Raw genomic sequence first — 142,978 nt, 5'->3', positions numbered from 1 at the left:
CGCGCAGTATTTGTCTTTTCATGACTGGCTTATTTCACTTAGCAGAATGTCCTCAAGTTTCATCCATGTTGTAGCATATGACAAGATTTCCTTCTTTTTTAAATGCTGCATAGTATTTTATTTTACGTATATACCACATTTTCATCCATCCATCCACTGATGGACATTTAGATTGTTTTTGTATCTTGACTATTGTGAACAGTTCTGCTGTGAACATAGGAGTGCTGGTAGCTCTTTGAGATCCTGATTTGGGATAAACACCCAATAGCGGGATTGCTGGATCATATGGTAGTGCCATTTTTAAATTTTTTGAGGAACCACAATGTTGTTTTCGATGGCACCTGCACCTTTTTGCATTCCTTTCCCAAGTTAATTTTGAACATGGACATGTTTTCTCTTGGAACATCTGTTAATTTCTCATAGAAAGTAAAAATTCCAAAGGACACGTTTGGGAGACATTATTATAACGCACTCTGAATTTTAACAAGAAAATGAACAACTTCTGGGCTGAGTGCTACCTCAAAAAGTATCCTTCCATCATGTTAGATATATTCTGTTTTGCTACCAGACGTCCTGCCCTTGGGAAGTTCCTTATCATTTAGAGGAGACTGAATCCATTCACATTTAACATTTAGAACAATAAAAATATGTGCTCAAGGCTTCAGTGTAAGAGATAAGTACATTCTTTTTGATAATGAAAGAGTACAGCAAAATCTTGCATTTAGAACACTGTAACTAAATAATCTCATTCAAAGCCTCTGAATTTCTCCTCTTCATTAGCCGAGTATCCATTACCTGTGTCCCCAGAATTAAGAGGGTATGAAGGGAGAAACAAGAGTTATTATAATACAAATTATTCAAAAATGAACTGACCACCTATAAAATTAGTCTCTACCCAAACATCTCTTCCTGCCTAGTAGGAACCTATGTTGATCATTGTCTGGCAGGTTTCCTGATATTGTCAGACAATACAAGGCAAACCGATTTCAAAGTGAAACTACAAATCCTGCAACACATTTAGGATTTCATACAGTTGATGAAACTGATGCTGAGGAACTACTCCGATCTGGTACCGTAAGTCCAGCTATCAAAAGAAGAATGAAGAAAAGGAAACTAGCAAGGATGATACCAAGATAGATACATTGAAGAAAATGATTTGAATACCAAAAGTTTCAGAGAAGTCCTTGGAAAATGGAAGTCCTTGACTACTTCAGCCTTTTAAGCATTTTGTTGCAAAAAAAATCGTGCAAAACTACAAGGCGTGCCCAGGTTTTGGTACATTTTGGTGAAAATAAACTTTTTTTTCCATCTTTTTGTTTCCATTTTATGAAAACTGGAATGCTGTCACTATCAAGGTTTGACTCATACAGACATCCTCACTAGTCAAACAGAACAGTCTTTTATTCCGCTTGGAAAATTAGCCAAACACATTGCATCTTCTCAGCTATTTTGCAAAAGAATGGTTGTGCTTGGAGGCTTCTTTATTTACTTCAGTTTGCAAATATTCTAGGCATTTGCAGGTGCCAAATATCTGAGCTCTAAATAAACAGAGTAGCATTTTGCTCCATTTATCTCCCTTTCCAGATGCAGTACCTGGCATAGTACTGACAATTTAGCTGGTGCTTTCAAAATGATTAAATTAATTTGAGCCCTTTCCCTGAAGATTCACAATCAAGAAAGTTTAGCCCCTTTGATTTGTGAAGCTTGAAAAACAAGTAACTTGTTCGACAAACAACAGCTAGGCTCTCTCTCAAGGTACAGTCATTGTAAGGACTTTGTGGATGCTACAATGTTTAAGGACAGAATCAGTGATTCCTAGACAATATGACAATTTGACTATGCAGATGAAGATAGTCTTTAGTTTCCACAGATAGATTCATCAAAGACCAAAGCAGGTAATTTGTTAAGATTAACATTATGTAGACATGATCTGAATTGGAACAAAACCAAAGGGTTATAACTTCTTTCTACCTTTTCTGAATAGTCTTCTTTTTAAAAAAAAATACACGGTATTTAGGGGTGCCCGGGTGGCTCAGTCGGTTAAGGGGTCTGACTCTTGGTTTCGGCTCAGGTCATGATCTCGCAGTTTTTGTGAGTTCGAGACCAGCATCTGACTCTACGCTGACAGTGTGGAGTCTGCTTGGGATTCTTCCTCTCTTTCTCTCTCTCTCTCTCTCTCTCTCTCTCTCTCTCTCTCTTCCTCCTTCCCTTTCTGCCCCTCCCATGCTCACACTGTCTCTGTCTCTCTCAAAATAAATAAATAAACTTGAAAAATAAAAATTAAAAAAAAATTTAAAAAACAGCATTTAGATGCACTATCACTAAAGCAAACTATTTAGTATTGTGCATAAAGTACAACAAATGTATTAATGTGTTTTTAAAAATGAAATGTGTTTAAATTTATTTAACTATTCTTGGAAAAGTGTCTGAAAGGGCTTTTTTTTTTTTTTTTTTTTGGCAGACTTGGAACAAAGATTCATGATTACCATGATTACTTAAAAATTTCCCTCAGCTCAGGTCATGATCTCACGGTTCATGGGTTCGAGTCTCGCGTTAGGTTTTGTGCTGACAGGTCGGAGCCTGGAGCCTGCTTCGGATTCTGTGTCTCCCTCTCTCTCTCCCCCGCCCCCACTCACACTCTGTCTCTCCCTCTCTCAAAAAAAAATAAACATTAAAAAAATTAAAACAAATTTCCCCCTCTGAGGAGGCATTTTACTCATGATAAAGGACACTAATGAAGATGAATTCTAAAACCAGTGCTACTTATAGAGGTGTAATTTCCTCCATGGATAAGTTTTTAAAGTCATAATCAAGGCAACTACAGAGGCCTAAACAATTATTAAGTTATCTTCCTTTTACATTCAGCAGAATTGTTTCTACCTTCTCAACTCCTCTGACAATGCCTTCAGTGGGATCACTCCTAGTAAACACGGTCCCTGCCCAGGAGAGATATCAGACAAAATAATTCATTTTCCTCATCATTGGGCAAGAGACATTATGACGGAAGAGAATGTTATGAGGAAAGGAAGTAAGGATCACAATTGCTTCAGCCTTCAATCAGCAATTGATGACTCCCTTCACTAAATGTATTCTGGGAAGCTGTTGTCTATGCCAGAAAGTTCTGTTAAAAGTAGCAGTTCTCAGGGGGCCTGGGTGGCTCAGTGGGTTGGGTGTCCGACTCGATTTCGGCTCATGTCACGATCTCACAGTTCATGAGTTCGAGCCCCTCTGTCTCTGTCCTTCCCATGCTCGCACTCTCTCTCTCTCTCTCTTTCAAAATAAATGAATAAACTTCGAAAAGTAAAAGTTCTCAAATTTCCTCATTCTTCAAGAAAAACAAGCAAAACAACGCAAAAATGATTCTTCAAACAAAATCGGTTACATTTCCCTCCGATCCAACTACACATCCACTTGTGCAGCCAGCATCATTTACTGAGCATCTTACTATTTACCTGCCAGCTTACACTCGGATTTTGAGATGGTTTAAGCATCAATCAGTGTCCAGAAGATGTCAGGCTCTCTAAGATATTCAAAACTCTCATGGCATCCAGAAGGTTCTTAGAGGAATTTCTTTCACAGGAGTTTCCTAAGGCCTGATGTTATAGTTCATGTTCCCCTTATTCAGAAGACATCCAAAATAAATGCTAATTTGAAAAGAAATGAAGCATTGGATTCATACCTCTTTTTGGCTTTGCTATAAAAATATAATCCTGAGAGGAATATATGTGCTCAGTTGTGCCGCATGTTGAAGTAAAGGAACATTCATCAAGTTCATTACCTGCAGAGCAAACCCTCCCACATCATTCACTCCAGCCACAACATCTGGATAATTGGCCCCAGCCTGGTGGGAGACACCCCCCCACACCCAAGATTTCTGGATAATTCTTGATCATTAGGCATGCAAACTCTCCTCAGTGCTCACCTTGAATGTCTTTTCTCCCTTCTGTTTGGTCTACAGTCTGTAGTTTCAGGTCCTCACCAACTATCAAAGCACCTGAAGAAATTAAGAATAATGTTGTTGGAAATAAGTTCTCTTTAATTTAATAAAAATATGAAAGTCCAGAAGTAATATGAAAGTTTCTTTTCCCTCTCCTTCCTGGGCATTACGCTTAAGGGTTTAGTTAACTCACCTCTTCCTGTACAGTTCTTTGGGGCCCCAGAACGGAGAAAAAAACATCCTAAATCCTTCCCCTACTGATATTATAAATAAGAAAACCTGATGCTTATCACTTTTAGATTGTCCAAATCATTAGGAACGTAGTTTCCCATCAGCACAGAGTATTTATTCTTCTAGATTTCGGAGGAAATCCAACCCTCGTATAATTATAGGAATAGCTTATAAATTTTTTTTAGCTCATAGGTCTTATTATAACCAGGACTTTACAGTGTGTGGCACATAGTAGGTTTGTAATAAACATTTAATTGACTGATTGATTCATTGATTGATTGATTAAAGACTGACTTTATGCTTGTAAAATGCTTTAGGATTCATCTGGTGGAAATGTTATGGCCAAGGCTGATACTCAGCTGATATGCCCAATTACAGCCTTAAAAGTTTCCAAGACTTGCAGAGTCACCTTGACTGTTGGCATTGTGTTCTGATTGTTAAATATTTTGAATATCTCTCTTAGCAACACAATGCCATAGCACAAGAGAAAAAAACATATATGTGTGTGTGTATACATATACATATACATATACATATACATATACATATACACACACACATATTTTATTTGAACCTGTTTTCATAGAGTGTTTAGGACCCAGGCCCTTCCTTTTGGATAACAATGACTGGGTTTGTCTGAGTTTGGAAGTGATCAAGGATCAAATAGAGAAGTAAAACTACCAGGAAAAAGGGCAGGCATTGGGGGTGGTGATGGAACCATTGTATCATGCTTGGTTTTAAACATGGAGACTAGGATGTTAAATTATGGTTTTCCAGAGGTGAAAGTGTCAGGGACACAGGAAGTCAGAGTTAGACTGCTATTTATAGGTTAAGTACAAGGGAGGTCAGATATCTCTTCAAAATCCTGTTTTCATTTCCTTTGGGTGTATACCCAGAAATGGAATTTCTGGATTGTATGGCATTTGCATTTTAAATTTTTTGAGGAAACTTCAAATTGTTTTCCATAGTGGTTGACCCATTTACATTCCCCCCAACAGTGTATAAGGGTTCCCTTTTCACCACATCGTCTTCGGCACCTGTTGTCTCTTGTCTTCTTGATGATTCTAACAGGTGTGAGGGGATAGCTCACTGTAATTTTGATTTGCATTTCCCTGATGAGGAGTGATGCTGATCATCTTTTCATGTACCTGTTGGCCATTTTCATGTCCTTTTTGGAAAAAAAGTGTCTATTTAGCTCTTCTGCCATTTTTGATCAGTTTGTTCCATGCCCACCAATGGATGAATGTGTAAAACAGTTGTAAATATACACAATGGAATATTATTCAGCCATCAGGAAGGAGGATATCCTGCCATTTGTGACAACATGGATGGACCTTAAGCACATTACGCTAAGTGATATAAGTAAGACAGGGAAAGACAAGTATTGTATAATATCACTTATATGTGGAATTAAAAAAAAAATCAGGGGCGCCTGGGTGGCTCAGTTGGTTAAGTGCCGGACTTCAGCTCAGATCATGATCTCACGGTTCGTGGGTTTGAGCCCTGCATCCGGCTCTGTGCTGACAGCTCACAGCCTGGAGCCTGCTTCGGATTCTGTGTCTCCCTCTCTCTTTGCCCCTCCCCCACTCATGCGCGCGCGCGTGCGCTCTCTCTCTCTCAAAAATAAACATTAAAAAATTACAAAAAATCATATCTGTTTAAAAAAACAGTAAAATGGTGGTTACCAGGGGAGAGGGAGCAGGAAGAGGGGGTGGGTGCTGTTTAAGGGTACAAACTCGCAATGACTCCTAAACAAGCCACAGTGCTCTAATGTACAGTGTAACGATTATAAACAACAATGCTGCACTATACTTATATAATGTGATAAATATCACTATAATGGCAACATATTACAATATATAAATTTATCAAAGTTGAAGGTTGTACGCCTTCAATTTACACAACTGTTGTATGCAAAATTTGTTCAATAAAAAAAAAGAATAAGGTAGTTCAGAAGCACAGGCAAACCAGGATAGATCACAAGAGGCCCACCGTGTCTCCAGCAGGAAGTCCTGCCATGCTGACACCCAGCACCCAGTCTTTATCAGCCTAGGTCAGGTTAACCACCTGTTGCCCCATCCGCCTACTCCCCCACTGGGGCCTAAATAACATCTCAAATCTCAACTGCCAGCTAAGTAGAAACTTTCAGCTTGTTCCTTCATGAACTACTATGTGTTCTTCTTCCAGGAAGCAAGGCAATGTTTTTGTATAATATTTGTGTGTTGTGTGGAAGGAATGGTACTCTGGTGCCAGGTGAGTGTTGTGAAGCCGAACGTGCCAAGAGATTCCATTTTACCTTGATATAGACTTTGAAAATGCGAAGCAGACTCATAAGGTGTTCTTGACCATCTGCAGGTCACAAACATATGCCATTTTAAGATCGCTCATCTTTCTACCTTCACATGAGATCCACATATTGCGTGAAATTGTCAAAAGGGGCACGTTTCCACCCTGAGGTCAGAAACGTAAATAACAAAATCCTCAGCAACAGCTCTGAGGGCTTACGACCCTGAGTTGCACCATCAAACTCAATACTGCTTGATGATTTCTTCAATAAGATTCAGCAGAATCACCCTGTATATGGAGAACATGGTAAAACTCTTGACTGGATTCAATTTGACATTTTTAATGGCCCAGAAAAAGCTCCTAGGTGGTAAAACAGTATTGCTAAATGTCTCCTAGATCAAAAGAGCAGTTACCAATATTAAGCCTGCTCAAAACACTCAGAATTCGGACCAACTGAGTCAACAGAGCAAGGTTATTGACCCTTCAGGGATAAGATAATGGCAGTCGATGTGGCTGGAAGTTTCTCCAGATTTATGTCGTGTGGCTCCTCCACAGAAACCTCTTAGGAAGTGACTAGGTAAACATTCCTATCCATGGTAGTGCTGGTTTAGGAGGTGATAACAAATTTCTTAAAGTGTCTTCCAGAAAACCAGGAGGTTATAGGAAGTCTGTGCTATAGACCCCATTTATCTGTATTTACTTATCATCTACCTCCTTCTGCCAAGGGCTTGAAGTCATAAGCATGTATAAAATAAGAAAAAAAAACAGTGTATTTTACTTTTTAAGTTTATTTATTTATTTTGAGAGAGCGTGCGAGCAAGGGAGGGGCAGAGAGAGATTTGCCAGGGGGTTCAAACTCATGAACCATGAGATCATGACCTGAGCCAAAATTAAAAGTCAGATACTTAACCGACTGAGCCAGCCAGGAACCTCAAACCAAAAGTTTAAAGAAACAGGACAAATGGAAAATCATAAAACTGGTGGGCGGGGGAGATCAGCCGCCAGAAATGTATACCTGTGGTCGTATGAAGTTACTGAAAGTAGACTTCAAATTTGGTTTTAAGATATCTAGTGGCCAAAGTGAAGATGGAAACTCGCTCAGTTATGGAACTTACTGTGGGCAGAAAATATCTGAATGCAGCCTTTGCATCTACATGCTTGAGAGTTAAAACTATATCTTTACAATTTAATAACTTGTGGTAGAACTGAGCCTCAGGAACTCGTGGCCAATGGGTTATAATAATGGCGTCCACCTTAAATATACTAAACACAAAAGACAGAGATGTTAAAAGGTAACTTCAAATCCATGCAAAATAAGCTGGATAGTTGACGAACAAGTTCTCAAAAATCAAAACATCCTGCCTTAACAAAAACAAAAAGCGTAAAACCCTGAAACTCTCAGCAATCGGAATCCAGACTTTAAACCACACATTGAAGTTTTTAAAGAGTAATTTTGCGGTCAAAGAGCAGAATGAACAGGGAAAATCATGAAGAACTGCAAGAGGGGAAAATCAGCTTTTGTTATAAACTGGCCAATATAAAAGCTGTAGGCTGCCCCCAAAATTCAAGGAAGCACCAAGTATTAAATTTGATCCAGATCTGAGGCACCTGGGTGACTCTGTCAGTTGAACGTCTGACTTCTGCTCAGGTCATGATCTCATGGTTCATGAGTTGGAGCCCCACATCAGGCTCTCTGCTGTCAGCACAGAGCCCGCTTTGGATCCTCTGTCCCCCTCTCTCTCTGCCTCTCATCAGCTCACTCTCTCTCTTGCTCTCTCCACTGAAGCAAATGGAAAGAGACATTGAGGGTGAAATATAGATGTTAAAAGCTGTGGATGTGGAAAAACCTAGAGATTTTAAGCAACTTCCTGTAACAGAAACATCCAAAACTCTAAGGAAAATGGACCAAATCAACTTGAAATTTTTGGCTCAGATTCAGTCCAGTTGCTCTCATTCAGACATATATCAATCCTTCTCTTTTGAAAAAAAGTATTGAGGCACCTGTTGTCATGAGGCACCAGGTGTTGTATGGAAATGTTGAATCATGGGGCACGTGGGTGGCTCAGTCAGTTAAGCGTGGGAGTCTTGGCTTTGGCTCAGGTCATGACTTCATGGTTCACGAGTTTGAGCCCCGGATTATTGGGCTCTGTGCTAACAGCACAGAGCCTGCTTGGGATTCTGTCTCTCCCTCTCTCTCTCTGCCTCTTCCCTGTGTGATTTCTCTCTCTCTCTCTCTCTCTCTCTCTCTCTCTCTCAAAACTAAACATAAAACAATTTAAAAACCGAAATGTTAAATCGCTATATTATACACCTGAAACTAACATTATACTGTGTATTATCTAACTGGAATTTAAACAAAACCTTAAAAAAATTTTTTAAATGATGAGGCAAAAAACATTAAAACACAAATACAAAAGAACTCACCAAAAACTATTTAACAGAGGCTGATTAAATTCAAATCCTGGAATCCACAGAGCTACAAATGTGACGGTGACATTTACAAGGTGTGTACCTACAAACCAGTAATTTACACATTTGAATTATTGTCATGAAAACACTAAAGCATCTCTTTTCCTAGATTTAAAAATGTTATTGCCTTAGCGTTGAGAGAGCAAACGAAATAAAATTAATTATGCTCTGCCAAAGTGACTATTGATAATAATGAACATTCGTAGGACTCGACATGAATTTACACCATTTTATAAAAGTGCTGCTTGGTGCTTAAAAGATTTATCTATCTATCTATTTCCTTCAGCTTTAGTATGAATGACTTAAATTAATTCCAAATATACAAAATATTCTTAGGAAATAATTTCAGAACCCGAGGAATACGTGAAACCCTTAGCCTTTGGCCAAGGCCAGTGGGCCCAATCTTCCACCCCACAGATCAGAGATAAAGCATCCTGTAGAGTTGTTTCTGATCTTTCTGGTTCAATTCCCTAGCCCCACCCATACTCTCCAATACCAAGGACACTTAGACCACCCGACACATTATCTCTAATGGTCCCTCCCTTCCATCCCCAAACCTCACCTTGGTCAGACTTTCCTTTCTTAGATCAGATGAGATCGGACGCGTTCAGGGTGGTATGGCCGTAGACCTTCCTTTCCTAAATCACAGAGGATAAGGTGTTCCACTTGTACTTTCTCCTTCCCATCCTATTTCTTTTTCCATCATTCACCCCTTCTTTTGGGGACATCTTCAATCGCTTCCTCTTTACTGCTCTCTTCTCTCTACATAAAAAATACACCCAGGTCCCCCACCTCCCCCCCGCCAACAGTGTTTTCAAAAAGACCTTTTATTTACTCGTGACTTCTTTCAGTTATGTTCCTAATTCTCCCACCTGTGATATAATCATTTCCTCAACTGGTGCCTCCCATCTTCTCAGCATCCAATTACTTTTTGCCTTTTGAAATCCGATTTCTGTCGTGAAACTCCATCGAAAATCCCCTTTCCCACGTCCCTCTCATTCATTCATTTAACAAATGTACATTGACTACCTACCATGAGCCAGGCACCATGCCGGCAAAATGAATACAAATATTGGTAAAACTCGATCCTTGCTATCAAGAAACAATCTAACAAAAATGAATAGACTTCTCAACCTAATCATCCTTGCTTCCTCTGCAGATGTATTTGAAACTGCTGACCTATCCCTTGTAAAATGTGTCTCCTCCCTTGTGTTTTGCGTAGATACTCTAGTTCTACTTCTCGAACTCTCCTCTTTTGGCTTTACTAGCTCCATCTAACTTTACTAACTCCAGTTGGTGGGTTTGCTCTAAGGTTCAGGTCTGAGGTCCTTTTTTCTTTCTACACTCTCTCCTAAGCTATTCTTTTTCTCTTTTAAGTCTCATCTCTGTATTCCTTTCCCCATATGGCACTTTCTTCACAATTCAATTACTATCCTAAAACATCATTGTACATTTAAAACAAATTGTTGGAAAGCACTACAGAATACTTTTACCAGCATGTTAAGCTTGGTTTACCAGCAGTTCTCCCAGACTTTCATCTATCTGCTGATAAAAATCTTTTAAAATAATAATGAAAAAATAATACTAACAGAAAACACTTATTGAGGACTTCCTACGAGCCAAGCACTGTTACATAGTGATATACATTTAGCAATATACAAACCTCACAATAACCTTACACAACAGATATTGTCATCATCATAATTTCATGGAACAGGAAAGTGAGACGCCCTTACACAAACTTTGTGCAAAGGAAGAAAGGTGAAATTCAAACCCAAAGACGCTAGGCTAAACTACTATGGACCAGTAAGCAAAAATTCAAGCATCTAGAATTTGGACTTTTTAAAAAGTTAACATTCTGTAATGATTCATTTTCACACAGTCAATTTTGCTGAATGTCAAGGACATCATGACCCAGCAGCTGGGGTTATAAGAAGCTGACTACAGAAAGGAAGATTACAATACTATTTTCTTTCATTGATGAGTACCAGTGAGACATCTGAGTATCTCCTTTACTGCACAACATATATCATGCCTCTGAGTTCATTGATTCATTTGTTTACTATGCATTTTTAAAAATTGTTTAATGTTTGCTTATTTTTGAGAGAGAGAGAGCACTAGCAGGGGAGGGGCAGAGAGAGGGAGACACAGGATCCAAAGCACGCTGCAGGCTCCAAGCCGTCAGCACAGATCCCGACGTAGGACTTGAACCCATGAATCGTGAGACCATGACCTGAGCCGAAGTCGGACTCTCAACCGACTGAGCCACCCAGGCGCCCCTGTTTACTATGCATTTGCTAAGTATCTCCTATGGGTCTAAACTGAACTGGAATTTGAGGTCAATCTGCAATGTTCCATTGCAAAAAACAAAAGAAACAAAAAATTGAGGGGGTGGGAGACTCTTATAAACATGGTGCTTTTGAATTGTCATGACCAATAAATATTTTGGCATGGTAACTTAGTGACTTTCCTTGTACCCTTTGATCATAAGGGCATTAAAGATTCTCTTTTAAAGTCGATACAAGTAGTGACATATGAGCCTAACAAGAAATATCCTCACATTAGTCCTTTTCACATGGGGAGGGGAAGAAATACATTGAGATTTACCAAATCCATGTATATCCCAAACCCATTCTGTAAGTCACAAAGGCTCCAAGGAAACAGACAAGGGAAAACAAACATATCTTGACTTAGCTACGGTGCACAATAATGATAATAATTCATATTTACATTGACACTCCAAACTTAAGAGTATGCTCACAAAGAGATATCATCTCATTTTATATAAAAGGAAACAAAAAGTTTGCTTTCAGCAGATTAATAAACTATACTAAGTCTATCTTTTAGGCATCCATCCATGCCCCCCAAGTGTTACCTTCAAATCTACCCCCCCCCCACCTTTCTGCCATGTTCTTTTCATTCCATTTTTCTGTCCCTATCACCAGTCACCCAACTCGGAAGAATAGGTCATTCAGAGAGAACACACGTCAATAATTCATTCATTTGACAAACATTTATTGAACTCCTACTATGTGCCAGGCACTATGCTAGATATTGGGAATAAAACTGCAGAAACATGGAGTGCCTTCTTTATGTCCTGGCTTCACTGTATTGGTTCTTATATCAGATTTGTCCCTTCCATCTCTGGTTTTTGTTTGCTCTTACTCAGACTTGGAGATACAGTTTCTTAACTCGGGTATCAGAGTTTGGTTCATGAGCAGCTCTACTCTTAGACTATATCCTGTCTTTGGCACCCTATGTCCTGTCTATACTATTTACAGGGTCTGTCAATCTGGCTTTGCTATTTCTACCTCAACAGTTAAGAGCTCATTATGGATACTAAGATCCCTGCCTCCTTTCTTTGAATTCCTGTTCATATACCTCTCTGTTGTTCAATTATCCTTTCATCTGCATGGGTCTTATTTTCCCCTTCCATCCTTCTTGCTTCCCCCTTTTTGTCCTCTGGTCTATACCCCTTAAAGCCCTGGTAATCTACACTGGTAATCTCCCAAGTCACTCTTTGGTAAAGCCTGAAAACCCATAACACATTTCTTAATGGACTGTGCATATTTTCCAGACTTCCTGGATACCAAGGCTGACTTAACTGTCATGGAATCCAGCTTGCCCAAAGAAATCTACTTCAGTGAAGCCACCAGAGTCTCTCAAAGCCAACTGATCTTTTCTGGAATATGTGAACTCCTTCAGTAATTCAACCTTCCTCAAAACATCATCCTCCGGGTCATTTGCTCTTCATAGTCATAATTGCTGTTGGGCAAATATCCAAGCTCCCTGCTTTGGTAGAGGTAAGGCTTTGGATTCTGGTCCTCTCCAGAGGTTCTGGACACCTCCCAAATTCTATGGCAGAAGAAGATGTCCATATTGCCTCAGTGAAAGGCTAGACCTAGACTTCAAACATTCCTTAGAAACAATGTCATGCAGTAGAATGCATACTAGGTTGGCTATCAGAAAATCTGGGTTGTCTAACTCGCATACAGAATGGAGAGGCCATTCTAAGTAATACTCTGATTGTTTCCAGCTCATGATGTCCACAAACATATTTCTCTGTAGCCTCTATGACCAACCAATAAGATCGATTTCTGTAACCACTTTCTTCTATGTGAAAAGCCACATGTTTATGGCTCCTAGTCCACAGTGGCTGTGCTGGGTAGAGCTACATAAAAACAAATCAACAAAACAAAACAGAAGAGTCCGGACAAAACGCTGGCTGCAGGTGCTTCTGTCTTACATTCAGACATAACCAAATTCCAGAATAGCAGAGTTCACAGTGGCCAGTGTCATGGAAACCACCGCCGCCTGGGAGTGTTACAAGAACCACCAGGAAACTGAAAGCAGCATAGCTGGTTGAGGAGACAGAAGTGGAGAGGCCTCTGAGGCCTCTGTGTGGATGAGTCGCTTCCTTTAATTGAACCGCTCAAGTAGCAGGAACCAAAATGCAACCCCCACAGACATTTAAATGGCGTTCATATTTCAGCGCTTGAATATCAGCTCGGTGAATACCTAAAATGGGGCTAAGTGAAAGTTGGATAACATTCGCCTGACATTGTCACTGGCCTTTCTCTAATGTCAAAGATGGATTTGCATAATTATGCTGAAAGCTAGGGAAACTGCACCCAGCAGGAGGTTTCCTGGCTGGTTTTAGGTTTTAGTCATGCTCCAGCTGTGAGTCTCAAGATGAAGAAAATCTCCTTTCGGAAATGAACAGACAGAGCGCACACTTCCTAAGACAGTATAGTAACAGCTTAAGGACAATTTACCTCGCATACTGATTTCCAAGGTATCATCAAGATAGGCCTGATAAGTAACTGATTGACTGAACAACCTTCTGCTTCGTATCAAAAAGGGCTTTGGAGGGGCGCCTGGGTGGCGCAGTCGGTTAAGCGTCCGACTTCAGCCAGGTCACGATCTTGCGGTCCATGAGTTCGAGCCCCGCGTCGGGCTCTGGGCTGATGGCTCGGAGCCTGGAGCCTGTTTCCGATTCTGTGTCTCCCTCTCTCTCTGCCCCTCCCCCGTTCATGCTCTGTCTCTCTCTGTCCCAAAAATAAATAAACGTTGGAAAAAAAAAATTTAAAAAAAAAAAAAAAAAAAGGGCTTTGGAGAAGAGAGAGACCAAGCAATGTTACCTCATAAACCTCTTCTTAATTAAAATTCTCTTTAGGCTGGCCAGAGGCCTGATGGAAGGCAACTTCTAAAGAGCGCCACTGTAACAGGTGTGTGAAATTGTGCAATCCTGTCTTTCCAAGGTCACCGCAGTCATAAAACGTCTCTTTTGGCTGTGTCTACAAGGGGGGAATGTTTAAGTAAAGTGAGGCCTCTTCAGCCTCCAAGTTTTATCCTTCCATGGGAGCACTCAATAACCTCAAGCTCTCACTCCCCAAATGTTTTTTCATGATCCACCTCTGCTCTCACAAAAGGATTTGAGGATCCTTCTCTTAGTCGGTCAAGAGGTTACCTAATTTTGTTTTAGTTTCAGTTTAAATCTCAGATCCCGTTTTCCAAAATTTTAAATTACACCCAAGAACTTGCAATACCTTGATAAGAAAAGTTATGATTTCCCAGGTGACAGTGAGCCTGCGTTTAGATCAGCAGCGATGTCGGATTTCCAAAAGAATATTTTCATGCAGACCTAACAATATATTGCACGTTGAGATTTCATGGCTTACCAACCTTTTTATTCTTTTCATATAACATATATATTTTGGGGGGCACCTGGGTGGCTCAGTCGGTTAAGCATCTGACTTCAGCTCAGGTAATGATCTCACAATCTTTGGGTTCCAGCCCCACGTTGGGCTCTGTGCTAATGGCTCAGAGCCTGGAACCTGCCTCAGATTCCGTGTCTCCCTCTCTCTCTGTCCCTCCTCCACTCGCGTGCGCGCTCTCTCTCTCTCTCTCTCTGCCTCTCAAAAAATGAATAAACATTAAAAAAAATTTTTGACATATATTTTTCATTCTCCTATTGATTAAAAGAATGTCCATACAATGTCTGGATTTCACAGTGGAATCGATCAATATCTCAGGATGATTTCATGGGGAAAAGCAAAAATGACAACTCACCCTGTTTCATTCACTCACACTACTTATTAGGTTCAAAACGTGATTGTTTCTTTGTTTGGTTGCCCTGATTCTAAGGCACTGTGGAGGAGAATCTGCATGTGTAGTTCCACTCAGATCATTTTATCCCGTCCTATAGAAACATAACTTTTACAAGACTTCAAATGCCGCAGACTATATCTTCCTGCTTATTTCTGGTTTGAACCAGAGTTGGAGCTTGTGCAATTTACTAAAGGGCAATTCGCCCCGGAACAACCTCACGAACACGAAGTAGCCAGATAGATGGATTCCGAATTTCTGATTTTTTTTTTAAAAGAGCAAGAGTGCAAATGGCTAGCTTCTCTAAGGCAAAAAGGCAGCAGCAGAAACAAAAGCCACATCCATTTGTTTAACACATTATTATTATTAAAACAGGGCACTTGCACAGCACTTCATAATTTACAAAGCCCTTTTCCAACCATTATCTTATTTTATCCTTACACCAGCCGCCTGGGGGACCGGTGATCCTGGATATAGGCATTTGACAGATGAAGAAATTCAGGCACCAAAAGGTTAAGTGACTTACCCAAGGTTGCACTGCGAGTTGGTATGCATAAGAATCAGTTGCCTTTTGTGCTAGATAAATGAGGAATGGAGGAACCTGAAGAACCCCCGATTCTGTCCCCTAAGAGTCCTGATTGAGAGGAAACTTTCACCACCGCAGCGTGTGGCATTCTCATCTCTATTTCCACTACTGTGTTCAGGATATTAAACGTGAGAAGCAGCAGACAAGCAGGTCGCTCAGTGATGTGATATAGCTAATGTTCAATAATGAGCTAATGCTCAACATTATGCGCCAAAAAATCAATGCCCGCTGCAACCCAAGCACTGCAAAACACCCTGATTAAGGTGTGAATCCGTTTGGATTTCATGATGGGTTATTTCCTGATAATCTTGGTAAATTCAAATCTACCCCTCGAGTAAGTCAAGGGGTAATTTCCTCACGCCTTGATCTTATTTATTAACCATCAGGCAGCCCACCTAACAAGTGTGGAACATCAGCTTGTTGTTGAATATTCGCTGTGACCGACAACGCATCTCAAGACTGAGGGATTCTGTGAGATCTATCGGGATTAATCTCCAAGACCTAAAATAGCCATGCTCCCCAAACTCTCTGGAGTTTAACAACAAATACCAATTAATGAGAACACAGGAATACCTTCTGCTCTGATTCCTGCTGATTTTTTTTTTTTTTCCTAAAACGGGAAAAAAAAATTAGATGGAGTCTCTAGCATATTCTATGAAGGCAGGCTTCCAAAAATAAAAAAAAAATGGGAAGTTTGCAGCATTTGTAGCAAACTTTGCTTTCCTTAGAGATGTTTTTAAGGTAGCTTGATATACTCTTATTTTAAAGGCTATGGGGGAAAATGAGGTTCATTCACCAAATTTTATTGTTGAAAAATAGCTACTAAGCCTGCTAGCTGAAACGTGTCAATGTAGAAAGCCGCACTTTGAAGAAGATAATCACGACTTTTATATGCTTCCATTGCCACTGCTCAATTCTCATTTTCATCATTTAAAAAGTAAAACAGATTTAAGTAATGCAATGCTTATTAGCATATGAATATGGACCTAATTGTCCCTTCTTGACTCTCAGAAGGAATTGGCAATGTCTTCTATGTAAGTGGGTTAAGGAATGTGCCACATATACAATTATAAATAAAAACTTTCATTTGGAAAATTGCAACCTTATCTTCATTGTCATTTAGTAGTGACACAATAGCTCCCTGTCACCCTGCACTTTCCTTAGACGATTTGTTACAAGGATATGTGTAGCGCAGTAAAGACAAGTATACCCAGCGTATTGAATTAGAGTCAATCAGTGCCCGGCAGCACTCTGTAATATCGCACATACTCAGGTTGCATCAAACAAAGCCAAAAGGATAGTTGAAAAATAAAAGCAAAATGGTTATTTGACATGAAGTAGACCTTGAGATAACCCCCAGTTTCTTTCTTTTCTTTCTTTCTTTCTTTTTTTATTTGGATTCAGTTTCCTTTTCAACTGGACAAACCGATTCAGGAAGTGGCATAGCCTGAATGTTCTAGAATTTTCTCAGAAATCTTTTCAGTGACCTTTTCTAAGACTCGAAAAATGTTTCCACCTAACACTGCAAGTTTCTTTTTCCTACCAGCTTAGAAAATGACTGTCACATTTCAAAACATGTGCTAGAGATTGATGAGATTTTAGTCAAATTTGCTTGATGGTTATAAACACTCATTTAAAAAACACTAGGCTCATTCCTATATATGATTGCTCAACCTGGGAAAGTGAAAAACTCAAAAAACCAGATTTCTTTTTCGTTGACTATTGCCAAATACTAGTTTAGCTGATTGTGTTTTGTTTGGTTGGATTTTTACCCAGAATGAATACGCAAATTGCCATTTCATAGACCCCCTTATATATGAATTTCAAAATATCCTTGCTATGTATATCCCACAAAGCCAGTTTTCAATACATTTGTTTTATGTTATACTGACATCTATGGACTCCATAAGAGAAATTCAGCTTTTTTAGAAAAATTCTGTTGGCTGCTTATAGGCAACTTAAAATATAACCCAACTATGTAGATGAAGAATCTTTAAATCTCCAGTGAGTAAGCCACTGGCTAATCTTTGAACCTTATCATTCAGAGCAAAAACATTACAAAGTTCTTCTACCCACCTACAATCAAAACTTAAGGAAGAGGACTGAGGCTCCATTAGTAAAGTATTAATATCTCCTCTTTAATGAAGAGTGGTCCTTACTAGTGAGATAATAAGGGAGAAACTGTCAGTGCGTAAACATCTGTTTACTGTATGGTGATAATAATATCCATTGTGTAATCACTAGGTGCTGAACATTGCACTAAACACTTTGGATATAATGGAGCATGATTAGAGTCTGGCCCTACCCTTAAGGAACTCACAGTCTAATGGAGGAGACAGATAAATAAAACAGGCAATTTACAATAGAGTATGATAAATATTATGATAGGATATGTTTGTCAGGATAGGCTAAACACCATAACAAATCTCAAGATATCAGTGGCTTAATCTGTAGAGGTTTTTCTTCTTTTTTCTTTTTCTTTCTTTTTTTTTTTTCCTTATTCAAGTCAAAGTCCAATGTGATTAGAAGAAGGCAGAGGGGCCTCTATTCCGGCCAGTCATTTAGCGACCCAGAGCCCTTCAGTCTTATAATAATAGCATATCAATATAATAATAATAATAATATAATAATACCATATCAATACACATGATCTCTAAGATCATTAGGGAGAGGAAAGAAAGAGAGTGTGGAGAAAGCACATTGACTCTTACCCACCTCTGCCCAGAAGACACATCAGCTCCGCTCACACTGCACAAGGAAGAACTTAGACAGGTGGTCCCACTTAGACAAAGGAGGACTGGGCAAGGTCATCCAGCTGTGTCCCTAAGAAAAGGAAACAACCTCAGCAAACAACTATTGATGAGGAGATGTAACTAATGGCAACTAGAGGAAGCCAAGAAACTAAAAAAGAAAACAAAAAAAAAAATCCTCTCTAACTTCTTATTTCTTGTTAGAATAATTAAGAACTATAGAAAACTGGGGAAAAAAATAGTTAACTAGTAACTAGCTAACTAATGACTAGATAATGAATAGCTTGAGTAAGCCAAGAAGCTTAGAATGATACTTTCAACTCTAAATTCTCATTTCTTGCTTGGATAACTATTGATAACTAGATGTCAGAAGTGTTGACTGCACTACCGCTTATGTGAAGATCACTAGAATAGCCAGAGGAAACTAAGAAGCTAAAAACCTCATTCCTTCCAAATCTAACTTCTTATTTTTTGTTAGAATAGCAAGTGAGAAGAATAGGAAACTAGAGAAAAATAGAAAAATCATGTAATTAGTTACCCAGTAAGAAGATAACTCACAGCTACATACTACAGACTACTAGAATAATTGGAATGAGCCAAGAGAATCAGAAACACACACTCCACTGAATACTAATGTCGCATTTCTTTTTTTTTTTTAAGTTTACTTATTTATGTTTGAGAGATAGAGAACACGAGCGAGCAAGGGGCAGAGAGAGAGGGAGAGAGAGAGAATCCCATGCAGGCTTTGCGAGCCTGAAGCGGGGCTCAAACTCACCCGATACGGGGCTCGAACTCACGAACCCATGAGACCATGACCTGAGCCAGTCAGATGCTTAACCGACTGAGCCACCCAGGCGCCCCAATGTCGCATTTCTTATTTGAATAACAATGGGTTACTAGATACTGCTGGCAGAAACTGGGTAAATAGTTAACTAGAGATAACTAGAATAACCAGACGGCACCAAAAACTGAAAATCTCATTCCTCTCAACTTTATTTCATGTTCTGAGAATTGTTTGCCTCTGGATTTCTTCATTATTGTAATATGTCCCCTATTAAGAGAGATGCCTCACTGTTTCGTTGTAAACCCTGTCTGCTTCTACTTCACCCTACCCTGATGCTGAGGACCAATTTCTTGACTGGATGGCTACTGGCTACTTCCAAAATGTCTGCTCCATTACCAATTAGAGTCTAATACTGCTGGATGGTGCTCAGTGGTCATGGGCCACAACGAGCCAGATATGGAGTGAGGTCCTGTTTACACAAAAGGAGAAGGAGGTGCTGGAACACAGGATATATCTGAAATCTGAAGGGAGCCAGGCAACCAGGTAGACAATGGCAGTTATGGTGAAGCGTATTTGCAAATGACATAATGCCAAATCAAGTCGCTTGAAAAGAAAAATAAAATCATTGGCTTGTATAACTGGGAAATCTAAGGTGCATCTGAAATATCTAGAACAGACACTCAAGTGATGCCATCAGGAATACCTCTGTCCATATTTTGCCTTTGCTTTCCTTTGTCTGTTGGCCTTCATTCTCTTCTAATGAGTTAGGCTTTTCCGTATGGCAGGGATGATGACTGCTTATACCTCTCTTTCTTCTCCTAGATTTATGACAGAGAAAGCAAAGCCATTTTTCTCTAGCTCAAAATTGAAAACCTCAAGGAAGGACTCAAATGAGCTAAGTTTGGTTACGTGCTCAACCCAGACCAATCAGTGTGGTTAGAGGAATGGAGTGTTATGTTTGGAGGCGTCTGGGTTAGAAACCCACGCCTGTGACCAATGAGGTAGGCACTATGATTAGCAGAATCACCAGCATCACATGATTGGACAGGAGGAACATTTCCCCAGAGGAAGTAGGGATGCGAGACAGAAAAACCAAGATAGAACCACGACGGAGTCCAAGAACTTGTAATCTAGTTTTCTGAGAAAAATCCAGACTTGGGCCTCTGCTCAGATATTATCCAGGGGTTTGACGCAGATTAGAACTACATTTGTTCTAGGATGTTGCTAGCTCAAGAATATTTGTGCCGTTGGAATCTTTGTCAGGCAGACATGTGTAATCAAGATAGCAGTGGGCATGGTTGGAGTTGAAAGATACACAGGTGAAGCCCCATTTGGTATGTAATCTGTAAGACATGAAATCTTATAGGAAGTCCAGTGAGGTGGTACACCAACCTGTATAACTTGCTATAATGGGTACTAAAATGGAGTCATTGTCCACACTTGATCTTAGCCAAAAGGCCGAGAAGCGATAGGAGTCATTGTTCAAAAATCTGGGCATGATGTATGGAAGAGAAGTGTAATGTAATGAAAAACCTCTCAGAGATGAACCCTGCAGATCCAGGAGATGAATCTGAGCCATAATTGGAGACGTAATGGTCAAGGAAAGATAGGGAGTAGGATGTTTGCCCAAGGGTGCATATATTTGTGCATATTTTTGAGAGAATTCAGTTTCAAAACAGTGGATGGCAAGAGAGCTCCAAAGCTGTGACATACCCACGATCCAAGTATGAAGGTCCAGGCACAAAATAGCATTGGATACACCAAAATACATGATGCATATAAAGTATTCAGCACAATAAGCACATATTAGGTATTCAGTCAATGGTTCTATTATTATTATCACTATGGGCATGGCATTATGCCGGTATTACATATACTACGTGACAATAACTCTATTTAATAGGTACTGTTACTCTATTTTAAATAATGTGCAAAGGTAACAGAAAAGTCCATTTGCAGAGTTGGAATTTAAATCTAGTCGATCTGACTCCAAGGTTTGTGTTTTGACGGTCATGCTACATCCCATGGAATGCTGACGATATCCCATGAAACCTAGAAAGATCAGGCAATTTATGGTGTATTTTTGATGTTTAGAGCATGGTGTGGACTTTGGTAGTTACTATTTCTATCCCTTATAGGATGAGAAATCCGACGTTTAAAAGGTTGGATTGACATTTCTGGAACGTTTCATAAAATTAATGATGCCACTAGATCTGTCCAGAATGAGGTGTTCTATTCACTCAAGCAAGAATATTGGAGTACATCATATTATGTCTGTACATAACATTACTGCTACAGTAGACTGAAATCCCACGCTGTTCTAGGGCGTAATGAAACATAACGTTCATAAGTCTCTGGGAAACTTGAGGGTTGTTACACAGAAGAAAGTGAACCGGTATTCATATTGTCTATATTTAGTTGGAAGGTGGTTTTCTCACCCTCCGTCCAAATTCATATCAGATTTGTACGTCTTCCAGGAACCTAGGCAAAAGAAAATGTAGCCTAGGAAGTCATGGATAAGAGGTTTCAGTCCTCAACTCTGGACACTGAAGGCACTGAAGCCTCCATAATAGTTATAAAACTTGGGGCACCTGGGTGGCTCAGTTGGTTAAGCATCCGACTTTATCTCAGGTCATGATCTCACGGTTCACGGGTTTGAACCCCACATCAGTCTCTGTGCTGACAGCTCAGAGCCTGGAGCCTGCTTGAATTGTGTCTCCCTCTCTCTCTGCCCCTTCCTTTCTCAAGCTCTGTCTCTCTCTGTCTCTCAAAAATAAATAAACATTGAAAAAATTTTAAAAAGAAAATAGTTATTAAACTGGAGTGGGAAATAGGACAGGGTAGGCTAGCTCTTTGTAAGCAGTTTTTAAAAACTTTGAACTTAGGGATTTATAATTTAGCTAATCCTCTTGGCAGAAACCATCACACTAGACATTCTGGCGATAGTCTAATCGCACTTGAAGTTGAAGATATCTCCTTGGCTTCTTGCTTATTAAGCCCAGTTCTAAATCCTACATATCTGGGATGCTTCCTCAAGGCAGCCTTTGTCAATTCCTGGATGGTGGCTACCTACTCACTGTGCTTCTGGGCTCCATAGAACACTAGGGTCCTACCACATATATATTATTGTTTCTAGGGAGAAGAGTAAAAATTAATTAAATTAAATTAAACTATGGGGTCAAAATGTTTGGGAAAGAGTGGTTAAATGTTCAACAGGTATAGTATTCATTATGGGACATCTCGGAGGTTTTTTTGTTTTTTTTTTTTAATTTTATTTTATTTTTTTCAACGTTTATTTATTTTTGGGACAGAGAGAGACAGAGCATGAACGGGGGAGGGTCAGAGAGAGAGAGAGGGAGACACAGAATCGGAAACAGGCTCCAGGCTCCGAGCCATCAGCCCAGAGCCTGACGCGGGACTCGAACTCACGGACCGCGAGATCGTGACCTGGCTGAAGTCGGACGCTTAACCGACTGCGCCACCCAGGCGCCCCTCGGAGGTTTTAATAAGCTTGCATATGCCATCAATCTTTAGGAGAAGCATCTAGTATGAACAGTTTTCCAAATGTATTTGAGCAGAGTTTTGCTTGCTTGTTTCTTTTTGATGACTACATACTAACATCGTATAGAAAACTAGTATGGTTCCACGAAATACAGTTTAAGGAATGTTAGTCTAGGCTAATGTAGCCGCAAGAATGACCTGTATCAACTGTATCTACACCGGAGGATCATGGTGGTGTCAGAAGTTTCTGGCAGCCAGTCTAAAAGTTCTCAAGTCAACCCAGAGGAAGCTCATTAAGACCGCTATCCCCAGCAGGCAGCATGTCTGACAAGTCTTTCAAATTTAGAAGCCAGTGTGTCTGAGGAGGGTCCCGTGAGCTCCAGCCCCCCATGATCTATATACCCTCCCCCTGCCTTGCTCTGCTGTGTTCAACGTTGAAGGTTGGCCTTTCTTGGCTCCAGGAGTTATGTTCCAATTTTCTCACTGGCATAGAAGGTCTTTTCTCCATTTCGGTCTTTACGGCATGAACCCTGACTGCCCCGTTAGTGTCATATCCCTCTCCATGGGGACCATAATTACGTGATTAAGTATGACAAGTAAATAAAATCACATACGTCTTAAGAGGTAAACCAAATTACACATGTAAAGCATTCAACACACATATGCCATATGCATGTCATATGGCATTCACTCAGCAACTGTCAGTTCCCAAATGGGTATTGAAATCTCTTTAACAAAAATCTATACCTTCCATTCCAAGCTTTTACTTTTCCTTGCGCACATTTTAATATTATTCAGACTTATTTTAAGCACAAACAGGAGTCACCTTTACTTTAAAAATTAAAATAACTGGGGTGCCTAGGGGGCTCAGTGAGTTAAGCGTCCACCTCTTGGTTTTGGTTCAGGCCATGATCTCCAGGTTCATGAGTTCAAGCCCCACATCGGGTTTGCACTCACGGTGAGGAGCCTGCTTGGGATTCTCTCTCCTACTGTCTCTCTGCCCCTCCCCTGCTCGCACTCTCTGTCTCTCTCAAAATACAAAAATAAAAAAACTAAGCATTGAAATAACTAAATAAGCCAGTCATAAAAATACAAGTACTGTATGATTCCAACTTCTATGAGGTATCTAGAATAGTCAGATTCACAGAGACAGAAAGTAGAATGGTGGCGGCCAGAAGCTGGGGGCAAGGAATGGGGAGTTACTAAAGGGTAGAGAGTTTCCGTTTGGGAAGCTGAAAAATGTCTGGAGATCAATGGCGTTGACAGGTGGACCACAACGTTGATGCACTTAACATCACTCAACTGTATTCTTAAAAGATGGTTAAGACAGTAAATCTTGTGTTAGGTGTGTTTTCCCACAATTTAATTTTTTTTTTAAATTTTTTTTTCAACGTTTATTTATTTTTGGGACAGAGAGAGACAGAGCATGAACGGGGGAGGGGCAGAGAGAGAGGGAGACACAGAATCGGAAACAGGCTCCAGGCTCTGAGCCATCAGCCCAGAGCCTGACGCGGGGCTCGAACTCACGGACCGCGAGATCGTGACCTGGCTGAAGTCGGACGCTTAACCGACTGCGCCACCCAGGCGCCCCAATTTTTAAATGAAAATTAAAAACATAACTAAACAAAAATGTTTCTCTCCTTCCTTGCTTGTCCTTCTTAAAAGATCCCTGCCTCCCTCTACTCTCCCATTCAACCAGTTTTCCATACGACCACCAGAGCGGTGAGTCTGACCACAACACTCCCTATTAACCACTATGAGATAAAATGCAGCCTTCAGCCTGACATGCAAGGCTCTTCACCTAAAGCCCCTGCCTAACCCCACCTCGTAATACTGCCCAATTGTGTACCTGTGCTCAAACCATACCAAACTGCTCTTATGTTTCCAAACACGGTATTTCATGACTCCTTGACTTTGCCTAAAATGCCTCCTCAGACTCCCTTATCTGCCTGACAAACACCTCATCCTTCAAGCCTAGGTTTTCGTGTCTGCTCTGTGGAGCCTTCTCTGACACCCCCAACCCCTCAAGCCAAGGAGAACACTGCCTCTTTTGTATCACCACTCTACCTAATATGGCACTCTATCACTGCAGGTAGCATGGGGCATTGCAATGGTTTGTTTATACGTCTGTGCCCAGTCACTGGATGGGGAGGACCTCAAGGGCTCATTCATGTTTGTATCCCCAGGGTTTAGAGCTCAGGGCTTGCCACGTAGGAATTGATTAATGCATTGTTGAGTGAGTGAATAAATACAGAGAAGTAGAAGCACAGATCTGTTCATTTTTATTCCGGTTTCCACCACTGCTATCAATAAAATCCTAAAAGAAAATCCTCAGAGGCTGCGTTGTCAGGACCGCAAGGTAGACCAAACCTGGTGACGGAAAAGAGAAAGAGTGGCCAACCTCAAATGCCTAAAGTCTCTGCCTTCTTTCTGCTTTTCTGCCCCTAAGGAACCCACATCCGTCTTGGAACCAAGAATGTTTCACTTTCACGCTGTCTTACTAATAAAAGGACTCAGAGCTGGGGCAGGGAGCAGCACTGGAGGGGACTCGCGGAAGGAAAGGGAAATTTATTCTGGTTTTCCCATTTTGGAACTGAACTCTGATTTTCGTAGAAATGCTATTATATATGATGTACACACTACTTTACTTCAAGCGTGTTACGGGTTAAGAAGCCTTGGATGGACTGGTTTGGGAGTGTACCCATAATTTATAACATTGTTTATATGGGAAAATTGTTTCTGAGTTCAACAAAAACAAACCTTCGGAACTGAATTTGGTGACTTCCGGAATTCTTTTAGAAAGTACCATGAGTGTATCAATGGAAATCCAGGGATATATGAAAATGAAGGGTTTTAATCAGGGGAAAGCCATGATGGCTATATTTCACGGTCCCATTGCAGGTATCACGACTAGATTATACCAGTCCTACTCTGTGGTTCTTGAACTACACATTATTGCAACTAGTGTCACATTCTATAACAAGGCAATCGAAATAAAGTTGGAAAATGCAAGTTTCCATTTTAACCTGATCTCATAAAGGTCCAGCATCCAATATAACCTATGAGTGTCATACAAGATGCCTGCAACTTTGCTTCAGGACCCAGGCAGCTTGTAAAAGTGACGCGCCCTCTTTCAAGCACTTTTACAGAAAAATGTCAGGCCATGAAAATGACTCACTGACTTACAGTTTGTCATCAGGGTAAAATATTCCCTGAAATAAAACAGTCTTCTGTAGGGACCCTCTGTGCGTAAACAGATGCATTTGAAAAGCCCATATGACCTAAATGGTTATTTCTGGCTATTCTCCTTCCCACATCCAAATGTTTGTGATATATTACTATGCAGTTGAAGACTGCAAGGCAATACGCATGATTTGAGAGGAAACAGTTCATTTACTGACACTCCACAGAAAAGTTGAAGAAAGAGGCTTTCTTCTTTAAAAAAAAAAATAGGAGCAGGAATCTAAAACTGCTTTTAAGAATCACCATTTTCCTGTTAGAAAAAACAATCATGGATATCTGTCAAATACTAATGACAGTCTGTCAATCACACCCCAACCCCACCCCTCCCTGTTTTCAAGAGCTTGTCTTCTTATTGTAAAACTAGCTTTTAACTATTTCCAAAGCAGCAGAATTATATTGCTGCTATGTGTGACTGAAATGTGTGACAGGCTGTTTGGATTGCAATTCCAAGGCCCCAGTTATGACCCTATCAGGGAACACACTCTCCTCATTCAATAGAGCCTTGTGTCTACATAATGTCAAACAAATGGTAGGGCACTAAACAAATAATGAGCTGATTCAGTAACTTGTAGAGTGTCTCAGGTTGTGCCTACACCCTAGGATGGCAACTTGAGATTCTTCTGAGGGGCACAGTCAAGCCTGTCCTGTGAAGTTGAGGAATTGTCTGGGCCACCCTGGCACATCTCATCTTGATACACCGTCATGAAGCTTAAGATACTTTAATATTGATTTAATGAGACTTCAATACTGAAGCGTAAGACTCTCGGACCTTTCTGAGATGTACTAAAATAACCTGATTTTGTCCTATTTTGACCATCTCATTTAACCATAACCATTTTGACCATACTCATTTAAATGCATCCTCTACTCAGCTGTGCAATATTTTTTTAAAATGTTCACCCAGGGGGGCGCCTGGGTGGCTCAGTCGGTTAAGCGTCCGACTTCGGCTCAGGTCATGATCTCACTGTCCGTGGGTTCGAGCCCCACGTCGGGCTCTGTGCTGACAGCTCAGAGCCTGGAGCCTGCTTCGGATTCTGTGTCTCCCTCTCTCTCTGCCCCTCCCCTGTTCACAGTCTGCCTCTCTGTCTCTTAAAAATAAATAAACATTAAAAAAAATTAAAATGTTCATCCAGGGACATCTTAGACTAAGGCAAATGAAGGGGATTGATCTGCTTGTCTCCTGACTTTGGGCCCTGCTTTTTTTTTTTTTTTTAACCAATCCCCACCCTGTGCTGAGACCTACTTTTTAAGAGGAGTAAACCTGTCCTCTCTACCTCTGCTTTCTTCTATCTCTGGATTCATCATTTCATCCTTCCCTCAACCTCAACACAAGTTGTGCACCCAATCATTGTCCAAGCTCAACCTTCCTGGCTTTTCTATGAACACTTTTAGTACTTTTTGTTACATTTAGCATGGACGGCTCTACTAACTAATATCACCAGTACTGTGGCTTGTCTACACAACTGGACTATATAATCTATCTGAAGAGAGGGACCTTGACTTCTACTTCGTAGGATAGTGGTGCAGTGTTGGGCATCTCTTCTCTTCCTGCTCCTGTTAGATATTTTACCTGGATCTTCTTTGCTTACCAACATGCACAGGACCCTCTGATTGGTAAAAATAACAAAAATATAAGTCTGCCTTCCCTAAGGTTTTATCTTCAACTGGCTTCTCTTCTTAGTATATTCTCTTTCCTAGATGTTGTCACCCAGTCTCAGGACGTCAGCTTTGAGTCATGAAGATGATTTCTTACTGGTGGTCCCAGCTTTGATTTTGCCTCAGAATCCCAGTGCTACCTCTCAAAAGGGACTCATGACCTGGATAACTTTCATACTTGGCCCAGGAACAAAATCTCCCTCTTCCTCCCAAACTGCCTTTTCCTCCATGACATACAGATTTCTACTAATGGAGCATGCGTCTCCAAATTATTCTGCCAAGTTCAGTTTATTTCAACAAAGATCAGTTGGGTGCCTACCACGAGGAAGACATTGAGCCTGGAAATCATGCTGGCATGTTTAAATCTTCCCACTAAATTTTCCCTTTGGTTCTTTGTCTTCAGCCTATCCAGAGGCTCAGGAAGTTCTTATGAAAGTCACCCACATCCAAACCTTCCTCTTTATTGCCTTTGCCACTCACTCCAGTAGTCCCAAGACTCATGATTTTAAGCTTGCATTATAATTGCCTTCGAGCTGGTTTCATGCTAGTATCTCTCCTTCCTCCACGGCAGAGGCTCTCAAACTTTGCTGCATATTAGTAATACTGGGGGATTTTTTTTTTTTTAAATCGTAAGGCCCAGGCTACATCTCACACCATTACGTCAGAATCTCTGGGGTTAGGAGTGAGGAATCAGTATTTTGTAAAGCTGCCAGTTGACTTTAATGTGCATCCAAGGTTGTGTGTGAATCAATGTTTATTCCATTCTACTTCATGCCTCCAGGGCTTCTACAGAAACTGCTTTCATCATGAACTCACTGGCTCAATCTCCCTAATAAATCTCCATTGACCAATCTCAAGGCTCCTTACAATCTGACTCAATTTTATCTCATGAACCCCATGACTTCCCATCTCAATGACCATCTGATGACTACCTCGTCTCTGCCTATCCAAATTTTCCTCATCCTTCAAGGTCCAGTTCATCCAAGAAGAAGCTTTCCCTAAGGAATCCAGACCACAGTGATTATCTAGCCTCTGGGCACCTATCGCACATCTGGCCTATATCACCTTATATTGTAGTAACATTTTCTGTGTGTATATCTCATTTTCCTAATTAGTTTCTAAGTCCTGGTCACATAGTCTATATCTACCTTGTAGCACTCTCCCCCTCCCCCCCCCCCGACACTATACTCAGTCCAGTGCTATGTACATAAGACATTCAATAGATACGCTGGTTGGCTTATGTTCATCCTATCAAAAAAAATGTTTCAATCAACATGCAACTAACTTTATGGGTTTGTGCCATGTTGTAATAGTATACAATTGAGCAATATGCTTCATCTGTACTCTTGTCAGTAGACAGACTGACAAAAAACAGGACAGCCTCACTTTCAGATGGGACTGCTTATCTTGAATACCTCCTGGGTATAGCTAAGGCATGTAGATATACTGTATATAATAAACTCAAGGGAGGCTATTAACAATTCAACATTTCCTGTTCGTGTAGGAATGCTAATTCCATTTATCAAAGAAGCACAGAAACATTGTTTCTTTAGGCTGATCCTCCCTTTTTGGCTCCTCAGGGCCCAAGGCCGTAATCCCTGTGGAGCCAAAGAGGGGAGAAAACCCTCCCACTGACCCCCTGACCACTGGGTTAGAAAGTCAGGCTGAAAATAGTTAAAGATTTCTAAGTTGAGAAAGGTTGAAATGGGCCATTTATAATTGGAGGTAGTTGTGGTGTAGTGTAAAAAGCATTAGACTGGGGGCCAGAGGAGCTGTGTTCCTACCCCAGCTCTGGCACATAATTATCCTGTGATTTTAAGCAAAACACTGGGCTTCTATGGACCTCTGTTTCTTCATCAGTAAAAGAGGATTAGTAATAAATAGCATAGCATTTGGGGGAATTCATAAAGAAGACAATATGTGTAACTATCCCTAACACACAGTAGGCGCTCAATAAATGTCAGCAAATTTGAACGATAATGCTAAACTATGTCATTTGCTTATTTAGCATAAAATGCAAATATTTTAACAAGGAGGATCCATCCAGTTCCCCAATTAATGTTCCATACATTTTGTTAAATTGCTTTTTATTTGGTAATAAATTCTAACTTAGGAAAGTTATAAGAATAAAATGACACAAAGAACACTCACACACCCTTTACCCAGATTCACCTGTTATTAGCATTTTGCTCCATTTTCTTTTATCTATCTATATATCTATCTATATCTCTCTATCTACTTTCCTGAACGATTTGAGGGTAAGTTGCAGGCATCATGACCTTCTGCCCCTAATGCTTTGGTGTATATTTCCTAGTTATAAGGATATTCTCTTACATACCACCATCCACTTAACAACTTCAGTCATATTACCATCGGTACAATATTTTTTCCAAGCTTTGTCCATTGGCCCAATAATGTCCTGTATACCATATTGCCCCCCTCTCATACAGAACCCAGTCTCAGATGGGATTTTAAATTTTAACATTGAAACAGGGTTCTTTTACAAAGCATCGTGGTGAAAGACATAGGCTCTAAAGCCAGGCTGAGTGAGAGTTGAGCTCTCCCACCAATTAGCTGTGCAACCTTCAGCAAGTTACTTCATGTCTCTGTGTCTCAGCTTATTCATATGAAAAATAGGCTTGAAAATGGTACTTCACAAAGTTGTCGTAAGGATTAAATAAGTTGATTCACATAAAACACTTTATTTTTTTTAATGTTTATTTATTTATTTGAGAGAGAGAGAGAGCACGCAAAGGAGCAGGGGAGGGGCAGAAAGAGAAAGAGAGAGAGAGAGAGAGAGAGACAGAATCCCAAGCAGGTTCTGCATTGTCAGCACAGAGCCAGACATGGGGCTCGATCCCACAAACTGTGAGATCATGACCTGAGCTGAAATCAAGAGTCAGACGCTTAACCGAATGAGCCACCCACGTACATAAAACACTTTAGAAAAGCACATAGTACGTAGTAAGTGCTCGATAATGTGACAGTTATTGATATCAACATTTCTATAATTCCAATGCCAAATCAAATGTACACAAATTTACTGAGTACCTCTTATGTGCAAAGTATTTTACTAAGGTCAAGTCACATTTATCTCACCAGCTCCAGAGTCATAGAATGTTGGATTTCCAAAGGCCTTCAAAGTCATTGGCTCTTAATTTGTCCCTATTTCACAGACCTTGGAGAATCTGGTAAATAAACTCTATGGAACTGCCCTCAGGGGTTAAAAAAAAAAAAAAAAAAAAAAACAAAAGCAACTCCAGGAAAGATACATTCATGAACTAATCCCCAGAACCTGTGACTGTGACTTTATTTTGAAAACGAGTCTTTGCAGATGTAATTAAATTAAGGATTTTGAGATGAGGAGATCACCCCAGCTATCCCTGTGGGCCCTAAATCCAATGACAGGTGTCCTTATAAGAAATACACAGAGAAGACAGAAGGGGACAACGCAGTGTGAAAATGGAGGCAGAATGTGACCAAGAGTCCAGGAATGCTGGCAGCCACCAGCAGCAGTAAGGGGCAAGGAAAGGAACCTCCCCTAGAGCCTTTGGAGGGAACATGACCTTGGTGATGTCTTCATTTCAGACTTCTGGCCTCCACAACTTCCCTTGCACAAGTTACCAAGTCGGTGGTAATTTTTTATATTAGTCTCAGGAAACTAATAGAAACATACATACTCACTCACAATCTTGCAGATTTCAGTGAGCCTGTGACCACCCCCCCCCCCCCCCCACATCCCTGGTACCATGCCAGCCAGGCTGAGAAACTCTGCTTTTAACTTACTTTCTCACTTACTGATCAGGAACCAGGAATGCAAGTAGGGCCTAAAGCTAGGTATTGAACTGGTGTGTGTGTGTGGGAGGAGGGGGGGCTCATCGTGGCAACCCAAAGTCCCTGATGTGGGGATAGGATATGGGAGATAAGTCCTTAGGGAACACAGCCATACTAGCTGGGCCTAGCAAACCATGGGATAGGACTGAAACATTTTCTGTTTACTTCATCAGTATCTCAGTCCTTCCTGCTTCCTCAAGAGCCCTCCTTTCCCCACCCCCAATATTTGCAAACTAGAGAAAATAAACATCTTGTCACACCAAAGGAATTTGAACAAAGAGCACTTTAAAACAGAAAGTAAGCAAACCTAACACAATGGGGATGGGCATACCATTTGTCCAGTAAATTAAGATGTTAAAAGCATGGCCTTTAAAAAAAGATTGTACCTATATTTTCCCCTGAAAAAGCATGTTTGGGAGAGAGAGTGAGAGCTTGACCACGGTACAGATCAAGCGTAAAGCTAGTTTTGGAGAAAGATTATGTTCTCTAAACTTAATAACCAGGAAATGCTGCTAGGAATGTGGGCTCGTTTGGGCCCTGTTGCCGGTACGCGCTGTTCTCCAAAAGATATGAGGTCATTTGGGTCACCCTCATCCGATATGACGGGTGTTCTTATAAGACGGAAAGAGACCCAAACAGAGGAGAGCACTATGAGGAGGTACAGAGACACATGAAAAAAGATGGTCGTGTGAAGACAAAGGGAGAAATTGCAGTTAGGCTGCCAGAAGTCAAGTGGCACTTGGGTTTTCCCTCACACCTTCAGAGGGTGCATGGCCCTGTTAACCCCCTGAGTGTGGACTCCTGGCCTCCAGAACTGTGAAAGAATACATTTCTGTTCTTATAATCCAATCCTTTCGTGGCACTTTATTACAGCAGCCCTAGGAAACGAATACACACCTTGATTTGGGTTATCAATGAGACATTTACTTAATAGCTACCATGGGCCGGGCACTGTACCAGGCACCAGGGATATAGAAAGATAAGATGGGTCTTATTCTTGCTTTAAAAGCAGACTTCAGGGGCGTGTGGGTGGCTCAGTCAGTTAAATGCCCACCTCTTGATTTCTGCTCAGGTCATGATCTCATGGTTCGTGAGTTTAAGCCCCACATCTGGCTCTGTGCTGACAGCTCGGAGCCTGCTTGGCATTCCCTTTCTGTGTGTGTGTGCGTGTGTGTGCGTCTCTCTGTCTCAAAATAAATAAATAAACTTTCAAAATAAATAAAAGCAGACTTCAGTTTTCGATGATAGATTAGGCTGTTTTCAGGGCCCCATAGATGCCTTTCCCTAACCTGTAATCTGGCACACACATATTTCTTGTTTTATTTGCTCACGTATGTACACTATTTAGGTACTCTGAAGACCAGATTTCTCCTGGCATTTTGGACTATTCCGTTTACCGAGGGACATAGTTATTCACACAACGCCCTCTCCCTGGGGTGGCCACGAAGGAAGAATGGGGAAGGTTCTGAGGCACCTTTCATTTTGTTTCCTACCTGTATCTTTCCTGATACATCCATATCCCCACTGACATTTCTCCTGCTCTAAAATGAGGAGCTCTTCACACATTTTATGAAACACTATGCAGGGACCACAATGTGGCACTGTTTCATTCCTAAAATTTAATAAAATATACAGTTCATTTTATGTGACAATATGAGGCCTTCACCTCAGGGTCTAAGGTGTGGGGAGGGGAGAGTGCATATTTAAGGCCAACTCAATGCCAATCTCAGTAACAGAGCCCAGGCCTTATCGCTTGAATCCTGATGCCACCATGGTAAGCCTTTGGTTTATTTTACTCCCATATTCATAGTTAGAGACCGATAATGTTCCACCTTCTCCCTTCTGTGTATGCCCAGTAAGGTGCCCTTACTTGTATCTATCGCCACAGTCTTGCTTTGGCTGTGGTGATTTTGCCTGCTAAGGTACTAACCAATAACAAGGGGTCAGTTTGAGGGGTGACCCTTCACAGAAGTATATTATTCTTAAAGGGGGCCCTTCTTAGAGATCAAAAAGTCCTCAAAACCAAAAGGAAAATGGCTCTAATGATGGACTGGCATGCAGTAGGTCAATCCTTTGGGGCAGGAGTCTTGTACTCTGTCATATTTTTTTTTTATTTTTTATTTTTGTAAGTCTCCTGTGATTCTGGCTTGAGTAATTAGGCAATAAGGTGGATAGTGGTGTCATTTATGGAGATGAAAGATAGGAAGAGGCAGATGAGAATTATGGGTAGGGATGGAGGCAGATGATACATTTGGCTTTATATGTGTTCATTTCAAGATGCCTATGTAGCTTTCAGGGGATTTCAGCAGGCAGTTTGATACATGGATCGTGTAAGAGATGTGGCAGGTGGTATTGATTTTGGAATCATCAGTCAACATGTTTCTTTGTTGTTCTGTGAAGCCATAATAAACCTGTGCCTTCTAAATCTTCAACAGCAGGTGGAAGAGACATTTTTAAAAAGGTAGAAACTTCCAGGTATCCTTGAAACACTTTCATGGTCTTGGCCACTAGCTGGCCTTAGCGCTCCCCGTTCAATCTAGCTGCTCTTGACCCAGGATAGGTGTGTGGACCTTGGTTGTGAAGTGTGACGTATGCAGTGGTTAAGGTATTCTTCAGAGAGTGGTAAGAGATGCCAGGAAGGCAATCGTGGTTCCTGTCAGTCTTGTTCCCTCACTAAATAGCATTTATGCTCAAGGAGAACTGGGCCGAATGAGTAAGAGGTTGGACACTCTTGGCTTTGGTTTTCTTTGTTCTTAATGCTTTGCAAAGTCTTCCTGGCCTCCAGTGGGTACACACCCTCTAAACCATTCTCTACACCACCAGGTTATTTTTCATAAAACACCACCTTTGTCAGTGTCCCAAACCTCCAAAAGAACAATTTCCAACTGTTCTAGTTGGCATCCAGGCTCCTCAAAACTCCGGTACTACCTTTCATAGCTGAACTACACCTTTCCTAGCCTCTACACAAACTTTCTACTCACTTGTGCTGAAAACAAACCAGAGTTTTTCAGATGGCAAACCCTTGCTAATGCTATTATTTCATGAACTTCTCTATCTACCACAAATCTTCATTGAACACGCACTATGTACCTTCTTTGCCAAAGTTCAGCCAGCTCTCTGCCTTCTCTTGCCTATACAGTGAGCATGGTTCCAGCAACCATATGTTCAGGATAAAATGACAAGGTGGCAAATATATGCGAGCTGTGGGACAATCACAGAGAGACTCTTTAAAATCGAGGCTACTCACCCATCTAAATTGTATCAGAGAACGCCTTCCATAGTTATTTTCGCATTTTGTCTTTCCAGCCACACTGGAGGTGTTGGAGGCTGAATTCAAGTTTAGACTTCTTTGCACCCCACATGGCACCAATCATCATACGGTAGGTATGTAACCATACCATCATACGGTAGGTATGTAACAGTTTTATGGTAAATGTTTGTGTTTGGACGGGCTTCTGATGTTCTTTGTTTGAGTTTGGCAACATTCGGCAGAAAATACATTTTTACCAGAGCAGATTAGCCCTTCTGCTGAGTAAGCTGAGCCCTCGTAAACTGATCCTGCCTTCTTCCAAAGAGCTACGGAAATAAATCACCTTGTGGGTGAAACAGAGTTAGTCCTCATTTGCAGGGGGATTTGAAGTGTCTCCGTGGTTCAGTCCTCCACAAAAATCTCCCCATATTTACCATCTGCTCTGTCTTCAAGTTACCTCGGCATTTTTCTAAGACTCTGTGAAAATGAGCAAGGAGCTCTCACTTTCCAAAGTGTCCACTAAAGCCAAGGGGACATTAATTAGAGGCAGGAGGGGCGGGATCAAGGAGCTGGTCTCACCAAAGGAAGTTAGTTTATTCCCTGGGAAAGAAATGAAATGTGAGTTCAGGAGGTAGAACAGAAACCTTTTCAACTCTTCATGGCTAGACAAGAAATTGAATGGAAGAGATAGATGAGATGGTAAAATGTGGCAATAAATAAGTCAGAAATTTCCTGTAACCTTGGGAGAGAAGGTGATAGGGTCAAACGGCTTCACGCTGTTTTTGGATATCAAGAGAAACTCTGGGAGGCAGCAAACGTTTTCTACAAAGGGCCAGATAGTAAATATTTTAGGCTTTACAAGCTACAAACCTATATAGTCTTGGTGGCACATTCTCCTTGGTTTCTTTAAATGACCCTTTAAAAACATTTACGAAAAGTGTTAGCATTTTTGCTCTAAAAGATGGCGTATGTGTAGATTTCAATTAGATTTCAACTTGAAAAATTCTTATTGTGGTAAGATTAACTCTGCAGAATTGTAAATCCCAAGACTGACTAACCAGGGATCCTCAGCTCACAAAGAGAGCGGCTACTCCCACCACGGAGTACTAGCTAGAGGAGGGGAGCAGGTTTGAGTGAGTCTAAGGGTTTTTGCAAAAGCTATTCAAAGTGGAAAAAAAAAAAATCACAGTGAGTGTGATTTGAGCAGGACACTGAGCATCTGGCCAAATTAAAGCTGGGGAACTCCCCCAGGAGCTTTCAGAACAGACCCAAAGGCAGTCTGGAAGCTGGGGTCAAGGAGAGGCAAACGCTGAGGGTGTTTTTTGACCACAAAGGCAGGGGAAGTCCTGGGCTTTGTAATTACCAAGCAGCCGAGGCTGCACTTTGGGAATAAGTGAAGTATCTGCGAAATGTAACCTACCTGCCTGGGATCAGCCTGAAATACCTTCTGGGGTACACCCTGATGGATGTAAAGAAATCATGCCTGAAAAATTGGAGTCTGGGGACACTGGGAGTTCTGGCGCGAGAGAGGAAGAGGTTAGACGTGTTCCCTTTCCCCTTCCCCCACAGGAACCACTTTTCACTAGGGAGCACAAAGCAGGCCTGAAGGTAGAAACTACGGAGAATCTACAGCACCCCTGACAAACATGGTTTTGAGAAACCAAGGGAGGGGCTCCCCCCTCCCCAGATGCTGACGGAAATGACCTGAGGGCAACATGTCTTAAGCTGAGATCAACTTGTCAGGAAGATAGGAAGAACAATGCTTCCCCCACCCAGCTCTAGCCCACGGCTAGAGTGCTGGAGACCGAATAAATGCTCAGTGCCTAATTGGGAGGTGGAGGGTTAGTGTGGGTGGTAACCACACTTACCACAGGTGTCCTAAAAGTAACCATATATTTCAGTCTCCCAGGTGTTCTCACAACTGTTGTTTGATCCGAGGCTCACAACAAGCCTGTGTGATCCTAAGACAACGACAGAGATTATTTTCGCAAATTGTGTGCGGTAAGGAAACAGGCTCAGAAGGGTTGGGCTACTTGCCCAAGTTCACACAGCTTTCAGGTATCGGTGCCACACTCCAATCTCTCCAGATTCCAGACGCGATGCTTACTGTCACACTACTGCCAGTCTTCTCAGGGAGGAAACACCAAGGTGGGGAATGGCTGGCAAAGAAGTACATCCCTGGCAGAGGTGACCCACTTGGGAGCTGGAGAGGGTAGGGGGGACATGAACAATTCGAAGGTGAGGATGATGGAGTTGTGAAGACATTTAAAGCTTGCAGAATGCTGGGAACTGAAAAGGCTTTTAAATGGACACACTTCTCTCTCTCTCTCTTTTTTTTTTTTAGTGTTTATTTTTGAGAGAGAGAGAGAGTGTGTGCACGCGCATGCAAGAAGAAGCGGGGGAGGGGCAGAGAGAGAGGGAGACACAGAATCCGAAGCAGGCTCCAGGCTCCAAGCTGTCAGCACAGAGCCCGAAGCGGGGCTCAAACTCACGAACTGTGAGATCATGACCTGTGCCAAAGTGGGACGCTCAACTGACTGAGCCACCCAGGTGCCCCACTAACTGGAAATAGTTCTGAAGCCCGGGTCCACATTCCAAGGAAATGAGGGGATGAGCTTTTAAAATGTTGAGGGGTAGCTTGGAAAAGCCACAAAGATGGGGTTGGGGTGGCTTCGAGGGGCTTTCACGGGCGCAGCGGGAGGCACCAGAGCAGTAACTTTGCCTGCTCGGTCGATCCCAGATGCTGAGAAAAATAGCTTTGATTTTGTATCTCAACACAAAGTAGGATCGGGGTATTGCAAAGGGTGACAAATGACTCATTTATACAAAAATCTGTGTCATGAACTCCATGTTTCCTTCAGCCAGCAAGTATTTCCTGAGCACCTACTATGTGCCAGATACAGCATGAGCTAGGTGTCGGGGATACGGCAGCGAATAAGACACTGCCCGTGACCTCAGGAGAACCCTAAGTCTAGCTGGGAATCCGGAGAATAAATAGCTGCAAAACAATGTGATAAGTAATCTGATAGAGAGAGGAACAAGGATGAGAACCGAAGCCTAGGGAAAGGGGGAGGAAGTCCACAGTGCACCAGGCTTCCCTAACTCCCTGACCCAATGCCTGCCTCACTCCCGCGTGGGAGGGCAGCAGTAATGCTGGAAATGCGATAGCCCCAGAAACAGGATACCTTGTAAAATGAACTACATAAATTGTGAAATGTAAGTCATGGTTCTATTGTTCTGTAACAAGGTAGAAACGACAATTTTTTTCTTTTTTATCAAGCTAGAAACTATGAACCATGAAAACCTACGAGCAGTATTCCCTTCTTTTCCCTTTTCCGACCCTCTGCTTCTAGAAAGGAGGCTACTGGACTAGAAGGGTGGAACGTGGAACTTCCGTTAAAAGTTTAGTCAGTTGACATCACAGGGGTAGGAGCATGACTAGAGTGGTTGTAGGGTAATGTCCTGATCCCAGATTTATGTTCTTTGAACTCCTGGAGATAATGAAAGAGGAAAGTTTGTCCGAATGGAGGTTCAACCTACTGATAAGGGCCACCATGGGCTAAATTTTGCCACAGATGGAACCGCTACTGAGGAAACCATAGCAGAAAAAATATTGCCACTTAGGATGGAAAAACTCATACGAACCACCTGCGATTACCAAACCGTAAGAATCTCGAGTACTTTGCTCAAGCCATCTCTTGTCTCTTGTGTAGAAATTACCTGGCTTCACCTGAGTTTTCTTCTTTGTTTCTTTTTAACAAATCCTTCGTATAGAAATTTAAGCTTGTATAGACATTACCTGGTTTCACAGATGGTTATTGCTTGATTAAAAATATAATAATAATAATAATAATAATAATAATAATAATGGCTGCTGTTTATTGAGTACCTGCCATGTCCCAGGACTGTGTGGACAACAGCATGAATCCTCACAGATTTAAAGGTCTACCCACCATTCCCACAGCCCTGAAAAATATAATCTCCCTAAGGGCAGGGATTTTGTCTGTTTTATTTACCAGTGCAACCCAAGTACTCGGAACACTGTTGAAAACATAGTGGATATTCAATATATATGTGTTCAACCAATAAATTATAAAATTGAGACTTGCTTGAGAAGTGAAGTGATTTATCCAAGGTCATGTAACCAATTGAATGTGGGGGGGATCTTAACCCAGTTCTATCTGAATGACGATCTCTTTGTTTCTTCCACTATACTGGGCTGCGTTTTGGTAAATCTATTCCAAGTTTACAGTTCTGATGGGGGTATAGGAAGTGATGCCATCTATTAAGTCATCTGGAACCATCTTCTAGCCATCAAAAGCACTGTTGCCTTTCTAATTCATCCACTCTCTAGCACTCGTGCCTGTACTGCCTTTCTTCTGATCTCACAGTATTCATTTGCGAGGCACCAAATAAACATACCACCTCCTAGTGGAACAGTGCATGCCCACATTGGCACACACCACTTTTCAAAACTCCCCATGATGCACCCAGATCAAGGAACCAACCGGAAGGAAGGAGGACATGCACTCAGAAAACTTGCCAGCACTCTTGACGACTGCCAGCTGTCAAGAGTTGCAAGGAACCCTAAACATCATCTAGTTCAATGTCCCACCTCATGCAGCAATCATTCTAAAAAATTACTAACTTGTACCAGCCCATGGGTATCCCTAAAGTGGGGGAGGCAAGAGAGAACCGGGGGGTACACAAAGCTACAGGATAAGCCTGCAGCTTCTTCCTGGACCGATAATTTTCTAGGTTGGGAGACAACGTTAAATAATTTACCTATTGAATAATTTAAATATTATTTGTATATATACTTTAAAAATTTTTTTTTAATGCTTATTGATTTTTGAGAGAGGAAGAGAGAGAGTGAGTTCGAGCGGAGCAGAGAGACACAGAATCCGAAGCAGGCTCCAGGCTCTGAGCTGTCGGCACAGAGCCTGACGTGGGGCTTGAACTCACAAACTGCGAGATGATGACCTCAGCCGAAGTCGGATGCTTCACTGACTGAGCCACCCACGCGCCCCAAATATTATTTTTAGATTTAAACCACTTCTGATACAGTTTATCACACAGAATCCACAATTCACACCACCGTTGAAAGATAAACAGGAGACTGGGATAGACGTTACTGCTCAGGGAATATTTCCCTGAAGAAGTGATAATTGAGTTGAGGCCTGATACGTAAGATTAAGTTAGCAAGGGGAAGGGTGGGAAGAGAGTGGAGAGAAGAGAGGTATGAACGCCTTGAGGTAGAAGGTCCAACAGCCTGGAGCTGAGATGTCCACAGTGGCTCCAGCATCACCCCCAAATCCCTTAGCCGAGACCAGAAAGCCAAGGACACACAGCTATCATTGCTGAAGGATTGTCAACACGCTTGCTGAAACCGCCCGTGCCTTTAGATTAGAAACCACTTGGTGTGAAAGGAAACGAGTGGGCTCACCATACAAACTATGAGAAATACCGGTATCTGCTAAGATCCGTATGTTGCTATCATCTTATCCTCACCGCCACCCATCGAAATAGGAGCTGCTGTTACTCTTACTTTACAAACGAGGAAACAGGCTCCGAACGTGCCCAAGGTCACAGAGCTAGTGAGCAGGGGAGCAAAGACTACGACACCAGGTCTTTTGGGTGCCGAAGCTCATGTGCTTAGTACCACACTGCGCTTCTGAGCATGGTTAGTAGGGAAGAGCGATTATGAGGGCCTTAAACCCTGCAGGCCGCTGAGCAAACCTGTGGTCCTACCCCCCTGTGTTAAGTGACTGGCAAATGCCAGGTATCGTGATTGATAACTCTAAAAGCGTTCTTTCATTTAATACTCACAGCAACTCCTCGTGGTGGAAAAAATTATTAGCCCCCATTTACATGTGAGGGAACTAGGTAGGGCCCAGGGTGGTTAAGCTGTTTAACTCGCTGGTCTAAGTGCCGGGGCTCTGACCGGAATCCAGGCTTTAGTGACTCCAAAAGTCTATACCCTTTCCATGAGAGCACACCAAAGATGGCTTAATATTTAACCCTTCCCAGGTTACACATTTGCACTTTAACAAGGGTCTTTCCTGTGTGAATCTCACAGGACCATGGCAGACTGGAAAGGAAGGCCGATGGGGGACGGCAGGGTGGGCCTGCCTTAAATCACACCGAAATGGCATTGACCTACCTTCTCCCTGTAGTTCCGGAAGTGGGGCAATGTGCCAGGGAAGATAAATCTCCACTCCAGTCCCAGTCCTCGCCTCCTCCGACCGGGATAACAACTCTCAGACACTCTGGCAGCTACAGAAGCAGAGAGAGAGAGCCGAATCAATCAAGAGTTTATTTGCAAAGGGTAATGTCAGAGGACGGACTTCTTTTAAATCCTGCTAACTTTGTACGCTTAAAGAGCTAACTGGCTCAGGAATTTGATTTCTCTCTGACTTGCTTTCAGAGATTTGTGTTTTATCATTGACTAAGTCATACTCTTTTCTCGTATCCCCCCCACGTACCTTTTGGAGTGCAGACTTCGATGTGTGTTCCGAGGTCCTCCTACCTCCCTCTTGCTCCAGCTAACCTAGGACTTTGCAAACAAACCCTACTGAGGAGCGTGGACAGTCTGGGCCTTTCCAGAAACTCAAGCTGCTGAAGGAGATATGGTATTTAGTTAAGCTGAAGTGAAGCCCTGCATAAATCATAAAGAGGCGAACCCGGGTTACTCAAACAGGACCCTAGGAGGTGCTTGGGGAATAATCTCGCAGGCAGCTTTATTTTTCTACAGCCGATTTACTTCCAACACGCTGGGGCCCACAAGTACCCCAGGAGTAACTTGGCTCCCAGATGCTGGAGCAGGTCTTGGCCTTGGAGCACAGTTCTGGTGTTGTTTCCTGCATTCCCACATTGCTGTTTTCCACACATGGATCAGGCTTCAAACTTCCTGTGTCTGGACTGTTTGTGTGCATGTGCATGCGTGTGTGTGTGTGTGCGCGTGCGCGTGTGTCTGCGTGCCTCGATGTTTATATGCTTGCAAAGGGTGGGAAGGGGGGAGGAGGCATCCAAAAGGAAGAGCATTCAACTCAATGCTCATATTGCATATGTGTCCCTTTGTTCCTTTCCCGTTCAGATAAAGCTGCTATTTTCTGATCAGCTGGCTTCTGCATGTTCAGGGCTAGTACCCTTGCGAATAAATAGGAGAGTTTAGGAGAGATCCTGAAGAAGGAAGGCTACTTTTCAGGGTTTGGCTGATACATTTTGAGAGTTACGTGGAGCCATAAACCCTTAAGATTTCTTTTCCCTGGTGTACGCGCTTTTGTTTCTAGATGCATTTAAATGATTTAGTCGTTCACCAGGCAATTAGAGGAAGATGTGCTCGTTTCACACTCCCAGTTGATTTGGTGGGTGGAGGAGAATGCCACTCAGTACAAAGCACTATGGTTTTGTGGTCTTTCCCTCTAGAAGAACCTAGCCAGGGACTGAGCAATAGATTACAAGCTACGTTCTCCTTCCTACTTTTCCTATGCCCTGGGCAAAAACATTGCACACAAAGATCATATTTTTTAAAATTGAAAAATTCCTTTTTTTTAATTTTTTTTAACGTTTATTTATTTTTGAGACAGAGAGAGACAGAGTATGAACGGGGGAGGGTCAGAGAGAGAGAGGGAGACACAGAATCTGAAACAGGCTCCAGGCTCTGAGCTGTCGGCACAGAGCCTGACGCGGGGCTTGAACTCACGAACCGTGAGTTCATGACTTGAGCCGAAGTCGGACGCTTAACCGACTGAGCCACCCAGGCGCCCCTAAAATTGAAAAATTTCTTAATTGCCAAAATTAAAAACCAAGAAATTTTACATTAGAACATTTCACTTCTGGTTTCTCTTGAAAAATCAGAAATCCTGGACACATTGGGCCTGCATTTCCGATGGTGTTGACCAACCTGCCCCCTTTGCTGCCAAGAAGAAGGCAGCCTCCGTCACTGGTCTTGTCATCTTACACCGTGCCTGAGGGTTGTTACCTTAAAAAAAATTTTTTTAAAGAATTTTTATAATGTTTATTTTTGAGGAGAGAGAGAGAGCGAGAGAGCGAGAGAGGGGGGGGAGGGGCAGGCAGAGAGGGAGACACAGAATCCAAAGCAGGCTCCAGGCTCCGAGCTGTCAGCACAGAGCCCGGTGCGGGGCCCGAACCCACAGACTGGGAGATCATGACCTGAGCCAAGGTGGACGCTTAACCGACTGAGCCACCCAGGCACCCCTAAAAATTTTTTGTATTGTGGTAAAAATGCACATAAAGTACAATTTATCATTTTAGCCATTTTTAAGCATGCAACCCAGTGGCAATAAATACATTCCAAATGTTGTACAACCACCACCACAATCTATTTCCAGAACTTTTTCATCCTCCCAAACAGAAACTGTGGTCATTAAACAGCAACTCCCCGTTCCTTCCTCCCCTTGGGCCCTGATAGCCACTACGCGATGTTCTGTCTCTCTGAATTTGCCTATTCTAGGCCCCTGACCTAAGTGGAATCATACGTTTGTCCTTTTGTGTTGGGCCTCTTTCATTTAGCATGTTTTTAAGGGAGACTTTTGATTTTTTTAAATTGCCTTTTTTAAAGAGCGTAGACACTGATTTTTATTGCCTTGTTAAATGAGGAGTTGCATTTTATTGGAGGAAGATAGGGCCAAACAGGACAGGTGGTTTGGCGTAGAGGCTCTTTATTCATAAGCTTAAAATGATCATCATACCCATTATTAATATACGGAGGGTCTTAATGCACTTAGGCAACTCAGTGTCTTTACACAGGTGTTTTTCGGTGAGTGGTTAATTCTCCTGGTATCCCCCCGAGGCCTCTCCATATTTTATAGTCAGGATATGAAGACACGGGGGATGCTCTAGGGATTAGTTAAATGCGTGTGGCATACTTTGCTGTATAAACTCACTCTCTGGAACAAGTTTTCGCTCCCCGCTCTCAACTTCCACAGCTCTTACTGTCAATCCCATTCATTTAGCGCTTAGCATATGCGTGTTAGTTGCCTTTTTCTTTATACACCCTTGAAGGCACAAGCCAAGCCTCATCCCTCTTTGTTTTTTCAGTCCGGTCCGTAATAGGGGCTCGATCAATGTTTGTTGATGTTGGCTTCCCCCTCCCCCTACCTTTTAAGTAGAACTGGCAAAGAAGCGTAGGTTTAAATTCAAACCCAGTTTAAACAAACTGAAGGGTTTTCAGGGTGAAAACAAAAGGAAGTCTTGCGTGGCGGGAGAGAAGGAACACCTAAGACGTTTGAAGACCTGGGCCAAGCTCGGGTACCCAGAAACCTGTTGTTTGCCACAGGCCTCAGTAGTGACTCACACACGGCCTGATCCACCATTAAATTCAGGGCTCCCTCACTCTACTCCATCAGAATTCAAAGCTGGGGACCGACATTCTACAAACAGCCGCCATGCCTTTGCCACCAGGATTGGCTTCCCAGTATTTTCCGTAATGGCAAAAGTGGGGAAATAGCCTAAATGGACTCTCAGGAGGGGAATGCATAAAAGAATTTGGGCACACTTGTGCAATGGGACACTGAGCTATCACGGAAAAGAACGAAAAGAACGAAGTTGAAGGAAGTTGTCGTGAGATGGAAAGATATTTAAGAGACATCGTTGAGTAAAGAAATGCAAGGTGCGCTGTGATTGATGACCCCACTTATAAGGCGCAAAAATGGAACATGTGTGTGTGTATATGTGTGTGTGTGTGTGTGTAAATAATATGTTTTGAAGATTACACACAGGCATAGAGAGAAAGGGCCAAAGGGACTACGAGAACCGAGTGGTAGAGAGGAACTCTATTTGGTTCAGTACTGATTTTACCACGGGCAGAAACTACTTTTTCCATTTTATCAGCATTGTTCATTTTAACAAGTATCCTCCTGTCGCTATTGTGATCAGTAGTAGCCTGCTGCCTACACTCACCCCGTCTAGCTCTGCTGGCCACCCCTCCAAATAACAAGGCTGGAATAATCTTCCCTTGCTTCACGAACTAGATGCCTCCATGTCTTTAACACTCAAAATCCTCTCACTTTCCCCATTAAAAATAACCCAGGGCACCTGAGTGCCCGAACCGACTTCGGCTCAGGTCCCAATCTTGCGGTTTGTGGGTTTGAGCCCCGCGTCGGGCTCTGTGCTGACAGCTCGGAGCCTGGAGCCTGCTTTGGATTCTGTGTCTCCCTCTCTCTCTGCTCCTCCCCTGCTTGCACTCTGTCTGTGTCTCTTTAAAAAATAAATGAACATTAAAAAAATTTTTAAAACTCACCCCAGTAACTTCACCTCACACATAACCTGAATTACACCAAGAATCTATCTATCTTGCCCACGTTCCTGCTTCTGAATCTCTGAGAAGCCCAAGCAGACCATTCTGAATGTCCAGGTTACCTCACAACATGTCACCAGCTGATTACTTTTCCTGGACCCCGTTATATTCTGGGACCCCATTCACGGTGAGATCATGTCTCCTTTGAGTACATTTTCTCTTGCATGCCTTCGCCCATGGCCTCTCAGAGGGCTCCCTTTTGGCAGTCTTGAATTGGATTTCACCTTTTCAGTGGCGTGAGTTCACGATAATAACCCTGGATCGTCGAGGCCTTTACAATTAGTCTTGTTTCCTCCTTTTTTACAAGTGTTTTTATTTATTTATTCATTCATTCATTCATTCATTCATTCATTTTGAGAGAGACAGAGAGAGCATGAGGGGCAAAGGGACAGAGAGTCAGAGGGAGAGAGAGAGAGAGAGAGAGAGAGAGAGAGAGAATCCTAAGCAGGCCCCACATGGTTAGTGCACAGAGTCCCGCTCTGGGCTGGAACTCATGAAACCTGGTGAGAAGCTGAACCAAAATCAAGGGGCAGATGCTTAACTGAATGAGCCACCCAGGCGCCCCTAGGCTCGTTTCCTCCTTGTAAGGTTTTCTAGGAAATTTAGATCTGTGGCGAAGGGTGACTTCCACGGTGAGTGTTCCCTCATGTTTGTTTTCTCAACTTCACTTTGGAGATACACAGCATGATTTCCTCTTGCAGTCCCAGCACCACAATAGATTTACGTTGTGGCGCCACTGCAGAATTGTTGAAAAGAGAAATCTCACCCACCCTGGTTAGAAAAGGGATTAATTTATTATTCTAACTGCAGAGATCTAACTTCATATCCACCCTAAAAACTGTAGGAAAAGAGCTGACTTTTAAAAATAAAGCCCCAAACCTACACACCTTGGATGCAGATGCTTGAAACAGATGAACAGAATAGTTGATTGTGGGACACAGGTGAGACTCTCCACCATGTGACATACACAAAAGTAGGAAGACACACACGTATGGGGTGCTCTGTGGTTTAGAGTTCACACACACAATTCATTTTATTTTCATATGCCATCGTCACTAGGTTAATTGGCTGTCTTACAGCCTTTCTTTACAGATGGAGAGATTAAGGTTCAGAAAAGTTAAGCGACTTAAAAGTCGCACAAGTACCTGGTAAGTGCCACAGTCCAAAAGGAGTTCTTCCTTTAGTTCCAAATTCCATGTATTTCTGCTACCCCCTGCACTGCTGTTTCTTTGTGCTTTTGTTCCCCAGATGTAAAATGGTAGGTTTTCAATGTCCCCAGGATGCTGTTCTCAACTCTCTGTGTTCTCAGGCACTATCATTTGTTCGCAGCCTGGAACTGCGAACATCACACGGACACTTCACGTACTTTTTACCCTTCCTGGCTTAATGAATTAAGGGGGAAGAAAAGCTACCTATTCCCAGAGGGCCGGACAGTGCCACAAAGGTGTACGGGAGCCACCGGACACACTGTCGCACTCTCTTAAGAGACTGAGAAACCAAGCGTCTCTTTCTTTTCTCAGCAGTAGCTGGGGGAGAACGGAAAGCTAGACAATGGTCTCTTGTTTAGTTTTATTAATTTTGAGGGCGGGTGGGACAAAAAGATCGGATGGACGACGCAAGTGACCAATCGCGAGCGAATCCTAGGCCGGGATTCACCAACCGGTAGCGGCGAAAGAAGGGTGGGTGGGACTTACTCTTCGCGGCCCGCTCCGCCCAGGCCGGCCCTCCCAGCCCGCCCAGGAGGCGGAGACTCCTGGGAGCCCCGCCCACGCCACCCCCGCCGCCAGCGCGGCCCGCCAAAGGGGAGGGGGGCGGGAAGGGGGAGGCTAAGGGGACCGGAGGAAGAAAGAAGGGTGTCGCACAGAGCTGCGACCTGGGTGGGGGCCTGCTGGTCATAGGAAGCAAGAGGGGAAGGAAAACGAAGGAGCGCTGTGCCTTCCTGCATTATTTTGAGCAGACGGCGAGAAGCTGCTTTTCAGCATTTCTATTATTTGTGTTTCTTCCTCCCGCTGTGGGGTGGGGAGCCGCGCTGGCTCTCCCACGCGACTCCGCTCCGCTGGTGTCGTAGATTATTATTGTAGTCTTTGCAGAACCCTGTCCTTCCTCCCAGCCAGTCCTTGCGTAGCCTCTCAGGACTACAGTAAGCGCGTAAAGCCTCACGAGTGGGAGGACTAGAGCTAGGACCCCCCGCTTTAGCCAGAGTGGCTGGACCCCGCCGTTCAATTGTTTGAAACTTCCCCGCCCCCTGGCCCCGCCTCTCTTCCGCCCCCCGCCCCCCCCTCCCCAGGGTCCAGGCCGGCTCCCTCCCTTCTTTCCCCGCCCTCTACTCCGCCCCCCTCTCTAGTCCACCCCCCACGCCTGGGCGGTCCTAGCCGCTCACCGCAAGAAGAAAAGCCACCCATTCGTCCCCCTCCCCTACCTCCCATCCTTTGCCCAGGAGCTGCCTTCATCGCAGTCACGCCCCTTCCTTCCGAGGAGCTTTCTGGCTGCTCAAGCTGGTAGACCCCCTGATTTATTCTTCCATCTCCGCTCTCTTTCGCCTCATCTTCTCCTAGTTCTCACCGCTCCCTCCACCCCCCACCTCCAGTCTGTCTTGCCTCCGACCATCCGCTGCTCCACCCTCCGGCCCGGTATCCTGCCTGTCCACTGCCACCAAGGAGAGCCCGGACGGAGCAGCGAGGAGGGGAGCAGCCGGGAGTTGGGGCTTCCCCCTGCCCATCCTGGCCTCCGGCCCGGGACCGAAGCCACTTGAGCGAGCAGAGAGTCGTCACCTTGTCTTCGGTGCCTTCAGGGGTAGGAGACGCATGGTTACTTTTCGCGGGGAACTGGGGCAGGAATCCATGGTGGCATGAACTTGATCGTGCCCTCGGCGTGAGTGAGTCGATCTAGATGCATGTGGGGATGCCCGGGTGTTCTACTTTCTTTGCAGCCGGCCTTGAGTTTTCCAGGATGAGCAGCAAGTTAAATGGGTTAAAGAGTGTGCGCTCCTTTCCCGTCCTACGGAGATGCTAGTGGGTACCACTACTTGACGGTACTTTTACTTCCTTGCCTCCTTGGGTGCTTGTAGGTATCTAGGTAATTAAGCACAAAAAGAATGAGGGAACTGCAGGTCAACATTTACCTCAGGAGGAATGTCTATGGGCGCTTATCTCAGATTGCTAGATGCGTTCCTCCTAAGTGTTTAGAGTCGAGGTGGGGGCTCACACTCCCCTCCCCCGGGGGCTGTGAATTCTTGAAGTCTTAAAGTCTAGGAGTAATCTACAATGCTACACTCCTTTTGGTAGATGTGTGTGTGTATGTGTTTGGTGGTGAGGAGGGGATTGCCCATTATCTGCTTTATAGATGTTAGTAACGAGTTTTGCAGGGTCATGCAGGTGCCTTGAGGGTCCCAAGCCTTGGCCACTGTACATTGGAGCTTCGACAGCAAGGTGGATTTATTGATATGTGAAAACAAAGGAAAGGAAAAGTGAGAGGGAAAGTGACAGTCTTTGTAGTCTGGTAAATTGCCACTAATGATAGTATAATAATAATTTGCAGCAAAGAACTAAATACAGTTAAATGAGAGGAAAGGAAACGTTTGTGAGGAAATAGCATTTTCAATCTCTGGCATGTATTTTAGAAAGAGTTGTAGAACACCTTGGAGTGTCTAATTTCGTTCTCCTACCTCCTCCCGCTTCTCCCGGACCACCACGTTAAGAGTGGAAGTTGGGAGGTGTTTAAAACTCTTTTGAATATAACCCTCATCTCCCATCCAGAGAGGAAGATAATTAGTCACCATAATCTTCAATAATGGAGGGCTAAGGTGATTTAAGTCTCCTTGAACTACGTTTTGTGAAAAGTCCTTTCCCCGGGCCAGCCTTTGTGAAGCCTTCTCAGTTAGACCTTTCAGCACCCTCATTTAGTAGCTAAGAATACTTTGAAATACCATTTTGGAGGCAGGATAAATTTTCACCCGTCTCCCACCTATCTCCAGTTGAGCAAGCATGGCAAACTTCTAAGAATGGTGGTCTTCAAAGACCTGTTACCAAGATGTCACCAACCCATTGCTTCTTTGGGAACCAATTCTTTGGCTCTATTTTTATTTATTTATTTTTTTTTTTTTAATTTTTTTTTTCAACGTTTATTTATTTTTGGGACAGAGAGAGACAGAGTATGAACGGGGAAGGGGCAGAGAGAGAGGGAGACACAGAATCGGAAACAGGCTCCAGGCTCTGAGCCATCAGCCCAGAGCCTGACGCGGGGCTCGAACTCACGGACCGCGAGATCGTGACCTGGCTGAAGTCGGACGCTTAACCGACTGCGCCACCCAGGCGCGCCCCTCTTTGGCTCTATTTTTAAGTGATTGTGTTGGTTGATTTTAACGGGGGAAAGGAAAGCAGGAAGGGAGAGAAGGAACGTTACGGGGCGACAATTTTAAAGGCTATCGTCTTTCAGATCAGCTGGGAGGGAAAAGTTGGCCTGACCAAACTACATTTTATAAGTGGCCTGGGACATTTTAATAGCCAGGTTGTTGTAGAGTAGTTGCATCTATTTACAGATGATAACTCAGGTTCCAGTTATTCTGTATGGGTTTAGCCGGTGTCATTTACAGACACTTTCTGGCACTACATCATACTTCATTTTAAGACACTTCTTTCTTTGGAAAAGTCTGTGGCTCCATAAAATTGAAAGTGCTTTTTCTAACTTCATGGCTTGCTATGAAGTAAACCTCTGCCCATGCTTGTACGTAGTTACTTTTATGTGAAAGTTGGGGATCGGTTTACCTATTTAAAAGATTTCAGGAGGAAATTTAAAAATTCATACTCGATACCATTTTGGATTTGGAAATTGAAAGCTCATTTCTGGTTGGTGAAGGAGGGATTATGAGACTAATGTATAAGTCCATGGCACTTTGTGGACTTGCATTTTCTGAAATTTTGTAAAGAGCGAATCAGATGCTTTCTAGAATGCCTTAAGAACAGTCTATTCAGAACACAGAAGGATGGATGCTATGACCTTGAGGTCCCATTGAGTGCCAGAATTCTAAGTGGGTACATCTGCTTCTGTGCCTCTCCTAAGAGCCCTCTCCCAGGGCCTGTGCCTTCTTTAAAAGGGTGTCTTTGTAATTAAGCAGCCTGTCTCTCCCACCCCCCTTTCTTCCTTTGATCCAGCTTTTTAAGGCCTTTTTCCATTTGGAAACAAGAGGAGTTTCTCACACTCTCCTACTCCCCTCTTAAGGTTTCTTTTCCTTTACCCCCAAAGAAAGTCCCCCAAAGTTCTCAGGGTGGTTATAAGTTGTTTTGTTTTGTTGGAGTGAAGGGGATGTTACCAGTGAGGAGAAGTAGAGGATATATTCCCTCTTGGGAAATGCTTGTGGCCAGGTAGCCTCTTCCATGGAGACTGAGCATTTGGAATGCATGAGAACAGTCTATTCTTAGGGACTGTCTGGAAGAAATTGTCCTTTGCACCCATTAAGTGCAGCTAAAACCCACTGAAAAGGGTGGACAGAGGTGTGTGTGGTCGTGGCTGAGCCTTTTAGGATGGTAAATGGATAAATGTTCCCAAATCTCTTATTACATCACCTCTTTCCCCCATGGATTCAGTGGGTTTGGAGATCTGCTTGACAAGTTAATTAACTTGGGACTAAACCAATTTGTTCAGAATTGTGCTCTATTGATTTCCTGTCCCCAGGAATTTTTGTTGGTGGTTTTCTGTGACGTGTTGCCTTTAGTCTTGCTTACTTTTTCGTTCCTTGCTGCCTTTTGTGGACTTTGGTCCAAAATCTAGGGTCCCACCCCCAAGTCAAAGGTTAGAATTTGGTCGAAGGAACTAAGGGGGCATTAAACACGCTGCCCATACTGCACTGCCCTCCTCCATGGTGGGCTCCTGACCCCTTTTAACCCGGAGAAAAGAGGGAAGTTTCCCCTTCTACACACAACACACAAAATCTGAACTGAAAAAAAAACAAGGGGAGAAAGAAGGAAAATAAGAGGCCATTTGCTTTATAAAAGAACCCACTACAGGTTTCTTGGAAAGAAGTAGCTTTCTTAGTTAGTGCCTTTGAGCTATGACTTGATAATATAAAGCTTCACTATAACCGGGCCTTCTCAGAAACATATTTATTGCATCAAGGAAGACATTAGAATTTTGTTGTAATTATTATAGCTTGAGTTAAGTGAGGCCATTATTTGGCCTTTGAAATCTTTTTGTTATATGGGATGGAGTTAATTGTCTAGATCGTTCTGGCTTGTAATAATGCTGGCCACGTTTAGCTCCAGCGGACAACCACTTGTAGATGGGAGGTGGTATGACTTTCTGGAAAGAAATCAGACTTCACAGACACTGCTAAGTCTGACGGTGGGACTCTGCCCCATAGAGGTAAAGAAATTTAATGCTGGTTGTTGTATTTGAATAACCCAAGGGTCCAGAAAATTGCTTCTGGTAAGTGACGTCACGTGGTGCCGTTTTTCATCGGATAATCTACAATAAGCTTTCCTAGTGAGCCTGCTGGTGCATGGGACGTGGGCTGTAAGCCCACCTCTAACTCAGTTTACTGTCCTTGGCAAGTCCTCTGTGCATTGTAAGGAGCTGGACAAGGTGATTTTGAGAACCAGTTCTGAGAAGTTTATGGTTCCCTTCCTAGACCTCCACTTGGGACGTGAGTGTGAATGATTCGTACCAGAATGAGGTGCAGCAGTCATTAGAAATACAATCAGGTAGTCATCTGGATGTTAAAAAAAAAAAAAAAGCCTCTAAGGATATAGGAATATAAATGCATTGTGTTTTGTATCTTAACAACATATCAAATTAAAAAGCTAAGATCCTGCCCAGAACTTCATCACGAATCCTGTCCTAACAGATCACCCGCTTACATTTTTCCTAGTTCCTCTCATGCCCTTGTTTCTGTACTTAACATGAATTTTACATAGTTGTGGGGGGTGGAGGGGTCATAGAAATCTACAAAGTTTCTTTCAAATAAGAGCCCAACTAAGACTTAGTTTTGTAAACCCATGTGGAAGAATGAAGTCAGAACCTGACTGAGTACGCGTGAAGAATCGCGTATGTTTGTTCCTTGAAATGCCGGGAGAGACTAACAGATTTAATAAGTAATTCCTCAACGTTTCTGTAATTTAGGGGTGTTCGTGTATCTACCTAGGCTGTTAGGTCTATTCCGTTGACCTCCTGTTACCCCTCCCCATTTTTTATTTTATTTAAAAAAAAATTTTTTTTTAACGTTTATTTATTTTTGAGACAGAGAGAGACAGAGCATGAACAGGGGAGGGGCAGAGAGAGAGGGAGACACAGAATCCGAAGCGGGCTCCAGGCTCCGAGCTGTCAGCACAGAGCCCGACGCGGGGCTCGAACTCACGGATCGTGAGATCGTGACCTGAGCCGAAGTCGGCCGCTCAACCGACTGAGCCACCCAGGCACCCCCCCTCCACATTTTTTTAAGCGAAGAGACAACTAAGGTTCACTGTTTACTTTGTCTAAATCATTAGGAATGAATTCTTAAATCACTGTATCATGATATCCCATCAAAAGAGTACAAATTTGGGTAGACTATACAATTTCCCCAAGGGGAAGGGAAAAGCAGGAAGGCACAAATGTTTTGTTTCATAGCTTTGAAAATAATATGTTTAAATTAGACTAAAAAAATCGTAAGGAAACTAAGGATTTGGGACAATTGAAGACATGTAGGTGCGGCAGGATGATGGGCTCTTCATTTGAGGTCTTCACTGTATAGCTAAAGCTCAGGTACGTGGTCCCTTCATTTTCCTTTGATAGAGAAGGCATAATATACATGTGATCTCCATTTTGGATGAATTCATTCCTGGAAACCAGTGGCTCATCATAAATTAGATTAAATACCTTTAACCAGAAGAGGAAGGTGAAGGATGGATTATTAGTACTTAGAAAGTTCCAAGTTAAGTACGTTTTTTATGATATGTATTCATAGGGAGATGCAGATGGAGGTATTTGCTAATATCTAGTAAGATAATTTTTGAAAATTATTTTTTTTAACTCTGTAATGCTGCTCTTGACGTTTGTAAAGTCACTTTCATTATTGCCCCAACTCCATGAAACAGCATTAGACTCTGTGACTTGAAGCCAGGATCTGGGTTTCTGTGCCCAGCCCTCTCTGACTTGTCATGTGACCAAGGGTAAATGAATTAGCTGCTCTGGGCTTCAGTTACCCTTCTGGGAAGCAGGGATATTAATACCTCACAGAGGTGTTTAGGCATGCTTCATATTGGACACATGCTTTGAGGTCATTGGATGAAAGGTGTTTGCATGAAGGCAGAGAAGGCTTATTATAAGGTCCTGAGCAGGTGTTCACTTTTAATGAGCTTTGCTCTCTTATAACTTACAGTGCCCCTTGGTGCCCCAATGCCTTACTTGACTATGATTGATCATCCCAACATTTATGTTATGGACCCTCTTGGCTTTTTTTTTTTTTTTTTAAGTAAACATTTTCCTTCTATGGGGTAAGTTGAAGTTCGAATAAGAGGACTCTAGCATCTTCCAGGGTGATGAAAAATAACTTCAAAAAGAGACATCAGTTGAAATGTGCCATAGAGATCAGTGAGTTCTTCAAAGCTCTTCCAAAAGATTAAAAAGGGTAAAACAAATTTCGGCGTGTGTCTGTGTGTGTGAGTGTGTCTATGTGTGTGTGTCTTAAGGGAGAAAGTTTTGAGTAATATTTGCTTGTGACACATACTGATGATAGCCAGTAACTGAAACCCAGCCATTGTAGTGTTTTATACACAGCTGGTTTTTATTAATGATGGAATATTTATGCTTGCTGTACAATTCGTGGCTCATTTCCATGTGTATGTCAGAACTCAAATACCCCCCAAAGCAACATTAAGATAACATTAAATATAAATGTGGCCAAGCTAGAAAGGGTGGATTTGGGGGGGGGTCTCCCTTATTCTTATTGGTGTTGCTTCAGATCACCATAACTGCCCCCCAACTTTAGGTGCTGGTGCTGATCTATTTTTCCTTTATGTGTCCCATAGCAAACTTCACATTCTGATCCTTTTGATATGGACAAATGATCTCCCCCCTTCATAATGCAGATGAAACTGATGTATGTGTTTTTTAAGAGCATATTTTCGCTGCACATGCTTCTCATTATCCGAGAGGCCTGGACTCAATCAGTAAAGGAGCAGAGAAACCACATAATTGAAAGGAGAATGACGGTGGTGCATACTTGGAATATTTGTGGGAAGGGGATTGCTGACATCAGAAAATGTAGTGGCCTGAGTGTTAACAGCATTGAAGAGAAATAAGCTTTCTGTGTTTCTGTGCATCGAGAATTATTTTTAAGGAGATAAAAATATGGGCCAGGTTTGACATCCTTTTACGAAGTTGCCCTGGAAACTTTGATGAAGGTTGTTAGAGAAGAGTTCAATTAAAACCTTCCCCATTAGGAAGCTAATTAGTACATCACTTACTCGTTTTGGTTGTTTTCAAGGGGCAGGATTCGCATTGAATTAATGGCACTTCTTTCCATGTGACAGTAAAGTAAGATAAAAATCACAGATGGGGAAAATTATTTAGATAGCCTATTTTGAAGAAATCTAATTTCCACTTTATTACATTTAGGTTTTCAGTTCGGATTTTTGTCTCACTCTGTTTATATACAGTGATCACATTTTAGTTTAGTAACCAGTTTTACGTTTTGGATCACGGGCTATAAACCAAAGCTTATGAATCTGAGTTTCCCATATGAATTGGAGAAATACGGTGAATGACAATAAACCATTTTATTAAGGTAACATTTGTGGTTTTTTTCCGCAATTAGTTTCTCTTTGCTGTGTGTGTGTGTGTGTGTGTGTGTGTTTGGGAGGAGGGGAGGCAATTTTTTAATGTAAACAATTTTTGGAGCTAAGAAAGTTTGGATGACCCCCCCTACCCCCGAGAGCATTCTGTCTGCCTCAGGCTCTCAGGCTTCCTTGAGAGCAATGCAATGACTATTCTGATCTGGTACTTTTTGTGACTAGGCTAAGTGGTTGTCTCCTGGCAGCCTGAAAGAGCGTGGTCACGATGGGCACTGGAGGGCAGGGTTCCTGTTGTGTTCTTTCTACTGTACTCTGTCTTTTTTAGGGGAATGAATACTTGCTTATGAAGTTTCAGGGCCATTTGGAGTAGAATAAGAATTCTGTAGCTAAATACGTAACATGGGTCTGCTGTGGTCCTCCTTTTCTCCAAAACTAGTAGGGGACAGTCATTCTGTACGTATACTCCCTGATGCTATGATGCTGTGCCCGCAGCATATGCCTACACTAGTCTCAGAGAGTGGGACAGTTGGCTGGGTCCTGTGATTTGCACCTTTAACTGATTTTACCCTAGGCCTTCCTGGGAAGGCAGAGTCTAGATTTAGTTTTGCAGTGGCCACTCACTCAAGACAGCTTCTCGGGGCCTGCAAGTCAGCGTGAGAAGGAGGGGCTGCCTTTGGGGAGTGACTCAGGCCCTTTGGTATGAAGATATGAAACTCTGGCTCCTGTCCATGCACCTGCTGGATGCCACACCTGCAGTCAACACCTGAGCCCCACTCAGACACAAAAACCAGACCGAAGGCAGATGGGGCTCCCTTCAAAAGTGCTACAGCAAAACAGGGAACCCCTAATGATGTTAGGGCAGCACCACTGCAAATTACATTTAACCGCTTCGGTGTTGATATGGGGAAACGTCTTAGGTATCTTCTTAGAGGTGCAGTGCACTGGCTTGCTCACGATACTGTTAGAGTCCCGAGAGAATTTGGCTTTCGTGGCGAATTTCTCTTGTGAACTGGAGAGTCGGGGCACCTGGGTGGCTCCATTGGTTGAGCGACCGACTCTTGATTTCTGCTCAGGTCTTAATGTCACGGCTCGTGAGTTCAAGCCCTGCCTTGGGCTCTGTGCTGACAGCACAGAGGCTGCTTGGGATTCTCTCCCTCTCTCTCTCTCTCTCTCTCTCTCTCTCTCTCTCTGTCCCTCCCCCACTCTCTCTCTCTCTCATTCTCTCTCTCAAAATAAATAAACATTAAAAAAACAAACAAACCCTGGAGAGTCAGTTCCATAGAGTTCTGTGTCTAGTAACCCAGCACAGAGCAGGAAAGTCACAAGACCTGGGTGCTGATCCTGGCTCCACCAGTCAGCCACAGTGAAACCTTGGTCAAATTGGTTATCATGAGCTATCTGTACTGGACTTAAGTTTCTCCAGTTGTAAAATGGAATTAATCACATCTGCCTTTATTTCCTCACAGAGCTGCTGAGGAGGACAACTAGCAGAAGGGAAAGAGATTTTGTCTCCTCGGAAGAAAGGCTAAGAAACTAAAGGTAACAGAATTATGGTTCTTGCTATTCTCTTTCATTCCTTGTCTTCCTTCTGTTGCCTCTAGCAAAGTCTTTGGGAAGTTGTGATTTACTCAGTATGCAGTATGCAACCCTTCTGCATATTTTATGTGCCAGTTAACGTTTTAGGTGTTGGGAAGGGTACGGAGGAAAACCATGCACCCAGCCCGTGACCTCTAATCTCTTGCAGTCTGGCAACTTCCAATTTCTGCCTTGGTACTTAGAAGCTTAAAAGACAAAATTAGCTTCTCTGTCTCTGTCTCTGTCTCTCTCCATCGGTTTCTCTTTCTCTTTCTCTTTCTCTGCATTGCAACTGGGGACTTCTGTACCTGGAGCATGTATTCCAACATCTAGATCTATGGGTGGGTGGGTGGGGGAAGCCATGAGGTAAATCAAGAAATTTCTCTCTCACTACCACATTTGCAGAGTACCTGACCCTTGAATGATTGTTTCAAGGGTCCATCATTAGTTTCATCCTAGGTCCTTGCCCTAGTGTTCCAGCCCACTCTTTGACCTTACCTGTTATCCATATGCTAATGACTCTCAAAGATATATCTGGGCCTATCTTTGGCTCCTCCCTTTCCAACTTCCCCAGTATCAAATTGGTTATCAGATGTCTCATCTTCAGCTCATTGGTCTTTTCCTCTGGGAAGCTTTGCTCAGGTGGCCCAGAGTTTTTTGCAGGGTCCTCTGTGTTTCCCGTTGGATTGTGCCCCCTCTGCTCGACCAGTAGCTTCTGGAGGACTGGACTCTGGTTTATTTCTTTTTTAATCCACCCTAGGACCTATCCATTGCCTGGCTATAGTAAATGCTCAATAAATGTGGAAAATACGGTGTGGTAGAGCTGCAATAGAGATGTGTGCAAAGTCCAGTGGCAACACCAAGGGGAGAGAATTAATTTTCCATATCGAGCACAGTTGGGAGCGGAGGGAAGATCGAGAAGGATTAGAGAACAACCTTCAAGGAGAAGGTGGAAAGTGGACCTACCCTCTTCTGAGAGCTCTGACTAAGCAGCCCAGGAAAGAAATGCCTGTTGTGTCTGCTCTTGCTAAGCCAGGGCATCTCTGGCCTGTTGCCTTCTCTGCTTATCTGTCTATAACACATTGACCATTTAAGACAGGTGCCACTTAGTCATATAATATTAAACAGAGCTGACCTTCAATGCGGCACCTTAACTGGGGCCGAAAATAGAGGTCCACACATAGGCTCCTTGGTCGTGTATACTTAGGTCTACACAGAAAAATACCCTTTACAATATATTGAAGATCGGTATCCGAAAACTAACAAATTTAATTCTCAGAATGTAGCAGGCTGGGTCATTAGAACTGAATGTCTTCAAGCTGACTGTCAGATCTTTCCAAGGGCAAAAATGAAACATGATATAAGCCATTACAGGCCATGAACCTGTTCTCACCCACCTGATGCTTTTACTAATTAGCTTCTTGGCTGGGTGGCAATTTGGGGCAAGTGCATGCAAGCTGGCTTCACAGGGGAGCCCACATTCCACTCTGCCATTTCGCAAGTCACTGGGATACTACACTGCTTCTCTTGGCTTCTTTCCCTCCCAGGAGTCCTGCTCTGCCCTGGTGGAAAAATGGGAGAGGAGAAAGTTTCATTAAATGACGGAGAGATTTCACGGGGCTTTGGTGTTTTGCTAGTTTTATTTTTGTAGTGGGTTGTCTAGAGTCATTCAAGTACCTCGATCCATTAATTTCACTTCTGGGATTCTATCATTAGGAGCAGATCCAAAATGTTGCAAAAGGCCAAGTCTCCAAGATGTTTTCATAACATTATTTAGAGTAGCACAAAATTGAGAGCAATTTAAATGTCTTAACAATTGGAGAATGGGTAAGTGAATCTTGATACACATATGTAAGGGACAGTTACACAGTCATGGCAATGTTTGTTGTGAAGTCTACACTGCTGTCTACACCATGGAGAAAGCGCTTACGACAAAGTGAAATAAATGTAGGATCCAAACTCCTATGTACATTAATATCTCATGGCCTTGTAAAACCACAAATACACACAGAAAACACTAAAGGAAGTGTTCTATATTGGTAACAATGTTTAGTTCGAGGTACTGGGATTGTGAGCGATGTTTTCCTCTTTGTTACAAATATTTGCCTGTTGTGTTTACATTACTTGTAAAAGAAAGTAAAAACAAAACTAAAAGTGAGTAGGATACCACCGAAGATAGGAATTTGGTAAAGTAGGCAGCTTCTAGGTATATTCTTAAACTGTTCTCAGTTTATGCTCAGTCTGATTTCATGGGCGACTTATCCCTTTTCGGAGGCAAGGAGAAATGGGATGTGATGATGTGCTCTATTTTTCCCACGGAATGGGCGTGTGTGGAGGGAGGTGGCATGGTGATGGCAACAGTGTTCTTGTTCCTAAATATGCCACTGCTCATGTACACTTCAGGGTTAATCATCTCCGTTGCCTATTAACATGTTCAAGTTAATTGCTTTAGAGTACAGAAAAGCGAAAGCGGGACCCAGTTGACCACACCTTTGAGTTACCATCTCAAAAAACAGATAACTGACCCTGATTGTCAGTAAGATTTGGAAATGCGAAGGCCTTGTTGTGGTTCTTAAAATAATCTTACAACATAATCTAAATAGAGGTAGAGCTAGAAGCGAAGAGGTGGGGCCAACTCAAACTCGGTTTCTTAAGTCCGTGCTAGACTAAAGTAAGGGCAAATTCCAAGTTGCTATGACATTGACCAGATCAAGAACATAGGCCTGGAAATGGTTGATCAGTGGAGGTTCATGTTACTCTCCGACCCACCTGCCAATCTTGGAATATTTATTAGCGTCTTCTACACAGAAGCTAATATGCTAGATAATATATTAGAGTGGAAGGACCATTGCCCTGGCTCCAACACTTGTCAAGCTCTAGCACCTTCATTATACAGAAAGAGGGAGTTGGGCCACTAGATGGTCTCCTAAGAGTCTTTCTAGTTCTGGCCTCTGCTGATCTAAGAACCCCTGCATGCACAAAGACTGCATGGCAAATAAAGGTTTTAAAGACAAGTAAAAACTTTAATTCGTAAAATTGCTGGGGTCTTCTAGATAAAGGGCCACTTTGAAATAACATTAATAGACATATTTTATTGAGCCTTTACTACGTCCAGGCTCTGTGCTTCGTATTTTACATGGATTACCTCCTTTGATGTTTATAACAGCCCTAGGAGGTAGCAGCACTGTTATCCCTATCTTGAAGATGATGAAATAAGATTTGGAGAGGTCAAGAGAAACGTATGAGGTCAGCTAATAACCCATAGATCCGAGATTTGAACTTCAGCAGTGTGAATCTAGGTCCAGGCTCTTATCCATGGTGTTTATACTGCCTGCGTGTCACCCATTGAAAGGTTAGAGCAAAGGCACTATTATTTCTTACATCCCAAAGGAAGTGAATTAGTATCCTGGATTGCAAGACTGTTGGGAAAGGTGTTCTCTAGGACACTTCAGGACACAACATCAACCAACCTGAGAGGACACGAGAGAATTCAGGGGCTGTTTTGCCTCTCTCTTTGTGTGGGAGTGTGTGTGTGTGTGTGTGTGTGTGTGTGTGTGTGTGTTGTGCACAAATATATGCACGTAGATGCGTACACATAGGGGAAGCTTTGAACTGGCTCCTTTCCATTTAGCTGGAAGTAAAATCATATGGAGCAAATTGACCGAGATTTAGCAGAGAAACAGGTATCCCAGACTTATACCTTCATCTTGGTTGGCAGAGTGAGGGTGGGGGGAAGACTAGGAACAGGAGGGAGGAGGGATAGAAAGATCTTGCAGCCATAATTTCACAGCTTACTTGAAGGGTAGGAATTTGGTCTGCTCTGGCCACCTTGTAGTGTGGGTTTTCTGGGACTTGGCTTGAGAAGCATCTGGGCTCTCACTAATGGGTTTTGGTTCAACCAAAACTGTGTTTGATTGAGGTATACTGGGAGGGTCCAATGACTGCAGATATAGTAAGAATTTAGCTTGGCCCTACTCCCCTGTTGTTATTACATAAGAGCTGAACGTGTAGATTCAAATCGTACTTTTAGAGAGAGAACCATGGATATCCTCTCTTCCGCTATCAAATATTCTCAGGGACAGCCTGTTTGTCCAGGAGAAACAAGGTTATTTTATTGATTGAAGATGATGTCACAACCCTGGCAGTGGCACGATTGAAGGTGTGGGCAGATTGAAGGTTGCAGAGTTCATACTATTTTAGTTCCTGCGCACGAGACAAGGAATCTTTTCGTTTCCTTTCGCTAATAAATAAATGGACTAGTGTTTTCCTTCTTATGTGACTCTTAACATGTAGACGAACATAAGTTCCTGAAGAAAAAAAAATCTGTAAATTGGAGAGGAATCAGCAAAGCTCTTTTCTTAGGCTGATTTCTTTTCCTCTTTTAGACAGAAACAAAAAAGGCCAGGGGGCGGGGTAGTGGGGAGGGCCAATCTGTGTCCGGTTGACATAAAGTGATTTGGGTTTTGAAAAGGATATGGAGGAGAGGGGACAAAATTAAGGGAAAAGAGTAAGATTTTGGACAAGTAAAGTTTTCTTTGTGAGAAGCTAGGGATGAGGAACAAACCAGTCAAAATCGGCATGAAGAATCTAAATAGTCCTGGAAAATAATTGTATGGTGGTTTCTCGCCAGGAGCTCAAGTTTAAAGGCCTCAGGCTGTTTTCTGCATGTTTCGGTTGGGAAAAAAAAAAGACAACTGTTTTGTTCAGAATCGCACAATAGAAGCACGGTGTTATTTACTACACTCTGTTAATAGTCCAGCTTCGATTCCAATTAGAAGTTGTTCCTCTGCTTTGAAATTAGGGAAGACACCCTAAAATAATTACCTCGCAGATCGGAGATGATTTTGGTTATGATTGGGATTATATGTTGGGCCAAAACAAGATGGAAAGACAAATATCCGTGTTTGCTCACGCTGTATCTCTTCAGTTTATTTTTGGCAACATCGCAAGGAAATAATGTTAAATTAATCACTGTGTGGTTTTGTGGCTTTTTTTTTTAAACTTGGATGTTTTGGACAGGCTCCCAAAATACAGAGACGCTTGTGTGCTTCCTTTTTGCATTGCCTTGCTCCTCAAATGGCATCTCTGATGTGGATTAAAGAAAGCCTTTCCTCTGAGTGACAGGAGTGAGTCATGGCGAGGCTGGGACAGAAAATAGGAATGTGGATGATGTGTGTCTCACCTAAACACAAACTCCTCAGTTTTATAACCAGCTCGGTTGGGCCTGCAGGGCTTTGCGGGGGGTTAACCCAGTAATTCAGAACAAGGACTATCAAAATCCACATCTGGTGGGTGTTTGCATCTAGTCTTTCTAATGTGAGTCTAGTGGTTTCCTTTCGGGGAGCTCCTGGGCAGCGGAAATGCTGAGAAAGCAAGTGGAGGCATCTTGTCCTTGGAGAACAGTTGGTATCATGTGCTGCGAAGAACGCATGAGCCGTCAATCAGATTGTAAGCTCTGGGAGGGCAGGACCTATACGTTGTGTATCTTTTACCTCCTTGTGTCTAGCAGGAGGCTGGCAAATGTCTGGAATGGCCAGTATGCAATAAATACTTAATGACTTGGTTGAAAGGAAGTTTTGGGTTTCCTCTGCCCCTCTGAGGCTGTGGCTTTTAATTTGGAGCTTAACTGAGTGTCTTTTTTTTTTTTTTCCTTTTCTTTTCTTTTTTTTTCTTTTTTTTTTTTTTTTTACCAAAAATCTACCATCTGATGACTGCCTTCCCTTCTGGGATGTGTTTAAAGGTCTCACCCTAAAGGTCACATTGGTTATGTCTTTTGTCATGTCCCACCATGCCAACGCAGAATGGAAGCAGCAGCAATCTTTGCCAGTCTGGGACCTGAACATTTGGATTCCTCTGGAGACTGGCTGACCTCCTGAACACAGGTGCTGGTAGTGAGGTTTCTTTCTCCCCTAATGGAAATGGACTCTGCCACTCATAGAAAAGGCAAACACCTGGGAGGAGAAGTCATTCCCTTGGAAGGACTGGTTTGGTTAACTGTTGGCCATTGGTGGCAAAATAGAAACGACGTTTTTATTTCTCCCTCCCTCCCCCTCCTGAACATTTCAGAGTGACCAGTGGTTGGACTCTTGGCGGCGCTTACCCTGAACCTGAGTGTTAGGGGAGAGGGAATCTGCCGTTGCGGTTTCTGGAGCTGCTCATAAGCGAGAATTCCCTATCCTGATCAAGGCTTTAAGCCTAAAAGAAAGCAGAAATAGGTATGGACCGTGTGTGTGTGTGTGTGTGTGTGTGTGTGTGTGCGCGCGCGCGCGCACCTGTGTGTGAGTTCGAGCCTGTGTGTGTGCAGGGTGGGGCGGGTGTGGAATGGGAGGGGGTGGTATGCTTTCAGGGTCTGGGGCAGCTCAATTTCTGCATTTCCCTGCCTTGTAGGGTAGGTTCGCAAGTGATTTTGTTTTAACCATACATGCTCCCATTTCCCCCTTTTTTTTTTTTTTGAGAGAGGAAAAGTAGTTTGGTAGTCATCTTTTCAGTTTAAAGGCACCAAAAGAAATTTACATGTTATGCTTGTCAGCCTCTCAGAAAATCCCAGTCTGACAGTTTAAATACAGGAGTCACAGACGGCCACGGGGAAGGAGGGAAAGGGCTGGTTGCTCAGCCCTTTGGGGCACACTTCCCCAAAGAATATGATTATTAGGATTTAAAAAAGAGCCTTTGGGAGGTTAACTGTGGGGTCAAACTGCTCCTTAGAACAACTGGAAACCAGGCAGCAATAATCACGCGAGAGGTACAAAAAAGAAGATGACCTTTTTTCTATCTACCGTACACATCTTCTGGTCATTCCCTGCAGGACTGAAGGAAAGGGATCATGTTTCCAGAGAGACTGGAGGCTGTCTAATATCATAGAAATCAGAGCCTGGAAGCCAGGATTCCAGAGTTCTCATCTAAGAACCTGAGGCTGGTTAGGTTGACCTTTACGGCGACTTTTTGTGCGACATCATGCCCATTCTCCAACACTGCTCGAGACCTTTAGAGTAAAACTTTCATTATTGAATATATTGAATTGCAGTATTCACATGACAGACTCTGTCCAAAAATTGTATGAGCCTCTAATGAGTTTGTGTGTACTATACCATGCAAAGAGAGAGAGGGGGAGAGACAGAGGGTTGGGGAGAGTTCACCCTATTACTAGTTTTTCAGGTGGGAAAATACAAGACAAGAAAAGAGGAATCAGTTGCTTAGGTTACCCTGTAAATCCATATCAGGATTAAAATTTGAATCTTGAGTCGTCTTACTATTGATAATCTGTTTCACTCAACCCATATTTCTTCCTTGGGAAGAATTAGTCGTGGTGTGGAAGGGGAGGGATAAGGTAATCGTACCCTTTCTAGAAGGATGACCTTTTTATTTTTCAATTTCTAAATACCGTCAGAGGCACACTTCAAATGAAAGAGGGCTTCCCATTTAAGCTCTTCCCTAGCCAACAACAACAAAAAAAATCTCAATGACTATTCCTGGATGGCTGAAAGAGAAACTTTGTCAGTATCAGTTATCTCAAGCTCTTCTCTTATTAAGCCAAGGAGAATCCAAAATGGACAATACAAAAAGGATTAAAAAAAAAAAAACTGTGTTTCAGAGTTTTATGAGATCAGAGAAAACGATTTGCATCAAGTGGGATCATTCTTATCCGGTGCGAGCCAAGCTCTCTTCACCTTTTATTTATCCTAGTTATTTATTTGGCTTTTTGTAGCTCCCTTCACATGCTGGCCTGCTTTACAGATCCTGTCTATGGGGTAAATTCTCCCTGTTGGCCTGCCCCCAGTACCACAGCCAAAAGAGTTGGATTTTTCATTTAAGTAGAATACGGAGAGATGAATCTTCTGAGTAAGGACCTAGGAAAATTGCCCTCTCTGGTCACCCTACCTGACTGCTCCAGGTTTCCCCAGTTCTCTTAGGAATTAAGTCAAGATTGGATATCTAACCCATGCTACGTGAAAGAGGAAACAGTGAGTTCTTATGCCCCCAAGTTCCTCATCACGTCAGTGCTAGAGCCAGGAGTCACCAACAATTAACCTATTAATTCTATATTCTCTCTGGAATGGAATCCTCACCCCCCAAATACCCATATTCTTCCCCTTTAGAGGAATGACTTATCCATCAACTGGGTGTTAAGCTTCCTGTTTCCCCTTCCCAGGTCAAGGGCAGCCCAGGTGCCCAATTTCTCTCTCTCTTCACAAGGCACCACCAGCAATAGAGATGAGAAATTCTGAAGAGCAGCCAAGTGGAGGAACCACAGTGTTGCAGCGTCTGCTACAAGAGCAGCTCCGCTATGGCAATCCTAATGAGAATCGCAACCTGCTTGCCATACACCAGCAAGCCACAGGGAATGGCCCTCCTTTCCCCAGTAGCAGTGGGAACCCAGGCCCTCAGAATGATGTGTTGAATCCCCAAGACCACCACCAACAGCTTGTGGCTCATGCTGCTCGACAGGAACCCCAGGGACAGGAAATCCAGGCAGAAAACATCATCATGGAGAAGCAGCTTTCCCCCCGAATGCAGAATAATGAAGAACTCCCAACCTATGAAGAAGCCAAGGTCCAGTCCCAGTACTTTCGGGGCCAACAGCATGCCAGTGTTGGAGCTGCCTTCTATGTGACTGGAGTCACCAACCAGAAGATGAGGACCGAGGGACGCCCATCAGTTCAGCGGCTCAATCCTGGCAAGATGCACCAGGACGAAGGACTCAGAGACCTGAAGCAAGGACATGTCCGCTCCTTGAGTGAACGACTAATGCAGATGTCACTGGCCACCAGTGGAGTTAAGGCCCATCCACCTGTTACCAGCGCTCCCCTCTCCCCACCACAACCCAATGACCTCTACAAGAATCCCACAAGTTCCAGTGAGTTCTACAAGGCCCAAGGGCCACCTCCCAGCCAGCATAGCCTGAAGGGCCTGGAACACCGAGGCCCCCCACCAGAGTATCCCTTCAAGGGCATGCCACCCCAATCTGTAGTGTGCAAGCCCCAAGAGCCAGGGCACTTCTATAGTGAGCATCGTCTGAACCAGCCAGGGAGAACAGAGGGGCAACTGATGAGGTATCAGCATCCCCCTGAGTATGGAGCAGCCAGGTAAGAGAGTTCCCTTTCTGTCATTTCCTGGCCTCGTCCCCAACCAGCTTCTGCTGTGTGTTGGGAATCTTAAGGGAAGGAATGGGCAGGTGTTTGGTATAACCAACTCTGCAATGCATGGCTGGCCCCTGGCTTAGTCAATTTCCTGACAATCTGAATTTCTAGCCTCTTCAGCCATAATTAGTACCGTATAACATTCCCTTGACTTTATAGGTTGAGCATGGCCCCAACTGCCTAGTGGGCGAGCAGGAACGTGAGTCTTGATTTCTCCAGCGATACGCTGTCCTGTCTCCCGGGATTTTGAAGGAAGGGTCAGTGTTCCTCTTCTCGGGAGTTGTTAAGCCTTTCCTTGAGGAGCAGAGGCAAATTATCTTGTAGTTTAGTCTGGACTATCCTGTCACTTTTGGTTACTCCCCTCCGCAAAAGTCTCATCACTTATTTTTAGGAACGAATCTTTCTGCAGAATTACTATGATTCTTTCGGACACTAAACAGACACCTCGATATTACTGCAGGGTGGGGAACTATATATGTGCAGGTTCAGAATGTTACTTGCCTCGTACTTCTGTTGCAGTTCATGAAGTCTGGAACGCTCCATCTTTCTTCTGTAGAGAGTCTGTTAGTTGCCCGTCTCATTTTTAATGTCTGAGTTAAATTCACATCATGTCACATCAAAGTTTGATCAGATGCTAAAATGCAGAAAGAATACTGTTCCCATGACTTCTTTACCACTTGTCATTAGTTCAGGAGAACTATTTCATATGTTCAGTTATTCCTAAATAGACTTCTGAATTATTCAGAGGTCAGTTGTCCCATTGCTTTATCACCAGACCTCATGATTCCATGATTGTGTTCATTGTTCTTACTGTTACCGTGGGGGCCACGTCTGCGGTCAGTAGCAGTTCAGCATACAGGGAAGAGGGAAGGTTTCGACCATGGGCAACAATGATGGCAGTTATGTGTGGCGTCCCTGTCCTGTTACCATGGGTAATTATGGGTAACGGTGAGGTTTGAAGTCCCTGGACCTAGCAGAGGCCTCTTCCCAGATTAGGCCTGTGATCTCTTTATGGTCCAACTCTTTGCCTCCGGTCTCCTCACTTATTTGGGAAAGAGCCGCTTGGCTCGAAGTTCATTGGGTGACTCAGGAGAGAAGGCGGTCGGGTGGAGTAGGGTGAAGGTAAGAGAATGCACCTGGCATTTCCTGGTATTTCATTTTTCCCCCTCCAGGTCCTGTTTTATAGCCAGAAGCAATTCACTTTGGGCTCCACCCATAACTTGGCCAGTATAGGATTTTTTTTTTTTTTTCCCTTAACCCAGGTTGAGTTCCTAACCTTTTTCAACCTCCTCTGTGCAGCTTTCAAAGGGCAGGAGCCTAAGTTCTGATAAGTGGCTTAGAACAGGAAATGGGGTAACGGACAGGGCCCTTCCGGTTTAAATGAGAGCCCCCATCTGCCCAGTGAAACGGAAGACCCAGGGAGGGGTTGGTCAGTTGGACTGCTTAGCTTAGTGGAAACCCATCCAAGCCAGCAAAATGTCAATGAGGCTGGGGATTTTTGTTTGGCGCTTCCCATCAGCATGGAAGAGCCTGTGGGACTCTGTCCCTTCTGTGGATGGGCTGACGTCTGTTGCCTTGTGGGAGGGGAGTGTGTCGGCTGGGGCGTGGAGCAGAATCCAAAGCCCCGCTTAGCACAAGGCCCGCCTTCCCAGGAAAGCTATTTTCAGAACTCATTCACCAGTATTGTTTGTGATCTGAAATGACTCCCACAGTGTTTGAAGCTAGATGGAAAAGCCCTTTGATCTGCCTAAATAAATAATAAGGAGCCCAAAGAGGGATTTTTTTTTCTTCCCGTACTGATGAAACCACCGGAGAAATTTAGCCGCATGTATTTTACAGGAAGATGTCCTCCCTCCTATGTTATCTGTGGGTCTCTCTACCTATCCCCAAAAGCGGTACGGCCCATGCTGATTACCCTCCTTTGAGCAGAATTTTAATACGCAGGTTTGCTCTAATAGTTTTGTTTTGTTTTGTTTTGTTTCCTCTATGGGAGAGGAACACGGTACTTGATACGCTTGGTGAATAATCAAACCTAAACCAGTCCTGATCGAAAGATGCTCTGTGTGGAGTTTGGGGTCTGCATCAGACAAATTCTGGCAATAAAATGTCTCCAGGGCCTGGGGTGAGGGAGTGGCACCTATTGACAAATTACTGGCAAGGGGAGGCAGTTGAACTGCTTTCCAGAAATGTGCTGCTTTTAGGTGGTGACACATTTTTCCTCCTTTATTTCCTTGAACCAACTTGCTAGACAGTTTGCGAGTACCTTTCCAAGTAACTGCTGCTAGCCCCAATTAGAAGACGGAATTCTTAGTTCTTAATCCATAAATTACAGATCAAGGCACAAAGCAAGGTCTCTGAACAAATTGCTGTTCAGAAAGCCTTTGTGTGCTTTTAGAGGTGCAGTGAAATGCTAGAGATTTGCTGTTAAAATGAACAAAATGATATAAACAATCTTTTTATTACTTCATCTTCCCTCTGCCCTCCTCCCTGCTTGAAAAATAAATATCCTGAATGCCCAGAACTCCAGATGGGGAACAAGGCCAAGCCATCTGAAGAATTAAAAGATTTTTGAATCTTTGTCTTTCTGAGTGCTGAGCCCTTTCTGCATCTGGAGTTTATACGTTTATCAACTGCTTTTAAAAAATTAAAACCTTTCTGTTTGTAAAGCAGCCACCTCCTTTCATTTGTTGAAATCATGCCCAGATCTGAGGTTTCTTGAAATCCTTGTTTAGTGGAATCTGAGGGTGACCTAACTCTGTAGTTCAGAGCAGGGCTGGTTGTGCAAGAGAAACAATCCAGGCTGTTGGTGGCACCCGCTCTGGTGAGAGTGTGCACGTGTGGGTTTGCACACGTGTGGGCCAGGAGTGTGCAGTGTGGGGGTGTGTGGGGGGGATGGGTGTGTGACTGAGGAGGGCAGGGGGTGAGGTGGGAGGGCGGAAGGTGCTGTGTCAGCTCGATGACAGGCTTTGGCTTTCCCTTTGTGTCCTTGCAAGCCGTCTTTGGGAGAGAGTTCCCCTGGCTTGGGGGAAGGATGCTGATTCTGGTCATTGGTCTCTGTCCCGCGTGCCTGCCAAGTCCCCTTTTTCTCCGAGCACCAGGGGCCCAGGTTGTCTTGGGAAGGAGCAGGATGAAGGGAGGGAAGGGGCAGGGAGGCAGGTCGGGGCTTCCATGGGATCATGTGATTCTATTGTCTGCAGGCAACTTGTTGTTCCTGGTTAATATGTCAGCGGGAAGTGATTTGCACTGCCTTACCGTGGAAGCGCTTGGGGACCGTGCCACTCACCCAGCTGCCACCTGTAATATTATCATTACTGTTAACTCTTATTATTTAATCTTGAGCATAGTTTTGCTTCCTCTCACATCCCCCCCCCCCCCAGCTCTCCCCGACCCCGTCATGCCTCTGTCCCCTCCTCTCAGGGGGAGCTCCACAGGAGTGTTAATACAGTCCTGCTTTATTTTTGTGGTGGGTGGATGCTGGAACCCAGATGGAGTTCGTTGGCTGGAGGGCTTCCTCTCCTTTTGTGACTGCCCAAGCCTTGCTTCATGTTTGCAAACCTGCCAGGGATGGACTGCCTGGTTTTCCCAACATCATGGTGCAAGTGAAATCTGCTTCCTTTTCCAGCCTGGGGAGCCCGAGGGGCAGCTACCTTGTCTCCATTCTTTCTTTTTTTTTTTTTTTTTTTTAGTGTTTATTTATTTATTTTGAGAGAGAGAGAAAGAGAAAGAGAGAGCGAGCTGGGGAAGGACAGAGAGAGAATCCCAGGCAGGCTCCAGGCTGCCAGCCCGGAGCCCAACGCAGGGTTCCGTCTCGCAAACCGGGAGATCATGACCTGAGCTGAGAGATTGAGAGTCGTTGGACGCTTAACTGACTGAGCCACCCAGGCGCCCCCTTGTCTCTGTGATTTCTAAGTAGAGCTCAGAGTCGGGACCCGAGCCACTGCTGTCCTGGGCTTATCTGACTCTAAAGACTTCTTTCCAGAGACCTTGTGATCTCTTCCTTCCCCAGGCCCCTGGGAGGCCACGTACTGAGGGCATGGAGGGGCCTTTCAGCCTCCAAGCAGGAGGGAGGCCAATGATCAGTCTGTTTGAGAGAGAGGCCTGGGCTACTGATGGGGCCCAGAGGAGCCGGGAGGAGGAAACCCATTTCAGAACTGGGCATTCAGTCTTTAAAAGAGAACACCTCCCAGGCCTGGGGTTGCCAAATCTTGGCAACAAGGATGAAGGTTTATTTGGTCATTTTTTCCCTTAAATTTTGAGAGCTGGATTGGAGAACATGAAATTAAAAGTCCCTCTTTTCCTCCCAGGAGAACCAAAAGCCCCAACAAATCCCATTATATTCTAACTCTCGGGATCTATAAAAATAATGAAAGCTCTCACTCCAAGCGGAAGGAGAGCACGTAGTCCATTTTACCCCTACGGAGGCTGAAGATCCACGGTACAGAAAACAGGGACAATTGATGGAGCTGAGATACAGAGCCCAGGTGTTGAGCCTGGGTTCTGGCCAGCATATAGGTTATTGGGTATCCATTAGCAAGTGTTTAGAATGATTTTGCAGCTGTCAAAAGCCCTTCCAGAGAGGATCTCTCTCTCTCACTCTTTTTTTTTTTTTTTAAGTTTATTTATTTATTTCGAGAGAGAGACCGAGCAGGGGAGGGGTAGAGAGAGAGGGAGACAGGGAACCCCAAGCAGGCTCCGCGCTCGAACCCATGAACCGTGGGATCATGACCTGAGCCGAAACCGAGAGTTGGATGCTTCACCGGCTGAGCCGCCCAGGCGCCGCATTGAGGATCTCGTGTAGGGATAGATACATGAACAATAACAGTAACTGAAGTGTATGTGGGAGGGACGTGCTTTAGCATCTGAAATGCCAGTTTTAAAAGTTAATTGCTCCTAGTGATTTGCCCCAGGTCCCCCATGAATTTGATGCAATTTAGTGCCAAGATTAAATGGATATCCCATACGTAAAATCCCTAACAAGGTCAACCTATCTCACTGGGAGGTAGACAAGAGACTCTTTGTAATTCCTACTGAGCTCAAAAATGAGAAGAGCCCAGTATTTTTGCAATTCATTCGTGACCTCAGGAACAAAACGGGCTCATGCAGATTAAGTAACTTGAGCAAGGTTACACGGCTAGTAAGCAGTAGAAAAGGTCTCCAAATTCTGTCGGGATCCAAATCCCATGCTCTTAGCCATCTGTCTTCCCTGGATTGAGAAATATCAGCTGTAGGACAAGCATCCACAGGATGTGGGAGTATATGAGGTTAGTTGGGCATGGGCTGGGGGATGAACAAGTTTCTCATCTTCAGCGTTTACTTACAGATATTCTTGCTGGTAGTGGTGATGGTGAAAGTGATCTATTCACATACTGTGATTGTTGCCCTTAATGACTAATAGTCCGGTGTTAGGTACAAAAGTAGGAGAGCCACATTAAGCAGTGTACCAAACCTCTCTTTCTAGAACTTTCTACAAGGAATAGGCTGGGGATCTGAACATTGTGGTGTGGAAATCAATGAATTGTGGTAGTGATGGTGTCTCTAATGTCCGAGTATCTGCATATCCTCAAGTAGTTTTCTGTGACTGTATGAATTATGAAAGAGAGCTGCTGATAACAAGAAGAGGGCTGGTTTTGACTGTAGTTTGCCATTTGCTTGTGGGCAAGTGGAACATATTTTCTAAATGTGACTCTGCACGTGCTGACCACATACAGAACGTCAGAAGAGTGTTTAAAATAATGACGTGAAGGGGCGCCTGGGTGGCGCAGTCGGTTAAGCGTCCGACTTCAGCCAGGTCACGATCTCGCGGTCCGTGAGTTCGAGCCCCGCGTCGGGCTCTGGGCTGATGGCTCAGAGCCTGGAGCCTGTTTCCGATTCTGTGTCTCCCTCTCTCTCTCTGCCCCTCCCCCGTTCATGCTCTGTCTCTCTCTGTCCCAAAAATAAATAAACGTTGAAAAAAAAAAAAAAAAGGAGGAAACGCTATATTTAAAAAAAAATAAAATAAAAATAAAATAATGACGTGAAAATCACCTTCTGGAAGACTCATTTAAATGCTTAGACCTTCAGTTAAGCATCGGACTCTTGGTTTCGGCTCAGGTCATGCATGATCTCACGGTTTTGTGGGTTTAGGCCCCACAAAGGGCTCTGCACTGGCAGCACGGAGCCTTCTTGGGATTCTCTTGTCTTCCTCTCTCTCTGCCCCTCCCCCGCTTACACTGTCTCTATCTCTATCAAAATAAATTAATAAACTTAAAAAAAATGTAAATGCTTAGACTTGAGGGGTGCCTGGGTGGCTCAGTTGGTTAAGCATCCACCTCTTGATTTCGGCTCAGGTCACGATCTCATGGTCGTCGTGGGATCGAGTCCTGCCTTGCGCTCCACACTGAGAGTGGAGCCTGCTTAAGATTCTCTCTCTCTCTCTCTCTCTCTCTCTCTCTCTCTCTCTCTCTAACAAAAGATGCTTAGATTTGAGCAACCAGAATACAGGCATACGTCACTTAGATTTTCACCAAACAGCCCTGGAAATCACCTGGCTCAGTCGTCCACGGGATCACACCTCTGTCAGGCACTCACAGGTCAGGCCTGGAAAGAGCTGTGGAGGTCTTTGCAGAGATTTCCTTAGTCTAACCCTGCCTGCTCCTTACTTTGCAGGGACCCTGGGGGGCATCGGAAGCCTCCTCATCTCACTTCCCTGTGCCCTTGTCCCCCAGTGCCTTCGGAGAGAGCCTAACCTGAGTGCGCCCTCCATGTTTTACAGGCCGGCGCAGGACATCTCATTGTCATTGTCGGCCAGGAGCTCACGGCCTCACAGTCCTACTTCTTCCCTCACGTCTGGGGGCTCCCTGCCCTTGCTGCAGTCTCCACCAGCCACAAGACTGTCTCCTGCCCAACACCCCTTGGTCCCAAACCAAGGAGACCACTCGGCTCACCTGCCTAGGCCACAGCAGCATTTCCTTCCGAATCCGGCTCACCAGAGCGATCATTACCGGCTCACTCAGCCTGGCCTGGGTCAGCAGCAGCAACAGCACCACCACCATCACCAGCAGCAGCCAGGAGAGGCCTATTCAGCTATGCCTCGGGCCCAGCCGTCGTCCGCTTCCTATCAGCCGATGCCAGCGGACCCCTTTGCCATTGTGTCCAGAGCCCAGCAGATGGTTGAGATCCTGTCAGACGAGAACCGGAACTTGAGGCAGGAGTTGGAAGGATGCTACGAGAAGGTGGCCAGGCTGCAGAAGGTGAGGCCCCCGTTTGGGGATATCAGAGTCGTCTTTCAATCTTATTTGTTTCACATCGATGTAAGTCTCCACTTACTGGTGCCTGCACGACTTCTGGGAAGGTCTTCTGGATTCTTCTCTCTGAAGGTTAGCTGTGGATCAGACTTGGGGAAAAGCCTTCTGCCTAACTTTCTAGGGGAAGTCACATTTGACATCTGTGTGAGGAGAAAACAAAACAAAACAAAACGAAACATAATTACACTGTTTTCCCAGACACCGTAGCCCTAATGAAAACTTGACTGGTTGGTTTCAAATTCCAAAAGGCAGAGAAACTTCTCCGTAAGTTCAAGAACCCTGGCCATTCCCCGTATAGGTGAACATCCTGCCAGCCTAAAGACCTTTTGTCTTGGTTATATTTTCCCCGGTACTGAATTGGGATCTTCGATGTGAAACCACAATTCCTACAAAAATCTCACCACTGTAGTTAGATCCAGATCCTGCCCTGCCTTGTTCTGGAAAAGTCTTAGAGCGCTTTTCCAAGTGGGAGTTCTCATAGCAACTTTTTTCAGCACCTCTTCTGTTGCCTCCTTTTTGCTTTGGTTTTCCCCTGCAGCTCACATTCAGCATCTGCTGTCTCTCTCTGGTGTGTGTGGGGGGCAGGAGGGGCTTAGCACCACAGCTGGGTGACAGGTGCCAGCCCTAGGCTGAGGAAGTAGAAAAACGGGTGTATGTCCCATAGAGTTCACTTGCTTCTCTGGGCCCGTCCTGTCTTCTCCAGCTGGGACTTTAGCTCTTGAGTGCCCTAAGCTAGGAATCTTAGCTCTTGGCCTCCAGTGGCTATCGGTGAATAGGGTTATGCCTTTGGCAGCCTCTTTGCAGCTTTTCTCATTGTGGTGCTCATGTGGTTTTGATCTCCCGACAACGTGAACTGTTCAGGGGAGGTGAGGGTGAAGGTGTGGGAGGGAGGGGACATTGCCCGGTTTTGTTCAGCAGCTCTGTCCTTAGGAGACACCCAGGAGTGGAAATTTCAGGGGCCCGAATGAAACTGAGAATTTGTAAACACCAGATCTGGGTCCTAAAGTCGAAGAGGGCTTACTGTCAGCTGAGGATTTTTTTTTTTTTTAATGTAGCAAAACCACCTCCCTCAGAGTGTGCCAAAATCTAGATGGGATTTCTTGGGGTTGAATGAGAAGCGTTTCTGTCTGGCTTTGCCCCCCCCCACCCCCACTTTTACATTTTCTCCCTCCTCTCGTTTAATGGTACATCCCTCCCTCAGTCATACTGGTGCAACAAATTTAACCATACTCTCACTCTCAAAGCAGACTGGCCTGTTTGGCTGATTGGGTTAAACGGTTAATACCCCTCCCCAAACTGTCTATTTCAGGGTGGCTCCAGCCCCGTCTCTGATGCAGTAATCGGCAAGGTGGGTGACAGGGGAGAGAAGCAGAATAGGATTTGTGTCGTTGTTTGTTGTTGCTTGTTCCCCAGTGGGGGGGGAAAGATGCCTCAACCAAGTGTCATTGGCACAGCTTGAGTGTTGCGGGAAGTGAAGGTTGACCCAATGCCACAGTGAATGAGAGGCATAAGTGGGGCAGAAGAGGGAAAGGAAGAGTATGGTAGATACCAGCTGGTGCTAGACAAAATACGAAGGTCCGAGGCTCATGAGGGGAATAATTAGACACAAACCCACCACCACATCCCTCTTCCCTGCCCCCACCATCCTAGACCAAACCAGGGGATATGCCCTTCTGTGACTTCTTTTCCTGGAAAGTCCTGTGGACAGAAGTTAACACCGGTCCATCTGGGGGGAGGGGTACGGCGTCTACACAGGGGGTAGGGAAAAATTTGGTACCAGATCTCGAAATAGTACTCCGAACAACGGGAGTGAAGGGACTGCCCTCCGGGTGTGGCATTCTGTGAGGGGACTGGAAAGCCTTGCCTTCTCAACGCTGCCCAGAGCCAACTAATACCAAGCCTGATCTTTCAAATGGAAATGTTTATTTTCTGTACCCAGCACTTGAATTTCATGCACGAGCTTTATCGGGCCCAGGCCTCGCAGATCTTGTCTCAAAATGCCATTCACCAGTTTTCACCTTCTGTGCTGTTATCTTGGTGCCATCTGCAAGGAGAAAAACACTCTGGAGTCCGCTCTTTTCTTTGGTGTAAGCCTCATTTGTTTGCAGGCAGTCCTGCCTCAGGCATCATTTTGGAGCTGGGGCAGGTGGAATCTGAGTTGTTTGGTAACCCAGCCTTTCCCCCGGTCTCCCGCTGGAGGCCTGATATTTCTCTCCATAAAGTACCCCGAGCTGTGTTAAGAAGGGTGGTGGAAAACTGAGAAGGAATGCGGAATGGTTGTAGGAGTCAGATTTAATTTGCAAATTGCTTAATAGGCCATGGGGTTTATTTATCTTATATAAATTATATGCAAATATCTCTGTGGCTGTTTTGTGTGCAATGAAGCTATACTGGTTACGGAAAGACTCTGGAGTCTAATTTCGTGTTTTCTTCCCGATTCGGGCTGATCTGGGGCAAGACCCTTTCTCTTTGAGGTTTTGTGTGTTGTTGGGTTTTGTTGTTGTTGTTGTTGTTGTTGTTGTTGTTGTTGTTGCATTTTACAGGATTTGCACTGGTGTCATAAAACACAACTCCGATCACGAATTTCTGTTCAAAAATCTGTCCTGGTCTCCCACTACGGGAGAAAGTCCAAATACCTGGCATTAAAGCCCTTTTATGATCTGACTCCAGTCTATCTTTGCAGCCAGATCTCATCAGCTTCCGTCCGTGTACCCCACGGTGTCCAGCCAAATGAGACTACTGGTCATTTTGGGAATGCATTCGCTCACTCAGAATAGAATACCCTTCCCCTCACCTCTGCTCATTGAAATCTGACCCAGCTTTCAGGATCTGACTGAAATGCCACCTCCTGCCTGAAATTGTTTGCCTCTCCCCTCACCCCAACCAGGAATACCTTTTCCTCCCCTGCTCTTTTGTGGCACTTACTTCTACTGTTGTGAATAATGCGTCCTTCTCTATATTCTTGTTCTTGATTAGGTTGAGAGCTCCTTGAAGGGAAACAATAATGTCCTCGTTCATATTCACACACCCTACCGTATTTAAAAAAAATTTTTTTAACATTTATTTGTTGTAGAGAGACAGAGCACGAGCAGGGGAGGGGCAGAGAGAAGGAGACACAGAATCCGAAGCAGGCTCCAGGCTCTGAGCTGCCAGCACAGAGCCTGATGCGGGGTTCGAACCAAGAACCATGAGTTCATGCCCTGAGCCAAAGTCGGAGGCTTAACCGACTGAGCCACCCAGGCACCCCGCCCCCACCATATTTGTTAAACGTTTATTTATTTGTGTGTGTGTGTGTGTGTGTGTGTGTGAGAGAGAGAGAGAGAGAGAGAGTGAGACGGAGAGGGAGAGAAGAGCAGGGGAGGGGCAGTGAGAGACAGGGAGACAGAATCCAAAGCAGGCTTCAGGCTCAGAGCTGTCAGCACAGAGCCCGACATGGGGCTTGAATTCACAAACCATGAGATCATGACCCGAGCCGAAGTCGGACGCTTAATCGACTGAGCCACCCAGGTGCCCCTCCCCACCATAGTTTTAAGAGTTCTGTAAATATTTGGCCCTTGGTAAAAGTTTGTTAGATTGAACTGAACTACTGCATAAGGCTGAGGCTTCGCCTCTGCCACTAACTCGATCTCAGAAAGGGCAGTTTTACTTTTCTGTCTGCTAAGATGGGAGGAGGTGTCCTTGTGAAGGCAGATATCCGGGCAAATTGAAACAAACATGGGAAAGCCCTTTGGAAACTCTGGAATAATGTTATCTATGTACCATATACATTATTAATAGTATTTTCAAAATTAGGAAGATTCTTATGCAGAAATGAAAATCATTTATAATTGTACTGATGACATTTATTCTCTCCTACCACCTTCTCTGACGGCACAAACGGTATTTGTTTCTAACCTGAGGGAGTCTCGTGACCCTGTGAATTAGTTGCTGAGCTGAAGGTTGATTTTAGCAATTCTTCTGGGAAACTTTTCTCATCTGACTGTGTTGTGCTGGCGTCGGGCCATCTGTAAAGCCCTGGGAGAAGCTGTTATTAAGGATTTGCATATATGTTTTCAGACCATCTTTCCCATTAAGCTCCTACCATCCCCACTATCTTTCCTCTTTTTTTTTTTTTTTTTTTTTTCAGGTGGAGACAGAAATCCAGCGAGTCTCGGAGGCATATGAGAACCTTGTAAAGTCATCCTCCAAAAGAGAGGCCCTGGAGAAAGCCATGAGAAATAAGCTTGAGGGTGAAATTCGAAGAATGCACGACTTCAACAGGGATCTGAGAGGTGAGGGACTTCCTTCTGAAGCACTGGCCAAGGTAGTGAAGGGAAAGGCGGGGGAGTGTACCTTCAGGCTCTCAGGGCTTGACCACCCCGCTAGCATGGTCGCTAAGTTGCAGGGCATAGATAAGGCTAGGGTTGGGGAACTGCAATAGAACTTGGTCCCAAGTTTGCTTAATCGAAGTGGGATGAGGTGATGTCTGAATCAGACGGTGTCCCTCCCGTGACTCCCGGATCCTCCTGGCCCTGCCCCCACAATCTGTGCTGCTTCTCTTCCCTTATGGGCTTTGCAGAAGCCTGTCTTGGGGCGGTGCAAGCTTGAAACAGTGACGTCCTCCACTGTTTCTAGGGCTCCCTGCTTGTGTTTCTACCTTAACCTTCATCACCTTCAAAACTGATGGCCTGGGGGATGTTATCTTCCGTCTTTGGATTTAGATGACCTTATTGATCAAATGAGACAACTGAACTGGATGCTGCCCATGGTCCCCTTCTAGCTCTGATGTCACACGATTTTAAAGACTTTTTATGACGACTTTGGTGCTCTTTTTTCCTGGTGAATGAAAGATGTCATATATTCAGGGGTAGATTCCTTCATTCGCATCTAGAATTCCACACTTAGGTTTTGTCAGTGAGGAGTGAAAGTGTTCGGTACTCACCTCCTCCTTCCCTACCATGGCTTAGTTCTGTTTGGGGTTCCACATTTGCAAATCTGTGTCTGTGTCACCTATTCCTGAGTAACAAGAAGAAGCAGGCTTGTTTTGCCCAAGATCAGTATTTATTTTTTTATTTTTATTATATTTTTTTATTTTGAGAGAGAGAGAGAGAGAGAGAGCAAGAGCGCGAGTGGTGTCAGGGCAGCGAGAGAAGGAGAGAAAATTCCAAGCAGGCTCCACCCTCTCAGTGCAGAGCCTGACGCAGGGCGCAAACTCATGAACCGCGAGACCATAACCTGAGCTGAGATCAAGAGTCGGACGCTCAGCTGACTGAACCGCCCAGGCGCCCCCCTCAAGATCAGTATTTAAAGGGCAGACACCATGTGCTTGGAAGTTCGTATATGAGGACCTGTTTGTTGATTGTCTTTGAATTCCACAGAGCGTCTCGAGACTGCCAACAAGCAGCTTGCGGAGAAGGAATATGAGGGGTCGGAGGATACTAGAAAAACCATCTCTCAGCTCTTTGCAAAAAGTAAGTCTGAAAGCTCCAGCAGCAGGTATGAATGTGTGGTTGGGAGCGAGATGTGTAAAAAGATCACACAGTTCTGTTATCCGTCTAGAACAGCCAGAACAGAGTGAATGCCATCTAGGGATTCTTTTTCCTGTTGGGGCATAAAGTTGGGAGTGTTGTTCTTTTCCTTCTAGGCCAAGAAGGCTGCTTGCCACATTTAGTCACATCGACGTGGCTCTTTCTGGATTAAAGCAGAGAAGCCCCTTTGAAATCCCTGCTTTTGTCAAGGCTAGCTGCAAAGGACCTCAGTGAACATGGGGTCGCTTAATGTTGAAGGGATTTATTGTTGAGGGCTCCATGTGCTAGCTCTGGTAGAGATGGGATTAACATGCAGGATTGATGATTAGTGTTTGGGATACCTGATGTGCACCTGCGGCTCCCTTGGTTCAACACCGTGTATTAAATCATATCGTCACATATTGGCAGACTCCAAGGGCAGCTACAGGAGGACCCGTCGCTATGGCCTGAACTAGTGACTCTGGTTGGAGAGTTGGAGGGGTGGGGGAGGGCAGAACTATGTCTTTCCTCATAATACTGTTTCCTTTGTCTGGAAATACTCCGGAGGACCGTGACAATGAACTAATCCTGTTCTTTATCGGTCCCTAATAGACTCCACCCAGCTAGACAATGCCTCATTCTTTCCAATTGCTACAATAAAACCAGCAATAAAAACTATGCAGTGGATTGAGTCCATAGGGGGAAACAGATGAACTACCCTCGCTTCTGCAGATGTCCATAATTGGTGTTCCCTACTCCCAGCCTCCCTCACTGGGGCTCCCAGCTAGAGTAGTGCATGGTGGGGACTTGTCAGGCCCCATCTCTGCTGGGCCTCCACATGACCCTTTCAAGTCATTCCATGCGGCTTCTAGTCAGCTTTTACAAGTTTGTTTGATCTTCACTTACAATACCCCCCTCCCTTCCCGGGTTGCTCTGTTGTGCTCTGGCCTCAGAAGTGGGGCTTTTTTTTCTTCCTCATTTCCCTGAGCCTCCCGTTCCTTTGTCAGTATGTCTTAGAGGGAAGAATGTAGTTTTTCTGGTGTCATCAGTACCTCGTGTAAATTGTTGTGAAGTTGCTTTTGCGGTGTCACCATTACCCTGGAAGTTAGTTCGCTGGTGGAGAAGATGGCGGCCTCCCAGGACAAAACAAAAGAGAAAAATGTATGGATTCTTGCCCTGGGATCTGCTAGTTCATATTCCTCCGTGTGTGTGTGTGTGGCGATGGTATTTCAGGTGTGCCACGAGCTCTGCTACTGGTTTATACAATGTGGGAATTTAGTAGAAAAAAAAAATTGTATGAACAATGCGGTGAGGGACTGTCGAATGGTTCTAGAAGGGAAAAATGGACTCCACTCAGCAAGCGGGGAAGAGGGCATGACTTATGGCCCTTTAGTTCTTTTCGCCTTTGGACATCGACGGGGTGCTGCATGGTTGGGGCTGTGGCAAGAGCCAAGAAGGTCCTCTTGAAAAGCCTCCCTGGGGAATGTGCTCCAGTTACACTAAAGAGACCCAACCAGCTCAACCCTAGGAGAAGGCAGTCTCATTAGAAAGAGTTTAGAACAGCCTGGCCTTAAGTATGGGCTCCAGTGTGTCCTCAATTACTAATTGTGAGACCTGGTACACGTTATTCAAGCCCTCCGAGTCTCGGGTTTTTTTTTTTCCATATACAAAATGGAAAAGAGAATAATGCCTCCCTTGTATGGCTCTCCTGAGGATTAAGTTAGTACAATATTTTGGTGTGCAGTGAGTATTCAACAAATGTTCATTTTTTTCTGAGGTGCCCCTCTATGGGTAGGTAAAGGGAGAGTGGGAGGGAACCCGGGGCTGCCCTATTAAAGTTTCTCTTAGAAACTTAAGTATCACGGTGTGCAGAGGAAGGGCACTCTAACCCCCAAGTGAGAATCAAAACTGTCCCTTTGCGTTTCTGGTATGAGGTTTGTCCCCGTTAAAATGGGAGGGACTTAGAAAGGCAGGGGGGTATCTACACATGTCATGGTCATCTGTACCTACAAGGCAATCCTGGACTTATTTCAGTTGGCAAATCACGTCAGTGAGTAAAGGGTGGGATTTCAGGTTTTCTACATTCTACGGAATACCATTTTTAGATCGATTTAACATATTGTCAGGAGGAGGTAACTGGGAAAATTTCGGGGGGCTCAGTTGCTCTTTTGCCAATACAAGACCACTTGAGGAAATACAATTGAAGACCCAAGCCTACCTGTTCTGTGTGTGTGTATTCTTTGCATAATACTTTTCATAAAACTTTTTTTTTTTTACATCTGCATTCACCTTGCTTGTGTACCACAACCATTGTTAGGTGACTTTTCTGAGTTTACATAACAAGTTAGCGGTAGAGCCGATGATAGGGTCTCAATCTTGGGTATCCTGGTGCATTTAGCCGTGTGTTAGAGGATATCTAGTAATGGGTATGATTGTCAGTTTTGCTCAGGTAAGCTTTTGAGCTAGCTCCGGAATGGCGGTATTGATAATTCATGTCTTGATAGATAAGGAAAGCCAGAGGGAGAAGGAGAAGCTGGAGGCCGAGCTGGCCACTGCCCGTTCTACCAATGAGGACCAACGACGACACATTGAAATCCGAGACCAGGCCCTGAGCAACGCCCAGGCCAAGGTGGTCAAGCTGGAGGAAGAGGTATGTGCGGTTTCCTTAAGGTAGCATATGAGTCCCAAAGAGGGGGCGAGCTGGGAAATCAGGGGCACTGGGGACTCCCCATTTTCGTGAACTGGCACCTATGCTGTCCCCCAACTGGAAGGTACCATCTGCTCCTTCTACTTACAGCTGTCCCCGTGTGAGTGGACTTTGATTTCTTTCTTCTTCCCTGCAAGTCCTTTCCTTTGGCTCCAGAAGAGAAAATCACCAAGGTCAAGAAGTAATTTCCATTTGCTCATTCAAATAATAAACTGACCACCTCCTTCCAAGTTCTTACTATGGACCTAGCCCTGCCTTAGGCTTGTGACAGATGCATATTTTTTTTTTTTAATTTCTGCCCTTATAGGGCTTTAAAGCTTTCTCTTAGAAGGGCTAAAAAATGGCTCCAGATAGTTTAAAGTACTCCAAGGATCTTAAAATCAAAATGGTCCTTGTCTCCCGATATTCAGTGGGAAGTTGGTCCACTCGGGTTAAAAAAAAAAAAAAAAAAAAAGAAGAAGAACCTTGATGGCTATGGCTCTCGTCCTAGGATTTATTTTGCAGATTGGTTCTGAAATAGAAGCAATCTTGAAGGGGTCTAAGACAGGATGGGACCCAGGGAAAATTTACAGTTTATGGCAGGCCTGGAACTGTGCCCTGGGCCTTACTGGCTATGTGACAGGGAGAAAGTGTCAGTTATTTGTGTGCAAGGATGGGGTCTTTCCTTGACAAATACAAGGGCCCCCCAAATCCTAAGCATATGATAAATGTGCATCTGATTAGTCTTGATGTGGATGTTACTCGATTGCAACACTGAACTGTGTTCATGTGAAATAGAGGGAATATTGCTGCTGGACTGTCATTAATTAATCGTGGGTGTCCGTTGTCATTGTATTGACGCTTCAGTGTTTTGTACTTCAGGGAATGGGTATGTTCCAACAAAAATGGATGCCAAAGTGCAACTTGGTGAAGAAAATTTCACATCTCACTATTCTAAAACTTGAATGTTTTTAAAAAAAAAAATTTTTTTTAATGTTTATTTTTGAGACAGAGAGACAGAGTGTGAGTGGGAGAGGGGGAGAGAGGTGGGGGAGGGGGGAGATGCAGAATCTGAAGCAGGCTCCAGGCTCCGAGCTGTCAGCACAGAGCCCGACGCGGGGCTCAAACCCAGGAGCAGCGAGATCATGACCTGGGCCGAAGTGAGATGTTCAACCGACTGAGCCACCCAGGCGCCCCTAAAATTTGAATTTTTTTAAGACAAAAAATAGCCTCCATTGTAACAAATTGGAAGCTTTATAAACCTGAGACCAAAAAAAAGTGTTTCGTGACCAAGCCCTCAGCCTTGTGGCTTTGGTATGTGAAGTGTCTTTCCTACCTTCATTCATGACCTGCCTCCTCTCCCTCGGGAAGAATGGTTCTAGTTCCCAGAGATCTCCTGACTCACAGATATCTTTTGCTTTTTGGGGATGGGGATTAAAGCGCTTGCTGGGATTGGGTTGTGGGTTCATACATTTCCAGTAGGTAATATTGCCTGACCTATGATGTCCTTGACCTGACTTACTTAATCATTAAACTACAGGTTGTATAAAATCTGGCTAGCGTCCTGCTTCATCCGTGGTCTGCGTCAACTGCTGAGTTGCTTTACTGAACATGAGGAATATTCGTATATGTCTGGTGTCCAGACCTCAGGGGCACAGTGTTTAACCTTTTGCTACTTCTCGTACATTCTTTCCCTTCCCCCTCTTGTGAAGAAATCGCAGAATCAATTACAGGACAAGGATAAGACTGTATCATTTTAGAGAAGGGACGAGAGACTGGCCGAGAAGTAGCTTGTTGGGTAGAGCCAGGAATAAAACTGGAATCTCATGACTCCCCAGCCCATGAATTCCCTAGCCCATGCTGCTTGTCTCCCGATCTGAATCATCCTTTGGTTCCATTCCCAAGGAGAAAATGTGGGCGCTTCTTGTTCAGATTTAGTAACCCCTGCATCTTTTCATTAAAAAAAAAAAAAAAAAACAAAACCGCTCCACCCGTTGGGCCCCTCTTTTTCAACAAGAGGCCTGTCCAGACTGCTTCGAGATTGGGGTATATACACAGTCCTGCTGCCCCTCCAGGAAGGGTGCCCATCCAGTAGGAGGTAAATGGGACAAAGACTCTGCAACTCTCTCGGTTTGCTGTGTCCTAGGGCTCAGTGGTAACTGGTTGTTAATCATGAAAATAATATGCATCTAAGGAGAGGATGTTAATTTGTAGTTCCCACTGGGCAGCCCTCACTGAAACAGTTGCCTGAAATATATTTCTGGCTTCAGACTTCTGAGGCTTTTCTGGGCATTCGTTCCAGAGATTTGTAGTCGTTTTCCAGGGCCCTGCCCCCAAAACACGTAGATTTACAATTTAAAAAAGAAGTTCGCAAACTTAGGCTAGGGTTGAATCATGGCATCTAGCGGCCAGATATGTCAAATGAACTCATCAATTATTGTTAATTTTTTAGCCCTCATCCAACTTGTGCTTTCGCTCAGAGGCTAGTGGTTGGGAAATTCTGAATTGCTCTTGCTACAGGAGGTGGAACATTTGATGGGGGAGAGCGGGCCGGGAGCCTTCTACCCAGTAGAATCACAAGGGCAGAGGCCGTGTAATATCTTCCAGACTCTTTTTCTCAAGAAAAATCCACTGATTCGTGTTTTCTTTTCTGTTTTAGCAGCCTATCAGAGCTCGCTTTGCTCTTAGGTGGTGTTTGTCTTGTCTCCTCTATAATATTCGAAGGAAACATTCCTTTTCCTTATTCTCAAATACAGGAATTGATCATTGAAGTTTGGCTTTTCTGCTGGCACTCAACCCCCACTAAGCTCGTTCTACCTGACCTCAAATTTTTTAAGTACGGGACATTAGGGAAGGTGGCCCTGGAACTAATCGAGTAAGGAATCTTCACTGTTCACAAAATCAGTGAACATCTCTGAATCAAGAAATGGTATTCATGAATAGAAAATGTATTCCTCTCTCTGTTGGAGATGGCTTATGTATAGTCCTTTTGGAAGGCAGAGGAATATGTCAGACATTTGCCTATGTCTTGTATAAACAGAGAATTAAGTTATGGCTCACAAATGGCACCCCGAATTTTTCCTAGAAGTTCTTCCAGGGGAAATATTTATAGTCTGCTTAGCAAAGGAGAATTAGGGAAATTTTCCCAAATTAAGTCATTTGTCTAGGGAGTATTTTCTTAGCCTGCTAAGTGTCAGGGCAGGTCAATACATATATCAAGTTGTTATGTTGTACACCTGAAACTAATATAATGTTATATGTCAAATATATCTCAATTAAAACAAAGACTGCCAGGGAAAGATTATGGCTACGTTAACGGTCCAAGGACCCTTGCATGCATTTAATGTCTTTCTCGGTACAAAGTCCTCACGTAGATGCTTTTCTCGAAATTCATTTCATTTTTCTAATCCCATAAAGACTCTTGCCCATGATACTGTGCATCCACTGTGCTCTCTAAGCTCTATACAGAAATGTGCCTCAGGCGTACAGAGAACTTTCCCCCGCCATCACAACTTCCGTCCCCTTCCACACTCAGCAGAGATTCTCTGATGGACCCCATTCTGTTGACGTTAGGGAAAGTATCTTGCTGGCAAGGGGCTAGCACTTTTACTAAAGAACGGACCTGTTTGGGGTTTTGTTGTTTGTTTTTTGTTTTCTGGGGTTTTTTGTTTGTTTGTTTGTTTGTTTGGTGATTCACTATGATCCAGGTCTTGCCACCAATCTGCAGCCTATGCAGCAAGCAGCAGCCAAGGTAAATGGTGCCTTTCCATCCTTGCCCTTATCTTTCGGGACACGTAGGTCCTGTTGAAGTGAAGGCTCATTAAACTCCCAAGTCAAAAGAACTCTGTGTCCCACAGCAACCATGGCATTCTCCCATTCAGAGAGATCTCCCCCACCCCCACCAGTTCGACCTCACTGGAGAGTTTCGACAGATGCCTGGCATATCCACTCACAAGGCTCAAGGCAGCCCAGGCTTCTGGCTGGCTACTGTCTTATGATGACCCAGAGCGGAGCCACTGCTTGGGTAATTGTTTCAGGGATGGTGGGAAAAAGGCCCCGGCGAGATCAAAGAGGGAAGATGCTGCGGGTGGGCCGCTTACTGAGAAGAGTGCACTGGAAGGGACAGAGCAGAATGTGGGAGGGCTGGCAAAAAAACAAAAAACAAAAGAAAAAAAACAACAACAAAAAAAACCCAACAACAACCACCACAAGTGAGCCTTGTTTTTTGGCCCGAGGCTAGAATGACGGCTACAGAGATTCAGGGAAAGGGGGCCCAAGTGTTAACCTTGGCTCAACTATGATGGCTGGTGATGCGTTAGACATCGCAGCGATAACTCTTGGTGGCAGCGCGTTTTCCAGTGTCCTTTTGCCACTGCGCTCGGTTCTTCAGAACGAAATTCATATTGTTTCCCTCCATTTCCACTATTAGTCGCTATGGCTGATAGTTTCTCTTATGTCTGGCTACCTTGCCACTTGTTTGATTTGTCATTTTGGTTGGAGAGATGGACAGCTTTGTGCCATCCTCATAGTACCGTGACTGGTCTCCTTTCCCGGGATTAGAGGAAGCCGTGCTAGGCGTCGACATTTATGTCTCATCCCAAATAATCGTGAAACAAACAGGGTTTTGTTGCTCTAGGTAAAACTCACGTAATAGTTATGCTGGATTATAAAGTCTGGATGGAAGATCTGAGTACGTTATCTAGCCAGGAATGTTCCAGGGTGTTCTGCTGATGAATTATTGACTCATTTGAAGGGCATTTCATCTAAGAATGGCCTTTCCTAGATTTAAGGCCGCATATTTTATTGAGGTAGGTGTTGCTGCACCCAGTATGTGAAGAAATTATGTCCCCACCCCAAATAGAGACGGAGTGACCTCCCAGAGCTTGCTTTCTCTCAGTTTTTTTTTTTTTCCTGTGGTTTTACCTTTTTAAATTCCCAAAGTAGAAGCCTTGTGTAATTCCTTCAGTCTCCTTAACAGAATGAACTCCGTTCTCTTGGTAGCAAGTTTCTAGAGGTGGTTTCAACAGACAGAGGCAGCTTGCTAATACCAGGGTAGTGTTACCAGATTGCTTCAGAGGGAACTCTTACTTGGAGCCCAGGGCTCCTGAGTAAGGCTGAATCAAATCAAACAGAAATCACTAACGGCTCACGGAGCAACAGATAACTAGTTGTGTGGAGAGGAGACGAGGAAAGAAAGTACAGTTTATTTCTGTGTTTGTTTAAATGTTTGTTCACTTATTTCTTTTGAGAAGGAGAGCCAGGGAGGGAGAGAGATTCCCAAGCAGGCTGCTCTGTGCTGTGAGATCGTGACCTGAGCTGAAATAAGACTGAGACGCTCAACCGAGTGAGCCACTCAGGCACCCCCTTATTTTTTTTTTAAGTTTACCTGTCTATTTTAAGAGAGACTGAGAATGCATGCACACGAACCGGGGAAGGGCAGAGAGAGAGGGAGAGAGAATCCCAGGCGGGCTTTGCACTGTCAGCACAGAGCCCGACGTGGGGCTCGAACCCTTGAACTGTGAGATCGTGATCTGAGCCAAAATGTAGAGTCAGATGCTTCACCGACTGAGCCACCCGGGTGCCCCAGAAAGTATCCTTCCATTGTGACATTTGTGACACAGTGAGTGGAGTTGTGGGCAATGGAAGGGAAGATGAAAATGAGACATAGTGAAGGATGTTTTCTATGGCACTGGACTTAGTTCTGTATTATTCGTTTCAGTGTCTTTTAGCCAATGAAGTGTGTGTATATGATGATGTTCAGCCAGCCAGTAATAATATCCCACCCCCTTTACCTATCCATCTGTATATTTTTATTACTTAGTAAGATCTTACTTTTTAAGCTTTTTTAAGTGTTTATTTTTGAGAGAGAGAGAAACACACACAGCACAAGCAGGGGAGGGGCAGAGAGAGAGAGAGAGAGGAAGACACAGAATCCGGAGCAGGCTCCAGGCTCCGAGCTGTCAGCACAGAGCCCGATCTGGGGCTCGAACCCACGAACCTCTAGATCATGACCTGAGCCGAAGTCGGATGCTTAATCAGCTGAGCCTCCCGGGCACCCAAGAGTTTACTTGTTAAGACTGGTTTTGGGTTCCCCCCAAAATAGAAGGGGAAGGTACAGAAATTTCCCATATACTCCCTGCCCCCGTACCCACATAGCCTCCGCCATTATCAACATCCCCCACCGAGAGGCAAAATTCGTTATAGTAGATGCACCTTACATCCACACATCATTGCTCCAAAGTCCGTAGCTTATATTAGGGTTCACTCATGGTGTTGTGCATTCTGTGGGTTTGGATAAATGTATAAGGACAGGTGTCTGTCATTATGGTATCATATAGATTATTTTCACTTCCTAAAAATTCTGTGTTCTGCTTATTCATCCCTACCCCCTATGTATTTTTTTTTAACTTTTTGAAAACATTTCCAAACGTATTATTATATCTCCCACTATGAACCTTGCAAGTTTGGTCTGCTTTCAACAGATTAGGACATTGAAGTGCAGGCAGATTATACAGTTAGTGATAAATCTAAGACAAAATCCAGATCCCTTAATTCTAAAATATCCTACCCTATGCTGTGTCCACCAGTGCATACATGGAAAAAGGTGAATCATTAAATGACTTCCTTGCAAATGGCCGAGATCAATGGGTAGCTTTAGGGGCCCCAGGAGTAGTTTTGTAGATAGCCATCCTTAAAAAAATACATTTGAAAGACGTCCACAGTTGTTGGAAGGAGGGAAAAGATGCCATCACGTGGTATTCATTTGCAGGGATCAGATTTTCCTGAGTCAGAAGGAGGTTAAGAGATCTGCCAAATGCTTGGGAATGGGTTCAAATTATTGCAGAAGTGCAATGGAAAAATATGATTGATTGAGCTCAAGAGTATCTGCCCTATTCTTCGCTGGATTGCCTTTCTGCCATTCATCCCACTTTGGTTCCCCTTTAAAAAATTCTCTCTTAATCAGAATGACATGACACCCTTAACTTGACTTGCCAAACAAAGTAGATACATTAATGAATGTACGTGTTTATTTTTTATATGTTTGTAGTGTTACAGCTGAGCTATGCTATGCGCATTTTTACTCTTCTGTTCGACAGCTATTTCATATGAGCTGGTCACCAAGAGGGCCATGAAAACATGAACTCGAACTAGAACCTGAGAGGGATGCAAAGGAAAAAAGAAAGGCCCTGCCCTAATGGGGCTTACGGGATGTTGCTCTCTAATGGGGCAGGGACTTTGTCTTGCTTTTTGTTGCGTCACTGCTCCTCTCAGATGTAGAATAGGGCCTGACACATGATAAGCATTCAGTAAGTATCTGTTGAATGAACGAATGAACAAACGAACAAATCCACACATGAATAAAATCTTACACAATGACTGATACTACTAGAGTACACATTATGAGAGACTTCGAGAAAAGCAACAATCAGGGTCAGGTCAGATGATTCGAATGACAGATTATTCTGTGACTAAAGAGAGCGTGATAATATTAAAGTGTGAATATAAGCAGTTGTTGAAGGTGCGGCATGAATGAGATCTCCTCAACATTATTGACATTGGGGGCCAGATAATTCTTCATTGGTAGGAGTAGAGGAGGCTGTCTTGTGCATTGCAGGACGTTCTATCCACAAGAAGCCAGGAGCAACCCAGTCCGAGCTGTAACAACCACAAATGTCTCCACGCATTGCTGAATGACCCCTTAGGGGAAAAATCGCCCCCAGTTAAGAACCATTGGGATAGAAGCAAAAGAATAAACACCCATACATTAGACCTTTGTGGTAGCAGGTAGGGATGGAGTTGGAAGGGAAGGGGAGTCTAAAATATCAAGACACAAATTAAGAGTGATTTAAGGAACACCATTAGGAGAATATAGAATTATAGAAAGCAAGGGAAAGGGAGCTCTGACAAGTTTTTGAAAACTGGCTTTTGGAAAGAAAACTTGAATGGGTGGAATGATTTCTCCTATTCACTGAATATCCAGAGATCATTTGTTTTATTTTTTTTAATGTCTTATTTATTTTTGAGAGAGAGAGAGAGAGAGAGAGAGGCAGAGAGAGAGAAAACAAGCGGGGGAGTGGCAGAGAGAGAGAGGAAAACAGAGAATCTGAAGCAGGCTTCAGGCTCTGAGCTGTTAGCACAGAGCCTGACACGGGGCTCGAACTCATGAGCCCCGAGATCATGACCTATGCCGAACTCGGACGCTTAACAGACTGAGCTGCCCAGGTGCCCCGAAAATTTGGTTTAAATGATGGATTTACTTGGCTTTTTCTAGAGGCCCATGAGTACTCATCTCTAGACCTGAGCCACTACCTTGGCTTTAGAAGCTTTTCTTTTTTTTTTTTTTTTTTTTTTTTAATTAAAAAAAAAATTTTTTTTTTCAACTTTTATTTATTTTTGGGACAGAGAGAGACAGAGCATGAACGGGGGAGGGGCAGAGAGAGAGGGAGACACAGAATCGGAAACAGGCTCCAGGCTCTGAGCCATCAGCCCAGAGCCCGACACGGGGCTCGAACTCACGGACCGCAAGATCGTGACCTGGCTGAAGTCGGACGCTTAACCGACTGCGCCACCCAGGCGCCCCTAGAAGCTTTTCAAGTGAACTTTCACTTCCTTGAATGCTGAAGACATGGAGAAACGAATCATCTGAGATCCTATGGAGAGTACACCCATTACATGTTCTGTCTTTTGCATGCACATACACACAAACTAAAGCAGAACTTCTATTTTGTTTTTGCCCCCAAACAGAATTCTGGGATCTCATTTTGCCTCCTTCCTCAGTTGTTGGTCAACGTTGTAGGGGAAAAGGGGAAGTTGAGATCCATAAAATAGTTGTGAATTGAAAGACTATTAGAGACCTTCTGAGGTCATCTCTCTAGCCTAGTGATTTCTTTTTAAATTTCTTAAAATCTCCATATCCAAAGGCACTGAGGTGTGAAATACCATGGGGTCCTCAGGGACCTTAAATTATTTAGCCATGCTGAGGTATCACATGTGAAAAGATGATGGAGTGAGGTCAGATGACAGGCCCAATCGCTAGGGCAGACAGACAACACACAAGAACATGTATATATTCATATATATTTTCGACAATGTGGCAGTCTTTGTTGAAGTTAAGTTTTAGGTAGAACCCTAATATATACAACACGTAAAAGAGAAGCCATTTGATACAACTTCCCCACCACCGTGGCCTCTGAAGCACTCCACAGAACAATTCGAAAATCACTCCAGGGTCTGGCATTTTATCTACAGAAGGACCGGATAGTAAGTTCTGTAGACCATACGGTTTCTTTTGTAGCTGCCCCTGCTCAACTCTGCCATTCTAGCCGGAAGGCATCTATAGCCAATATATAAATGAATGGAGATGGATGGATTTAGCCTGCCGCTGACCATTTTCCTTTGCTGACTCCTGAAACCCTCCTCATGTTTTACAAATTGGGATGCTGAGGCCGAAAACACGGAAACAAATTACCATCAACGGCAGAGCTAGGACTAGAATCCAAGTTCCCTGATTGCCACTTGGTTCCTTTAGCTTTCATTTCGCTGTCAAATAGAGAAATAGCTGGGGGCGCCTGGATGACTCAGTCAGTTAAGTGTCTGACTTCGCTCAGGTCATGATCTCACGGTTTGTGAGGTCGGGCCCCACATCGGGCTCTGTGCTGACAGCTGGGAGCCTGGAGCCTGTTTCAGATTCTGTGTCTCCCTCTTGCTCTCTGCCCCTCCCCCACTCACGCTCTGTCTCTCTGTCTCAAAAATAATAAACATTAAAAAAATTAAAAAAAAAAGAAATATCTGAGACTCTGTGTGGTATTGTAGGGAATGAGGTCTGCCTAAGGCTCTTTTTTTTTTTTTTTTTTTTTTTTAAAGCAGTACCTTTGACTCTAAGTAAAGTATTTATTTCTCATTTGGAGAAATGTGTCATTTGGAGAAAATAGGGTGTCCATGTGGCTACTTAGCGCTTGCTTCTAATTGTATCTCCAGTGAATGGCCTTGTCTTATAAAGATATCTGAAGCTCTATCATATGAAGCATTTGAGGATTAGTTTTATATGTCTTCCTAGGGGAAAATGGCTGTGTTTTTAATGTCTTTAAGTGTTTTTTTTTTTTAATTTGAGTGTAGTTGACATACAATATTAATTTTAGGTATACACCATAGTGTTTCAACAATTATGTGCATTACAAAATGCTCACCATGATAAGTGTGCTACAGTATTATTGGCTACATTCGTATGCTGTGCTTTTCATCACCATGACTTATATATTTTAGAACCAGAAGTTTGTACCTCTTAATCCTCTTTGCCCACTTTGCCCATCCCCCACTCCCCTACCCTTTGGCAACTGCCAGCTTGTTCTCATATTTACGAGTCGGTTTCTGTCTTTGTTGTTATTTGTTTGTTTGGCTTGTCTTAATTTGACATGAATGTGATAATTAGAGTTACAGAAATAATGAGAACCATATCAAGGCTATCTAGCATGAATGTTCAGAGTTGAAAGGACCAGAGCATGTGTGATTTGACATTAACTTTTTAAAAAAAAAAAAAAAGAACAATTCTAAGTACTTTTTCTATGAGGTGGTCTACTAAGCACGTCATGCGTTATCTCATTTGATCTTTATAGAGGTATATCACATTATCATCATCTCCATGTTGTTGGTGGACGAATTACATAGCCTACCTAAGTTTGCGTACCTAGTGAGTGGGAGAACTCAGATTTTTTGAGACCAGAGCTCATGACCATAACCGTTTTACTATGTGGCCTCTCTTTTTACCTAAGAAGGAACCACTGGCGTTTCTGATCACATTGGAAGATGAAGTTGGGGACCCAGAATGTCCTAATTAACAATCTAACATTTGAGGAGCTTAGCACAGGAGATACGTGTACAGGGGCGAGGCAGAAAAGAAAAGGGATTTATCACGATGAAGGTAAAAGTGAAGCATATGACGATAGTAGAGGAATGAATAAACCATATAGACCTTTGTTCCTTTCTAAATATAGATGAGATCTAGAAAACAGAGTATGTAACTTAGAATACAGCTGACTTGTTGATTTCATCTCTAGGGTCTTGCATTGGTAGCATCCAACACTTGTCCTTTTCTGTCTTAAGTTATCTACAGATTAAGCATTTGCTAAATGACCATGGTATTTATGGGTGAACTACACTCTTTCTTCTTTTAAAGGAGGTGGGAGGTGAATTATGCCAGTAACCGTGGTCTTGGTACCTTATGTATAATCATAATTGGATTTTTCTCGGCCTGCTTTGTGAAAGCTGTCTGACCTGCATGCCTATCTTCACCCAGCTCAGAAAACTCCCTGGGCCTTTATTGCTTTTCCCTTCCGGAAGGGTTGGTTCAGTGACTTCTACTGCTGGAGATGCTTTTGCTAAGATATTAAGGTTTTCTTTCTCAAGAAAGGCAGGGTGTGGAGACCTCCACCAGGCCCTGGACTGCTTGTTTTTCAGTTCTCTGAGCTTGCACCGGAGTACTTTACCATCAAGGCAAGAACTGCATGCTAACTTTAATTGCCTTTAAGTATAACTGCTGTAAGCCTCAGTAATTATAGTTAACATTCTCTGCATTAACATTGCACTGCTCCCCTAGGATTTTCAGAGTGATTCACAAATACATGCATTCAACTTGAAATAGCTCGTGAGGATTATGGAACCCAAAAGGTGAAGTTAGAAGATATTCCCTGCTCTCCAATTATTCTAAGCTTAGCAAATAGGAAGGCAGAGACATCCATGGCCTAAAGGTCTTGATTGCCCTAGTCATTGTTGTTACAAATAGTTATTTATCCCAGGAAAGAAAAGTGTAAGCTTGCTGAAAGAAAGAGAATGGCTTTTGTTTGTTTTATTTTCTAGGAAAAAGTCTAATGGATAAAAAAAAACATCTAGACTTATAACTCACCTCAACTGGTCCACAAGGCTAAATTGAAGTCGATCTTAGAATGAAAGGAAATGTCAAGAAAGTATAGAAAAAGAATTTTTTTAAGTTTTATTTTCCAAGTCACTTAGGCAAAGTATACCACAGGTCTGATAGGAAAATATAAGATCGGTTTTCTACAATCTAGATGAAGTTTGGCTATCCTCATGTGGGGACAAGGCATTTAAGACAAGGAGAGTTCGGCATATGCCATTGCAGTCTGACTGGACATTCTCGACAGCAGTCATTTGGACTCATTACTGTTAAGTTACCTGGTTTCTGCAATGGGGGAGCCGGGTTGGTCCTGCTGGCTTGCCCCCCCGCTAAATGCGTCTGGGCAGTTCTGGAAGGGTAACTTCTAACATTGCAACTATCTAGCTAGCTAGCTCAAGGGCTGGGGAACGTGTTGAAAAGTTCGAGTTGAGCTGAATTCTTCAATTCCCTCTTCACAGGGTCATCAATAATATTTCGATTTAGCTCTTAAAGTGAAAGTATCCTTAACTAACCTCAGCTTCCATGATTAATGATAATGACAGATGTGAGACTAGCCTGGAAGAATGTATTCGTTAGAAAGAATTCGTGGGTTGATTCTGTTAGCAAGAGAGGCACCCCACGAATATGATGAAAAGCATAACCTCCTCATTTGCTAACAAGCTGGGAAGCTGCACTTACTTAGCCCAATCTTAAGTGTTGAGGTATATGCCTTCTTAAAAGAGCCTTGAGATCCTCGTTCCTCTATTCCAATGGAGCCAGGATTTGGCCTATAAACTACAAGGGGACAAAGAACTCAAATTCTCTCAGTCTCAGGGGTGCTTGGGTGGCTCAGTCAGTTTAGCATCCGACTTCAGCTCAGGTCATGATCTCATGGTTTGTGGGTTCGAGCCCTGCGTCGGGCTCTGTGCTGACAGCTCGGAGCCTGGAGCCTGGAGCCTGCTTTGGATTGTGTGTCTCCCCCTCTGTCTGCTCTTGCCCTGCCCACACTCTGTCCCTCTCTCTCTCAAAAATAAATAAACATTATAAAATAAATTAAAAACTTCAAATTCTTTGTCCCAACCTGCTTCTACCTTTGCTTTTAGTTATGGTTCATAGGCTTGTAGAGAGGAAGAATCACGTTTGACTCACTTAGGTTTGGATTTGACTCATTAGTTCGAGTCTTTAGATATCTGTAAAGGGCTTAGCATAAAGTTGAGAAATTATAGTCCTGGGTTCTCAGAGTCCAGTGTTATCAACTCAGGCTCATGAGTGAGGCAGAAATTGCAAATAACCTGTGTTCTTTTCATAAACATGTAGTGGGGCAGTGCTAGTCAATGAAGAGGTTTAAAAACTCTTATAATCCATTGCATGGTAACTTCACTTTTGAGAAGCAGAAACTGTCCAAGGGGGGCTCCTAATTCCTCTTCCCCATCGCATTTTCTGCACAATAAGTACAAGGCAGCGTACTCCTCATCCTGAAGGACCTTCTTGCCATTTCATTCTTTACTTGGAGCGGGGCAGAAAGAGATGTAAACACAAGGCTGGATTTGGGGGCTGCATAACTGACTCTGCTGTCCTCTTTTGTGCCGTCTCACATCTCTCCCTACCTGGAATTTCAGCTGAAAAAGAAGCAGGTGTATGTAGATAAGGTCGAGAAGATGCAGCAAGCCCTCGTACAGCTCCAGGCAGCGTGTGAAAAACGTGAGCAGTTGGAGCATCGTCTCCGGACGCGGCTAGAGAGGGAACTGGAATCGCTCAGAATTCAGCAGGTACGGAGAACTTAAAACGAGATCGCTCCTGATTGGTGGTTTTCCATTGGGTGTCGGACATGAAGATAAGAGCCACACTTTTGCTCATCTTTAGCTGTTTTTGCCCCACTTGATCTTCCTCCAGACCACCTCCTGATTGCGACAGTGAGGTCGGCTTCCTTAGCTTTCGTAGCCCGGCAAAATCCTTAATGCCTATTGTCTTGTACCTTTTATTTTCATGTGAGCAGTAGACCCTATAAGAAGTGAAAATGCTGTACAAATAGACTCCAGACATTTTAGAATTGGCTCCGGTGTTTATTTATTTTTTACGTTTATTTATTTTTGAGAGAGAGAGAGACAGAGCACAAGTGGGGGAGGGGCAGAGAGAGAAGGAGACACACAATCCAAAGCAGCTCCAGGCTCTGAGCTGTCGGCACAGAACCCGACGCGGGGCTCGAACTCACAAACCGCGAGATCATGACCTGAGCGGAAGTCAGACGCTCAGCTGACTGAGCCACCCAGGTGCCCCACGCTCCGGTCTCTAGAATCATCTGGCTGTACCCCTCCTCATTTTCAGGTGGGAGAAAATCAAGAGCCAGGAAAGGTTGCGTGACTCACTTAAGGCTACACAACAAGTTGGGGGCAAGGTAGGGGCCCAATCCTAGGTGTTTAATGTCCATTTCTAGTGTGTGCCGTGCTGGCAGGCAGGGATAGTGATTTTTCAACCCACGATCCACTTTCTGAACGGCATGACTATTTGATGTGGCAAGCTGCTTTCCCGATCAACGGAGTCTCCTGTTCAGGCCCCAAGATAGAAAGTGCCGTTGCCTTGGGAGGAAATCTGAATTCCCCTTGCTTCTGGATCAGGATCCAAACTGAAGTGGCACGGGCAGTCACGCTCTCCAAGAATAGGGGCTCTTCAAGTGGGGCTGTCAGCATGGTTCTCTCACTAACCCGAGGGGTCTCGGCATCTCCCCAACCAGCGCCAGGGCAACCCTCAGCCCGCCAGTGTTTCAGAACACAGTGCCACTGCGCTGATGGAGTTGCTTCGCGAGAAGGAGGAGAGGATTCTGGCCCTGGAAGCCGATATGACAAAGTGGGAGCAGAAGTATTTAGAGGAGAATGTGATGAGGCATTTCGCTCTAGACGCCGCCGCGACCGTAGCTGCGCAGAGGTAAGTGGCTGGCTTCCGGGATCCTTGCTTGAAGGGCATGGGTGGGTGGGCAGAACAGAAAGGTGACCTGTTGAAAGATTTTTCCATGTGTTGCTTTCTTTTTCTCCTATAGTGCTCTTTGTTCCCCTCCCCAGTGTCTGCCTAAGTGTGTTTCCTTTCACCTGGTTAAACAGAGACTTTTTAGGAATTGGGGTCAGGAATTTGAAAATGAACGTTAACTTCACGAGATCCACTGAAGGTTCGCAGGCCTCCTTCGCTAGAGCCACGCCTTCTTTTGGCCACATGTGTAGGTTTCTTTGTTTAGCCCCAGGACGGGAGTGAAAGCCACTCCGGAGAAAGGCCACTCAGAAACTAAATGTCACTCAGGAGTGGCTGAGCCACATTCTCCGTGTCCATGAGTTCATCACATGTAACCGGTCACATGCCATTTGGCAAGGGAGAGAAAGCGGCAGAAGGATTTTTTTTTTCTTAAATTTTCTGCCTCTTCCGTGTCCCCTGGGCACGTGAAAACATTAAATATTGGTCTTTGGAGGAAACAGTGCTCTTGTCCGGTTTGTCCATCTCGCTGCTGTTCATAATCACCCGTTGGAAAAGAAAGAGAGAAACGACAAAAACTAAATTCGCATCAGGAGATGGCGTTGGTTGCTGGAGAGACAGACAGAGGCTTGGTCTCCAGTCGGGTATCTAAGGAGGCCAGAGCATATGGTACCCAGAGAGGCTCTACCCAGAAAGTTATTAAAAACCACAGTGTTGTTTCGAACGTTCTCCTAAAGGTGGTGAGCTGGCGGAATCTGGAAACACTTGCCAGAGTTTAGGCTGTGATGTGTGTGTCGAGTGGGTGGCAGATACATTTATTTGCGAGTCCTTCTCATGCCAAATCGGGAGGAGGTCAGTGCTTAAGAGCTGGGCTCGTGATTTGCACACGTATTCCTGATTCTCCAGGAGGACGTCTTACTGTTTCTCTAACACACTCTGCCTTCCTCCAAGTACATGGAGACCTGATAAATCTTATATGGCTTGAAATCACCTGTGCATGGATTTCGAGGTCATCATGGGCTTAAGCATACCTGTCTTTGTTTTCGGGAGAACAGGGCGCTCCGTACGTGCGAGGGCAGTAACGGAGCGCACGAAAGCCCCAGCTGTGCCAGAAGATGGTCGGGGAGTTTGTAGGCAGATTAGAAGCAGAATTAAGTGTAATTTTAGCTGCTCCCTCCCAAGAAAACACCTGTGCCCAGTGCTTATTCAAAGGTTATTCAGGAAACTCCAACACAGAAAAGGAGACGAAGGGCGAATTTTGTCACCTTTGGGCAGAAACTTAGAAAGATCTAGCTCGTAAAGGTGTGCAGTGTGAGAAAATGTGGGAAAGCCAGCGTTCTTGATGCTGGGAGGTTCACTGCTAAAATCAACTTCAGAATAGACTTCAGGTCAGGAAATGCAAGAAAGCTAGGAGGTTGTCACTGGGGTCCTTGTAATAAAGAAACGACCCCCCTTCCTTCCTTCCTCCCTTCCTCCCTTCCTCCCTCCCTTCCTCCCTCTCTCCCTTCCTTCCTTCCTTCCTTCCTTCCTTCCTTCCTTCCTTCCTCCCTTCCTTCCTTCCTTCCTTCCTGCCTTCCTGGAAAGTTTTGATACTGGGGGAACCCACTTTCTGAGAGACTTCTTCCCAGAATCTGTTGCCTTCCATAAAGCAGATTTAATTTAAACCACACTCGTTTAAATCACCAGGTAGAAAGTTTCCATGTAATCACGGTTTTCAGTAAAAGTGCATGCTTATCATCTAATATGATAAAAAGCAGCCAGTTTCCACCTGGCCAGAAACACTTTACGTTAGTTCCTTGGGCAAACATCCTGTATCGGGACTGTATGCTTCTTTGCATGCCTATTAATCCAGCCCTCAGAAGAAATTGAGAGACCGTGTTCACATTCCCGCAAAATGAGACAAGTAGACTAGGTAGACAAGGACTGGGGTCCTTGTAATAATTCCTCCAGATCCTTCTATTTCTAGGATTATGCTATTTTTTCCCAAAGATAGTGCCTGTTATGCTCGGCCACGGGGATTGGTTTCCTTTTCCTCTTTTCTTAATGAGATTTCCAATTTACAAGGTGGCATCCAGGAAACTTAATTTCAGAACCTATGGGTTCTTCTGCCTTCCTTTCCAACATCTCTTGCTCTTTCTCTTCTGTCCAGTGGTTTCATTCGACCCTACAAATTTGACCAGGGTTCTGCTCTTTGCCCCTTTCTGTGGTAAAGGCGTTATAGTCTACTTTTCCTTCTTAAGAAGGTTTAAACGTCTAGGATATTGGTTGCATATGGAAAGTGCTCAACCTGTATTTGAGTAAGGAAGGAGAGGAAGAAGCAAAAAGAAAGGAAGGAGGAAGGAAGTGACAGAGAAGGAAACGGTTTCTAACTGTCTAACTGCAATCCGTAAATGTAGTGCCACATTTTAATGACCTGCTTGGTTTCTGTGTATTCTGCTAGTATCTCTGACTTTATATGTTCCCAATGTAATATCTTATAGGTAAATGCACATTTGGGAAATGTTGCTTGGGTGGTATCAATGGTGGTTGTAGAATTTTTTCAATTAAGGTATTATTTACCTATTAAAAAGCACCTATTTTATGTGGTTTGATGAATGTTGGCAGGCATATACAATAATGTAGCCACCCCACAGTCAAGATAGAGGGTGCATTCTAAAGTGCCCTTGTGCCCCTTCCTTCAGCTTGATCCCTTCCTCCCCCACCTGACACTAGACAACAATCGGTCTGCTTTTTGTCGTTACAATTTTGCCTTTTCCAGAATGTTGTACGAAAGGAGTCATGTAGTATGTACTCTTTCTGCTTGATTTCTTTCACTGGGCATAACTATTTTGAGATTCATACAAGTTGATGCCTGTATCGATAGTTGGTTCCTTTTCATTGCTGACTAGTGTTCCAAAGTCTGGGTGTACCACCCCAGTTTATCTATTCACTTGTTGATGGATATTTGGATTGTTTCTGGTCTTTGGCCGTTGTGAATAATAAAGTACAGATTTTAAAAAATTAATGTTTGTTTAATTTTAAGAGACAGAGAGAGGCAGGGCACAAGCGGGGGAGAGGCAGAGAGAGAGAGAGAGAGAGAGAGAGAGAGCGCGAGACACAGAATCTGAAGCAGGCTCCAGGCTCTGAACTGTCAGCACAGAGCCCGACATGGGGTTCGAACCTACGATCCGTGAGATCGTGACCTGAGCCAAAGCTGGACGCTTAACTGACTGAGCCACCCAGGTGCCCCTCAAGTACAGATTGTCATATAATAATAGACAACTGCCTTTTCTCAGGTGAGAAGACCTATTAGGTGATCTGTTCATACCCCTGTTAGCACTTTGATTCTACAAAGCACCACTTGTCAAAGGGACAGCTGTCAAGGCAAGAAATCACACGTACTGTTTGTTTTCTATATAAGGTACTCTGCTACGTGCTTTACCGTTATTGCTTATGCTCACAATAACTCTTTGCGATAAGTACTATTATCTATTCTACGTATGAGGAACAGGTTAAATAATTTGCCCAAGATCACACACAGGTACTAAGAAGAAGAACTGGGATTGAAAGTGACATTTTGACACCTTCACCACTACTCTGCTGGTTTGATGATTTCAGGATGGTGATTAGATTTCAAGATGGTGATTAGGGATTATTAACTGTTTAAGAGTTACTGTTTGAGGCTTATTATTAATTGTTTAGTCACTGAAAAGTACGGTAAGTAATCACAATAATATGGCCCATATTATGACTTCCGTATTATCGTGTTCCTAGAGATTCTTTAGATGCTTAATTTACATAAGGGAAATTACTACCGAGTACTTCGACCTAGAAGAATAGATGTGGCAACGCAGACTGTGGCTCACCAGTGGTGAATTTATTTCTGAATAGCAGCAAAAGGATGAAAAGATAATTGGGGCGCCTGCGTGGCTCAGTCGGTTAAGTGTCTGATTCTTGATTTCTGCTCAGGTCATGATCTCATAGTCCTGAGATTGAGTCCCGCATGGGGCTTTGATGGGTCATGATCTCGCAGTTTGACAGTTGACGCCCTGCATCAGGCTCTGTGCTGACAGCATGGAGCCTGCTTAAGATTCTCTTTCTCCCTCTCCCTCTGCCCCTCCCCCGTGTGTGCGTGCGTGCTCACACACATACACACACACTCTCTCTCTCTCTCTCTCTCTCTCTCTCTCTCAAAAAAAAAGATAACAAACCCGATCAGCCATGTAATTTACTAGTTTGCATTTCCTGAATCCAGTCATTAACCTTCCCCAAACGTGCAGTGTTTTGTTTTTATATTGGATGATGTCAATCTGGGAAAGAAGGAAAGGAAGGGAAAGCAGGAGGTAGAAGCTGGTCACACACATTATACGTGCCTACCTGTTCCTTCCTTATAGGCTTTTCTCCGTTTCCGTCCTCAGGTTTGTTTCTCATTCTGACATCCCTTAGGTTAAAGTTAGAATTGTCAACAACTTGTTGGATATTGTCATATGGCTATTCCTAAGATGTGTTAACTCTGATGTAACTAAAATCAAAACCCATTATAATGTTTCCCCAACAATCTCTCCTTATATTTCTATCATAGAAAATGAGCTGTATGCCATCTTTTCTAGTCTTTTGAATTAGAAACACCAAAAGTTCTCATTCGTTCTTCCCTCTCTCCAACACCCACATGTAAATAATCTCCAAGGTGTAGCAATTCTGCCTCCTATGGCCTGTTTGCATCGGTTCATGATGTCAGCATCTCTTGCTGGGATTATTACAATAACCGTTCTGACTGGTTTGCCCAAATCCAGCGTATTGCTCCCCGAATCCCCCATCACATTTCAGCCAGAGACCATGTTATCTTTTTAAAACACAGCTTGGATCATTCCAGCTCTCATAATTTTCAGTGCCTGTTGGAATAAAGTTCACGCTCACCTCTGTAACAATTAATTGCTTGCCCTTATATTTTTTTGTCTCCCTTTGCAAGTTTCCTGCAGTCAGGGACTGATGCATGTCTAGCCACTTTTTAGCATCGCAGTAATTTCAACCACAGGGCTCCAGTCACGGTCAAGTTCACATGTTAAATAAACAAAAGGATGCTACTGACAGGAAAAGATGGATTCGAAGTTGAAAAGTTGAAAAGTCTAGCTATTTTAATTAGGGAATCCTGAGTGACATTCTGGAAAGCCATGTAAGCAAGGTGATGGGGATAATCTCATTGGAAGGAGAGAGATGCCTGGAGGGACAGTTGCCAGAAATCGTTTACTTAAGAATTTAGACGTAAGGGGCACCTGGGTGGCTCAGTCGGTCTGACTGCAGCTCAGGTCATGATCTCATGGTTTGCGAGATTGAGCCCCACGTCGGGCTCTGCGCTGACAGTGTGAACAGCCTGCTTGGGACTCTTTCTCTCTCCCGCTCTCTCTCTCTGCCCCTCCCCTGCTCGTGCTGTCTCTGTCTCTCTCAAAATAAGTAGATAAACATTTTTAAAAATCTTTAAAACAATACAAATAAACATTTAAAAAAAAGAATTTAGATGTAGGATGTCGAAATCAGGGATGTACAGTCTGGGGTTTGCAGATTGTGTTTTCAAGCCCAGCATCTCTCTCCTGACGTGCTTAAGGATAGTCTCAGCGTGCTGGAAGTTAGGTCAAGTCGCTCCTTCAAACGCTGCTTGCTTGCTTTTGCCTGAGCCACTGGCTCAGTGGCCCCAGTCTTCTAGAAGGAAGATTGATGTTGAAGGCCGTCCTGGCAGCTCTGGAGGAATTCACTAAGTGCCCCACATTTTCAGGCTCCATTCCTGAGGAGTTTGCAGTGTCCATATCAATGAGCTGGCAGGGCTCTGCGTCCCCAAAATGGTCTTTTATGCAATGAAGGTGGCCGTGGGCCAGCACTGGCTCCCCCAGCGACAAACCGCACGCTCATGGCCCCGGTGTCCATAGTCACCACGCAGCCTTTAGAGCGGCCTGGCTCTGAAGCGGCCATCGTGTTGGAACTCTGCGCTGCAGGAACTGCCCCTAGGATTCCACCTAGAGCCGGAATTGGTTAAAGTCACACCCTCTTGCATGTCGCTCTCCTTCTCCCCATACTTCTGTCTTTTTTTTTTTTTTTAATTTTTTTTTAACGTTTATTTATTTTTGGGACAGAGAGAGACAGAGCATGAACGGGGGAGGGGCAGAGAGAGAGGGAGACACAGAATCGGAAACAGGCTCCAGGCTCTGAGCCATCAGCCCAGAGCCTGACGCGGGGCTCGAACTCACAGACTGCGAGATCGTGACCTGGCTGAAGTCGGACGCTTAACCGACTGCGCCACCCGGGCGCCCCACTTCTCTCTTTTTTAAAAACAAATTTTAAGTTTATTTATTTTGAGAGAGACAGAGACAGCGTGAGCAGGGGAGGGGCAGAGAGAGAGAGAGAGAGAGAGAGAGAGAGAGAATCCCAAGCAGGCTCTGTGCCATCAGCGCAGAGCCTGATGGGGCTTGAACACACAGAATTGTGAGATCCTGACCTGAGCGGAAACCGAGTCGTACGCTTCACTCACTGAGCCACCCGGGCGCCCCTACCCATACTTTTCTCTCTAATTACGGATATGTTTGTTGGGCGTTTTTACTGTGCACTGTATCTTTTACATGTGTGCTTTTATTTGAGCCCCCCCCCCCCAAAATGCCATGAGATGCAGGTGTAATTATGACTTCTGTCTGAGGAGATGGACGTCTCGAGCAGTGAACTGACTTCCTGAGCATAGAGTTTGTTCGTGGCGGGGTACTTGGGAAAGGAGGCTTGGACCCTCGTGTGGTCTCTAGTCAGAGCCCGTGCTCTCAACATCACACAAGGCCATTTCCCCTTGAGCACCTTGGAACACAAGGGCCATTCCTGGTCGCACTAGGAGCAAGTGTAGAATCCTGAGATGCTAAAATGTTTTCAATTTAGGTGAGCCACTGCAAGGCCTTCTCTCTCTTGGCCCAGTTTGTTTCACCATTCAACTAAATGGCATATCAAGTGTAAGCATGTTGGGGCAACAGGAGTTTTGAGGAACTCACCAAAATTCCCTAACTTTAATACCCGCTGTCTGTGTCTTCATTCCCTGCCCTTTCACTCCCGTCTGTACTGTCACAGTCTGTAAGCTGACAGAACATAATTGTCAGGTGCCAGCAGAAAATTCTCCCACAGATCCCCGTTCTCATAGGAAGTATGATGAAGCGGTGCTAATTCATTGTTTTCCCAGTCTATTGTCGGCTTTTCCTTTAAGACCAATATAATTACATCAATATTCTCCGTAATCCCTTTTTCTTTCCCTCCAAGTTACTCAAAGAGGATCCAGGTCGTTTTCATTCCTTTCCCTCTTTTTTTCTACCACTGGTTCTAAATGAACTAAAGAAAGGTGCATGACCTCACTTATCAGGACGATACAGGATCCCCGTGTATCTTTGACTCGTGCTGTTTAGACATCAGCCTTGCCCCGCCCCCTCCCCTTCCTCCTCTCCTTGTTCTTCTCTTTCTCTCTCCGTCTCGCGCCCCACGCACACACACGCTTTACTCCTTATTAATTAGTATTAGAGTTAATGGCCTGAGACACTTTGAAAGGAGACATGATGGTCCCTCATGCAGTTCGGACTCTGGCAAGAGAACAGTCATGTAGCTGGGGGAAGAGACTCCTTGATTTGGCACTAGAATGTTTCCAACGTAGGTTAGACAGGAATTAAGTGGCACTGACTCAAAGGCCATGCTTTTCGCTCAGCTCACTTGCCCAATCTGACCTTTGCCGGGGCCGTCTCTATAGTTGCTGGTATACATCTGTAGCACTGGCTGTTTAGTACGTTCTCGGACTTTCATCAAAGTCCAGCCTTTTTGCCTTCATAACTATCATGAGAATAAAGTGAAAGTCTATAATATCTTCTCTATCATATAAATAATAATATAAAGTGAAAATATAAAGATCTTCGTATAACCTGGCCGGGATCTAAAAACTTGAAGGGATTCTTTGCCAGGAGGTTTGTGTCCCTCTCATAGAATCCCCTCACTGACTTTTGCAGCTGTATCCATGCCAAAAACCTCTTCTAGCTAGCTCTGAAAGCTGAACCTTCCCGTCTTGGACGTTCTTTTCGGTCAGTCATCCAGAAACCAACCATTCCTAATGAGTTTGACTATAGCTTACCGCTTTCCAGCAATACCTTTGACGTGGGAGGGAGATGATAAGATTCGTTGATTTTGCTGCCTTATCTTCATCACTGTCATTTTCCTTCCCAGGGATACGACAGTCATCAGCCACTCTCCTAACACCAGCTACGACACGGCTCTGGAAGCTCGCATCCAGAAAGAGGAGGAAGAGATATTGATGGCCAACAAGCGTTGCCTTGACATGGAGGGCAGGTAAAATATCAATCTGGACCCCAGTGGATCTGAGAAGAAAGTATAGAGACCAGATAGGTCAGGAGGGAAGGGTAGGCATCTTCATTCACAAATGAGAAACCCGGTAATGCAGCCTCCCCCGACCCCTGCACCCCTGCCAGCCTGTTCACTTGGGTTTGAAATGCAATGACCCTTACCTTGCTTTCCCCATTGGCTTTGGTAATTGCTTTCTATCTTCCCTCTGCCAGAACCGTATTGTTGGTATTTGTACTCTGGGTATTCCTTCTAGCATTGGACTTCAATCTTGTGATACAGCAGAATGCACAGTGAAAGAATATCCATTCAGACTTGGAGGTAGGGCATCTGATATCTCTTATAAACTCAGGATCATTTACTTATCAACTCAAGTTGCGGCCCATTCAAAGAAGTCCTCATCTTCTCACTAAGTGCATTGTTCCATTGACTCAGAATCTTCCGTTTAGCACCCACTACATCCGTTTACTCTCTTACGTACAGGCCTTTTTCCCACCGGTATCTTGCTGTGGCTTCCTGAGGTGTAAGCAGCGACTCCTGGATGCTCTCCTAGATTCATCTGGGTGTGGAGAAAGGCATTTAAAAAAAAATTTTTTTTTAATGTTTATTTATTTTTGAGACAGAGAGAGACAGAGCATGAACGGCGAAGGGTCAGAGAGAGGGAGACACAGAATCTGAAACAGGCTCCAGGCTCTGAGCTGTCAGCACAGAGCCCGACGCGGGGCTCGAACTCACGGACCGCGAGATCATGACCTGAGCCGAAGTCGGCCCCTTAACCGACCGAGCCACCCAGGCGCCCCGAGAAAGGCGTTTTTAAAAACACAGCACACCGCCCCTTGCTTTTCAATGTCGAAACGACTAAACCACTCCTCAGCTGAAAAGATCATGGAAACTCAAGTCCGTGCAGGCAGTGAGACCAGAACATGGAGGTGGCAATGAGGTTTTTTTATATGTTCTTTGTCTTTGGCTCCTAGGATTAAGACGCTCCATGCCCAAATTATTGAGAAGGACGCCATGATCAAAGTGCTGCAGCAGCGTTCCCGGAAGGAGCCAAGTAAGACAGAGCAGCTGTCATCCATGCGACCAGCAAAGTCTCTGATGTCCATTTCCAATGCCGGGTCAGGCCTGCTCTCACATTCGTCCACGCTGACCGGCACCCCCATCATGGAAGAGAAGCGAGATGACAAGAGCTGGAAGGGGAGCCTAGGTAATGACAGTAGATAAAGAAGATTGAAGTGACGCGTTTAGATAATGTGCCCATTCGGCAAGGAAAGGGAGTGATGGTCCAGATTCTGGAGCAGAAGATATATCAGGTTGGGTGTCTGTCCTCCTGAGAGGCTAGCTGCCTATTCAGGAACTCCTCCACACTCTAACGTCTCACTGACAGAACACTGGTTGAAGCCAAGGCCTTAAAAGATAAGAATTCTGATTTCTGTTTGGGTGGGAAAGCAGACAACTTCAGTTTCCTTTAAAAACTTCTCAGACTTGGCCTTTGCCATGCCAGACCTTTTGTCTTTGTCCAAAGCCCATGTGACCTTCATGTCAGTCAAAAGTTCAGAATTCCAGACTTTTCTCTGTTCTCTCCTCCCACATAATACAAGGATTCAGAGTTCTAGTTAAGCTACATGGAGCTGGGTGGCAGGTTTTTGTTACCCGAATGTTCTGAGATGAGAACTGAATGCACTTTTTCATTCCATGTCTGTCCATTCCTTCCCCTCTAATCAAAACCCCAGAAGCACTATGGATACCACGAGGCACATTTTTAGAGCCTGAGAAAGCCAGCTTTGTATTTTAATTGTAGGTCTTTTTGTTGCCTCTGATACCTTCCTTGGTCCTCTGATGCTTGCAGTGTCCTTTGGATAGAGTAGGCATTTGGGGGGCCCCTGGTCTTCATGAGAACGTTAGGTTACACAGTTATCGTAGCACTCATCCGTGACCACCGATCGTTCCCCCACTCCTTTCTGGCTGGCTGGTCATGGAAGACGTGGGTTGTAAGTGGAGCCAAGTAGAAGCCTTCTGGAAGCTCAGTGGAGATCAATCACCGCTGGAAAAGTAGATCAAAACAGATCCCCGGGAGACTTAAAGGCTTAATACACCGTGCTGGGGTGGAGAACGAGGACCAGAAGGGACAGGCCTGCCGAACCGATTTCCTGGGTTCCTCGGAGGCAGGCGCAAGTGGAGACTCGCGTCCCATTGTTCGTGCTTCTCCTGAACCTCCTGCAAGGAAGACGACGTAACCCGATGTCTGCATTTGAGGAACCCGTACTTTTCTGACCTCTTGCCGTCTTCCCTTTGTAGGTATCCTCCTGGGTGGGGACTACCGCGCCGAGTCCGTGCCCTCCACACCCTCGCCGGTGCCGCCCTCCACTCCCCTGCTCTCCGCTCACTCCAAGACGGGCAGCCGCGATTGCAGCACGCAGACGGAACGGGGCACGGAACCCAGCAAAACCGCAGCTGTTGCTCCCGTCTCTGTCCCCGCGCCAGCCGCCGCTGCCGCCGCCACTGCTGCCGCCATCACTGCCAACGCTGCCACCAACACCACCACCATGGTAGCCGCTGCTCCACTTGCTGTCGCTGCTGCTGCTGCTCCTCCGGCTGCCGCCGCCGCCGCCCCGTCTCCAGCAACCGCTGCTGCTGCTGCTGCTGCTGCTGCTCTTGCGGCTGCCGTTTCTCCAGCTGCTGCCGCTCAGGTTCCGGCCGCTGCCTCCGCCGCCGCCGCCGCCGCCGCCGCTGCCGCCGCTGTCGCGCCTCCTGCTGCTGTTCAGGTTGCTCCAGCTGCTCCGGCTCCGGTTCCAGCTCCGGCTCCGACTGCGGTTCCGGCTCCAGCAGCGTCTCCGGCTTCTGCTGCGGCTCAGACTCAGGCACCAACTCCAGCTCCGACTGCGGCTGCTACTCCGGCTCCAGCTCCAACTCCAGCTGTGGCTCAGGCTGACGCTTCTGCAAGTCCAGCTGCCGGCTCTGGACCACGTCGTTTGTCTATACCAAGTCTGACCTGCAATCCAGATAAGACAGGTAATGATCTTCCATACCCCAGGTAGCCTTGGGTTCTGCCCACTATTACGGATTGCTTGTTGGCACCCTGTGGTGTAGACACAGCCGGTCGTTGGGCCAGAGTTGTTCGGGTTTTAAAGGGGATTGCTCCCAAGCGATGGGTGCAGAGCCCGTAAATGACTTTTTGGGACACGAGGATGGGAGCAGAAGTGCGTCAAGGTGGTTCTTCCAGTTGCGGTAAATGCTCAGGTGAACAAGGGGAGGCGGTGTCAGGCAAGTCTCACTTGGCCACCGGCTTCGTGGCTCGAACGCTGGCTGTTTCTAGCAATCTGAGTCTTTACTTGATCCCTAAGTGGTTTCTAACCCCCTGTTTCCATTCAGATGGCCCCGTTTTCCACTCCAATACTCTGGAAAGAAAAGCTCCCATTCAGATCCTGGGACAAGAGCCTGACGCAGAGATGGTGGAATATCTCATCTAAACGGCCTATTCAAGAGCTGCAGTTTATCAGCAAGAGTGCTTTTAACCATTTTTCCTTTTTGATTGTTCTTATTTTGAGGGTGAGGACAAGGGGTGGGGGGGATGTTTTTTAAAGGGACTTTTTATTGAAACAATATAGTACTTAAGTAATACCATACAAACTCCAGTCTATTCTGGTACACACTCAGAGAGTACCTCTAAAGACAGATGAATCAGAATGTGCTCTAAAGTTTATTGTTTGGGTTTATACAAACACTTGGACTGTTAATCGCTGGGTATACATGAATGTTTGCAATGTGCGTGATTTTATTTAGCATTTCCATATTCCAGATCATTTTCATTGAAGAGCACAGTATGTTTGGGAGACAGTGCGTAACATGTAGATTTCAGAAGTGGGAAGCCGGAGAGAATTTGTACCTATGCTGTTTTGTACACTTACCATCTAGGCAGCATCCAGAGAGGGAGCTCTCATCTCGGGCTCATGAAAGGGAATAGGTTTAGGAGCTGTGTAAGCTGAAGAAAAGGCAGGGGATATTGGGGTGTGGAAGGGTGCTGGAGCTAATTTTCCCTCCCAATTTCCCAGCTACCCTGTGCCAGGAGATTGTGTTTATCTTCATTTCAGTGGTGCTTTGGAAGTGGATTCTTTTGGTTCCCTCGCGGAGGTTCATACATTCATATATATACTCTGGAGTAATTTATGCATTTGGATAATTAATATATTGCTTTCAGATGCTAGGAGAGTAAATTAGCTGTGTTCTGTACAACTTCCTCCTTCTTAGGGAGTGAGACCTTCGGAGGCCTTGACGGAGAGTTGCGCGAGGTGCTGCGTGTGGCCATGAGCACAGCTCGCTTGGCTTTCCTGAGACCAATCTGGTCAGTGTTCATTGTTTCTCCAGCACAAGTTCACTGGCTGTGTCACCAGTTTCAGGTTTCCAATCATTTGCAAAACGAGGAAGCATTTTTGTTGATGGGCTGAATGCTTTGAATTTCTGGTGACTACTTTCAAATAACTCCGTTTGTTTTCCCCAATTCTTAGCATAACGTCTTAAAAGGCATCGTTGACTGTAACCTCCAAGGGAATAGCAGGTGGGGGGAGAGGTGGGCTGCAGATGTATCCTTAGCTGTCCCTTCTCACTGCCAGTGACTCCATCTTGGAATACCTTTGGAGAGCAGCAGAAAATGTGTATGTGGACAGGGACCAAGGAGGCCATGGCTCCGGAGCTTTGCCATAGGGCCGCCTCCAGGGACACAAAAGGGCTGCTTCTTGCCACAGGTCCCTGCTCTGTGTCACCTCTCTGCCCTTAATTAAGGTGACAGATCCACAGACAATGTCATTAAGATCAATTTTCAGGGGTATGGGAGGGTGAGGGAAGTGGGGGGTGTTAGGTAAGGGTGGGGGGGGTAGAAGTTTGGGGATGTGTTAGTTAGAAACCGGATTAATAGAAGAGTAGGCCTGATATATTACGTTGTGAAGCATAGTGGCTGGAAGGAACTTCAGCAATAGAGCCCTACCCCCTCGTTTTAGTGGTGAGGAATTTGAGACCTGGAGAGGTTAGTTTTTCAAGATCACACAACACAGCTTTCCATTTTGCCAATTACCATGCTTATTTTGGGAAACCCTTATATACCAAAAGCCTCATCTTAAGGAAAGGCATCTTCATGGACCAGGGCATTCGTAATTTGTAAAATGTCCCTGGCCTCGTTGCTTTGTCCAGGGTTCTAGACTCCTACCTTGCTTCCCCTGCAGTGCCTTTTTGCAAGGTTTTCTCTTTAGTGGTCCTCATTTCAACATTGACTCACATGAAACTCCCCCCTGAGCAATCCCCCTCACTTCTTGTCTTGCTATGGGATTGGCTGTCTCAGGTCATCTTACAGGGTCCCTCCGTGACCACGGGAATGGCATATTTAACAGTATTTTTGTGTCATTCCTAATTACCTGCCAAAGGAGTTCTTTTTGTGGGGCCGGGGGAGAGATGAGGGAGAGTGACGTGATTTTCAGCCAGTCTAGACATTTCAATAAAGAAGTGGTCATCCTACACGTTAGTCTTCAGTCATCAAATGAATCCCAAATAGAAATGATAAGTGCCATTGTGCTAATACTCGTTCATACCGCCCCTTCGGTCATAAGGGGAAAAGTCCTCAAATAGAAAGCAAACTTGAGGACTGCTGCTTTCTAGCCAAATAAGTAAATACAAATAAGATGAAACCTTTCATCTGCTCCTTTTATGGTTATTACACATTGCCAGATTTTTTGCTAGCTCTGGGAGCCATGATTTTAATCACATTATGGAAGGTGACAAATGTCATACGTTCCACGCTGTGTGGCAGCCGTCTCTTTAGCCTCATGTACTTTGGGGAAACGAGGAAGTTCTTGGCTGAGTACTACTTTGAACTTCCCACAGCATCTCTGCCCCCTCACGCCAGAGGCAGTCCCTTTTGGCTCAGTTTTTTTTTTTTTTTTTTTTTAATCCCAGGTAATTTGCTCAAGTAATATCGTACATCTAAGAGATGGAAGGAGTCCATGGCATATACTGTGTTTACAAAGAAGGTAGATTCAGCCTTTTCAGAAAATTTCTAATAGGTGTCCTTCTAAAGATTCAGGTTTATGGGAGAAATGTCAAGTCAATCACCTTTTTCACAATTGTCAGGGTATAACACTTGGGGGATCTTTCTGGACTCCCACTTATCTATGCATTTTACTGGCACCTCAGGACAGAAGGGTGACCTTGTCTTAACGCGTACTGCCTGGTGATCTCTGGGGACCTATTTAAGTCAGTTGTACCCTGATGCCCCGTGCACAGAAAAACTTCATTAGAATGAATTGTACTTGATGGAAAACTCCCATTAACCATTTTTCATTAACGAAAAGTAGCTTGCACATTCTCTTAAAATCATGTATCTCGATTGTTGTTTTCATGAAGGATTTATTTTCGATGTTGCTTTCGAGCTTCAGGGTGACAGGGAGAGCAAGAGCCTGAAATATCTGCCATCATCTGCCACAGAAAACATACCAAGTGTTCTCTTGTTACGCGGTTGGGTGGGCACAACGATTGGAAAATGAGCAAACTGATTGTGCAAACTACTTTTTATGCAGAGCCTAAACACTCATAACGCGGCAGCTTAAAGTATATACATATGGACTAACTTTTATAAATTATATTCTCATGTCTGTTAGCCATACAATCTCCTGTTATCTCAGTTGCTCCTTCACATATGGAATGTGTTACTTAAAATGTGTGCATTCTTATGGAACATGTTTTCAAAGGAAGGCATCAGGATGGGCTAATTGCCATCAATTTTAGCCCGCCACGATCCTTGGAAATCTATCTCCCGAGTGTCATTCATCATCAGTAGGACAAGTGTCAGAGCTTGTTTATTTTTTTCCAGTAGCAGCGATGGGTTACATGGAATCATCAAACCTCCTTTCTGGCCTCCCTTGTGATTAATGGCATGTGTTAATAAAATGGATAGCTGGGGTTGGCAGATGGCTAGAGAAGAATCGCCTTCGGTGTAAAATGTATGTGGCCCCTTGTTGATTGCGACCCCATTCTGTAATCGACTGAGCTAGTTCCAATAAAGTTAAGCAGGTTTGAATCCACTTTGTGCCTATCTTTTCACTGACAATAAAGTTAGCTATTTTAAAATGCAGTACTGTGTGGAAAATGCTTTGGTGTTTACCCAACAGAGGCTGTATTTACCCTGTATCAGTGATTAGTTTCAATTTACTATGCACTGAAATTGCCTTTCAAGGGCAGCATTGGACAGAATTTGCATTTGCTTAAAGTACGGAATGTGATTATAAAGTATTAAGACAACACTACGGGCCACAGGCTCTAATCGCTTCCTTTATATATTCAGGCAGCATATATTAAAAGCTTTGCATCTTTTTATCTCCCTGTTTCTGAGGGCTAAAATGATGGCCACCCAAAGCAGAGAATTCATCCTTTAGTTAACAATTTGGAAGGCCCCTTGATGTTTCTTTTGTACCCTTGTTCTTATGCCAATTCATCAGTTTTGGTTGAGGGAGCTTGTTATTAAAAGCAAATCAAAACCGCGAACAAGCCGGCTTTTTTGGACTGAAAATGTTCAAGCTGCCTTTACACTGCCCTCCCTGCACCTCCTGTTTACCACTGTGTCCCACCCTGACTGGGGAGGGGACACGGGCTTTGAGTTGACACTTTTTACAGCGAAATTGGCTTGATGGGTGTTGCAACATGGATGGGAGGAGGGTATAGAATTCATTAAACTCAAAATTTGATTTTTTTAAATTAAGTTGGGAGACATATTCCTTCCATATTTAAAAAAAATTTTTTTAATGTTTACTTATTCTTGACAGAGAGAGAGAGATAGAGAGACAGAGCATGAGTGAGGGAGGGGCAGAGAGAGAGGGAGACACAGAATCCGAAGCAGGCTCCAGGGTCCGAGCTGTCAGCACAGAGCCCGACGACGCGGGGCTTGAACTCACGGACTGCGAGATCGTGACCTGAGCCCAAGTCGGACGCCCAACCGACTGAGCCACCCAGGCGCCCCGTATTCCCTCCATATTTATGACAAGTGCATTGAAAACTGCGTGAAAATCCACTCCTCTTTTTTAGGACGAAGAAGATGGTATTCAGTCAACTGCACCTTCGTACAAAGGTTTGCGAGGCATTTCTTTCAGAAGTACGTTGTGCCCAGTTCTTAGTGAGCCGTCATACGTGGGGAGAAAAAACAAGTGTTCCCTCAAAAGTGACGAAGATTGCCTTGTGGGAGCATCTGTAGATATTCTCCAGTATTATAACTGATCCGATTATCCGTGTGGTACTTCACCTCCCCTCCTGTGGGCATCCCCTACTGTGATAAGCTATTCACAGTCTATATGAGTTACACATTTGCAGAATAAAAAAAACATCTTCTGCTTCCCACCTCTACCACCGTCTTATCTTGCAGGAAGGTTTTTATTGGAGGAAAAAAGTCTAAGCGATTTAGTTTCCGAATACGTTTTACACGGGGTGGCAATCACCCTGATACTTGAGTGAAGACCTCCCGAGTGATAGGACTTGGTTACCAAAACGAAAACAACACGTCACAAGTACTCTTTCCTCAGACGTCCAAACTGGCCAAACCCAGGGTATTTATTTAGGCCCCCATGTATTTTCATTTGCTGATCGCCTCTACTAATGGTTTCAGGCATGTATGAGTTGCTGAGTAACTACATATTAGATGTTGCCATTATCTAAAGGCCCCAAAGTTAAAATAAAAATAGTCCATGGTTCTAATTTACTACAGAAAACTACACATACACACATTCACAATTCATTGTGGCGTATGAAATGAAAAAAAGTTTGACCAAGATTCAGAACTAATGCCAAGGACGGAATGATTGTTGAGACGGCACAGAGCATGTGTGTGGGGGCTGGGGAAGACGAAGTTGAGTTTTGAAGGATGTACAGGTATTAACCGGGGTGAACTAGGGGATGGGGATGAACATTCCATGCAGAAGGAATAGCATGTGCAAAGGCAATGTCACTTTGCTGGAACTGCAATCAAACGAAGACCACTGTTTCCAAGATCAAAGCCCTAGAGAGCTACTCTGAATTTTAACACCTCTTAATGGAAACCTACAAACTCGCTCAATTAGGTGATCGAATGTACTGGTCCAGAAGTCAAAACAACATGGGAATTCTAGTCCTAAATCTGCGGCTAAACAGATGTTTACCTTTGGAGAAGTTCCTTAACGGGATCAGAGAGGTCAGTAAAATGGAGGTATGTATCTATCCTTGTGCGGCTTGTGGAGAGGGGGGCGAGAGCTTCATAAAATGAGAATGTTAAACAGATGCCAGTCAAAAATAATGGGCTGAATCTATAAAGTTGAAGTTTCTGTAACTTCTTATTAAAGAAAAACTCAGACCTACACAAAACAGAATAGTACAAGGCACCTCTCCGTGTGCATTACTGGGCTTCGGCATTGTCACTGCATGGTAAATTTCGCTTCGTTTATCACCCCTGCCCATCACCCCTGTATTATTTTGAGGCGCATCCCAGACATCATAGCATTTCATCCATAAATATTTCAGTATGCCTAGACATGAACTTTTTAATGATGAAAAGTATAAAGTGCTACTCCTGGAACCAAGATATATATAACCAAACGAGACGATAGTACATTTGTGCTTTGCTACTTACAAAGCTTTTTTGTTTGTTAAGGGTGCGGGTGTGGCTCAGTTGGTTAAGCATCTGACTCTTGGTTTCAGCTCAGGTTATGATCTCAGAGGTCATGATCTCACCATTTGTGAGTTCAAGCCCCGCGTCGGGCTCTGCGCTGACATTACAGAGCCTACTTGGGATCCTCTCTCTCCCTTGCTCTCTGACCCTCCCCTGCTTGCTCACTGACTCTCCCTCAAAATAAATAAATAAACTTAAAAAAAAAAAAAAAACAAAGCTTCTTTGATCTCACAACTCCCGCCTTAACCCAAAACCTACTTTCTCAAAAATAGGAGGGTTTATTCCCCCACAATCTGAATATCAAAGAGGAATGTAGTTTCTTTAAAGTCTCCCCAGTGCATGTTCTAAGCTATTATTTCTCCTCCACTCATATAAAAAGGTCCAGCTTCTTTAAGTCCCTGTCATCCACCTGTTTATTTATCATGATCCACCGAATTGGCCACACTCCCAAGCTCACTGATGATTTTGGCCCCTGAGTCACAGTTGTCCTCTCAGGGCCCAAAAGACCCAATCAGCAGCTCACTGTCCTTTCCAACTCCACTGACCTCCATGACCACTCCACTTCAGTCCGCTGTGCTCACCGCTAACCCAGACTTGGTCACCACGTAGAGCTGATCCACCGTGGAAATCACATACACCAGCACCTCACTCTCTGGTCACAGTCTCCCATCGCCCCAGTTCTCCCAATCTGACTCTATCTGCCCTGTGACTTCCAAGACACCTGAAGTCCCCTGATGCCCCCATTTCCTCCCAGGCTTTTAGCCCCGACCTACTTAGTCTGGACTTTGTGCTCAATCACCTGAACCCTCAATTCATACATACTCCTTAAGATCTCAACCATTCGTTGCAAGCCAGAACCTCATGTGTCAGAGTTGACACCTCCCTCTTCCTTGTAGCTGATAGCCAATCCGTTATTGATCTTAACAAACAAACAAAATCCATTCACTGCTTTCCATCTATAGTCAACAGCTTATTTTAATCTACCATTATCTTTCACCTAGACTATTTCAGTAGCATATTGACTTATTTGCCATGTCGACCCCACTAGTGCTGCTGCTATTATATTGATTCAGCAACAAATATTTATATTTATACCTGTATTTGTATTTATATTGATTCAGCAACAAATATACTTCATATCATGTCATTCCCCTACTTAAAATCTTTTGAAAGTTACCCATTGCAGGAGGTAAAACAACAAACCTAAAGTTTTACGGTTGATGGATTCAAAACTAAAACCCAGATATCTTGGACTTATTCCAGCTGCATTATCATCATCATGCTTTGTTCTGAGTATCTTCTTTTCTTAATGCTTACAGGACCCTACTGCTGTGGCGTCATTATTTTCTCTGAAGTTAACCTTGAACGGTGCTTCTTTTTTTGAAGGGTTTTTTATTTAGTTATTTTAGTTATTTTAGAGAGAGAAGGAGAGAGAGTGCATGTGGTGGGAGCAGGGTGGGGAGGGAGGGAAGAAAAGAGAGAGAGAGAGAGAGAGAGAGAGAGAGAGAGAGAGAGAGAATCTTAAGCAGGCTCCACACTCAACACAGAGCCCAATGTAGGGCTTGATCCCATGACCTTGGGATCATGACCTGAGCTGAAATTAGGAGTCAGATGCTCAACCAACTGAGCCACCCAGGTGCCCCCAGAACAGTATTTCTTGAAGTCATCTTCAAATCATGTGTAGTGGAATCACCTCAAGCATTTATTCAGTGCACACCCCCTGGTCTTGTCCTCAGAGAAGTTTATCCTTTAGTTCTAGGGTTAGACCCAAGAATGTGCATTGTAACAAGCTTCCTGGGAGATTTTGATGTAGCTTGTCCCGACACTACATACTTGGACAAACACTGGCTGAGAATTTCCTGGCATTTATCTTACTTCCCTTCCCGTCTTCAGTCCCCCTGCTACATAATAGACTCCCAACTGCACATAGTGAAATGAGTAAGTCCGGGTTGGACATCAGCTATCACACACACCCTTACTTCAATAGGCAGCCATTTTATTTTCTTCATTCACCCTTACTACTGACGGGGAAATGGCTGTCTCTTTTCCCCAGATACGACTCTTAAGTGGGTGGATTTACTGCTCTGATCAAACAAGACATGTTGTTGGTTACTTTTGTAATTGGTTTACATGGTTTATAGTCTTTGAAAGAACCACAACCGTATTTATGATCTTGGCCAGCTCATTTAGCCCCAGTGACCGTTCTGTAATATGAGGTCACAGGATTATGATCTCTAATGTCCCTTCTGGCTCTTACATTCCTTGATTCCATGAGACTAAATACTACCTCTGAGGTCATAAATTCTTTCACATTGATCCAGAATTGGCCATGAGGCACAGATAAAAGACATTTTAAAATCTGAATATACTGAAAATACTCTACCGACCTAAGATTTATTCATCAGGCTTCAATTTTACCCCCCCCCCCCCACTGGCCGTGCCCATGCTTGACATTTTATTCCGTCTTGACTAGACCTACTCCATTCTCCTACGAGGCCCGTCATTTTCCAAAGAAGACATATCCACAAGAATAAATTTCCCAGGAAAAACTGAGGTCGAAACAGAAGGAAAGCAGGATAGTTTTACACTTCTTTTAATAATTTGCATTTATCCAGTTGTAGGGGCCTGAGTGGCACAAAAAAGGGAGGGTAGAAGGGAAATAATCAAGGCATATGTCATGTCACAGTAGATGGCCAAGAGAAGGATGACAGTTGCTGAACCGCCATGATACCCATGGGACTAATAAGTGGAGCTAGGAAAAGGGAAAGGGAAATAACTTTTTTGTAACCTGCTAGGTGTTAGAGACTAGTTGTAGGACAAATACATAAAATATGTATTCTTCCCGACAACCAAAGTGAAAAGATCCAAAACATAAAATGCGTGTGTCTTTTAAAACTCTTTTCTTTCTCTCACGCCCAGAGGGAGATCCACATCTCGTGATTCTTGAAACTTAAAACAATTTGGAGGGTCCTCTTAATAGAAAAGGATCTTAAATAATTATGCATACACTAGATATTAAAGTATTTAATTAGAATGAGAAATCACAACTAATTATAATTTTTAAAAGCTGACAAACGTCACAAGCATGATAATGAATAAGAAAGACAACACATTATTAATATTTTTTAAGTTTTTATTTAAATTCCAGTTACTTCACCTACAGTGTAATATTGGTCTCAGGTGTAGGACTTAGGGATCCAGCACTTCCGTACAATACCCGGTGCTTATCACAAGTGCCCTCCTTGATCCCCATCGCCTATTTCACCCATCCCCCCACCCACCTCCCCTCTGGTAACTATCGGCTTGTTCTCTATAGTTAAGAGGCTGTTTCTTGGTTTCCCTATCTCTTTTTTTCCCTTATGACCATTTGTTTTGGTTTTAAAGTCCACATATGAGTGAAATCATACGGTGTTTGTCTTCCTCTGACTGACTTACTTTGATTAGCATAATAGTCTCCAGCTCCATCCATGTCGTTGCAAATGGCAAGATTTCATTCTTTTTTACAGTTGAGTAATATTCCATTATATATATATATTATATATATATATAATATATATATAATATATATATATATATTACACTGTACTATTTTACACTATTTCTTCTTTATCCATTCAATATATATATATATATATGTATATATATGTAACATATATATATTATATCAGTTAATGGACACTAGGGCTATTTCCATAATTTGGCTATTGTAGACAATGCTGCCATAAACATCAGGGTGCATGTATCCCTCTGAGTTAGTATTTTTGTATTCCTTGGGTAAATACCTAGTACTACAATTCCTGGATCATAGGGTAGTTCTATTTTTAACTATTTGAGGAAACTCCATACTCTTTTCCAGAGTGGCTGCACCAGTTTGCATGCCCACCAATGGTACAAGAGGGTTTCCCCTTACTCCACATCCTTGCCAACACCTGTTGTTTCTTGTGTTGTGGATTTTAGTCATTCTAACAGGTGTGAGTTAATAGCAACACATTAATATTTTGTAATTTTTTAATGTTTATTTTTGAGAGACAGAGAGAACGTGAGTGGGGAGGGACAGAGAGAGAGGAGACACAGAATCCGAAGCAGGCTCCAGGCTCTGAGCTGTCAGCACAGAGCCTGATGTGGGGCTTGAACTCATAAACCATGAGATCATGACCTAAGCCAAAGTCGGATACTTAACTGACTGAGCCACCCAGGCACCCTAAGTATATTCCTAACAGAAGAAAACTGCCTCTGTCTTTATGCATTAGTGAGAATTGGATACTGTGCATCAACTTTGCAAGTCAGGTAATGAAAGGCATTTTCCACAGATCTGCTTCTGGACCCATACATTTCAAACCTTACTTCAATCCACATACTTTCCGTGTCAAGTACCATAAGACACATTCATATAGCGATAAGACTCTGGTTTTGTACCTTTGTATTACCATGCTGGATAAGTCAGCAGAGTGAGCAATAGGGGTATTTCTAGAAGCCATTCTTTTACCAGGATGGTTTTGCAACAATCTATCTGTACACAGGACTGACAGCAAACCACATAAATATATGTCACTAAACACAAACTAAGTATATCTCCAATGAACTTCCCCTTTGTTAGATCTCAAAGATGAAAGAGAATGTAATGGAAGGAAATCAGAGTGGAAAGAGGTATATTAGGGTTCTCCTGAGAAACAACACCTGTACATGTATGTATGTATATACATATGTGTGTGTATGTATGTATATGTATGTATATATGTATATGTAGATGTATGTGTATATGTAGAGAGGGAGACAGAGAGAAACTGTCAAGCCCCAAATATTGAGGCAGAACTGCTTTCATTCTGTGAAACCTAGTGTTTGCTATTAAAGCATTCAACTAATGGAGTCCACCCTGTTATGAAGGGTGATCTGCTTTATACGAAGTCTACTGATTTAAGTGTTAATCGCATCTAAAAATATCTTCATAGTATTTGAGCGCACAACTGGGCACCATGGCGTAGTGAAGTTGGCACATAAAGACAATGATCACAGCAGAGCCCCTGCCATGACATTGGAACGGGCCCATGCCATTCATCTCCCACGTCCAATCCATCAGCAAATCTCATCGGCGCCACCTTCGAACTATATCCAGAATCTGATCATTCCACTGAGTTCTGCTAGTTCAACCTTCCTCTGTTGTATCACCATCTCTTCCAGAGTTTCTTCATGTCTACTTTGTATTTGTCAAAGGGTTGGTTATCTCACTGTTTTTTTAATTTTATGGAGGAACGTTTGCATACAATTTTCATCTACTTGGTATAATGTTTTTTTATGGTGCTTGGTTTTTGTTACGCTTTTCCACTTTTTCAAAGATAGTATACTTTCATCAATCCTGTGTCAGTTCCTTCTTTATTACCCACCCTTGAATGATTTGGATTATCTGGTCTCAGTTATTTGCAGAAGATTCCAGCTATGGAAAAGGGGCCCGAGTAGCCTTCCGGGCTTCACTCTATTTTGCATGATTTCCCAGAGAACGAAAGGGAAAAGGCTTTTATGCACCACTTTGATATTGTGAATGACTCTACTTTTGCTCATTATTATATCCTTAGAGCCTAGAATAGAGTGCCTGATTAAAAAGTAGGTGCTCACTAACTTGTTTTTTTTTTTTTTTTCAATCCAGCCAATAACATTCTCCACTCCTGTACCTGACTTATTGTGGTTTCTGGAGAAAGGTGAGTAAATTGGTGCCACTACATATTCAGAGGCTCCAATTTCAGTGGTATTTGCCCTTGGCCAGTTTCTTGTTCTCTTCAGAAAGTATCTCACAGATAGCACTCTTCTCACACAGCCTGCACTCATCTTTTCCCCCCTCCAGGCTCTGTGGATAAAGCATGCTTCTTCCAGATCAAGATCAACCCCATCATCTCCACCTTTGCTCTGGACTTCACCCTAATCTCATGCACTTTGATCCACCCATGAAATCCCCTCTTGCTCTTATCTGCAACTTCTCCTCTCCTTCCCTGTTCCTCATCCCTATCTAATGAATGCACTCAAGTTGCAGGTGGCTCTCGTTGTACAAACTAGGGCACAGGTGGGGAAGAAGCTGGGCTTCAGAAACTAACCGAACAAGGAGAGTGCCCTAATGTATGCGGCAGGGAGAGGGTGGCCAGTGATTGCAATTTGGAATGGAAGAGGCTGAGGGCGGCCACTCGAGGACTTCCTACCTCAAGCTTCAGTTGCTCTGGAAACTGGGGCTGGGCCCAGTCCTTGGGGGTAGGTCAGCAGGCCAGACTGTGGGTGGGGAGCTGGAGCAGGCAGAGGCAGAGACACGGGAGCTGAAGAGGGGGTGGCCGATGATGATAGTTGCCTCGGAATATTCTGAAGGTTGTCAGGTGAAAAGGAAGATTTACATTCTGTGCCCCCGGGGCTAGGGCTAGGGCTAGGGCTAGGAGTGGGTGGTGGCAGCAGAAGTGAGGAAGATTTATGCAAGGTGAGGAAGAGTTTCTATCAGAACTATCTGAAAATGGAATGACTGCTTAGAGGATGATTAGATACTCATCATTGGAGCAGTCCAGTCCAGAGGCCAAATGATCACTTAACAGACATTCATCAAACTGCACAGTTATTCACAAGACTCCTTCAGGGTAGGGACGCACAGGATTTATTTTTGTCTTCTCAGCATCTGGCTCAGTGCCTGCTTCAATGCCTGCTACCTAGTAGGTACTCAATCAGTGCCAGTGTTCAATGAAAAAAGTAATGGTAAGTTCTCAGTTAATGTTTCATAAAACGCGTGCGTTATAGTCGAATTAAAATAGGCATCACGAGGATGAGAAAACAAAATGACCTTTCCTGAAATGATATCCCAGTGGTTGCCATAAAAAAAAAAATGGAATAAAATAATATATGTGAAAACGCTTTGCAAGCTGTGAAGCACTATATCAACATTTAAGTATTTTTAGTAAGTTCATCCTCTTGCCCCAACTCTATGCTACACGTTAGGGGCAATTCGATAATCTAAAAAACCTAGGTCCCTGATTTTGAGAAACTCACAATCTAAGGAGACCAAATAAATGTATATGAAATAATAGGAGAGGACTTCAAGACTAAATGTGTGGTGCTTTCTACATAATAGTACCCCTGGTATGTAAAACAGTGTGTCCCCATTACTTTATTGATGACTGCTAACATTCCTGAAGACGCCAGTATTGACTCTAACAGTAATTTGGCTTGTGATCTTGGGCACTGCCGAAGCTCCTTTATATCTACATCCTCACTCGTCGAATGGGAACAATAACTCCTGGTTTACTTTGAGGCCCAAATGGGGTAATGTACTAGAATGCACCCAGTCAAAGTAAGCCATGCTCTACAAATGCAATTGTAATCATTGCTGTACGAGTATTTCATGTCTCTGCTCTTTTCGTCCTTAGCTAATATTTGTTTTTAGGACTTGTCATGTTGGTAATTGATACACGATTTATCCAACTTCCCCTACTCTTTCTCCTTGGAGGGAGGCAAAAATGAGCCGTTGGGAGCATAAGTCTACTATCTGGGGTGCCTGTTGAGAAGCGAGTTAAAGCAGACACTCCTTGGCAAACCATACGCATCCAACTATAGGAGATGGTAACAGGGTGGGGGTGGGGGTGGAGGATGGGAGTTAAGGGGGGCAGACTCACCGGCCCTTTGGTGGTTAGCTCCTTTGTCTGCAGTGTGCTTCTTTCTCTTTCCAGAAGCTCGGGTCTTTCCAGAACCTACTAGCAAGCTGGACTATGTATCTGTTTTCAGTCTTCCTAAGCTGCCTTCTTTCTATTGACTGAATCGTGACTACCCCCTCCCCAAATTCATATGCTGAAGCCCTAACCCCCAATGTGACTGTATTTCGAGACTGGGCTAAAAGGAAGCAATTAGAGGCAGAGTGAATTCATAAGGGAGGAGTCCTAATCTGATGGGATTTGTGGTTTTATAAGAAGAGGAAGAGAGATGTCTCGTACTCTCCTTGAGCGAGCAAGGAGGAAAGGCCATGTGAACACACAGTGAGAAGGTGGTTGTCTGCAATCCAAGATGAGAGCTCTCACCAGAAGCCAAACCCTGCCAGACCTTGATCTTGGACTTCCCAGGCTCCAGAACGTGAGAAAATAAGTATCTGTTGTTTAAGCCAGCCAGTTTGCAGTATTTGTCATGGCAGCCCAAGCTGACTAAGACACTTCTCTTCACATTTGGGGCTCACGCAGACTTGCACACAGAAGCAGTGGAGGAAGAGGCTACAAATCAAGAGGAACAGAAACTCCACCCTGATTTGAGGCCCCTAAACATGGGGAGCAGTGGTGTATGGTGTGAATGAGTGGTGCCTGTATTCTCAGACAAGGATCACTGAAAGTCAGTGTTAGGTTTGTGCAATCAACTGTTTGCCGGCAGGGGGTCATTTGCGTTTTAAACTAAAGCCACATTTCCCAGCAAATGGCTGAAACCTTCTGTAGTAAGGCTGGCTTGATTGGATCATGAGAAGCTGAGTTGCTGAAGCAAGGAACAGTCTGTTTCTTTTTTTAGCGGTCAGGTTCTGTAGCGGCATTCTGTAGCAGATGGGATTATTTCTGTACCTTCTTCTGCAATGTTTCTTTCCTGTTTCTCTAGAACTAGAAGTAAATTAAAAATTGAAGTCTATTTAGAAATTAAACAAAATAGTTTTCTTTTTCTTTCTTTTTTTTTTTTTTTTAAGTATTGCTGCTTCTGATTCGACGCTCCATTTAGCATATCTATTTATTTCCAGGCCCCCAAAGGAGCAGTCGCTCCTTCAGACTGCGTCACCTTAGCAGTGAATGCATCGAGATGGAACGAAAACCCACAGGCTGAGGACTGCGTCATGTACAGGCCTCACCAAGCTTCCTTCACCAAGATGCCCAGGAAAATATTTGGTTCCCAGATGCTATGTATGACAAGGCCCTTGTTGTCTCTCATGGTCTGTGTGACCTGAGCTATGGATGCCTTTGGGATATGGTCAGAGCTTCTTGCTGTGGACAGTTTTCTCAGTAAGTGTGTAAAGGTTAGAGCGAAGGACAGGTGGGTGTTGTAGGCTGGGAAGGATTCAGTGACATCTACTGGCCAATCTTGACTATCTGTAAGGCACCACTTTAGAGCCATTTGAGCAGATTTCTAAAAATACACGGTCCTGGAGTCCGTTCCCAGAGGATCTAATTTGGTAGGCGGTTATGAGACCTGGGTATCTGCATATTTAACAAACTCCCGAGTTACCACGATGCACAGTCAGGATTGAAAACCCTTGCCTTTAGAGGGTCTCCACAATTAAGAGGTGGACATAACTGGATAAGAGCCAACCTCAGGTGTCCTTAGCTAGATCTGTTCCAGACCCTTAGGCTGCCATGGTTTGGGAAAAGGCAATTATTTCATGCTGATGTTTGATATGTAAGGCAAATGAATAACCCGTCGTGCTTGCTTTCCAGTGAAGAACTATGGAGTAGCCCGTTGAGCCAAAGGGAACGGGAATATGTCATTTGCATATTGCCATTTAAGTGCCATTTATCAATTATTTAATAAGTCCCCAAAGTGGGCAGGAAGGGAGTTTCAATTCTATTGTTTATTTATTCATGGTTTGATTCCTACCCATTCATTCATTCGTTCGTTCGTTCATCAAACAATGGTCTAGATGCTGTGCTGGCTTTAGAGATATAGTGAAGAAGTCAGGTATCTGCCTTTAAGGACATTAGTGATTAAACAAAGAAGTAGTTAGCTGTCTGGCACAAATGTTGCAAACACAAAGTTGTGTGTAGAGGGGACCATACGCACGGGCAAAAGAGGCAAGAGGCTCGGAGAAATATATTTGCTGTCATAACCCAACAGTTACATGGTACTATCTAAGAAGCAGGCACTTTTCTAAGTGTTTTACATCTATGAATTCATTTCATCATCACAATAATCCTAAGAAATTAGTTCTATTATTATCCCATTTTATAGATGAAGAAACTGAGACACAGAGCGCTTAAGTAACTTGCCTAAGGTCACTCAGTCATCAAGCAACAGAGCTAAGGGTCAAAGTCCTTTTCTTAACCACTTTTCTATATTTCCTTCCCTTTGATATCTGAATCTCCACCATTAGGGAGTCATTGTTTTCATTCACTGTTAACAGTCAATGATGGTAACATCATTAAAGTCTTAATAAGCATCAGGTACTGTACCAAGCATTTCACATATATTGCTTTATCATTTAACCTTTACAACAACTATCTTCATTTTAGGAAGAAGAAGCTGAGAATCAAAGAAGTGATGACGCAGTCAACGCAATATGACAGCGAGAGATCTGGAGTTTAAAGCGTACATTCTGGAGTCAGAATGCCTGGGTTTAAATTTGCTGGGCAACGTTCAAGCTGTTGTGACTCTGAATCATTGTTTTCATTTATCAAATGAGGAGGATAGTGGTACCTATCTCCTAGGGCCGTGATGAAGATTAAAGGGATTAATAGAAGAAAATACTTGGAAAATTGCCTGTCACATGGTAAGCACTGTATAAGTATTGGCTATGACCAGCGTTATTCTTTGACAAGAAGTAGCCACCAGCCATTTCAGGATGAGTGTCTATCAGATGTTAGCCAGCTTGTCACCCAACAGAGCTCTGATAGGCTGTGCTATCGGATTTGTAAAGGATGGTGGTGGTATGGAGAAGGGTATTCAGGGCAAAGGCATGAAGGTCAGAAATAGCATGGGGTGTTTGGAGTTGAGGAATGCAACATTCTCAAGACAACCGGGCAAGCCACATTTGAAGACGAGTGCTCAAAGCAGAAGTCGCATCATATAGTCTTACATGCCACACACAAGGATTTAGACTTGACCCTTTGCAGAGTTATGAAAGGTTTCAAGGAGGAAAGGGGCATGACCAACTTTGCATTTTGGAAAAACATCACTCTGGCAGCACCCTCGTGGATGGATTGAAAGGGACACACTTGAGACAGGAAGTTCCTGTAGTTGTTTCTTTTTTTTTTTTCCCCAATAAGTAATAATTAATGCCTGAATCAGTGCAACTAGCAGCAGTGAGAATGGAGAGGAAGGATGGATGTCAGAGAGAATTAAGAGGTGGCATTCACAGGACGTAGTGAGTGATTGTGGTAGGGGAGGGTAGAGAGAGGAGTGTAAGATGACTCCCAGGTTTCTGGCCTGAGTGTCTTGGGGAATAGTGGGGCAATGCGCTAAAAGTGCACAGGAAGAGAAGGGGAGGGGGTGGGGGAGGGTGGGGGAGTAGAGATAATTGATTTAGTTGCGGACATGTTGAGTTTGAGGTGCCTTTGGGATGCCCGGATGAGATAACCAGTAGGCAGATGGATAAATGTGTCTGAATCTGAGAGAGACATGTCGACTGAAGATAAAGATTTTAGAATCATCAGTGTTGTGTTTAAGACCACAGGATCGGTTGAGATTATGTAGAAAGAGTGTACAGAGCACAAAAAGAAAAGGGGCAGGGAAATAACCCTGGGTCAAAGCAGCATTTAAGGGTTGGGCACAAAAAGAGGGGTTAGTAATAGAGCCTGGGATGGAACAGCCAGAGAGGAAAGAGAACAAAGAGGAAAGTTTTTTTGCTGGGAATTGGGGTGAAATTTGGTAGTGTTTAGATAGCATTTGTCCATAGTACTTGGGCACGTTCAAATCCTTCACAGCCAGTCAGGGTTTTCCTCTCTTGGGATTTCCCAGGGAAAGATTCGCAGAGAACAGTAGGCAAATGGGAGACAAAGTATCACTTAATAGAAAATCTGAAAATTCATTGCACGGCTCTCTAGGAATGCTAGGTTTGCATACATAGCTTGGGTCATAGGCCTAAGTAGGGCTTCCAGCTCCTTCTAGAACCTATCATTCTCTGGGTAAATCTGGAGGGAGCTCCAAGAACAACAGAGCCAAGGGCAAATTCTGTGACCCCTTGTCCACGCCGGTGCCTGAAAGAGTGGCGATAGGAGGTATAGAACCCTAGTGTAATCAAAGAGAGAAAATAGATGAGAGCGGGAGAGGCGCCAGAGAAACAAAGAGTAAACCAGTCTAGAGAGGGAAGAGACAATCCCAGAGTGTGGAGAGTTTCAAGAGAGTGAAAAGCCGCCAGAGAAGTCACATAGATAAGGCGGCAGAAGAAATGGACAGACTTCTCTCCTCATTTTCGCTTCCAGTCCTTACCCCCCAGCACTGTGGCACCTACAGTAGAACAAACTTTCATAGGGAGCTTAACTGCTCTTTGCTTGTGCCCTTGGTTTACAGAGGAGGTGCAACGTGGGGCTCTGACTTACAGCCTGAAGTGACTCCTTGCCTGTTTAGTTTGCCGCGTCCTTCCCTACTGCTTTGTATCCGGGCTGCTTCACTCATTTCTGCCAATAGCCTGGCATTTTCCAAGCACAGGACTTTGGGAACACACTAGCAATTCATAGAGGAGCATGCACGAGAGCAGGAGTTGGCAAACATTTTCTGCAAAGGGACAGATGGTAAATAATTTGAGCTCTGTGGGCCATGCAGTCTCTGTATCAACTACTCAACTCTGCCATCGTCGCGCAAACGCAGACACAGACACATTTATAAACTAACGGGATTGGCGTAAAACTTGATATATGAACTCTAAAATTGGAATTTTGGGGCGCCTGGGTGGCGCAGTCGGTTAAGCGTCCGACTTCGGCCAGGTCACGATCTCGCGGTCCGTGAGTTGGAGCCCCGCGTCAGGTTCTGGGCTGATGGCTCAGAGCCTGGAGCCTCTTTCCGATTCTGTGTCTCCCTCTCTCTCTGCCCCTCCCCCGTTCATGCTCTGTCTCTCTCTGTCCCAAAAATAAATAAACATTGAAAAAAAAATTTTAAATTGGAATTTCGTGTAATTTTCATGGTCATGAAATATTAGTTTTTTCATTTTTTTAAACATTAAAACGTATAAAAAGCACCAACATTGTTAGCTCACGGGCCATGCAGAAATAGGCCGCTTGAGCAGATTTGACTGCTAGGCTGTGGTTGGCCAACTCTTGACCTAGAGAACCCATATGTTTAACATGGTAGGTGGCAGGTGGATCAGAGGCTCCATTCTCCCAGTTAGGACATGTGATCATGCATGTAAGCTGGGAAAATATGATGATGGCTATGATAAAGACAAAACTGGCTTGAGGACACGATTTTGCTTGGATAGAGGTAGGATATTTACATGGATCTGCTTTATAAGCAAGCTCCACCCTCTACAGACGTCCCCAAAACAAGGCAAGAATAAAGAACTCAGAAAAAGACACCCATCGGAAACCAATCAGGCAGAAGAAAGGTGTGATCTGGGGCTCTGAATTACAGCTTGAATTGACTCCTTGCATGTTAGAAGCCACAGAGAAGGAGTTGTAAATGGGTAGTTGGCAGGCATGATTTATTTGACCTGAGCTGTGTTTGCCACCATAAAAAAATCAGGAAAGTTCACATAAAAAAAATCTGGATTTCTCTCCTCTCTCGAAAAATAAGAAAAGATGACAAAGTTGAGCCTGCACCACGAATGGTCACAAATGCGCCATTCACGGTGGCAAACAGTGACCCATAGCAGGCAGACTCTCTTGTTAACCTCTTTGGATTTCCACCTTCTGATAAATGGTCTGACTATTCTGCAGGTCTTAGGGACTCCAAGTAGGCAAGCATCTGAAAGAGAAACCAGCCAACTCTTACGGAGACAATACCAGGAATGAAAAAGCTGTTAAAATGATGAAGCAGCCAGCCTGAATTAGAATGGGTCCAAGGGGTAGTTGTGTGTAGAGCTGGGGGTGGGAAGAAAAAGGCTTTCAGAGGAAGGCGTAGTTGAACCTGGGCTGGAGTTTATGAAATGGGTACGTGACAGAACACACACCTTACGGTCAGCAATGCATCCTGGGGACCTTATCAGAATCCACTAGGGTACCGGGTGGGGGGAGGTATGAGCAAGCACCAAAAGATGTCCCCTCACCTCTATGTGGAGATGGAAATAAGACTCTTTTCTGCTATAGATTGAACCTCCCCGCCATTCGTATGTTGAAATCCTAACCCCCGATGTGATGGTATTAGGAGGTGAAGCCTTTGTGAGGTGATTAGGTCATGAGGCTGGGGCCTTCATGAATAGGATTAGGGACTTATAAAAGATGCCCCAGAGAGACCCCTCGTCCCTTCCATTATGTGAGGACACAGAGAGAAGGCACCGTCTATGAACTGGGAAGTTGGCCCTCAGCAGACATTGAATCCACTGGTGCCTTAGTCTTGGACTTCCCAGCCTCCGGAACTGCGAGAAAGAGATTTCTGTTGTTTATCAGCCACCCAGACTACGGCATTTTGTGACAGCAGCTCAAATAGATGATGACACTTTCCTTCTAGCTAACTTAAAAAAAATCTTGGTCCCATTTATCAAAACAATACAAGCTAGAGTGGAAATGCAATAAGCACAGTCTAGTAAAGTGTAAAAAAGCCCATAAAAGCATTCCTTGTTTTAGTTAATGTTTATTTATTTTTGAGCGAAAAAGAGAGACAGAGCGGGACTGGGGGCAGGGCAGAAAGGGAGCAAGACACGGAGTCCGAAGCAGGCTCCAGGCTCTGAGCTGTCAGCACAGAGCCTGATGTGGGGCTTAAACCCACGAACCTTGAGATCATGACCTGAGCTGAAGTCGGACGTTTAACCGACTGAGCCACCTGGGTAACCCCCGTTCCTTATTTTTCCTCCACCTAGATGCAGCCTCTGCTCATGTTTTGTTCCACTTTTCTTCCAGTGCCTTTAAAACACCTCTACATAGTTGAGAATTGTATACATTATTTTTAGCTTACTCCCCACCACACTTGATCTTAAACTTTTCTCCATATCATGAAAAAGTTTTGCCAACATGCACACTACACCCCAGCATTGTGGAGCATTTGGGCATTCTCAAAGGTTTTGCTATTAGTGTAAAAGCACTACTATTTGTCGTATGTATATACATATCTATATATCTATATCTATGTATATATTTACATACAGTGTAAACGCTTTATTAATAATCTCAGATCATCCCTGTGAGGCCAGTGGTCCACCCAGAAACCCAGGACCCAGCCACAAGGTCAACGCATCCCCAGAGCTTCTCGCTGTGACTCCAAAAAGGTGAGCACGCTGCCCTCACACACGGGGCGTTTCACATTGCAGCTCATGTAGTCCATGAACTCTGTCCACTGTCCACCAGCACCTTGGTGACCCTGGCCAGCTTGATGGGCTGCATACGGCTGGTGTCCATGATGGCGGCATCGCGGCAATTGGGCGGAGCCCAGCTGATATTTTTATTCCTAAATCTCTACATTTAAAATGATTTCTGTAGGCGTAATTTACAGAAGTTCTAGCAGTGGAACTACAGGGTCAAATGGTAAGATATTTCTAAGTTCTTGCTACCTATTTGTGTCTACAAAATTGACGAAATTTGTGCTACTTATTTTAAGCTCTTTATGAGGATCTTCACGAGCGTACTCATTACCTTCACATTTTTCATAATCTTCATTATTTGTAGTCATTTAACAAACATTCACTACCACTTACTGTATGCCCAATCCCTGAGGTGGATACAAAGAATTTAAAGATACACACTATGTTCTTTGGAGCTTGCTGTCTATCCAAAAAGACAAGACCCAAACACATGAGATGTTACCAAATTCTATTGGTAAGAATTTCCCCTACTAGTAGACTTGCTAAAGTTCACCAGGAAGTATGAAGGAAGACATTTCGTGCAACTTTGTAATAGGAAAACAAACCAAGCCACACCCACACACAGCTAACAAACACCACAACGAAAACCTGGGAATTACCCAAAGGCTCGCCAGTAGGGGACTCAGTAAATAAATAAGTAAATAAATATTGGTACAGCCATACATTGAAATGTTGGGGGATAACATTGGAAGGAATAAGGTAGAACTTTTGGGGCCGATGATAAAAATATCTCTAATATATGTGTTTCAGGGAAAGGGGAGCAAGAGTGTGAGTGTGTGTGTGTGTGTGTGTGAGAGAGAGAGAGAGAGAGAGAGAGAGAGAGAATAATCCCTTATCTACTTTTCCTTAATCCCCAAAGCTCTGAAAACAACATTTTTCTCCCAAATTTGGCCTAGATTCATTTGGTGGGGGAAACGTGATGGTAACTGACATGTGGCTATTTGTGGTCTCCATTTATAACAAGTAGTGTGAATTTTCACTTTGCTCCATCAATTGTAATGTGCTTGATTAATACTGAACATATCTAATTTATGTCTCTGTTGTCCCAAACCCTGCTGAGGGAGTGACATACTAAATGTCAAAGGCACTATATCACCATGTAAAAATCTTAAAAATGTTGAATTCCAACATATTTCTGCCCTCAAGGGTTTAGGATAATAATTATGCCCTGTAGTATAGATACACATATGTATGCCAATATATGTTACCTTCTTTTCTCTTCTGGATGATACTACATGAAATATTTTAGAGTGATCTTTGAGAAAGGGACTAGGGATGGCAGGGAAAGACTTTTGATTTTCATTTGGTACCTTTCCACAGTTTGAATTATCTAACTTTATATGTGTCTATATATATATATATATATATATATATATATATATAGTGCCAATAGAGTTAGGAGGGGGAAAATTATTGCTTATTTGTTTCCTTCTTTGTATGTCTCCATATTTATTTTTATTTTTTTAGGGTTTATTTATTTATTTTGACAGAGGGAGAGCATGGGAACATGGGAAGAGCAGAGAGAGAGAGGGAGAGACAGAATCAGAGTCAATGCAGAGCTCGATGAAGGGCTTGAACTCACGAACCATGAGATCATGGCCTGATCTGAAATCAAAAGTCAGGTTGCTTAACCAACTGAGCCACCCAGGCACCTCTGTATCTCTCCATATTTAAAATTGATATGAAAGTAACTAAGTTTTGAAAAGAAATGCATTTAAAACAAAAAAACAGCTAAAACAGGAGAACAGTCTATGATAAGAATTAGGAGGTGCGCATCCCGGAGCTATGTGTTCAGTATCATGAGTGATCCGTGTAGCCTGGAGAGCTACCGAAAGCTTGCATGGGGGTGACGGGACTTACACTAGACCCTACACTCATGTTGGATTTGGTTGGTAGAGCTTATAGGAGGATTAGATGGGGAAAGTGGTCTCATAGAGGCAAGAAGGTGAGAATGAGCACCTACAATTTAGGAATTTAGGAGACCAAGTACAGTGAGGGATGCCAATCTGCCCAAAAGGTACAAACGCCAGGAGAGTGAAAGGTGGCTTTATTTCCCACTTATATGTGACCCTGAGTGGTTTTCCACCAAACTGGAGGGTATGAAGTTACAGCTTGTCTCCTACTCCCAGCCACCGTCAAATCCCAGTTATTCCCCTTTCCTCGCTCCCTTCGTGGGCTTTTCATTAAATAGCTTCTTTTTTCAATTCTCAGGATCCCAGTTGGTGCTCTAGAAACAATTACCACTGACATTTCTGTGAATGTGAAAGATATGCACAGAATAATTTTGGGGAGAGAAAGCCTTTGGAAATCAGCGCGTCCACCCCTCTTACATACTAGAAAGGGAGTATGAGGTCATGAGAGCTAAAGCATCTAAGTTGGATAGCCCCCTGATGGAGACCCACAAATAAACCATCTTCCACCTTACAGACCAGTTTTAGCTTACTCTTCTTCCTTTTGTATTTACTGGTGGTATAATTGTTTCTCAGACTAGCCTGTGATCTGCTAAGACTCCAGCATGTTATTGATGTCCAGAAAAGGGGAAATAAACATAAAAGCTATAGAACTGGGTGGTCACTAGAGAAGCATCATGCTTGTGTGGATTGGAGCCTGATTACTAGTGAGTTGCCATGGCAACATCTGGGCATGCATTTCAGGCTCAAGGGAGAAGATAGAATTCTCACATACTGCCTGGCCTCTCATTCCTGTCAAGATGGGATTCATCACGCAAAGAGCCTAGACCTCCAACTCTCAAGTGTGTGTGTGTGTGTGTGTGTGTGTGTGTGTGTGTGAGGTGGGGTGCAGGAAGAGGGTGATGGTAAGGTGGACATTCTTTTTGCCCTGTTTGCAATGTTCTCATTTTTGAAAGTGAAGGGAGGGAGGGGAGGAAGGAAGGAAAGAAGGAAGAAGGAAGGAAGGAAGGAAAGAAGGAAGGAAAAAAGGGAGGGAGGGGAGAAGGAAGGGAGGAAGGGAAGGAGGGGGGAAGGGAAGAAGGGAGGGGGAGGGGGAGGGAGGGAAGAAGGAAGCGAGGGAGGGGAGAGGCTTTTTTTCCATTGGAATTTTGCTTGCAACAAAACGCTTTGCTGGCAGTAACCCTTTCTAGCCTGGAAAAAATTGTTCTAGTTATATGTCTGTCCTTGCAAATCCAGCTCTCCTTAACTCTTCTCTCCTGATTTCATGCGCTGCAATAGGATGCCACCAATGGTCTGACATGGCTGAGAGATTCACAAACTTTTGTAGCAAAAATAAATGTTGTTTTTCCTAGAGGGCTCTCCTCACCTGGAGCAAAACCCAACAGTCAGGGTCAGCAGTGAAACAAGATATTTAAATACGGAAAGATCTGGGTCGGGGGTTGGGGGGAGGTTGGCAAGGTTCTGGCTTGGATGTGAATTGCTTTGGGATCCTAAGGTAGGGAACGGATCAACTTCAGCTCAGACCTCACAAGCCTCACTCTCATAACCCAGCCTACGTACCTTGCCAAATCTCAGTGGAGTTCTGAGAAGGAGAGATTGTGGCCTTGGAAACCGAGGGTATATCACATGGCCATTTGCGGGGGAGCCCAGAGGGTGGTCTAGAAGACATGATGATCCAACGTGGACAGAATAGGGAAGCAGAGCAAAAGGTTGCTGCTGGATCTGAGTGCCGGCTGGTGCTCTTCTAGTGACAAGGCTCAGTTGTTCAATCCATGATGTGGGAAGGAGGATGCTATCAGCCTGAGTTCCTCCTACCTTTCTCTGTCATTGACTCCTGGAACAGTCAGGACAGACTGTCTGTTTCCTTTACTCCACACACACTAGGGTCCCTTTTCACCTTCTATTTCCATGATTTCCTCTGCTTGCATTTCCCCCTCCCCTTCCCTTCTGCTTAGCCAAATTCCAGTATGTGATTAAAAAGCAAATTTCTATTTCCTCCAAAGAGCATTTCTTTATTGCCCCAGCCCATGATAATTACCCCTTATGCAAAGCTCACTTTGATTTTTCATTACATAGTTAATCTCTCTGTGCCTTGATGGCGTGGGTGAAGAAAACAGCAGCATCCACCTCTTAGGTTTCTCATAAGTCTTAAATAAAATAGTGCATTTTGAAAGTATTTAGGAGTGCCCAGGTGGCTCAGTCGGTTAGGCGTCCGACTCATGATTCCGACTCAGGTCAGGATCTCGCAGTTCATGAGTTTAAGCCCTACGTCGAGCTTTGCACTGACAGTGTAGAGCATGCTTGGGATTCTCTCTCTCTCTCTTTCTCTCTCTCTCTCTCTCTCTCAAAATAAATAAATAAACATTAAAAAAATAAGTGTTTAACAGGGCAGATCCTGAAACATAGTAAGTGCTTAATAAGTCATATCTGTTATTATTATCATAGTGGGGCATTACCTAGTCCCTAGTTAAGACCACCATACATCACTCTATGTGGTGCATAGTAATGGCATTGAGAGCAGCAGTTCAGGTATCCACTTGTGCTATGGATACGCAAGAGAATCCCTTGCCTCCCAGAATAGGTGAAAGATAATAGCTAGTGTTCACTGAGTGCTAACTACGAACCAGGCCAAGTTCTAAGGGTTTTACTTGTGCTAACTTGTCGAACCTTTATAAAACCCAGCATTCAGGGCTATCATTACGATCGCCCATCTACTGAGGAGGAAAGAGGCCCAGAGAGGTTGGGAAACTGGCTACAGGCCACACAATTCAGTAGCAGAGCTGGATACGAACCTAGACACTGTGGCTCCAGAGCCTGGAGTCTTAACCACTATGTTATGCCCTTGCAAATTAGAAGCTGAAGCCCCAGGGAAGCCTATGGAGAGCGAGGAGGCCATTTAGAAAAGTGAAGGGGGGGTTTAGCTGGAGAGTGTCCAGACTCTTCAGAGAGCACGAGTTTTGGGGTGGCCTGTGTCTGTGGAGAATGAGTCAGCCCTGCATGTCAACTGGTTGCACTTCTGCTCTCCTTGCCGTCCGTCCCAGAACACTTTCAGCTGCACGCAGGGAGCCCGGCCTGGGAGTCTATGGCGGTCATGACTCACTGTGAGGAAGGAGATGGGAGAAAAGGGAGAGGGAGACTAGCATTCCCAGGCGGTGGGCACAAGAAGAGCCTCAGCGAGCACTGGGACAGTGGCAACGAAGCTGGAAGAGGCAAATCTGTCAGCTGCCTTCTGGCCACTGAGGGATAGGAGCAACTTTCAAGAAACTCAACTTCATAAATCAAGCCTCGAAGCCTTATCTCTCGCTTCTTTCTTGGCTCCTTCTTGGCCACGATCCTGGTGTTTATCTGGAAGGAATTTCGAGTGTTACACAAAGCTGAGAGGGAACATAAATACTACTTGGGTTCGATGAAATAGTGCTCAGAGGGGGATTGGAAAACTCCTCAGAGGCAGGGCTGGGTGGGAGCTTTTGAAGAAAGGGAAACTGTTACAGCTCCCAGACCTTGAACCACAGGAGCAGGGTGGTTAGGGATCTGACCTACCTCAACGTTCGTAAGTCTGCTCTAAGCTTTTGTCACTTGCTTTGCTTTAGGCTGTTCTCAAATCTCTGGTGACTTCACAAATTCTTGGAACATTAGGTTCCACCAGAGGAACTGCTATGGTCCCTCTAGGTCGTACCGGTAGGGCGTTTGCATGGTTTTTCAATCATAGGGAATGTTACACAGAGCCTTGTCCCTAAAATACCAGCTGCCACCATACTGGTCATGTGACTGTTGGCACAAAGTTTTTGAGCCTTGAAGTTCTTTCCCCATCTTCAGGAATGCTCATCTAAAAGCTAGAAGGGCGTCTGAGGTGCATCTGATCCAACCCAGCTCATCTCTATTAAAGTGTGACTACTCTTTGATGCATGTAGTATATATATTAAGCTGAGGCTTATGGGTTCTCTGAACTCCCTGCCATTTTTATTTTATTTTATTTTATTTTACCTTATTTTATTTTTTAATTTTTATCTTATGTATTTTACTGAAAACATTTTTTAATGTTTATTTTTGAGAGAGAGAGCAGGGGAGGGGGAGAGAGATTGGGAGACAAAGGATCCGAAGCAGGATCTGTGCTAATAACAGAGAGCGCAATGGTGGAGCTCTTACCCATGAACCGTGAGATCATGACCTGAGTGGAAGTCGGACACTCAATGGACTGAGCCACCCAGGCGCCCCTGGGTTCCCTGCAATTGTATGCAAAATTTAGTGTGCCTGTGCATATGTGCATGTTTTTAATTTACCCATCGTGGAGCTCTTTTTCAGGCCAGAATGTAAGCCCTTTGTGTTAATAGTTGAGAGTCAGTGTGGCACAGAGAAAGGAATAAGCTTTAGACTCCAGAAGGACCTGGCTTTGAATTCTGGCTATACCACTTAATAGCTGTGTGATCTTGAACGATGCATGTAACCACTCTGAGCATCATCTCTCCGTAAAATAGGAAAAATAATGTGCTTAACTGGAGTTGGTCTTGTGAGGTTGCAGTGAAACAAGGTAGGTCGAGCACAGAACGTAGTGCTGGGCACAAAGAAGCTGCTTACTAGATATTTATTTATTCATTCCACAAATATTTATTGAATGCTTGTCCCGTGCCATTCCGTCTTCTATGTTCCAGAACGATAGCACTGAACAAAAGTCTTTGTTCTCGTGGGGTTTATGTCAAGAGGTCAAACAAGTCAAATAGCTAAAAAGATGATAAGCACCATGAAGGAAGGAAACAACAGGGGCCGAGAAGGAGAATAATGGGAAAGGGGAGAGGAGATTCCTTTTGAGTAGGACGGTCAGCATAGGACCCTTGGACATGGTGGCATTGAAGCTGGGATCCAAGAGATGGAGAGGAGACAACCATGGAAAGGGAAGGATGGTGTATTAGTACTTTATCGCTGTTATAAGAAACTTAGGTAACGGAAGCAACAGTGATTTATTGTCTCACAGTTTCCATGGGTCAGTACTCCAGGCACAGTGTGGTTCAGCTAGGTTCTCTGCTCGGGCTCTTCCAAGGCCAAAATCAAGGTGTGGGCTGCACTGTGTTCCTTAGTGGTGACTCTGGGAAAGAATCCACTTTTGAGCTCTTCTCCTTTTCGTGCTTTCCACATGGCCCCCTCCATCTTCAGGCCAGCAAGGGTCACTTGAATCCTTCTCATTTTACCAATCTCTCGGACTTCCTTTTCTGCATCTCTCTGCCTTTAAGGGCTCACATGAACACGGTGGGTTATCCAGGATAACCTTTCAACCTTAAGATCAGCTTATCAGTAAGCATAATCACACGTGAACAACTCCTTTTGCCATGTCATGTTACATAACAATGGGTGTGACACCAGGGGGTGAAGGTCATGGAGGCCAAAATTCTGCCTACCACAGACAGAAAGGATGTTCCACGCAGAGGGAACAGAGTAAACAAGTGCAGTGAGATGAGCTTCAGCTTGGCGTCTTTGAGGAACTGAAAAGGCCAGTGCAGCTGGGACACTGCAAGCAAGGGGGACAGCGGGGCAAGATGAGGTTGGTGTTTTAGTCTAAGGGTGATGCGAAGCCATGAAAAGGGGTCAAAGCTGGGAAGTGACATGATCTGGTTAACAATGTGAAATAGGTCATTGTTGCCACTGAGTGGGGAATGGATTGGAACAGAGCAAAAATGAAAGCGAGAAAATCATCACGCAGGCCAAAGATTACGATCCCGATCCTGGATTCCAGAGCTTTAAAACCTGCTTCAGTGACACAGCACTGGAAGTCACAGAGCTCGTTGGGCAATATCATGCAATATTCGTATTCAAAGCATAAAATTTCTCTCTCTGTAATTCCATGAGAACTCAGATGTTAACTTTTATATTCCAGTATAAGCACATGGGAGCAGGATGTCAGCATAATTTATGCGATCACACTCTATCCACTGACTTACTGTATTTCTTTGAAAACTTTGGGAGAAGGGACCATCATTTCACTTCACTTCACTTCACTTCACTTCACTTCATTTTTAGTGACAGAATGCTGTTTTGTTTGCTTCTTTGTTTTCCATAGGGCACAGTGTTCTCTAAGAGGATAGTCTGAAAAACACTGTTTAGAGAAGACCAGTTTACTGGGGCACGGATACGGATGTCAGCTGGACGCAAGACGGGGCCTTCCCTGTGGTCTTTCAGTCTCTTCCGATCCTCTTTGCCAGGAGTTTTAGGTAGCCGTTGGAAATGCATTATTACAGTGGGAAGAAATGCAAGGCCCAAAGGATACGAAGATAAGAAAAGTCCAGATTTACTGGCTAGCTTAACTCATCAGGGGAAAGCAAGATCCTTTCAGGCTCATTCCAAGGTGGGTCCGTTGGTCCCAGGTTGAAACAGCTCTAAATCTACCTGGCAGCCTGAGCAGAAAGGCTCCCATGTTCCCCTGTCCTGGAGCCCTTTAAGCACAAAGCCCCCAGCCTCAGGCAGTTTCCTACCCAGACTCCTCCTCTCCTGCTCTCTGGCTTTCAAGAATTCTCTGATCTGTGTTCCTTGCAGACACTCAGACTCCTTTCTGTTACTTTCTCATGCTGTCTGTCCATTTACACACCTCTCATTGAGTCCTTCAAATGCCCCATTTTTCTAAATAACCCTTTATGTTTCCTTTCATCATTTCTCGGCCCTCTCTTCCCAGCGTCGCACATCTGGGGCTCTGATGGCACTTGTCCATTCCTGCCTCTCACATCCACTTTGTTCAGTGCACCCATGCTCAGAACATACATTTGCATGTCTAAAGTCCCATTAACATTATGATTATGCCTTCCCCATTCATCCTGCGGTTTTCTCAACATCACATACATTGAGAAGAGGGAAAGAGTTTCTATAGGGGCCAGGATGCAGGTGTCAGAACTGTGAGCGAGGCCTTAAAGGTGGCAGTGTTGGATTCCTGAGAGCCTGGGCTGAAGTAGCTAGGAGTGGGTTGAAGAGGCACTGGAATGTCCACTTAAGGGTCTGTGGGAGATTCTAGGATCTGAGAAACAAAAGCAATATTGTCATCCCTTTTGGACAAGACTACCCAGCTTCAAATGAAGCGAGGCCTGTGTATGGCCCCATCTTTATATCTATTTGGAGCACTGGGGGCTTCTTGGCCGATGGCGGGGGAGGAGGGGGGTGGGGAGAGAGGCAGAGAGCACAAGAGAGCGTGAGAGAGCTGGAGAGGGCACTAAGGCGGGAGACAGATTGATAAAAGAAAAATCTTTTCAGCATTTTGAGAAGAGCATTTGAAAAAGCGTGGAGGGCATGGGCTAGTCTGGTTCTGGTCATCGCTCTGAATGAGACAAGACATTTCTGCAAAATACCACTCAGTGGCGCCTTTTTTGGTACCAACTTATTATAGCAGCATCAACCATTTATTGAGGGCCTGTTACTATGTGGTGGGCCCCGTGCCAGGCCTTTAACTTGCCCTACCTCACTTCATACTCACGGTAACACGAAAGACAGAAGTTGATATTATGTTTACGTCATCTGTGAGAAAACTGAGGTGCAGATGGTGGAAAGACACCCACATCTCTGGCAAGTGGCAGAATCAGGATTCGGGGCCCGGGTCTGGCTAACTTTGGTGCCCGTACCCCTAAGGACGAGACTCCACTGGCATCGTTGGCCGCTCAGGGAACTGTTGTAGAGGCCAGGAATCCCCTGCCCATCCAGCTGACCTCGGTTCCGAATCCCTCTCTTCTTCTCTGCCCCCGTGCCCAGTGCTTCCAGTAGTTTCTGAGCGGTCCAAAGTTTCGGGAATGGAGAAGAGTTGGAGGAAAGGTACAGTCGGTTCACAGGCAGAAACGCCCTTTGGTGTCTGTGCTCAGGCAAGCACTGGTGACTGAAGAAATCTCCAGCTATCTTCGCCAGAGCCAAATGCTGATTTTGTGTTTTTTTGCACAGAGGAAATTAAAATCTGTACACCCTTCTATGTCTGCTTCAGGGTCAAGCATCTGCTGGATGTGTTAAAACCCAAGACTCCCATCTGGATTTCCTCAGCTCTTTGTCCTTCACCCTGTCTTCCTCCCCTTCCTCCCCTCAGCTCTGCCTCCTGCCTCTCTGTTCCTTTATCTGTTTTTGTCTCCCACTTCTCTGACTCCCTTTTCATACTTACTTGCTAAGCCACAGCCAGAAAAGAGAGTTGTATTTTCTCCTTCTCCGCGGTGATTTCCTGGCTGGTCACATTCTCCTCTACTGACTGCCTCTGATCGTTATGTTCTCTCCGAGCCACCCATACATATGTTTGAGATTTAGGAAGTGAAGGGGGGCTTGTTCCAGTTCAGTGTGGACAAAGATGAAATCTAGTCTCTTCACTGAAAAAAAAAAATGGTGTGATGTGCCAATTAAAAATAATAATGCCACTTTGTTAAAATCCTACCTTCAATTTCTCAGAATGCTTTTTCAGTCATCGCTATTACAAGGCATAGTCATTACATGGCCTGTGGAACCATCTATAGAACTTTATATCTGTACTACTCACTCTGTTTTGGGCTACAACTCCATGAGGCCGACTGGGCAAGTATGATTGAGCCCATATACCAGAAGGCAAGTGACTTGCCCTTGGTTATGCTGCTAGAGAGAAACAAAGCTAGAAGTAGAACTTAGGTATCTCATCCTTAGCTCCAGAGATCTTTCCACTGTTTTATACCTGATGCATACATGCCTTCCCCCATGAAATCTAGATTTTAGGAAGGTGCAGTTGGAAGTGCCTCCTGGATGGTGCTCTTGAGTGACAGGAGACGTATAAAAATAACCCTAATATTTTCTAGAAGCTTTCCTATGCTTTACATGTACTTTTTTTCCATCTAATTCTCACAGAACCTGATATGGTAAGTACAATTATTGCCCCATTTTTTAGATGAGAAAACAATTACGGAGAGGTTGAGGACTTCAGTACTTAGCAGAAGTATTCCTTGACCTGCTCTCGCTGGACATTACTGAGTCCAGAATGCCTGATGGGGGGGGTGGGGGGTGGGTGTCATTTCCTCCAGTTATAACACTGGAATTTGGGCTGTGACATTAAATGCCCCTCTCTCAACCCCAACTTTCTAGACAGAAGTACTCTAGTCCTCATCTGTCAGAGTTGGTTAAGGAAACCCTATTCAGGGATGCCTGGCTGGCTCGGTTGGGGGAGCGTGCGACTCTTGATGTCAGGGTTGTGAGTTGGAACCCCATGTTGGATGTGGAGATTACTTAAACAAATAAACTTCAAAAACAGAAAACCTTATTCAGATTGTACATTTCCTCCAGACAAAATATGGAAACCATGAAGTGTGCAGTTTAGCGATAATCCCCCAAATTTTACCTTATATGATCTAGGAGTTAAAAGCTCTGAGGTCAGTCAGGGCTGGGTTCAAATCCCTCTAATTGTTGGCTGTTTGACTGTAACAAGTCAACTTCAGCATACCCCAGTGTTCTCATCTATAAAATGGGACACTAATAATAATCGTATTGATTTCTGTGGGAATTAAGGGAGAAAATGCAGGTAAAGCACGAGAAGGCTTCTAGAACATGCTAGCCCTAGGATTATTATGCTTTTCACCTTGGTTTCTTCCGTTGCTTCTTTTGAAGGTCTCACTGCCCATTCTGTGAGGTAGAAGGTGGGACAGGGCACAAAATGACTTACTCAGGACCACTCAGAGTCCCGCATGCCCACCTGAAAGGATGGGGTGGCTTTGTCGGCAAACAAGAGCTCCACCTCAGGGGCTCCAGCTGCCAGCTAGCTGCCCTGTGTATGTTTTAAAGGACTCCATTGAAAACATATGTGCCATGGTCACCAACCCCCCACCCCTTCTCTTTCGTCTTTTCTTTTTCTTCTTCGGGGACAAGAAATGAAACCAGATGCTATAAGACCAGGGGCAAGATCCCAGGAAAGGCTTGTTTTCAGTTACTTTCGTATACTTTATTGGCATAGTTTATGCCTTTCTCTTCATTCCCTTTGCACCTCCGTTGCCTTCCTCCGCACTCGAAAGGGCCCAGGGGAACAGTGCAGACTAAAGGCGGTGGGGGCGGGAGGTCTCCTCTGGGTCTTCAGGTCTGGGCCGGGATAAATTCTGTGTCCTTGGAGAGCAGCTTCCTTTTCTGCAGGGCTTGGAAATATCTCAGTCTCTTGGGCTTCACACCGTCTCAGGTTCTTTCCTTCAGATTCTCTGGGCCTCGGTTGGGAGCAAGGAACAGGCTGGCCCCCCTGCTCTGGCCCCCTCTTCCCCTCCTCCAACACCCTCTTCCTTTATAGCAGCTGCAGCTGCTGGGTCAGCCTGGGAGCCCAAACCCCTCCCCACACCCTTTCACCCCAGGTAAAAATAAATAAAATGTCAGTGAGCTGATTGCTTTTTGGATTGCACCTCACCTCTTTCTTCCTGTTTTGAGCTTTCTTGGTTTCTTACTGGGAACTACAAACCTTGCCTTGACTCTGGTGTGGGTGTGATTTCCTTCTTCTTGGCTCCTGTCCCACTTTCCCCCTACTCTTTCCTTCCCCGGCTTGACTCTCTTATCTTTCTAATTGGGATTTCTCACCGGCAAAGGGTTTCCATCTTTTCCCAAATTAGTAAGTGTCTGGAAAGGATGGTGGAAGTAAGTTTTCAGTAACCCAGCAATCGGAGCCGAGAAGTGGAAACTTCTATCTTTTACCAAGACTCCCTAGGTGACCGTGAGCCATTCTCAGTGACACTGCCATTTGGCTTGTGGAAGAGGGTATTAGTCACCCTCAAGTTACCCCAAATAAGCTTACAAAAAGTGTGCTTGCTTGCTCTACAAGCACACCTTCAAGGCAAACGCCTTAATCTTCACCATCCTCACCAAGCCCCTTCTCACATAAATACAAAATGTGAACACTAAATAGTAAAAGACATATGTATGGGGTGGGGCGGGGGGAGGGGCAGATGCCTGTATAGAAATTCTGGAGCTACTGCTGGCCATTCACTTTACATGCTACTCTCTCTTTCAAGACTGCTAAACAATACCAACATTTACCATCTTTGAAATGGGCTGTGACGTGTGCCGAATTTAGATGGTGTGTCTAGATCCCAGATTGTAGCCTGGGCATACCAGTCAGAATAGCAGCCTGTCTGTAATCGTTATAAAACCACACTCAAGAAAACAGTTAGTGAACACTGATTGAAACCCTTACGCAGTGTAGAACCCCGTTCCATTCACCTGAGGTGCACCTGGGCTCCTCAGGTAGATCTGGAATGCATTAAAGTCACCGAGGCAGTGGGAAGGAGCAAAGCAGCGGCTGGAGACAGGCTCAGAAGTGTAAAGCCCTTAGAAATGTTTTAGGGCAAGGTGGCTGGATTGCAGGGAGGAAGTGAGGGAGCAGAGGCAAAGCTCTGCTGGTCTAAGCAGAGTTGAGGGCTGGAAACCCGTGTCTGTGTCTCCTCTCGGGGGCACACCAGAAAGAGAGATTGTGGGTCCGACTTTTGGATGGAGGCAGAAGGAGTCGTTTCCCCCTCGGAGTCAGTGTATCCTCATTTGGAATGTGGAGGCAACCATGATACCTGCCCCATGAAGACAATGGGATGTGTTCACACAGGTATAGTACCTGGCACATACTGAGAACTCAACCGACATCGGCTACGATGTATTCAGTGCTTGCTATGTGCCGGGCTCTGTGCTAGGTGCTTTACGTACATCGTCTCCTTTACTTATTACAACTACTCTATAAATTAGAAGCTATAATAATTTTCCAGACAAGGAAACTGAGGCTAAGAGAAGTTAAAATGATGATTACGATGGAGCGTAGAAGATGCTATAACGGGAGGGTGCAACTGGGATACAAAGATGGAAAAATCTAGCCCTGCCCGTGGAGACCTGGGGAAGGCCTCACAGAGGGCAGCACATATAAGGTGGTCCATCAAGAGGGGTGAAAGTATGCAGAGGCAGACGCATGGCAGTTGAGCATAGTTGGAGTACAGATGTACTGTATGTATTGTCAGGAAATAGACCTGAAGGTTGGCCAAGACCCGTTGGCGAGGATGGTGAAGAATAAGGTGTTTGCCTTGAAGATTAAGGTTGGCCACTCTAAGGATTTGGGACTTTACCCTTTAGAGAATCATCGAAGACATGGAAAGGCTGCATACAGGGAGAGAATTCAAGCTAGCAGTAATGAGGATCTGCACGAACATAACGGCCATGGCAATGGCGACATAAATCCAATTGCGATGCAGCCTCTACTCTAACGTCA

General features: G+C 44.1%; 1 protein-coding gene across 2 annotated transcripts; it reads left to right on the top strand.

The window, feature by feature from the left end:
- The first annotated feature begins 47,308 nt into the window (after positions 1 to 47,308).
- AMOT (angiomotin) lies at positions 47,309 to 111,189 on the top strand. 2 transcript variants are annotated; one of them, XM_045470614.1, is made up of 14 exons: positions 47,309 to 47,749; positions 56,187 to 56,259; positions 62,362 to 62,510; positions 64,445 to 65,378; positions 72,184 to 72,661; positions 76,842 to 76,986; positions 78,073 to 78,165; positions 80,706 to 80,851; positions 94,394 to 94,543; positions 95,506 to 95,696; positions 103,938 to 104,060; positions 105,047 to 105,279; positions 106,371 to 107,084; positions 107,445 to 111,189. In XM_045470614.1, the coding sequence occupies exons 4-14, from the start codon at positions 64,507 to 64,509 to the stop codon at positions 107,540 to 107,542; spliced, it is 3,243 nt and encodes a 1,080-aa protein (XP_045326570.1). In that variant the 5' UTR covers positions 47,309 to 47,749; positions 56,187 to 56,259; positions 62,362 to 62,510; positions 64,445 to 64,506; the 3' UTR covers positions 107,543 to 111,189. The 2 variants fall into 2 exon arrangements, with proteins under 2 accessions (XP_045326570.1, XP_045326571.1); XM_045470615.1 differs by lacking the exon at positions 47,309 to 47,749 and adding an exon at positions 47,813 to 47,831.
- Positions 111,190 to 142,978: the final 31,789 nt, after the last annotated feature.

This window comes from Leopardus geoffroyi, chromosome X (assembly GCF_018350155.1).
Source record: "Leopardus geoffroyi isolate Oge1 chromosome X, O.geoffroyi_Oge1_pat1.0, whole genome shotgun sequence".
In the NCBI taxonomy this organism is placed as follows: Eukaryota; Metazoa; Chordata; class Mammalia; order Carnivora; family Felidae; genus Leopardus; species Leopardus geoffroyi.
Note: the sequence above shows the minus strand (reverse complement) of the source record. Positions and strands in the feature narration are given on the sequence as shown.

What these genes read in the sequence shown, in the direction of transcription:
- AMOT (XM_045470614.1), top strand. Translation starts at nt 64,507, where the DNA reads ATGAGAAATTCTGAAGAGCAGCCAAGTGGAGGAACCACAGTGTTGCAG. An exon ending in TGGTCAAGCTGGAGGAAGAG is followed by an intron (nt 80,852 to 94,393) that starts GTATGTGCGGTT and finishes CTGGAATTTCAG; the next exon opens with CTGAAAAAGAAGCAGGTGTA. An exon ending in CTGCAATCCAGATAAGACAG is followed by an intron (nt 107,085 to 107,444) that starts GTAATGATCTTC and finishes GTTTCCATTCAG; the next exon opens with ATGGCCCCGTTTTCCACTCC.